Source organism: Gasterosteus aculeatus, chromosome 15 (genome assembly GCF_964276395.1).
Source record: "Gasterosteus aculeatus chromosome 15, fGasAcu3.hap1.1, whole genome shotgun sequence".
Lineage (NCBI taxonomy): Eukaryota > Metazoa > Chordata > Actinopteri > Perciformes > Gasterosteidae > Gasterosteus > Gasterosteus aculeatus.
Window position 1 is genome coordinate 2289803 of NC_135703.1, and position 113918 is coordinate 2403720.

General features: G+C 46.3%; 7 protein-coding genes and 1 long non-coding RNA gene across 13 annotated transcripts; 3 read left to right on the plus strand and 5 right to left on the minus strand.

Annotated features, from left to right (window-relative positions):
* Positions 1 to 13606: 13606 nt before the first annotated feature.
* Positions 13607 to 15549, minus strand: ap5s1 (adaptor related protein complex 5 subunit sigma 1). The gene is made up of 3 exons (XM_040200425.2): positions 15306 to 15549; positions 14365 to 14656; positions 13607 to 14246 (listed from the first exon to the last, which is right to left on the minus strand). Exons 1-3 carry the CDS (start codon positions 15485 to 15487, stop codon positions 14118 to 14120), a joined length of 603 nt encoding a protein of 200 aa, XP_040056359.2. The 5' UTR covers positions 15488 to 15549; the 3' UTR covers positions 13607 to 14117.
* Positions 15550 to 18923: 3374 nt separating this feature from the next.
* Positions 18924 to 26920, minus strand: cdc25b (cell division cycle 25B). 2 transcript variants are annotated; one of them, XM_040199947.2, is made up of 15 exons: positions 24876 to 26920; positions 24635 to 24717; positions 24255 to 24306; positions 22830 to 22871; positions 22646 to 22679; positions 22268 to 22405; positions 21876 to 21995; positions 21651 to 21782; positions 21468 to 21545; positions 21123 to 21314; positions 20848 to 20952; positions 20696 to 20758; positions 20517 to 20615; positions 20171 to 20416; positions 18924 to 19954 (listed from the first exon to the last, which is right to left on the minus strand). In XM_040199947.2, exons 1-15 carry the CDS (start codon positions 25088 to 25090, stop codon positions 19814 to 19816), a joined length of 1740 nt encoding a protein of 579 aa, XP_040055881.2. In that variant the 5' UTR covers positions 25091 to 26920; the 3' UTR covers positions 18924 to 19813. The 2 variants fall into 2 exon arrangements, with proteins under 2 accessions (XP_040055881.2, XP_077945454.1); XM_078089328.1 differs by having other exon boundaries at positions 21651 to 21995.
* Positions 26921 to 28879: 1959 nt separating this feature from the next.
* On the minus strand, positions 28880 to 31364 carry LOC144388390 (uncharacterized). The gene is made up of 3 exons (XR_013452753.1): positions 31239 to 31364; positions 28996 to 29062; positions 28880 to 28924 (listed from the first exon to the last, which is right to left on the minus strand). It is a non-coding gene; the product is annotated as an uncharacterized LOC144388390 (long non-coding RNA).
* Positions 31365 to 41718: 10354 nt separating this feature from the next.
* noto (notochord homeobox) lies at positions 41719 to 43021 on the plus strand. Its single transcript, XM_040199778.2, has 3 exons — positions 41719 to 42221; positions 42328 to 42515; positions 42630 to 43021. Exons 1-3 carry the CDS (start codon positions 41846 to 41848, stop codon positions 42834 to 42836), a joined length of 771 nt encoding a protein of 256 aa, XP_040055712.1. The 5' UTR covers positions 41719 to 41845; the 3' UTR covers positions 42837 to 43021.
* A 5909-nt stretch (positions 43022 to 48930) lies between these two features.
* emx1 (empty spiracles homeobox 1) lies at positions 48931 to 55371 on the plus strand. The gene is made up of 3 exons (XM_040199780.2): positions 48931 to 50198; positions 51834 to 52018; positions 54361 to 55371. Exons 1-3 carry the CDS (start codon positions 49481 to 49483, stop codon positions 54526 to 54528), a joined length of 1071 nt encoding a protein of 356 aa, XP_040055714.2. The 5' UTR covers positions 48931 to 49480; the 3' UTR covers positions 54529 to 55371.
* A 1632-nt stretch (positions 55372 to 57003) lies between these two features.
* On the minus strand, positions 57004 to 69016 carry sfxn5a (sideroflexin 5a). Of its 4 annotated transcripts, none has more exons than XR_013452754.1 (14): positions 68827 to 69016; positions 67803 to 67871; positions 66699 to 66776; positions 66525 to 66551; positions 66247 to 66301; positions 65636 to 65661; positions 65403 to 65456; positions 65138 to 65194; positions 64980 to 65045; positions 63655 to 63745; positions 61017 to 61132; positions 59337 to 60943; positions 58609 to 58726; positions 57004 to 57896 (listed from the first exon to the last, which is right to left on the minus strand). XR_013452754.1 is itself a non-coding variant. In XM_040199776.2 (14 exons), exons 1-14 carry the CDS (start codon positions 68872 to 68874, stop codon positions 57819 to 57821), a joined length of 969 nt encoding a protein of 322 aa, XP_040055710.2. In that variant the 5' UTR covers positions 68875 to 69016; the 3' UTR covers positions 57004 to 57818. The 4 variants fall into 4 exon arrangements, 3 of the variants coding, with proteins under 3 accessions (XP_040055710.2, XP_040055708.2, XP_077945457.1); XM_040199776.2 differs by having other exon boundaries at positions 60858 to 60943; XM_040199774.2 differs by having other exon boundaries at positions 58609 to 58772; positions 60858 to 60943.
* A 304-nt stretch (positions 69017 to 69320) lies between these two features.
* rab11fip5a (RAB11 family interacting protein 5a (class I)) lies at positions 69321 to 88959 on the minus strand. 2 transcript variants are annotated; one of them, XM_078089330.1, is made up of 6 exons: positions 88226 to 88959; positions 79700 to 80211; positions 78258 to 78780; positions 74146 to 76134; positions 72784 to 72919; positions 69321 to 72064 (listed from the first exon to the last, which is right to left on the minus strand). In XM_078089330.1, exons 1-6 carry the CDS (start codon positions 88588 to 88590, stop codon positions 71807 to 71809), a joined length of 3783 nt encoding a protein of 1260 aa, XP_077945456.1. In that variant the 5' UTR covers positions 88591 to 88959; the 3' UTR covers positions 69321 to 71806. The 2 variants fall into 2 exon arrangements, with proteins under 2 accessions (XP_077945456.1, XP_077945455.1); XM_078089329.1 differs by having other exon boundaries at positions 74146 to 76392.
* An 18810-nt stretch (positions 88960 to 107769) lies between these two features.
* On the plus strand, positions 107770 to 109596 carry LOC120833345 (G-protein coupled receptor 151). The gene has a single exon (XM_040200387.2). It carries the CDS (start codon positions 108127 to 108129, stop codon positions 109264 to 109266), a length of 1140 nt encoding a protein of 379 aa, XP_040056321.1. The 5' UTR covers positions 107770 to 108126; the 3' UTR covers positions 109267 to 109596.
* Positions 109597 to 113918: the final 4322 nt, after the last annotated feature.

A 113918-nucleotide genomic window follows, 5' to 3' on the forward strand; every position in this document is an offset into this window, starting at 1 on the left:
AGTTATTGTGTGGTGTATTCATTACCCCCCCGTCCCTGAGGGTGTAAATGTAGATTATAATATTCACATAAACAGCCGTGATTGTGATTAAATAAAGAGCCGCTCTTCTCGCTGAGACACAGCTGCCGTCACGTGATTTAGATCAGAGAATAAAAGGACTGATGGAATCAGCTGAATATGCTGTAAAATGAAGATAAATGTGAAAACAACACACTGTGCATCTGGGTACTTGTGTCTGTTTTAGCTCCGCACACCCTGCCGACTCACTTGAGGACATTGAATCACATATGCAGCAGTACTTCCTACCTGTGAACAGACTCGATGCGCAGCATCAGAGGCTCAGCGAGGTTAGTTGCATCCTCAATGCAGCTCAGTACCCAAAAAACAAACAAGGATCATTTTATTATTGGGAAGGGAAGAAAGGAGATATTTCCCAAAGCGTCGGACCTACTGCTTTAGATAAAGTGCTCCATTCATACTGGTAGAAGAAATGCATTTGGTTCACTCGAGGGGGGACGACATTTGAATTATGACCCATTTGGGTGCAGCGTGTCTCCGTCACTCCTCGTTACATCCGGAGGAAAATAGACACGCGGGAGAAAGGAAACCAATGAAAAATGAAACCGTCAGCTGTGATGATGAATTCTCTAGGGATCAGAGCTGTATAATCCATAAACATCTCCGTCCAAAGACACCCAGCGCCTGTGGAGGTAGTAAACGTGACGTAGGGGGCGTTTCTGTATCGGCTTTTTGCTGATCGAGGCTTCCTCTACAGTGCGTGAACTATTACATGGGAATTAATTATGGAGCTCAGTGAGTCAGACTCTTTTGAGCGGGCTTGACGTTCGTTGCTGGGATCTCACCTCACAGCATTCGTCTCACCAGTAATGAGATGTAATACAGAAGGATACCTGGGCAACGCGCTGGAGGAACTGTGATAAAATGCAGACCGCTTGGTGCTAAATTGACTCACTGCGGTTTAGAGGATGGGATTCCTATCCTGCCAACAAAATCACACCAATCTCCCCCGACAGAACGCCCATTTTAAAAGGAAGGCTTTGGGGAAACGGAGGGAACGTCTTATCTCCGCTGTCGGAGGGATTCGAGTTAACTGCGTCCGCGGTTCCCAGCATTGAACATGTATTCTCTCCCCTCAGGATTCACATTTTTTCGCGCCAGACCTGGAGATACGTTTGTGACTCGGTGCATCAAAATGAATCATCTTTGGCCTCGTTGCAATCTGCCGATTAGTAGAAGACTCCGTCCCGTTCTGGCCGTAAACACTGAAAAACACCTTACTACTTGCCAAAAGAAGAGACAGAAACAACGCTCTGTAGATACCGGCACGGGAGGGTTATAAATGTGACATCTGTCCTTTTCCTAAATGTCTACCACCTTTAGAAGGATCTATTCCTCTGCCTGACCGATCGCTCGCCCCCTTCTGTCGCTGGTTAGAAACCATCCAGCATCGATCTGTTCACGCTCGGCCTGGTTTTAAACTCGATGTCTTTGCACTGTGTAGGAGAATATATCGAGCCTCTCTTCAATGTAATGAGACAACATGGCACCGGGCCTCAAAGTGGCAAAAAAACACGTCTACAAATCTAAGCCGTAATATCTCTTTCCTGAAACTACTACCTAGCTAACTAAGACAATACGTAGACCTTTTCTGGAGTAATTCGGTCCCTAAAATAAGTAACACGATCCAATAAACTGGAAATATCTGCTGTGAACTCTGCGTTCACCTCCTTTCTGTCATTGCACACGCCGGAATGATGACGACCACAAAATGCCACCAACACTTGAGCTTAACTCGGAGCGACGCCGGCGTCACTTTCACACGTTTCCCTCAGTTCCCCGTTGAAGTCGCACACGCTCAATTAATTTTTCACAAAACGACTGAAACCGCCAAAATTTGCCCATTTAGACAGCGTCTGGTGCCGGTGGAAGCTAAAAAAGCATCGGCGGCCGTACATTCCCGCGTAGACTTCTTGTAGATGTAGATGTAGACTTGTAGATGCTAATGCTAACACACACGGGGCTATTGTCCTCCTCTGCTGGAAGCTGGCACTCCGGTGCAATAGAGGGGATGCATTCCAATTCCCACGTGGGAGCGACGGCGTCTCGCTGACAAGTGAGAGATGTAAGGCGGGACTACTTTCCCCTTCTGCCCCTTTGGTTCCTTCCCGTGATTTGGAGACGTCTATCCGGGTGTGCTTTGGCAACCGCTCATTTGACACGGCCGCCCACGCTGTGAGAAGATAACAGGTTCCTCATGCAAACTAGACGCACAACACAGTGGAGCTGGGGGGGGGGGACTTTGAATGAGAGAGGAACGCACCGTCACTTCATCATCTTATTAATTCGGTGGAAGCTGCTGGTGGACCTGCTTCCACCTCTGCTGAAACCAACACGCCACAAAGATCTGTCTCATGGATTTTTCCTCTGAGATTTGCCCCGTGTTGCCCCCCCTTCCATGTGTGCACGCATGCTTGTATACCCGAGACAAGGCCATCCATCTCAGACGGCGCCATCTGTGAGCAACAGCCTTGTTTACTCGTCCCCCGACCGGAGAGCAGCGGCAGGCTGTCCACAGGTACCCGAGCAGGACGGGCGGGGAGGGGCAGGAGGACGGGTGGGGGGGGAGGGCGAGGCCACCTCTGTCTTCATCAGGGGATGAATCATTCTTTCGCCGACGCCAAACTTCCACACCTTTGCCTCCTCTCGCGCCGTCTACCCGTCGCTCTCGAGCCATCTTTATCTCCTCTCCGGTTCCTCACTGATTTAATTCACTCATCTTTCCAAAGCAATTCCCCGTCACGTCCTCCTCTGTGATCCCCCCCCCCCTTTCACACCATTTGCCATTTTTTCCTCACTCAAACCTCCTCCCCCTTCTCCTCCCCTGGCTGTCTAGTTATCCCCCAGAAGCAATCCTTTCTCGTCCCACAGTCCTCCCTCCCGATGTGTCTGCTTCATCTGGTCAGAGCATGTGACCCTAAGCCGTCCCCTCTCCTTCCCCTCAATCTGCTCCGCTTCCTCCTCGACCTCCAACAGCCGGCTCGGAGCCGTCGGGGGTGGAGTAGCGGGGCCCCGCGATGAATATTCATCCCGCTGCAGCGGGTCGGCGCCTCGAGTCGCCAGCGTCTCCAGCCCGCAGATGCCACCGTCTATTTGTCACCATGTGCGCCGTGGACCCACGGGAAGGTTTTTTCCACTCGTGGATCTGAGCCCTCATCAAACGGGGGGTTATGGGCCCCAGACGGCGCCGTCCTCCGATGTTTCCCCCTGCTGCCCGTCACAGACGCGAGAGCGCCGCGAGAGCGCCGCGAGAGCGCCGCGAGGCGATTACGGAGGAGTCGGCCTTCTTTCTTCGACCGAGGAGGTGCGGTCGTGTTCTCGTGGCTTTCGGCCATCAGTCTGATCGGCTGTGAAGACGTTAAGCCCATCGAGGTCGGGCCAGATGGAGGAGGAGGAGAAGGAGGAGGACAGGCGGTAAGTCAAAGAGCCAGTTAAACTAGACTTCTGTCCGGGGTCAACTTAGGTGGAGGCTTATTGTATTTCTCTTTCTTTGTTCCTCATGCAGATGACCGTCTCATTGACGTGAATACAAAGCAGGCGACGCAAGAAGCGCTGCTCTTCAAGACGGTGTACGATTTTGCAGGAGAATCCAACCAAAGAACCCAGCCCCCCTCCCCGATGAAACGAAGAGATCCAAAAATCATTAAGCGGAGGCAAGAAGTCGGCTACAGCCCGACCCTGCAAATCCACACCCCCAATATGAGACACATGGCTTTTCCTCACTAACAGCTCGTGGACGACTGCGGCGAGAAGATGCATGTCGATGCAAGATGAGAGGCCGGCTCATCGGAGAGGCTTTTAGCTCTTAAGATTCAACTTTAATAACCCAATGCACACCTGTGGGGTGGAGGAAGTTGTGCGCATTCGTCATATACTTCTCGCACAGTAACTTTCAATAAGCAAAACACGAGAGAACTAAGGAAGTTGTTCCGCCGCCTACTAGATTCAACACCTCGGTATCGCAAACCCTTTAACAGCTTCGAGAATATCGTTAAACATGCATTAGTTTAAAAGCTCTGTGATTGCAGTTGATTCTCGGTGAGAAAAGAAATGATATTTTTCTTTCACAGTGGCTTTAATTGTACTTCCTTCTTATTTAACGCTGCATGTTTTGTTTTATGGCGGTGCACAGCGAGGAGAGAAAAAACAGCTAATGGATAAAAGGAGAGCGGGTTCGGATGGGGGGAGAAACGTCGACATGATTGAAGTTCCAGCCCAATTAACTGGAGATCACTTAAACGGTTGGCGAGCTGGAGAGGTCCTCATGTTGAAGAGCTCTGAAGAATCCCATTAGGGCCTCCAAAGCCCGACCCGTGACTCCTCCACTTTGGTCCTCTGGTTCTCCCATCAAAAGACACATGGCTGATTCCGCCGGCCTGTTTAATCATCGTTTTACCTTCAGTGAGTCGTACGAAACGCGAGCAGCCATCCGGGTGTGTGTGTGTGTGTGTGTGTGTGTGTGTGTGTGTGTGCTCAACCATCCACACGCCATCATACGTTCACTGAGCGAGTGCGCGCAGTACAAGCGGCGGCGGAGCGTCATCCTAAGCCACGAGAAAAACACCAACGAACAAATCAATGTTTTTTTTCCACAAACTGAGCACTGCTCACAAAACAAATGCGAGAAAATATCGACCTCCGCGTTCGCGCTGCAGAAGAGATGGTTAACCGAAGAACGTACCAACGTTCCCCCCCGAACAGACAGAGAAACACAAACCGCAACGTCGATACAAACAGCCGTAAAGGGACCAGGAGGACGCACAGTGGTGTGTGTGGGAGGGGGTCGGCGGCCTGCAGGGGGCGCAGCATCTCCTCACGGCCCCCTGACCCTAAACATCCCAGCAGCATCTCCCACTGAACCCGCACCATCCCTTCACCAACACCTGAAGAATCCCAATGATCCTGGCTGGAGGTCCTTGCACTCCCTTGACCTTCAGGGGGCCGATAATCACTCTCAGTTCTTGTTTTACAATACATCATATTTGGTTTTATAACTTAAACCTCGTCGGCCTTTTCGGTTCATTAAATCTGTCTCCGCGCGGCTCATCTTTCTGCGGCGCCCGGTAGTTTAATATCTGTTGTGCTCATTTACGATGTTACGCTCGAGGACCTCGCGTTGCTTTATATTCACTTTTGGCTCCTCACTCCTCTCAGGCCGGGTTCCACCAGCGAGGGTTCGTTTAATCTGAGGTTTTAATTAGAGTTCAGAAAAAATGTTTCCATGGAGACAACAAGGACTACGAACCATCATGGCGTCTGGTGAAAGCACTTTATTTGATCCCCAAACAATAGGATAATAGTTTTTGTGGAAGGAAAAATGCCCAGAGACGTGATGCAGAGTCGCCTGGTTATGTAGAGCGAATAAAAGAAAAGTATTACAAAAAAACAACGTGACAATAAAGGAGGACTCGCTGGTTTCAGGGGAGCACAGAAAAGATGTATAACTCCCTTTTTTAGGCCGGTCGTATTCCCTCTGAACAAAAGGGCCTTTTCAAATAGCGTCTCGCTGCTAATGACCTGCTCATTTAATGCCGGTGCATAATGCTGATGAGCAACAGGAGCTCGGACACCTTCTCTTTTTTATTCCAAACCGCATCCCTCGCAGCGCAGCCCAGGGAAGAGACATATGACCTAATTACCTCCCATTAGTGGCCTCAGTAATTACAGGCCTCTCTTACAGCTCCATCTCCTCCGCCTCACAGAGGAGGGGGGGTTTCAATTAGCGTCGCCTCGCAGCTCTGCCCGCCTCCATTTCACGGTTAAGCCGCGCCGTCACCTTGCGTAGCCGAGCACAGCCGGGCAGCAGGCCCGCCCCCCCCCCCGGGAGGAGGTACCGTCCTTCTGTCCATCTGCTGCGAGCGGCACATCGCGGAAAACACACGTATCGCTGGGCGTCTACCTGCCACAGGTAGAATGCAAAGCGACAGCAAAGGCCTCCGTCGAGCACGATTTGTCAGACACAACTGGGAGGGAGGGGTGAGGGTGAGGGTGGGGGGCGGGGGGGGGGGGAGTCGGCTGCACTCGCATTATTCAGCCAAAAATCACCGGCGGATTGATGATGCGAGGAAACAAATAGGAGGCCGGGAAGCGGACGGAGGAGCAGCGCGGAGGAATAACTCCTCCACTCACGCTTATCATTTATCTCTCACTGCGACCCCGGTGATAAATCAGTCACCCTAATTAACAGGCCGGCGAGAAACACCAATCAATACCGGCGAGGGGGGGTAGTTAACCTGTCGCGCTCGCAATCGTCTCTACAAAAGGTGAAATTGAAATTGACCGAGATTCCGTATTGTTGGCTAATTGCGGCTCCTCCCGGCGGGTGAAGGAGGGTCGATTGATGGCCGTTATCGGGAATCAGTGCGACCGCGTCGAGGTCGTGCGACAGCTGAGGACAGGGATTGGCTGCTGCATGAAGAACGGAAAAAGGAGCCGAACCAAAACGACATATTTCCAAATTCAGACTGCTTGTCTACAGCTGAAGGTTAAAGTCACATTTTATGGCAAAATCAGTTTTTGAATGTGTGGGTTCAAGTTCCTGGTCAAGTTAATAGCTGCAAAATGGTTCTTTGGTTGGTCAAACATGAGATGCCTTATACAATAACTGAATTTCTATCGAGTGTTGTGTTTATTTACATCATCAGCATCTTCTTAAATGAGTATTTAGGTCACTGAACCGGAATGACTTTTGGCAGGCGACGAGGAAAAAGATCATGTGGATAAAAAGTAATTGGGACCAATATTATGGCACCAGTTCGTGGTAACATCTCATTGTGAGGTTGATTAGTAAAATGCGGGGTTTAACATTCCCAGCAGTAGACGGAACTACTTAGTAGACGCAGTAGTTGCACCTGAAGCTAAATAGGCTAAATATGGACCCCTGCCTTATGAGATGAGAAGTCATTTTTAAATAATCTACTTATTATAACAAAACTCGATGTGTTTTATGATCTTTATGATTCTGTCTTATTTTTATAGTTTTATATGCCAGGCTGCAGACGTGCCGACCAATTAGTTTACCTCATTCTGGGCGTCCCAAAGCCGCGTTGAACGTGGCTGCAGAAATGCAGATTCACAGCGTTCACACAGGACTCAAAGGAGATTTGGATTGAGCCCAAAGCTCCACATTTAATGGACTCTGAGGTACGTTAGTGAGGGTTTAGCTCTCATTTAACAACGCTTTTTGGACTCTCTCCCAGACATTTTGAGCCCTTGAGGAGCCGTAATGTTCTGAGTTCTACTCACGACCTTTAGACCTTTGTGGCATCTGAATTCTACACTGCTGAGAAAACGCGAAAAAGAAAAGCTGAACTGATGTCTTTAGAAGCACTTGAAACAGTTGGAACGTATTTCCTGTGTGTGACTACAAGCTCCGGTTTGAAAAGACATCAAACTTCAGGTGGCTGAAGCTTTGAAACCTGCTCTAATGAGCGAGGACGGCTGGCAAGCTGTCGACGGAAATATTTCTCATCTTGAGTAAATGAGCTATCAAATATTGCTGTCCACGCCAGCCATGCAAAGGTGATTCGAGGGTTGATGGATGACGGCCACATTGTTAGCACAAATTGTAAATCCATCCCTGCTGTCGGGACAAAATTGAAGCATCATTGTGAGCAGGAAAACAACAACTTACCTGGCTGTTATTCTGAGGAGCGCAAACATCAGTCAGGACTCCTGAGGCTCCTGCGGGTGCCGCCGGGACTCTTTGTGCGGCTGGAGTCACATTATTCAGCGAGAATGGAGGAATATTTCTGCCTCGCTACTCTTAAAGCTCGTCATCAGCGCCCCGCCTGATTCTTTCAAATTCAGATGAACGCATTCCCCAGAGGAGACGTGCAGGTCGTAGACGGACCCGGATCCTTCTGCCAGGAGCCTCGCTGCTCCATCGGGCCTCCAGCAGTGTGGAGCCCCCCACCCCCCCCCCCCCCCCGCTGCTGGAGGCCCGAGACAGATGTTTACTGGTGAGAGAGGTCCAATAGAGAGAGCTTTGTGATAACGGAACAACCCCCTGGGTCCCGTACAGGTAATATAGATATATATATAAAAAAACTCCAGCTGCTGTTGTGTTGACTAAACCTAGAAGAAGAATTTGGTAAAGATGAGGCCAGATGTTGAACAAGTATGGTTAGCTGGATCGAAACAGTCCCCGGCCCACATGTTCTAATAAAGACGATTCCTCAGTAAACCAAATGAAGACATTTCTGTGAGGGAGACGTGGGGGTCTCCAGGGTCTCCTGCCTGGAAGGGGTCCTGGTCTCCCTCACTGACAGATGCACCCCGACACCCGTTCACCTTGTTGATTTGGAATAAATTGCACACTGAATCACAGGTGGCCCGCTTTAAAAAATAAATCTGTCACAACCGTGTTCACATGATGCCGCAGCTATTTCCAAAGCAAAGAAACTCAAATGCATCAACCCGCCCACGCGTAGGTAATTATTAAGCTGCCATTACAAATGAATGCGGCCCCCACCGAGTCTCCTCAAACAGCCCGACAGCACAGCGGAGGACGGCGGCTCTCGGGAGCCTAAGCAGAGCACATCGGGCCGCGGAGGAGAGGCCTTCAGCCCCGCAGCTTGCTTTGAGAGTGGGTCCAACCTGCAGGACCCCGCGGGGGGGGGCTGCTCGTCCCCCGGTGTCTCCCCTGACCCACTTTCCCTCCTCTGATTGCAACCCTGCAAACGGCTAGTGTCTGCAGCAGGTCGCAAGGGGGATCGGGGGGGGGGGGGGTCTTTATACACTATTTAATACTTTCTATGCATGGACACGCTCATGTGTTCATGGCTTCAGTAGATTGTGGGGCCGGATGCTCCGAACTAAGCGGCCCTCAAGGGGACCCGAGGACACAGTCGGACCCCCCAAGACAAAGAGGAACAACAATACGTAATGTCTATTAGTCACACTGTTTCTGGCAAATACAACCAATGATAATAATGCAAATGTGCTGGAACTCAAGATTTAAGAGATGCTTTCAGTGACTCCCCAATGTCTTATTCTGGGAGATTTAGATGGATTTTGGTCAATTTCGATGGACCAACTGGTGGGTTTTTCTTTATTCGCGTAAAGCAAAACCCCAAACGTGAGACTGTGATGAAACGTACAGTGAGGCCGTACACCAATGGCAATTTATCTATTCATCACAACGATTACCTTCGTTAATGATTATTTCATTGCTGCCTGTTTTAGTTATATTTTTTATCAGTACACGTTGCACAGGTTGTACACATTCAGAAGGCTGCACCCGTTCTCCTGGTTCCCGCCTGCAGAACCGGCTGCATCGACGGATCGTCAAGAGAAAACTCCACACACTTCCTGTTTCCCTGCCGGGCTTCACTGGCAGCGAAATGAATAACACACGGTCTCCATTTAATTTGAAGAGCAGCCTTAATGGGGCGCTTTTGCGCGGCGGTTCCCGGCGTGCCCGCGGTTTGAAGCTGCTAATGGACCGCGGTGAACCGGCGTGAGGGGCAAAAAACGCTGCAGACGTTCACGCTACTCACACGTTAAGGAGCGTGCAAATTGACTGGTTCGTTTACGCAAAGCAACCGAGAGCGGCGGCGGCGGCGGCCCAGAGATGAAAAAGAATCTCCTGTGACTTCAGACGCTGCCAGCTAGACTTTAGGAAATGGCAGCGAAATGTGACGGGAAAACACGCGCGTCGGCAGCCGGAGAGAAGCGGTGAAAAGTTCTGCGCGTTTTAAAACGCTCCATTAAGTCGAATGTCTACGTGGAAGATGAGCTCACGGAGATTGTGGCGCCAGTTTGGGCTCTTTTGCTTTGGCCGACTGTTCGCCTCGTTGTCTAAACGGCGCCAAGACGCAGAGCGTCAAAGACGTTTCCGCCACTTGGAGGAAGAAGAACAGCGATTTCTCCACGGCTGGCCAGCTGTGGCTACACACCCAGAAGATAAACGCCAACAGCTGGTGCCCGACGTGGATGAGATCTCCTTCCGCCTCCCCGGAGCACCGACACGCGTCCGCCTGCGCCGCAGTGTTTGCCTGGTGACGGGATTTCCGACCCGTTAAACCCCCCCCGAGGAGTAAAACACGGCCTCGCCGTGACCGCACAAGCGTCCGCCATCCCACGCAGATGTACCGATTTACAGGCGAGGTCGTGACACTGCACGGCCGCTGCCGTGTGCTCCATGCGATCTCATCATCGGCTCGGAGCGGCGAGGTCGTGACCCCCGCTGATGAGCCGCAGCCACTTACGCTAACGAGCAATTACGTGCGTTAAAGCGGCGGACGGTTTGGTGGCGGACAGAACGCTGAGTGAGTTTTCCTAACGAGCCGGCGGTTGAACACGGGCCCGTGTTAAAGAGTCCGGGGAGTTATGAGAGCGAGGAGGGCGTCCGTCCGTCTGTCCGTCTTTGGTTTTTTTAAAACAAGGGTGAAGAAGAATCCGACGCCCTCCTCGCGGAGGCAGATGGCTTCCCGTTTGCCACGTGATCCAGGAGCATGTGGCCTTTTTTTCACCGTCTGGGTAATTTCATCACTCGGCTTATTTGCTGATCAACAAATCAATTTGTCTGTTTGCGTTGGAGGAAAAAAAGAATCTAAGATGTGATTTCATTCATTTTCTTGTGGGGTTGTTGTTGCCTTTTCGTCTCTAACGAGCAACAAAAGCTGCGGAGGAATCTCACCGTGCAGGACGCTTAATCAGGAAATAATTGATTTGCATGTTCAGCTAATTGAGTTGTTTGAAGTGAGGGGGGGGCGGGGTCTCACGCTGCCGAGCGCTACCTGAAGACGCCTCGAGATCTGTCGAAATGTTGATATTTTTTTCAGGGGCTGGGGGGGGGGGCGGCTGTAATAAATGGCTTGAAATTGGAAATCTAACACGATTTGAGATGCTAAGGAAGAACATCTCTCTCACGCTGCCTGGCGATGAGCCCGGGGGGGAGTGATGGGGGGGGGTGACGGCAATTCAACCCTCCGTTTGTTTGCGCGGTGGATGTTTTGAGCAAATTGATAACAACAAGCAACATGAGGAAGAGGCGACGGTCCAGGCCGATGAACACGTGGTTAGCATCTCCCCTCCTGCGCGGGCCGGCACGCCAGCAGAAGCCCACCGGCGGCGGCGTGGATCGGGGGGGTTGCGACGCCGCGAGCCGCGTTTGGCTGACGGAGCACCCCTCCGCCTCCACTCCAATAGAAGCCTCCACTCAGCCCCCCGCCTGCCGGGAGGAGCGCTTGAAATTCTCCAGCTGCACGCATGAAAGGTAATGGAAAATGATATCCGAGGTGTGTGAATGGCGGCCGTGACGTTCGGGGATTTCACGCCGCGCGCACGCCGACGGGGGGCTGAGGTGAATAAGTCGCCAGCCGGCAATGAGATTTGGTATTGTGTCCCCGGCTGGAGCCGAGCCCGTTTCATCCTCTGTGAGCCGCTCCATAGTCAGGGGGACTCTAATGAGGCAGGGGGGGGGACACATTAAGGGGAATGTCCTTAAACTAAACGGAGTTGGGCCTCCAAATTCAATGAGCAAAGATGAGTCTTTGTTGAAGCTTCAGGCTGGTGTGGGGGGCACGGGGGGGCATAAGGCAGGTCTGCTCGGCCTGCACAGACGACGAGTGAACGCGGGGGCAACGACGGCAGCGGGGGGGCGGGGGGGTCACATCTCCACGAGGCAAAAACCTCCCGCTCACGGGGCCTTCTCCTCCTGCTGCATCTGCAGTTTGACCTTTGCCTCCCCCCTCGAGAAACTGGAGAAACAACCTCCATCTGGTTGAGCTCTACATGTTTGTCAAGTGGTTCCTTGGGATGTTGAAGCTCAATCCTTCACGTGCGAGTTACCGGCCGTTGGTGGATCGTATACATTTGTGCAAAAGCAGTGGAACAAGGTTCATTAGAGGAGCCGTTTCTCTTCGTGTTCAGGGAAACATTTTGATGTCGCTTTGAAGCTCCTCTTCTGGTCCTTCTGGTTTCCGGGACGTTCTGTGCGGAACAAGGAACGTCACCCTTCGGAGCCTTTTGGGTTGCAGCCTTGTCTTTGTAAACGCGGACGGACAGGACGATCACAGGGGATGAAAGAGAAAACGCACACACGTACACAAAAGCCTTTGTTTGAATCTCCACTTGACATTTGCTCGTGCATTTTATCAGACAGCTGCGTGCAGCCAGAGATCAACTTCCTGTGTCTGTGCATCTCTAATTAGTGCTAATTCGCACACATGAAAACAAGCCCAGCGCCGTTTGTTTGATGTCTCGCAGCTCATTTTTTAATTGTTTCCAAGCAGCCGCCGCTTTCCTGATTTAGTGGATCGGTGCTCTGGATTCAAGGTTGGTCTCCAACCAGCCGAGTGAGGCGACACACTGCCCCCTGGTGGACGTCCCCTCGCGCAGGTCCCATAAAGGGATGTTAATTTCAGCACTTTGAATTATAATTTATATACATACATATATAATCGTGGATAAACTATGGAGCCCGACCCGATAAAAGACAGATGTTATTTTCCTTCTATGTAATTGTAAAGTGTATGACTTTAAAAATATTTTCACTTCAGGAGTTGAATAGCCGGTCAGAGTGTGTGTGTTTGTGTGTGTGTGTGTGTGTGTGTGTGTGTGTGTGTGTGTGTGTGTGTGTGTGTGTGTGTGTGTGTCCTGAAATGACGGACCAATGGCTGGCCCCCAAACTATATTTGTGATGTCATAAAATCATTTAACACGGTGAAATTTCAGATGTAAAGAGGGGTCGTTGTGGCGCAGGGGTTAGAGAAGGTGTGCTGGGAAGCACAAGGTTGGTGGTTCGATTTCAGGCTGCCCCATGTTCCATGTTGAAGTGTCCCTGAGCAAGACTCCTAACCCCTAATTGCTCCCCGGGCAAAAATGTGAAAAGCCATGGGTTTAAAGTGTAAGTCGCTTTGGATAAAAGCGTCTGCTAAATGACCTGTAATGTAATGTAATGTAAGGCGAGAACCTTGATGAATGTAGCTTCTTGTGTCAAACGCTCCACTTCATTCTGCAAAGCGAAGGTCAAACATCTCAAGCCAATATTAATAAAATGCATTTGCCAAACGCTGCTCAGAAATAATAACCCTCTCTGGAAGGACTTGACTTATGAAGATACGTGTGTATTTTGAAAATGGCACTGAACCCTTTATCCACGAGAGAGTTACTATGGCGATAACTCAAAAGGTGCAGGTGGATGTGAGGACGGAGACACCACCCCGATGGCACTAAATGGTGCAATAGATACTGTGGAGTCCGTGTCAATCTGCCAAGTGCTGCCGGTAGGAGGCAACACATGGTTACACAATTTGACCAAATGCGTCAGTGTTTGAGACCCGAAACGTCTTCATTCTTTTTCACCGCTAGTCGGATAGTCGGATCCTACGTTACATCAAGCTACTCGCCAACGTCCCGGCTCTATTTACCACGTTTTATTCCCATGTGACACACACACACACTCACCTAATCCTTCCCTTGTGTGTTCTGTCACTTTTAATGAGTGTTCCCGGGGGCCCCGTCTTTCTGGAAAAACGCACCGTCTGTCCCTGATTGCAAGTTTCAAAGAAAACGCCTTTGGTGGTGCTTAAAACTATTTTTTTTTTTTATTTATCTTTTAACACAAAAAAAAGTAGATGATCAAAGGAGTTGATGTTGGATTGCAGACAGATTCGTTTTTTTCGTGATTTTAGCTTCAAGCTGAAGAACACGGAGGGAAGTTTCCACGGCGGCTGAAGGAGGAGCAGCGGAGTCTGCGTCTAAACGACGGTGACATTAAGAGCTTCGCCTTTTCTTTACTAACTTTGCACCCCACGAAAACAAGCGGATGTTTCCTCTCATTTTGCCCCTTTTTGGTCACAGAAATACCGACAAAGGGCTGCAGGCTGGTTCCTCAAGGTCACACTGCGACATTGTCAAGTCTCTGATGTCGACGGGCAGGTTCAACGAGGTTCTTCAGCTGCACACATCTCTCCGATTTGACAAACGGGATTGACCGGAGGCCTCGGACACACCGGACGGCCCTCGGTGTGTCCGACCACCTCGACCGGGGGGAAAAACGGCGGCCCCCTCGGGCTCGAAACCGCGCGGCCTCACTTGGCCGCGTAGGCCGCCGCTTCCTTCTCCAGGCTGTGGGCGAAGCGGTGGTTGAGGAAGAGGAGCTGCCCGTGAGGAAGCAGGCGGCTGAGCAGAGCGTCCACGCGGTGGCTCCTCAGCAGGACCTGGAAGGGCGATTAAAAAGAAAACAGAGGTTCCGTACAGGTTTCTTTTCCAAGCAAATTTAATACACATTTATTAAGCATTCACAGCGGCGGGACGTCCAAATGCATCATCGCTCACCTCGCTGCCCGGCCCCAGCATGTGCAGAGTCTCCAGGCAGTGCCGGGTCAGGTTCCGCAGGGTCCCCTCGGCCAGCAGGAGGTTCTCGTGGGGCTCGCAGACCAGCGTGAAGCCCAGGCTCTGCACGGCCAGCCACAGGGCGCTCGTCTCCTCGGGGAAGGGGTCCCCGGCCCTCAGGCGCTCCGCTCCGCCGTCGGCCTCCTGCAGGGCGAGCGCCTCCTCGCCGGGCACCGCCTCCACCGGCGGGCGACCCGAAGCCTCCCGGGACAGAGAGGCGGCGCCGCGGACCTGCCTGAGTCGCAGAAAAAAATGTATTGAATTGACAATTACATGAAATAAAAGAAAAGAAAATACTAGATTTCAGAACTTCAGTCAAATGTGATAAAGCTTCATTTGGCTGCTTGATCTCACAGTGCAGAATTTTACCACCACACATACATATTAATAACGGTGTGCAACTGATGTGTTTAAGGGCTGCTTTCCCTTCAGGCTGGTAAACAAACATGAGAAATACACAAATGAAGCATCACTCTGTTGTGATTACTTGACACGAAGCCGTAGAAAGTGATTCTTTGCTTTTGACAGCAGTAATCAGCAGTTACAGGCTGCCGTGTGGGAGATGAGGAAAACACACACGGTGAAATAAAACCCCTTTCGCTGAAAACAAATTAGGCGAGGGCAAAAAAAAAATGATTGACAGCCTCCACCGGCTTTGTTTGATGCTTTTGACATTGTGTGCAATCAGGGAATCAGCAGGACGCAGAAGGAGGTGGAGGTAATACAGTGGAACGCCGGAGGGGGGCGCTGTTCTCAATCGTAAAAAAAAGAAAAAAAGAAAAGTTAAATACCTAAAAATAGAGGAATCAAGAGGAATAACAGGGGAAGGAGTGACATCCTTCACATGAGGGGTTTGCCAAAGAGTCCCGTTAACAACCACCCACCTCGCCACCACCATGATCTTCTCCTTCTGCAGGACTCGCCTCTCCTCGGGGCTCAGCTCCCGGTTCCGGTCGGACCCGAGACCCTCGTCGGGACCGAAGACCCGGGAGTAAAGCACCCGGCTCTCCCCGGGGCCGAGCGCAGCGACCGGGCAGACGGTGTGGATCAGGAAACAGCGAACCATGCTGAGCGCCTCGCGCACCGTGTTTACAAATGGAGCTGCCGATTCCTCACTTCCGGGTTGGTCAGCTGACCGCTCTTGGTAACCGCTGCTATGCGCTGTCTGAGCCACCAGATGGCGCTCGCATATTATATTATATTAATCACATATTATATTTTTTATCATAAGAAATCCTGTTAGATTAGATTAAAAGTTAGACTCAGATTTATGTTCGTGTTTTTGTTTAAAATGGCAGAAAATTGAGATGCAGAAGAAGCTGCAACCAGTGAATTCCTTTGTCTTTTCTTCTTAAAAAACAGAACTAATTGTGATCGGCTCGACCTCAACCGGATTAGAAGGAACTGAGAGATTGAGTAAGTGTGGAATTGTGTAGAGGATGAGTGAGCGATCAGACCACAGATTGTTTCGGGGGTCTCAGAAGACAAACAGAGGCAGCTGCTAACGCAACAGCTGCTGCTGGTCACGCTTCTTTACTCTGAGAGGCCCCTCTCTGTTCTCTGTGTGTGTGTGTGTGTGTGTGTGTCTCTGTGTGTGTGTGTGTGTGTGTGTCTGTGTGTGTGTGTGTGTGTGTGTGTGTGTCTGTGTGTGTGTGTGTGTGTGTGTGTGTGTGTCTGTGTGTGTGTGTGTGTGTGTGTGTGTGACAGGGAGGGGAAGAAAAGAAATAACAGAAGACGTTCACTCCACCGTCCTGTTGACCTCCTCGTCCTCCGCATTAACCTGAGACAGCGATGTTTGACTTTATTTTTACATTCTCTGCTTTTGTCATTTTTTGCAGCTGTAAGATGAGAGCAGCATGTGGTTCGGTCGTTTTAAGGGATAACAATGTGGGTCTCTGCCCCACTTTTGTCCCTGAAGCACCTCAGATATTGAATTAAAGAGATTTATGGTCCCCAGCAGATGAACCTCAGTGAGTTTGTACCCTATGGTTGAATGTGCTTATTGTACGTCACTTTGGATAAAAGCGTCTGCTAAATGACATGTGATGTAATGTAATGTAGATCAAAAACTAATGAGAGGAATCAGAGCTTCCCCTTATTCCTCTCTTCATCCTATGCTCACTAACTCATGACCACAGCTTCATATTAACTCAAGCCCTTCATCTGAAAAGGTGTGGACGAGAAGTATCCTCGTGTGATGATTAACCCACAGCTCGTTGCAGGCGAGTAATGATCAACCACAATCAGTGTGACAAAGTGAAAGTAGAGCCAGATTTCGGCTTGTCAGAGATACGATTTTAAAAAGCGGAGGTGAGCGAACCGCACACAAAAAAAAGTTCCCCTCTGTTGAAAACACACCAGCTGACTAAGAACAACAACAGGATGTGGGCGACGGGGAGGACCAACGACAGCGCGGCCCGCGACTTTGAAATAAGGGAAGCTAAAGACAACAACACGCGACACCCAAAAACATCCTGCGTGTGTGTCGACATCGTCTCCGCCTGCAGAGCAGAAGAACAGTTTTAATCCTCCATAACATTTAAGGAGCCCGTTCAAACGGGGGCCCCGCGCCCTTCCTTTAGAAACCACAGAGCCCTCGTTGCCAGTTTACTGTCGATGGGGGTCTCAGAGGTGACACCCTGCGAGGGCACCTGTGAATGAGCCAGGCAGCTGCCCTCAGGACCCCGGGGTGTGTGGGGGGGGGGGGGGGGGGGAACACGGCAGGCCTGGGGTACAGAGGGGCCGGTTTTTGCAGGGGGACTGTTGGATTTCAATCTCACTCCAGGGAGAGCAGGCCGTCAATGCTAACCAGCAGCTGCATTCATGCACACCCGTCGTGAGGATGCTGACTCATCGCAGGTCGCACGACCGGCTGGAAAAAAAAAAGCTACGAGTCGAAACTTGAAATGGGGCAGCGGCTCGACAGCGGGGGAAGGTTGTGACTTCGAAAATATAAAATGGCAGTCGGTTAGCCTAGCTTAGCATAGGGAATGGAAACCGGGAAACAGCTGGCAACAGAAACGAGTCTGATACTTTGGTTAATCCGAAGAAAATCAATATTCCCATTTGACGGTCTTGAAGTTACCGAATTGATTGAAATCAATCTTCTCAAGCAAATGTGTCTCCTGAAATGTCACGCTGTTACTTTAACTTCAGTGTAATTACGTCAAATTTAAGAGAAAAATAACGATCACGCGCATCGATAAACTGAACAAAGACCTTCAGACAAAACACTTAACATCACGATTTTATACGTAGTGATGAATTGATAAACAAGCCAATCAGAAACAGCACACATGAAGAGTCTTTTGTACGTCTTTTTGGCGCCTCCAGCTCCTTAATTGTTTCGGTTTTAAGAGACCTGCATGGACTCATCTACATTTTAAAACCAGCTGTTGAATGGGCAAGCGAAGCTCCTCTCATGAGGCCCCTGCAAGTGTTGCATTATGCATGTCCGGCGTGAAGGTGAGAGGCCCCGTAAACATCAGCCAATTTGAATGGAAAAGACTCATTGACAAATACTTGTTAGGACCACAGAGTTGGAGCATTTTCAGTCACATTGCTCAACACAGCGGACCAGCGCTGTGTGTCGAACCTCGGTGCTGTAAATGAGTGTTTAGCCGTGTGAAGTGCAGCTACAGGCCCGACCCGTCCGCCTCCCACGCGGCCGATGGGGAAACCGCCCGATTTCAAACGTTGGCAGAGCGCCGCGCTTTTACAGTCAGAGCGGTCACGTGTTTACAGCAGGAGGCGCCTTGGACTTTTGTCTCCTTTGCTGTCGGGACACGCCGGAGGGGAACGGCCTCCCCCGGCATACAGGAATGTGGATCTGTATGCGCGGACGCGCGCTGCAGCAGAGGAGGAGACGCCCAACGCCCCAGAGGGAGAATCTGAACAAAACAGGAACTGCAGTGTGTGGGCGTCCTGCAGAGAAGACCGAACACAACGGCAGAGGTTCTATCCGGAGAGTTCAGAAGTGGAAAGGCTAGTTTGCGACCTTGAATTAAATCCAGAGGTTCCATAAATCTGGACTGTAAACAGATGTGTGAAGCAGTGTTTTATACAAGCGTTTATTTCAATTTATTACCTCTTGTCAATTTGAAAAGGCCGTTACTATTCCCAGCAGAGTTTAAGTGAACTGTACAGTAACATTTCATTAATCATTTACTGCTAGAGAGCCGGATTGTTGCATAATGTAACTTGACGAATCGCATTGCAGCATTTTATCAAAAAGCTGGTGAACTAGACAAAGATAAACAAAGTCCAGGTTTCACTCAGCAAATAAATCAATAGTCACATCTTTCCCCAGAGACGGTTCCCACTTTGAAGCATAAAACTCAGTGTTTAATGTGGGTGCTTCTTGTGTCAAGACGCCGCACATCCGACGAAATTAAGCATTTGCACAAATAAAAACATGTATAGTCCTGGAGGTATTGAAAACATTTCAAATATCTATGTAAAACAAATTTGACAATTAAAAGAAAAAAAATGCTCGACATCAGTTGAACACACATTGGCTCTTTATTTCAACAGCTCCCCCGACGAGCTCGTAGCAAAATATTCAAACCACCCCGTTCATTATAAACTGACATCACTAGAGGGGAAGACACGTTTGTCTGGGAAGATTTAAAAGTGGAATCAATGCGAACAAAGAGCAAAACTCCTCACACTTGCTGACCTGCAGCATCAGAAACATCTCACTGCGCAGTTAACAGGTAGTACGTTTTGGCTTTGGCATCTTCTGAGTGAACGAATACCGAGTATTGCAACTGTTAGGAGGTAGAAGGAAAATAGCTAATTGTCATTGAAGTAGCTAACTTGCATTTTGGGACACCTAGAAAAAGGGCATACAGATCAATGTCTAAACGGGGGAAACTTCATTAAAATATATATATAAAAGCAGTATAAAAAAAGGGGGGGGGGGGGAAAAAGCACCTCACCATTTCAAAGGGTATTTAAATTAAGTGCTTCCATAAAAAGGTGGGACATGACAACGTAAAAAACTAAGAAATCCAGGGGGGGGGGGGGGGGAGGGGAACTGCAGGACGACCTTCAGACGGGTGGTGTGGTTCCTTTGTATTATTGCATTCTGGATTGGTGCTGCAAACCGCAGCGTAATACCGCAGCGGTCAAACAGAAAGTAGGTCCAAGTGGTTCTTAAAAACGAGCGCCTGTGTTCACTGCACCTCGGCAACCACGTCAGGCCCCGCCCAGTCGGCCCCCGCGCGGAGATTTGCATAAATAACTAACTTTGCTATAGTTAAATGAAACTTTTAGGGACTTCATGAAATCCCCTTCTGGTGGCACAATCCCAGAAGGCGTTTCCTCATTGGGGGTGAGAGTAGTTCGGGGGGGGGGGGGGGCAGTGTGTACAGAGGCAGTTGGGAGGTGCTCAAAGCTTCTTCAGTCGGCTGTACAGGTCTCTCTTGCTGCGCTCGCCGGCCCACGTGCGACTCTTGAGGCGAAACTTCCTCAGGTCCTCCTTGAAGTCCTCGTGGTGCATCGGCCGGTAGGCCTGAGGTTCACATTGCGACTGCGTGGGAGAGAACGGGACGAGTTCAAAACTACTGTTACAAAACCAGAGATAAAAAGGTCACGAGTATTTACTCAACTGGGGAGGACGGCTCACCCAAGAGCTGCAATAGATTCAAATGGTCGTGCAATGATCATGATCCGACTCGCTCAACAAAAGCAGCCGTGTTCCTTCGGTCAACAACAGTTTAAGTGAGGAAGCTGAAGCAAAACAGACCTGGAAATGGGGGAAGAAGTCCTTGTACCCGCCCTTGAGGATGTAGAGCTCCGGGTAGTGCAGGACGGGGTACTCGTTGACGGCGCGGTCTCGCTCGCGGACGAAGCGGCACATTCGGGGGCCGCGCTCCGACGAGAACTCGCAGTGGAAGATGATGACGACGCGCTTGTCCGGGCAGGACGGGACGATGGGCGCTTTGAGGAGGAAGTCCTCCACCTGGTCCTCCTGGTGCAGGTTCAGAGCGCCCTGCGCCGACAAAGACCAGCAGACTTAGGACCAAGTCTCCTGCAGACAATCACTTTCCCATTGTGCCGGGTAAACGCTCTAGAAAGAGATTCTCGCTCACCTTGATGTGACCCCCGTCAAACTCGTAGGGGTAGCGGCAGTCCATGACGATCACCTGCTCGACCAGCTGATCGAACTGGGAGGACAGAGCCGCCACCATCTGAAGAACCACAGAGAAAAGTTATTTAGAAACATGGCCGACGGCGCACGCAGCGCGGCTCACGTTAGCGCTGCACTCACCGTGTCCGGAGTGATGTACTTGAGGTCTTGGTGTTTTCCTTCAACGGTCGGCAGCACGAAGGGCTGAAGGACAAAAAACAAAGACGGGATTAGACGAGTCGTTGCACGCGGTCCGGTCAGCAGAGGGAGGAACAGAGCGGCGGCCATGTTACCTTGGTGAAATCTCCTATCAGCTCGCTGGAGCCGTCCTCGCCGTCCAGCAGCTTCTCGATGTCCGTCTGGCAGCAGGACTTTGACCTCTGGAGCAGTGAGCAGCTCTGGAAGGGAAGACGAGGCGATTTGAGAACGTCTGCAAAGCAGTTTCTCCACTTCCTCTGAACCGGTTTCCCCCCCTGTGGACTCTGGGCTGAGCGTTTGCATTCTAGTCAAAGGATCTCTAGTGTCACACAGGAAACGCTTCGGTCCGGCTCCACGCCGGGGGACTCACCAGTCTCGGGGATTCGGGGTTCTGTTCCACGCTGGTGACCTGCGTTCCCGCCACGCTGCGTCGCCTCTTCACGCGGACCGGCGTGTTCTCGTCCCCGGGGTGGTCGGGCCGCTTGGCGCAGGGGCGGGACGGGAGCGGGCCGGGCGCGGAGGGGGAGCGGAACAGGCTGCGCGGTCGGCAGTGGATCACCGGCTGAGGGAGGAAATAGAAACGATCAAACTCAACGGGGCGTTTGTTTTACGAGCTTAAGAAACGCAGCGTGACGCAAACGTTTCAGCGTCTGGATTCGTGCGTCGGCGTCAGACACAAAGAAGCCATCTTTTGTTCGCCGGTGGACGAACTTACAGAGTCTTCTCCCGAGCCGTCGGTCACCAGCGGGGCCGTGAGCAGGCTCGCCATTCCCATCGGCATCGCCGAGTCGTTCTGGGGGAGACGAGGTCACCAAACGTTAGTGACATGGACAAAAATAAAAATAAAAACTAAAGTGGGACGTTCTGATGATTGAGCGTGCGAGCGAGCGAGACTCACCTCCATGTTGTCGTCCAGAACCTCCAGGAAGCCGTCGTCCTCGTCCTCGTCGTTGAGAAGCGACGGGCGCCTCACGAACACGGGGCTGGAGTCGAAGAAGTCGAGGTGCTGGATCGGAGGCGGCGGTGAGAACTGGACGAGAGAAAAGAGGCGTGTTAGCGTCTTTCCAGGAGCGGCAGCCGTGCACAGCCCTGAAGGCTGGGGGGGGGGGGGGGGCTCTCGTACCATGAGGGCCGGCGCCGAGCTGGGCCGGCGGGCGAACGCGTCCTTGCTGCGACTGCCGTTGAAGGAGCGAATGCGGCAGCGGGACACCGGCTTGGTTGGTTTCTTGAATTCAAAGCCCTCCTGAGAAATAAATTAATAAATAAATATATAATTTATTATAAATAAATAAATATATTTTTTTTAACATTAGCAACCGCTAAGCTACAGACACACCATAAGATACCGTATCCTGTGATTGGCTTAATCTCCCTTTAAAAATAACTCCTGATATGGTTATGAGAAGTATTCCACTAATCCATACGATGCAAAGCTTTCACCACGGCAACAAATGGCCTGTGTGCGCATTACATAAGTTCTGCGGTTGCTAGAGAGTCTATGACATCATCACTGACCTCGGGCATGTTTTCCTTGTTCTCGCAGTGAGAGCTGGTGGCGGCCGACATTTTGGAGGGTGGCTGTCCAAATATTCCATAGCGGTGGGAATCCGTTTCCTGTCCTTTTAGAGATGGACTGTAGCACTGGAGCTGGAGCTGAAGGGGGCAGAAGGGGGGGGGCAACCATAAACAAGCCGTCCTGAAGAAGCAGGTTTTAAACTCATTAAATATAAAAAAGTGCATTCAAAACAAATTGTTGTTTCATGATTCATAGCAGGTTTATTTTATCACGAGGAATTTTTTGACATTGTGCTTTACGGATAACAGCCAGTTTAACACCACTTCAATCAGCCTTAAGGCCTATAAAAAAAAAATAAGAGTGATAAATGTACTTACTGGCAATGAGTTGATTCTTCTGATGGGCATCCTCCTGTGATTCATAGAAGACAGGACACGTTGTGGTGAATACAAACCAAATAAAAACAGGCTACAGGGCAGCGTGATGGGTAAGATACGGTTTGCTCTTTAAAGAGCAAAAATAAAATCCACTAATGGGGTTCTGCTCTATGAAACTACTTACTCGTTGACAACTCTGCTCGACTGTTGAATGGCCTTTTCAAATCTGTAAAAAAAAAACCCACATAATTCAAAATCGGCATTTAAATAAAATGATCAGAAAGGAAAAATAAGGACGCAACTAACAATGAAAAGATAGAAAAAGCACAAAGGTCGTAAACAACTTTTACATTTTAAGCGACAAAATTAGTCACCATTACTTTTCGGCGCAAAACGTCTTCATGAGACCTACGGAGGCCGGAAGGCACCTTGTGCTCTTACAACACAGATAAAAGAATCTGGAGGACCGGTTGGGGCGAGAGGAAGTGGGGTGAATGGACGGAGAGGGGGGGGCTATGCGTCCGAGCAATGCCCACCTGTATGCTAAATGAGCAGAGAGCCGCGTTTGAGTGGGGGAGGGAGGGAGGATGGGGGGGGGGGCTGCAGAGATCAGCTAATCTACCACATGCCTGCTGCAGCAACGCCGCCAACCCCTTTTCTGCAAGAGCCTTTTGTTAGTGGAGGAGAGAGCGTGTCCCATTCAATGCAGACCGGGAGGAGGGAGGGCAGTTCTTCTCCAGGGTGCCCTCATTTCTATAGCCCCTTGACGCAGAAACCCCCCCCCCCCTTATTCCTATTGATATAACTGTGCATAAGAAGAGTGTGCCAAAACCCAGAAGGGTGGGCTATCATTAAACACCAAGCGCCGGGCCACGTCCTCCCCCAACCTGGAGAAACTCCTAGCAACCGGGCCGGAGGTGAATGAGGTCTTGAGGACCAAATGCTGCTGTAAAGGAAGTCTCACATTGGACAGCGGCAGATGTCCACCGAGACCAACCTCAGGCCTGAGAAGAAGGGGCCACCCAAGATTAGCAGAGGGAGGATATGCTGACAGACTGGTCTAGATAACAAGGTGGCCCTGCACCTTCCAAGCTAACGTAACGCCTGTTGCCCCATCGCTTAAATAAATGTCGAAGGAGGGACCGAGCAGGTCACACAGTGATGAAAGTGTTTGCAAAGCTACAAACTGGGAATCTGTTGTGACATCTCGGGAGAAGGAACGCTGTATTACGGTTTGTCTCAATGCAAAAAAATGCACACGACTTTGAAAAAAATTCAAATAAATCAAAACTTTGAGTACAACGTTTCCAATGGGATATGAATCCTAGCATTACCCTGGACTTAAAGACTGGAAAGTTAAGATCACATGTCTTTCTGTTAATCTTCTTAGTAAGAAGAGAAAAAATGAGTGAGGCCGTTCCCTGGAAGCCAACGGTAGAAACAATAATCCTACAGATGAGTCAGCTGAGCCCAAGCGCGGGTGGAGGTTGGGTTGGAGGGTGGAGGGTGGGTTGGAGGAGAAGGGGGGGGGGGTTGTCTGGATAAGCAGAGGGGCACAGTTTATGGACTGATTGATTAGAACAGACATGACGAGGACAGTTCAACTTACGAGTCGTCCAATTCAACAGCATCCATGGGGCTGGGGGGATCCATGCCGAGGCCTGAAGGGACACATTTGTCTCAGGTCAACACGAGCATCGGGTGGTAAAGTGGCACCAAGGGCCACATGAATACCGGTGGATTAGAGGCAAATACCCAACCGGCTTAAATGGAAACAACAGTAAATTGGGATTTGACTTTAAACAGAAACAAAAAGTTTTGAAAAAAAAGAACATAATCTTTGCAAATGTACTTATGTACTAAAAAAAATAAAGACCACATCATGAGGACATTCGGTGACAGGAGATGCGGTAGATTTACATTTGTCCCCTTGGGCATCGCTTCCAACAGCATCAATTAGCAGAGACAATAGCTTGTTCAGGGACTCACCAGCATCAGAGGAGACGTCAGAAGCGAAGGAGGGAATCTTCTCGAGGGGTGCGTGCTTTCTCCTTTTCGGGGTGTCGCATAGGCTGTGTGTGTGTGGGGAAACATGAACACGGGTCAGTGATGTGGACATTAAACCAAGCGGTGCACGCTATGAAGACACCAGGTTGCATCCACGTCTTGAACAACGGCAACAGTTAAAAGTACAAAAGAAGAAATAAGAGGTCAAATGTGACAACAATACCTTCCGAGTACGGCCAAGTTGTTCATGTCCAGGGCCAAATTGGTGACAGGAGACAGCACAGTGGCGGGTCCGGGGGACAACAGGTCCCTGCAGTGAGAGTTCTTTGTGCCCAACTCGGGCAGAAAGAGCGAGGAGAGCCCGGGGATCGCATCGGGCCTTCTTTTCAAAACAGCACTAACGGGACTAGTTGGGACAAAAATATCATCGGACTCCATCTTTACACGTCCGACGTGTTTGAATCCCGCAGACGGTGTCGCTCTGCGGAGGATCGGGTTGGAATTTTGGGGTCGGAAAGGCACGAATTAGCAAGACGGTCCAAACTTCAAGCTAACCCGGAAGCTAACCAGTTAGCTAGCAGCAATTTAAGAAAACATTCCCAAATGTAGCATCCGAAACACCGGGTGGAAGCGACTCGACGGTTTCGCGCGGACTCGAATTTGGATTCGGTTCTTCTAATTGCTAGAGCCACATAGCTGTTGTGTGTGTCAGAGAGCTGCGGCGCGGCGAACTCCCCCTCTGACAGCCCCCTGGTTTCTGAGAAAAAAAAGGACCGCAGCAGCACGTATTTATGTTCAAAATAGAAGCTCCGGAGCGGCAATATTTCAGCCAATCAGCGCCGTTGTTACACCCAGCGGACCAATCAGAGCGAGGGACGACGCTCCGCCGCTGTCCCGTCACCGGATGGGGGAGAGAGGAAGGAGGATGTGACACAACCCTTTAAAATATCCATCTTTCTTTCTTCTCTGATATCTTTTGTTCTCGATTCTCTACCGCGGGTTTTTTTTTTTTATCAATTGATTCATCGAAACAGAAAATATATGTACAGAACACTGATGAATAGATCTGCTTTTTGGACGTTAGATACATGTGTAGTTGAGTAAATGTGGAGTAGTAGTGCTAAAGTTTAGGTTGTGATCAGTGAAACAGGTCAGAGCTTTGCGAACCTCTATCTTGTCAAAATGGCTGCATTGCAAGTCAAAAAGAGGCGTAGTGTTTGTTCACAAAAGACAACAACACGTGGGCAGAAATCATGTGTATGCAATGACATTGTTACATGGTGTCATTGCATCGCTCTTATATTAAATAGATGAGTTAGTAAATCGTTTTTCCACTGATTACTTCCTTTTTTGCGGTTTCTCTCCCTTCCAATCACACCAGAGCTCACGTTCCTTCTCTCTTCAATCCGGTCAAATGTACAAATGTTTCTAACAAGGACAAACGCAAACAACAGATTATTGACGCCGGATAAAGATGCATCAATTTAATGTCCAGCGTCACTCCTTGTCTGTAGTTAGAACGTTGGCAACTGGAGTCTGTGAAAAGTCACATATGTGATTTTATTTTAAAGAAGGAAACGATTTGCTTCTTCTGGTTTGCATTTGTTTCCTTTATGCAAGGCAGCAAACCGGTCAGTTTTAGTCTCAGTGCACCGCTGCTACTTCCTTTGTCTTGCAGCCGGCCTGTAAAGTCTTCTAGATAAGAACCCGATGTCTCGCTGTGTCACCTCAGGTTTCCTCCCCAGGCCTCCATTTTGAAAGGCTGGAGCGCTGTTGTTGCTCCGCTAACAGGGGCCATAACTCATGTTTATAACGTTGAACACAACATTTCTAACAAAACCGGCGCACACACCCCTGTAACTAGTCCAACCAGACTGCAGTTCAACCGACACAAACAGACAGATGTTCCCAGTAGAAACACCTCAACATTCAGCATACCTCTATACCTCTAAACAGGTTTATGCCGCTTCTGCAACTCTGCGTTTGATTCATTTTTAGATTCCGCCACCAGGAGTCCAGATTTCTCATGCGCAGTCCTGGTTATGTTTACTAAATGTGCAGTTGTGTTTCATTCAGATTCTGGTCTCTTGTCATGCAGGACAACGCCAGTTCTTTTGTATTCAGAAGAGGAGGCCTCTCAGTATCATTTTGAGCCAACCTGGAGCTGTGAGCACGGGGGCGTACTGACCTTCGGCTCGTGGAGGAACCAACGGTCTTTGTTCGGGTAAAGTATCTGCGTGATTTGCATCCCCGATGTAAATGAAGTTTAACTAGAAAATGCATTTCCTGCTGAAAATGCGTTGGAATGCAAAAAGCTGAAAGCTGAAATGAATATTTAAAAAAAGCTGAAAATACAGAAAGTTGAAGGGAATTTGAATATATCTGAAATTACAGATATTAGAAAAGCTGAAATGAATTTGAAATTGCTGAAAATACAGAAATGGGAGAAGCTGAAAGGATTTAATAGATTTGCTGAAAGAGCAGAAATGAAAACAGCTGAAATAAATGTGAAATATTGCAAAGCAAAGCAGAAGTTGCAGGAGCTTAAATTAATTTAAAACAGTACAGAAATAACAAAAGCTGAGATGAATAAAAAGAGGTTTAAAATTGTTTGTAGTAATATTAGTAGTAGTAGTAGTTATAGTTGTAATTGTGGTATTAGTAGTACTAGCAGAAGTTGGTTTAGTATCAATAGCAGTAGAAACCGCTGGAACACTATTAGCCATAGTAGTATTTGTAATAACATTAGTAGTAGTTGTAGTATTAATAGCAGTAGAAATACTAGTAGTATGGTAGTAGAAGTATCAGTTGTAGTACTAGAAGTACGAGTAATATTCGTAGTGGGAGACAGAATGTTTGTTATTCACACTTAAAAGTTTTTTATTAATAGGCCTCATCACAGACAATACAGTAAAAATTCCCTCCATGGGGCTTTTATTTTGAAATTATTGGATTGGGTGGGGTGGGGGGTGTAGATAGAGGGAGGGAGGGTGAGAGGGTGAGGAAGGGAATGGTGGTGAGGAAGAGATAGAGAGGGAGAGAGAGAGGAGGAGAATTAGACAGACTGACTGACTGACTGAGAGTGATTAACAGTGAGAAGAGGTCAGGGTGGAGGGGGGAGGGGGGGCGAGTGTCTTTATCATATTGGTCTGTTGACAGAAAGCATAGCTGCGTCATGTGACTCCACTAATCAGGTCACAAGGAGCAGCTGTGAGCCACAGACAGAGATCCTGCAGCGTGTGAGTGCTCGTAACCACGACAACGACGCACCTGTGCGGCTGCAAAAGGGGAGACATGGCAGCAAGTTACACAGAATCCACACCTCAGACAAATGGGAACCAGCGAAAAACTATAACAGCTATCTAAAAAATACGGCGTTTGTATGAGACCCAAGACTCTACCGAACGCGTGGATGTGTTTTTATGTCTGTCCGGTAATAAATACGGCTCCTATGGCCGTTGACAGAACGTGTACCTTGTGGATTTTTGTGAGAAATATGTCGGCAGATTTGTATTGGAGCCTATGGGGCTTTTGGCAGAGGTTGTGTCACTCAAACACTCCTTGCGCCAAAACTAAAAAACTCTGGGATTCCATGAACACATTAATCCAATCAGCACAACCATGCCCTCATTAATCTGAAGAAATGAAGCCTCTAGAGTGTATACTTTGGCTGCAAGGACAGAAGTTCCATATTTTTTTAACCAGATTCCTGCGATGCCCCACACTCTAGCCGTCGAGCTCTCCACTCTAGCAGACGCAATACACACTCATGTAAAAGTCAGAAACGGAGCGAAGAACTAGTGAAACATAATCAGTGATTATGAAAAAAGTACAATAGATATCAAGAAGCAGTTTTTTTCATAAAATAGTTGAGACCTGTGTCAACATTTCAAAGTTGAAATGGTGTCTGTAGCTGAAAGATTGGCGAAGCTGAAGAATCTGAAAGTTGAAGAAGTTTAAGAGGATTTGAAAAACGATCTCCATTGGAAAACCATGTTAAAATATTAATGATTATAGATTTATATAAATTCAAGCTTAAGAGCTAAAAAGCTGAAAAGTCATAGCACCCCTCTCCTGAAGGAGCTGAATAATTTTATATTTGAATGGTTTTAATAGCTGAAAGTGTGAAGGAGTTGAAAGGCGGCGCGGAAGAAATAGAAGAAACATAATAAGTCGGAATAAAGATTCGAAGAACAATACTTGGAATGCATCTCAATGCATTCCAACAATGAACTTCCCTGGAGAGGTTCCACGGGGCCCCACACCCCACATCTGAAAAGAAGAGACACGATCAGGGGGGGGCGGGTTACACCTTCTTCCCTCACACACAGACCAGCACCCACGGGTCTCTGCAGACACTCCAACAGAACCAAAGAGCCACAGTCTGTCGACGCACCGAGGCTCCGGAGGCTGAAACACGAAGACAAAGATCACGCCGTCGTTGATCACTTCGTCTCTCTGTCGTGCAAGAATCACATCCTTCTAAATCTTGTGTTTCTTCATTTACGGACTATTTAGGTTTATTATTTAAAAAGGCTTTCTGGACAACGTTTGTTGTTTCTCTGCAAAGATATTTCACAGTTTATCTTGCAATCATTACCCGAGAGTGAGTAACCATGAAAAAACAACTTGATAACTCTGGAAGGAGAAAATTAATCAACAACAATTTTGATAATAAAATTCAATCTTGCTTGAGTTTCTCCAATGTGCAGATTTGCTGCTTTTCTCTGATTTTTCATGAGCCATGATATCTTTGGACTATTGGTCCGACAGAATCACATCTGAAGACGTCAGTTGGACTTATTTTCCACCAGGTTGAAACATCAGCCCATATCATCTAATGGCCGTATCAATATTAATGTGGCTTTTTCTCTTGACCTGAAACTCTTTGCCTGGCTTGGTCTCCCCTCTAAGAAATGGTTTCAGCCTCGATATCTGACTGAACCACACAAATCATGTGCACAAATCTGAGTCAGCGACAATGTGATTTGTTTTTAACAGCTAGAACTTCCTTCCCTAAAAACGAGGAAGAACCTGCAAAGCATATGACTTAACAAACATGGTAAAAGCTGAAATAAAAAGTGCTCTATGGATAAAGTGTCTTTCCGCAGTGTACTAAAGGAAGTCTGTATTCATCTGGCAGGTAAACACACGGTGTGGCATCAGTCGGATCGAGGAAACCTGCAATCGTGACTTTCACAATCGGTTCTTCCTCACCGACGACCTCATTACTCGACAATCAGAGCAGCTTTCAATCCCATCATTTACAGCTGGGACGAGCTGGGAGGGAGGGGGGGTTACACACATATACACACACACACTGACACACACACACACACACACACACACACACACTGACACACACGCACTGACACACACACACACACACTGACACCCCTACACACACACACACTGACACACACACACACACACACACACACTGACACACACACACACTGACACACACACACACACACACACACTGACACACACACACACACACACACTGACACACACACACACACACACACTGACACACACACACACACATACACACACGCACACACACTGACACACACACACACACACTGACACACACACATACAGTGACACACACACACTGACACACACACACACACAGTGACACACACACACTGACACACACACACACTAACACACACTGACACACACACACACACACACACACACACACAGTGACACACACACACTGACACACACACACACACACGCATGCACACACAAACCCCCCCCCACACACACACACACAGACACACGCACACACACACACACACCCTCACACACACACACACGGACATGCACACACACACACCCACACAGACACACACACACGCATGTACACACACACACAGACACACACACACACTAATGCTCATAAAGCGCATATATATATGCACAGTAACACATTTTATTTTACAATATATACAATATGTATATATATATATATATATATATATATATATATATACAGTAATTAACATGAAGCCCTTAAGGGAGCTTAGTTGCACATGTTGGATGCAAAATCGAATCATACTTGTGTACCTGTACAGGTACCCTCAAAGCTGTACTTCAACACGGTATTTGTGTCAATGGTCTGGGGAGGAACAACTGACGGCAGGACGGCAGAGAGCGGCTGAGTGGACCCTTACTTGTGCGTTTGCATTTGTGTTATCTGTAAATGGGATGCAGCAGCATTACCATTGACGCTAGTTCAATCAGCCCATTGACACACACTCAGAGATAAAGAGCGGCCAGACGGTCTGATGACGCACCGTTTACATGAAAATGTCTCCCGGCGTCATTCCCCAGCAGTGTGCGTTGTGTGTTTTCTCTCCCGGCTATAAATGGCCTTTTCTTTCCCCCACAGGAGCCAAATACTGTGACCAATAACTAAGAGACCGGCCGCTACATGTAGAATCAAATCTTTTTTCTGCATGTAAATCCTGCCCTGTGTAACCTCGGTTCTTAATAATGAAAAGTACATAGAACCTTTGTTGTTTGGCTGATGACAGCGGCATTAATCTCTAGTGAGTAAATAAATACTAACCTGTGAGAGACTCCAGATGATGAAGAAGGCGATTAGGTCCATGATGAAGAAAACCAGCAAAACTATGAAACATCAATCAAAGTCTAGTAGAACCTACGACGTTTCTAGAGGACTTTTCCTGATTCCTCATTTCATTTCATCCTTCTGTCAAACCACAATCTCTACTTCCGTTTGGGTCACTCAGTGTAATAATCAGTCCAGTGGACTTTTTCTAAATTACCATTATGGACAGAGCCAGGCGAAATGTTTTCTCCTTGTTCTGGTGTTTTTGCTAAGCTAAGCTAAGCTAAGCTAAGCTAACTGTCTGTAAGATCACAGACACGATGGTGGTATCGATCTACTACCTGTAACGACTGTGCAGAACAACAGGACTCCCTCAACACACCAGCTGGTCCATTAGTAATATTATTACAGTATTTCTGGTTTCCCCCCGTCAGACTTTTCTGATAAGAGTCTTTTCAAAATGAGCACGAGAGAAAGGAACCCATGCAGATAAGTTGCAGGGCATCGTGTTTCCTGTCAGTAGATTAAAGTAAAGGACAGTCCGCCTGTGGGTTTTGTGTGTGCTTGTCCACAATTAGGCTGATGTGAAGATGTGAGGAGACCTTCAACTTCGCCACCACATTAAAGACATCTGATTTTGAGGAAACACTTCAGTGGATCTGCTGCCGTGGAGAAGGTTTAATAATTAACCACGCCGTCTTTTCCTGCTCTAAACGCTCCTAAAGAGAGGAATGAAGGCACATGGAGACGACCCCCCCCCGCACCTCCTCCCTGGTCTTCATCCATACCATTGTTCCCTCTTATTGTCCCCGCTGGTGTCAATGCAGACTCTCCCCATGTAAAGGTCATTGGTCCACTGGTCCCCCACTGACCAGCCCCCCCCTCACACTCTCACACACAGACCTCCAGGCTCAGGTCGAGGAGGAAGGAGCAGACATCTGCCGGCGGAGGAGGTCCGGCCGCCAACAGATGGACGCCTGGGTGGCGGGAGAAGGCTTTCGGCCTCCGGCCGGGAATTCTGGAGGCAAAGGCAGACAAAGGGGCGAGGAGGGGGGGAGGACGGCAGGCCGTCAGGGTGTGTGTGGGGGTCAAAGGGGGTCAGAGAAAGGAAGGAGGAGGATTTGAGTTTATTTTACGTGACGATTGAGATGCATATAAAATTAAACACAGCAGAGTATAAAAAAACGTATCAGTACCTAATCTGGATTTTAATGCGTTTATTTATTCGAAAGCAGACAATATGTAGATTATTTATTATTGTACAACCTTTTGTATTTTGACTGTCTTAGTTTGTCTCTTAAAATAGAGTAATAGAGTAAAATAGAGTCTTCTTTTATCAAATGAAAAGACATGAGATATTAATCCATATTGAAAATATTTGCAGTTAAAAATGTATTACGCTTTATAGTACATTGTGATATATAACGCTGCTTAACCATTAATGAGTGAGTACTAATAATGTAATAATAATTGAGACCCATTCATTCTGCATTGAGTACTTTTACTTTATTTTGCAAGTGCACCGTCTTTATTATACTTACAAACTCTTACTTATCAATGCACCCTTTCTTACAGGGTGGTGTCAGTACTTCTGCTGAAGCCGAGTCTTCTGTTCTGGGTGGATAACCGACCCTTCAGGTTCTGGGTCTCATGAGGCAGGTTTTGTGATTTTTGGGCTGCATAAATTGGACCGACTTGACTTTCATTTGATAAATCACAGAGATTCAGGCTGCGCAGACGGTCTCATCTCTGCTCAGTCGAAGCTCCGCCCACTCGCTCTGCACGCCGTTTACATGTTTAAATGTGAGGCCCGGGTTCGGTGTGCTTGTCTGTTGAGTCCTGCTGCAGCAAACCAAACCAAAACCTATCAGGCCCAGCGTGAGGATTTGTGTGTGAATACACTCGAGTGTTGAGAGCCTTTAATTAGCTGATCTTAATCTATGCGGCTCCCTGCGTGTCGGGGGCTCAAACTCTGAGGCCCAAAGATTCGTTAGAAACCGCCGGCGTTCACAGGAAAAGCTTCATGATCAGACTATAAGGTTCTTTTTTACTAGGTTGCAATCAATGGCAAATAACTGATTTATTCTTTTTGGATTTAACATCAAAACAAACAAACTAGAGCGAACAATGACATCATCAATTGTTAATTTGTCTAATGTGTTTGTCAATCACCATAATTCCTGCTTCGTGGTCCCTTTAAATGGTGTGTGAATAGTTAAAGATTGATCAATACCACAGTATAACAACGTTAAATCATGTTTATGTGTTTTATTTAAATACTTATTATGGGAATAACATTCTTCCATTAATTAATTACTAACCGTGATCAGGAAAATTCTAAACTCAGGCTCGTTTTATCTTCCAGAGCTTCAGCAGCATCTCGTGGTCGTGTTGCATTCTTTCTTTCCCGATCCCACATTTATTAACATTTATTCTTATTCGTTATTCTGCATGTTGGTGGTTACGACTCCATTAACATTTAGAAGTTGCCGTTTGATAAACTGACTTTGACTCATTCTCGCTCTATTAAATCCGCCTGCTCTTCATGTGTTAATGCTTTTTGTGTCACCCTGATATCCCGTCCAGAAGCAGTGACTCTCCTGTCTGACTGCTGATGGGAGTGATGGGCACACGTGTGTGTGTGTGTGTTACATACATCGTGAATACTGCATGGGAAGCAGTTGGCAGCGGTTGGCCGCCCATCTGTCAGAGGCTGAGCAGGGGCCTCATTTAAAAAACGGATCAGACAGAGAGTTATTACTCATGCATGAGGTCAGGGATTAAAAGTTAATAAGCTCAACAAGTATCAAAGGTAACGTTATTAAATGTTCATAAACTCCACAATTAGCAGCCCTTGAATGTAATGTGTCCCGAATGATTGATCGTTTATTAATACGGGATTAATTGGAGGTTTGGGGGGGTTAAACATCCTGTTCAGAGGACACTCGGCTATCATTTTATTCTGAAGAGTCTCTCTGCAGACCTTCTGAGGTCAGAACGTTTGAGACGGAGCTCATCAACAACGCTGCAGCACCTCGCCGTCCTTTTAGCGTCTTCGGATGAGATTAAAAAACTTTGATGAACAAAGCTCACAAAGGTTTTGGGGTCGTTTCTTAGTGTCGGAGTGGAAAACCTGTGAGTTTGTCGCCATGAAACACGAGCGCTCGTCTTGATTGTGCTGTGCACGTGTGCCTGGTTTAATACGTTTCACTGGCATTATCAAAACCATCTGTAAAAGATTATTCATGTACAAAAGGAACATGCCAATAATAAAAAGTGAATGGATAAATTAAGGGGGAAAAGCACAAACAATGCAGCTGTTGATTAATCATTTTAAGAGAAATCCATAGTTACGCTTAATTCACAAACGTGTGAGTAGGTTGGACAGAGGAGGGCGGGGGGAGGATAACATCTACGTCACAATATAATTGAAATGCCATTTGATATTTGATCTTTTTCCACACTAGTTCATCTGTTTCCCAGAAGGCAGTAATGATGAACAGCATCTCAGCACGCTGACGCCACCTGCTGGGTGTTTGAAAAACCGCAAGCTGGCGCCAATCAAATTTAGGACTACAACAAAGTCTGGACTACAACAATGGTGGTGATGTCCTGCTGGAGGGGGTGAGAGCCTCATCTAGAGGCCACTTGAAGAATGACGCATATTACATTTATTTGTTCAGGAATCAACAGCGGGAGGCTCAGAGGTCACGATACAAACCCAACGAATGAATTTGAATTTGAAATATTTAATGACAATAGTAAAACATTTAAGATACACATTGTTGTCAGTGTAGAAATACACAACAATGAGACTTATAGACTTATGATTATCTGAAGTATAAGAGGCTGCATTTACTGCGCATACATCTGCTTTATTCCCAAATCTTGTGTAATCTGTGTGTTTGACTAAATTAGTCCTTTTTCCAACCACATATTGTTATGTAATTTTCATCAGATCTTTGCTATTGTTGATTTTGATAAAACTCTGCATAATTCATTTCGGTCTGTTGATAAATATGTGCGCGCCTCTGGATGAAGACGCAGCGGTGTTTCATCTGGCTTGTTTGGCAGGTTTTTCCTCACTTGCTTCTACCTTGGTCGCCCACCAGATGTCCCCAGATGTTCACCACATCTCTGTCAGCCTGCGTGTGTGGTCCCGTTTGAAGTGTTCGGTCAGCTCTTGTAAAAAAAAAACACTAAATTAGCCACGGTGTCCCTTTGCTTGTTGCAGAGGTTAAAGCATGAGGAAGTGAGGTGTAATGCGCCCGTAGGTGGGCTGTCTGCACTAATCATGGCGTCCATCGCGGCCCCGCCATTGTGAGCGTGTCTGTCTTTGTTTGGAGCTTCTCCGTGGAGACCGCTGCTTTGATCTGCTGTCCAGCCCAGAGTAACGTGGACGGGGACAATAGAGAACCACCTAAGGTGCGATGACAGTAAACCTGCATCAGTACAGAGAGGACACCCGGCCTCCTCCGGCAGAGAAAATGATGTGTCATTTAAGTTTAACTGGTGTGGGGTTTTTTAATGGTGTTTAAAGCCCATTGAGCTCCATTAAAAGACATCGATGAGCGTCGGCCTTCACTGTGTGACCTGCTGCTTCATCACCACAAACATGCACACTGAAGTCTGATTAGACTCAGTCCAACATGAACCGCCCTGCCGCCCCAAACGCTCACACAGCCCAGCATGACGCTGGCTCTTTAAATCCCCAGGAAGTGGTGTATGTTGGTTTTATCTACATGGAGAGTTAAGTGGAATCCTTTTTTGGGGGGTGTGCACACAGTCAAATGCATCCATGTGACTATGCACAGGTCAGAGGTACTAAACATGTACAGCGACCACCTGTGGGGGGCAGGTGGACGGGTGCAACAAACACCAACTGTGGATTCACAGCCTTTTAAGCTTAAATGCTCGCGGCTGAAGGCTGCAGACAAGAGGGGTGGACGGTTAACTTTGGTCTTTTCATGGCATTGGCTCTGAGAAGCGTTCCTCATTTTAAATGCACCTTTTATGGAGAGAATCCTTTAAAAGAAACCATTAAATCCGCTTCACACTCCAGTCTGAAGCCGTCCGGTTGAATATGCAGGTTTGTCATCATTTTCCGATAAAAGGCCCGGGGAGGTGTGTGTGTGTGTGTGTGTGTGTGTGTGTGTGTGTGTGTGTGGGGGGGGGGGTCGAGGAAGTGTGGCAGTAATATAAGCAAACAGAGAATGTGAAGAGAGGAAATGGCCTGTCCTCATAATCACAGCCCAGGAGCAGCAGTGCATTCAGCTCGCAGCGCCGGGTGCTCGGCCGCTCTGCCTCCTTTCAATGCGAGTCCTGCGAGCGGCGCTTTATGGACAAGCCCTGACACCCACAGGAAGTGTAAACAGAGGTCAAGTGTTAAAGTCCAACCCGCCAATTCTCACCTCCATTAAAAAGGGGCTTGAGGGGAGGGGGGGTGGGGGGGCACAGAGCCCTCAAAGCACCTGGGAAGGGGCCCCTTTAAACACGACAATGATTGGTTTCATAAAGAAGCTACGAATCAGCAAACATGTGAAATGTCCACAGGGCATTTCCATCTTATGCATTCAAGTCGCTGTTTAGTTTTCTAAAGTTTAGTTTTAGAATCAGATAAGAGCCACGTGAGAAAGTATTAACGTTCTACTAAAAAACACTTAAAAAATAAACTGCATGTGTGACTACTAAAGGGTATTTTGAACTTTGCTAGAAATCCACATTTTGTGAAGAATGGGCTTCTTTAAATATAAAAAATATTTAAACCACTATGTGTAAAAGATGCATAGAGCAACAACTGCAAACACGCTTTGTGAAGGAGAAGATCTTGCCACCTGTGCACCTTGCTCTCTGCACCTAATGACCGGCCAAATAAAATGTCCCGTTCAGGAAGAATCCGGCCTGCTCGGTGCCGAGGTGAAGGGAACCAACCCAGAGCTCATGCATGCGATACATCTGCTTCCATTCAACGACAAAGAACAGGTTTTGCTGAAGCTAACTGGATGTAGCATAATGTTCATCGTGCATGAGGGCGACCGTCATCCTTCTCATTTCGGTGAATGTTCTCTTAAAGGGCATCTTTCTGACCCCAGCGGCTCTTCACCTGGCGAAGGTCGAAGCGCTGCTCTCCATCTGGCACGTAAACTGGACTTATTTCATTTGCTTCCCCTCAGCTCAGTGGTGCAGTGGCTGTACGAGTGTCAGACAGGCCGAATACACAAGTCCTCCGTTCCCGGGACGGGACCGTCGTGACAAGTCAGCAGATACCGATCAGGGACCAAGTTAATCCCTCATTAAGTTGGTAATGACATGGAAGCTCTTTACTGTGAGAGGACTCTCTGGGACTAAGTGGCCACTGTTAAGGCCCGAGGAGAGCAGCTCGTACAGTGGCACTTCACAGGTGTCGATGCTAATGCTAATGGCCGCTTAGCGGGAGAAGCGAGCGGCGGGCGCTTGGAGGTCGTGCCTCCTGCGACGCGTGTAAATGAAAAACACACGGGATCTGCATAGCGGTGCGCCATCAGTGCTGGAATCACTCGGTTCATTTCACATTTGAGCCTTTTAGCTGCCTCGTATCACTATTCCTATCGTTTGTGGAATCGGCCGCACAAAGACAAAGTTCATCACGTGTTACACAAAGTGTCCACGAGGGGGGAATTATAATTTAAAAATGAGGACTTTACTACTGTAAGAGCTTTCATGAGGCTTGAAATCAAACATATTGACATAGTCCTGTTTCATTTTGGTGACGTCTTAAATCTACTGTAGATGAACTGAGAGACAGTTTAACTTAAGACTTGACTTTCAATCCACCGGCAAGATGAAATTCACATCGCTATATATTTCATTTAACATCGGTGTTTTAAAATATTATCTGAATAAAACGTCATAAACTATTTTAACGTCCGTATGAAAAGAAATACTTGCATACTTTGATGCAAAGTATGTATTTTAAGCAGGACAGAGAGGTGTGCACGTTGAGACATGTTCTGGACGAGTGTCCCACGGGTGTCCCGTCAATGGTTACCCACACAGGAGCCTTATCAACGACTCAATGGGAGTCGTTGATAAGGGAATGACTGATAATGAGTGATTGATAATGGCAATTATAGCAAAAATCCAATTTGGCAAGAATATGTCTTTTGTCTTTTGCCACATAAGCAAACCTGCATGACGTTTAACACTTGAAACGACGAGTTGGAGGAGACACTCACTGTTGAAGCTGCAGCTTCAGAGCAGGTGTTTCAGTTGCAACTCGAGTCCAATCCTGCTCCTCGTGCGGCCGCTGAAAACGGACACGCGTGAGCGCGCAGCCGAGCCTGCATGTGTACTGGAGGCAGACGGAGCTCACCTGGCCTTCACCTGGACTCCCAGTCACAGTCAAGGTGAGGGCCCGAGGCCCAGCAGGTCCCCGTAAGGAGCCCGAGGGGACAGGGGACAGGGGACAGGGGACAGGGCCGCTCCGCACCGCCTTGCAAACGGCTTCATAAAGTCATTAGCGATGGATGTGCGTGGACAGGAAAGGCCCAGATTACAGTGCCTGTTGAATGTGTCGTCCAGGTGGGAAAACGATCCCCTTTCACCTCAATAATCATAATGATGACAGTGTTTCTCCATCCTTTTGTTTCACTCAATCACGTGTGAGGCAGGACAGAGTTTCTGCATCTGATGTCCGTGTGATCTGACATAACTGCTGTATTAATACAGTTCATAGCGCCCATTCTTAGATCAGCTTTGATCTGTAAAGCACCATGAGGTACGCTGGGATTCTCCCATGAGAGCAGAAGATTAAAACAGACAATTTACTACAAATCTAATATTTCTTCGGAATCCATGATGTACAACTGAAAGTGTTACAGAAAGGCTGTACTTTGACTTTTAAGGTGCTCTGAGTATTTTGCATGTTTTGCTACTATTTCACTATTTACTTTTGACTGTACAGACAGTGTTAGTGACAAATCTCTATTGATTGTGAAGAAAATACAACATATGTTAACGCAACATGATCCAAACATAATTTATAATATGACAATCAAAAAATGAACAAACCTGGAGAGGGACCTCCTTAAGAATTAAAACTTAACTTCATAATACTCACTTTACTTTTTAATTCACAAAGCTGCAATAGACACACCGTTGTCCCTGTTACCATTAACTTACATCTGGTACGTTCACCTTTATTGAGGAGAATAACTGTAGAGTTATATCACTTTTAAGTTGTTTTATAAACATACATTTCTGCATCATTAATATGCCACATATGCTAAACACCACAATGCACAGAGTATGTGACCATTTGATTGAACTAGATGTTCCTGCATGAGTTGTTTGCACACTGAGATGCTTAAGATTGAAATATTTGAATTGAATAGCTTTATTAATGCTTCTAGAAGTGAAAGCAAATCCTAAAAGGAGACCACTTTGCATTCTGCAGCTAATAGCTGATACTGAATGAAGTGCTGATGAGCAGTTTCAAGCTGTTGGTGGGGGGGGGGGGGGGGGGGGGCATAGAGCCATTAGCGAGCAGCCCCTTCAGCTTCTTTCTCCTCTCGGCCCATGACTATGTAAAGAGGACTCTCCGGGACAATGGGCCGTGTATTCCTTGTCTGGCTCCAATACACAAGGGACACGTTGCCTTCACTGCAGCATCGTGAGAGGACACGCAGGGTTCACTGCCGATATCACGAGAAAGACACGTCAGCATATTCAGCCAGAACTGTGCAGGAGCCCTCGGGTGCAAGAGGCCGTAATAGTCCTCTCTTTGGTTTATCTTCACTGGATGTGCAGGGCTCTCACCCATTAACTCTTTAGCCTATACAACATTCAAATACATGTTAAAATGTGCAACAGAAGTTTCCAAAGGTCAACATGAAGCCTTCAAATGTTTCATTCACTCATTCAGTTCATCTTCGTCAAAGTGGAGTTCACTGTTTGGCCTTTTTGTTCTTTGTTAATTCCACATTAGTTTGACTCGTTGTCGCTGCTTCTGCAAATAAAAACCTTACTTTGCCCTTTTTTCAAACGCCCGGTTGGCCTCAGAAACATCTGCACTCCTCACCGAACGCGTCACTTTGACGGGCAGCTTTCATGTTAACTCGAGGTTTCAACAGTGAATGTGAATTGGGAGATCTGTCAGGACGGAGGGGCCTTTTTCTGCAGTGCGCGCCAGCAAACAGCGCGCATGGGGTGGGTGGTCCGGTCGTACCGGCATCACAAGAAGCATCCTTATTGTTCAGGCCAGGTCGACAAAGTCTGTGTTTGCCGTCGTCATTAGACATTCTAGTGTCAGTGAAAGAGGATAAATAGAAGGGCGCGAGGTCAAAGGGAACGGGCGCTTCGCTGCGGCGTTTAAATGTGTTTTAACAGTTACTTAAGGCTGCGCGGAGCCTCCGTGCCACCTCCAAATGATGGAAATGAGGCTGGAGAGTTTGCAGAGCTGGCAATAATCCCAGTTGAAAGAGAGGACGCCTTTGTGTCTTTGTGTAAGAAAGCAAATCACTTCCTTTAAAGAAGCCGCGTCTTCATCTTCAAACCTTTAAATGAGAGATCGATGGAACAGCAAAATGTGCCTTTTCACAGTAAAGGTCGCTTTTTATTTCATTCACACGCAGCTTTGTGTTTGAACACGAAATGAATCCAACCTGCAGATTAAAGGGTTGGTTTTAGGAGCGAACCCCAGCAGAGGCCTTTCCCTGTCCGACCATCGCAGGATGGGATGGATCAACCTGTGGATTAACGCCGTGCTTGAGATTAGCGGAGTTGCACAGTTCGGTAAAAAAAGAAAAAAGAAAAAACATCCGACCCGCTGAATCTGACGCCTCAATTACGCACGGCAGTTATTCCGTTTTAGAGAGTCACACCGCAGCTGTTAAAAATCACACTCTGGAAAAAGGGCACATTCATTTTGGACAAAAAAAAATAGATGATGGGAATTTACATACAGGAGCGGCTCTTGATTTAAAGCTGCTTGAGACGATCACAAGTCTACTGCCCCTAAACTATGAGGTTGGAGAAAGTGCGTCGAAAGGATTGTAAGATAAAAATAAAGTCGCGTTCAACTCAGTAAATTCTCTGTTATTGCAGCTTGAAATCGGCTTCCAATTGTTCCGCTGCTTAAAGCAACATAAAAGCCTCCAAACAGGATGATTTGGTAACATCAAGGCTTTCCCAGCGGTAATGATTACATTTGGACTTAAGATCCATGCAAGAACTTGTATCCCAGTAAATCTCCTGAGTTCCCTGCCATCACCCCCCCCCCCCCCCCCCCCCCTCCCCGTCCACCTCCCCTCCCTCCCACGCCCCCCGGCGCTTCAAAAGCCTTGTCATTCAAAGGGTTAGGATGTTTGACAATCCCAGCTTGTACTACTCCAGCAATTAATTGGATACGATGTCGGGATGTTCGTTTCTCTCATCTGCTACTTAGAAAGACAAAGGGCCGACGGGGGGCTGTTGACACCTCCGTGTCCGGCTGGGGTATAAATGAGGAGCCTCCGCAGGACGACCGGCATTCACTTTCCTGCTGCACTCGGACCATCGCCTTGATTTCTGGAAAGGATCGAGATCTTTTTTCACCCATTTTCAACCCGAAACAAGCGTCGGTCAGAATGCAGGTGCCCAACAGACCGGTGGGAGCTTATGGATACTCAGTGCGTAATTACGCACCGGCACCGCTCTACCCGCAGTACCAGGGGACGACGAAGCCTGCCAGCGGGAAATCTTTCACCATCGACGCTTTGCTCGCCAAGCCGGCGAGCGCAACCAGCTGCCGGGCGAGTCCTCCTCCGTGCGGAGAGAAATGCCATCCGGGATACCCGGTTCTGCCTCTCGCCGGACACGCGGGCTTACCGATGGCTGCGTCACCTTACGTCTACTCTCCAAACATGTTGCACTCCGTGCTCCACGCGCAACCCGGATACTCGGTCTACTGCTGCCCACCTTTCTCCTACACGTCCTCGTGTCGCGGAGCATTTTACGCACAAGGTAAAAAAAAAAAGAGTTCTCTCACTATGCATCGGATGTATCCGAGCGAGCCCTAAACGTCTAAATGAAGCGCGGCAGTGTGATTAAACGCGACCTCTCTTTGCAGCTTCCATGTCCAAAGTGAACGCCGGGCTGCATGCTTTCAAAACTAAAGGTGGCAAGTCGAAACGGATGCGCACCAGCTTCACTAGCGAGCAGCTCTCCCGGCTGGAGAAGGAGTTCGCGCGGCAGCAGTACATGGTGGGGTCGGAGCGGTTCCTCCTGGCCTCCGCCCTCCAGCTCACAGAAGCTCAGGTGAGAAACGGAGACATTTTTAGACACATAGCAACAGAAACGTATCGTATCTACACTTGCTTGCTATACTGGATTTTGTTCTCAAATGAATGTCGTGTTTGTTTCGCTCTCCAGGTCAAAGTCTGGTTTCAGAACCGACGCATCAAGTGGCGCAAACAGAGTCTGGAGCAGCAGCAGGCCAAGCTGGCCAAGCTGGGTCTGGCCGCCCCGCTAAAAAGCCCCGGATCCGAGGGCCAGGGGGACGAAGTGGATGAGGACGAGGAGTTCTCCGACCTGGACGTGGACATTGACGTGTCAGATGACTCTGCTGAGCACTGCTGACCGGACACCACTGGACTCTTTGAGACTTTTTGTACATACTGCTGAGAAAAGGGGGCCTGTGTCTCCAAATACGGATATTTAATAGATTTATAGTTATATATTTAAATGTTCTTGCTCTTTGATAAACTCACTTTGCCTGTTTGGTACATTTGAATGACATGATTAAATATATTTTATGACATTAATGCCAACAGTGTCGTGTTTATTCCATCGTATTTGGCCAGGTGTTAAAGGTCAAAGGTTACATTTACAGAACCCATTTATTATTTGCACATGTGACACAGCTGGGACATTTTAACAGCGCGTTTTGCTGCCTCAGGTGAGACGCTTCAGTTTCAAACGCAGTAACAAAAGTCATCCGGTTCCTCAGATGTTTTTCTCTGTGTTCTTGTTACTGGTTTCAGGATCAGTTTGGAAAACAAAACTCTTCTGTCCAATAATCAGGATAAAAAAACCTGATGGCTGTTGATGTTTGTTTAGAATCAGCTCAAATGACTCCAAGCTAATTCACTTCTTAAAATATTTAATTCATTAAAATGTGATTTTCAAATCTGAAATATTCAACTCATTTCAACTTTCATCTTGTATTTTAATGTTAAAGAAAACTCTTAAAATGAGAAAGTGGGGCAATCTTTTAGAAAAACAACTAAATATCAAAGACACGTGTTGTCAAATCTGACTCATTTCAACCAAATGCGTTTCAATTTTAAGAGCACGTAAGCGCTTTCATTAGGAGATCACTTTGATTATTGAAGTAAACATGTGACCAGATTGAGATCAGTGTCCGAAACTGATTAAGAGAGTGAACCTGTCTAATGTATCCCATCAAACCATCGCCGCGCCCTTTGACCTCCACTTATTGCTCCTCTCGTCCCACTCTGAACATTTCCCCCTCGGTTGGATCCGCGCTGAAGTCTGGGACGGACTCGGGTTCCCCTCTGGTTCGAGCTAAGCAAATAAATAACCCGCTCAGGGCTTATGCTGGGTCTCACTGTTTAATCTGTTTAAACGGTCAATACGCCTGTTCTCACTGCCCCTCAACAGACGGGCCCCCCCCCCCCCCCACTCGGCAGGTGTCCCGTCCCGGGCTCCATTGAGACGCCTGGTCGTCCCTTCAGGTGGAAGCAGCTCCCGCTGTCTGCTGAAGCCGGCCTGGCAGACATGAGGGATGAACCAGGAGGTGCGGAACGGATCGGGACGTAGCTAATGAGTCCATCAGAGCGGCTAATCGCGCTGGTGGACCCGAGAGTCCCGTCCCGCGGAGAACCACGGCGCATTGAGCCTCCACGATCCTCACGTTTGTTTCACTATAACTTTCCAGGTGATGAATGTATTATCACAGACTTTTACCTTCCATATAGATTTAGACAGCCGTACGTGACTTGTGTGTCCAGAGAAGTGTTCAACCAACCGCCCCCCCCCCCTTTGCTTTTGATCTGTAATGTAAATGCAGTAATTTCTTGAGCAAAACACTCGAGAATAAAGGTCCCTCTTCCGTGAAGAAAATCTCCTCCATCAAGAAGATGAGTGAAAGCAAAATCAGATGAGCTGCTTGTAATGCTGTTCCACGTCGGGGACATTTAGAATGCTCTTCTGTGTAAACCCATCAAACACATGCAGCAGAGGAGCAGTGAGAGGGAGAAGAAGGAGACGGCGGCAGGTCACGGTATCAAAGGGAGAAGTTTAATAAACGCTAACCGAGCAGATCTCTTACTCTGCCCCCCCCCCTGCTGTCTCCTGGTGTCTCTCCGTCTGATTGAGGCCGAGCGAGCAGAATTTGTGCAAAAACCCCAGAGAGCCGTTCCTGATGTGATCAGCCCCCCTCCTCCTCCTCCTCCTCCTCCTCCTCACAGCCCAACGTAATCCCATTGAGGCAAAGAAAGAAGCAGTCAGAGGCCTGGGAAAGCCTGGAGAGTCCTGGGGATGAGGGGGGTTGGGGGGGGGGTGTCCCAATTAGCACAGGGCACCTTAACGGTTGGAAACAAGCAAGCGCTGAGTTTCCTAAGACACTTTCTACGGGGAAGTTGCTTATCAGACAACACCGTCACGTCTCCACATGCTGCTTTTACTCCTGTGGCAACAATGTAAGAGTTGAAGGTTCGTCCACGTTACAACGTACTGTGTCTTTGCTGGCTTGTACTGTATTTTCTGGAGCAGTTAGTTGAAGGCAGAAGACACTTTGATGATGTGATTCATTGTTTCTCTAAGAGGGAGGAGCGGACTAATGCTCGTCTCAGCCTCTCAAATGGGAGGATTTCCATCAGTGTGGATTAGAACGGTTCTAATCGAAGACGTCATCTTGTGACATTGTTCAGTTTCCTGGAATTTTACAAATCAGAGAATTCTACAGATTAAACTAACAATGAAAAAAATGTGGGCTGCAGCCAATTGCTCTAAATTGTGCTGCAATGCTCGATAAATAAATTACCCAATTTCTGGAGACTATCCTAAAAAGTAAGGATGAATAGAACAAATAAATAATAAAACAACTTTTCTTTCCTTTTTTAAAAATGTTTTCTTTCATATTTTTTGTTTCCCAAATATGTCCGATCCTACGCAAAAGAATTAGCAAAGGTTTGGCATCTGTTCTTAAAATAATAACAAAAATGTCTGATCAATACATATATATATATATATATATATTTTTAAATATAAGTTATGACAATGGGTGTATGTGTTATCAATCATCCTTATTGTTATTGACTGCCTCATATTTTAATACCTTTAAAAACATATTTTCTCCCTAGGTTTGAAATGGCCCTCATCACATGACTCCAACGCCATGCAGCTCCTGCGAGAAGGTGTGAAAGTTCTCATGGAGAGAAACAACCTCCAACTCCAATAGAATAACGCGCGTTTTAGGGTGGTCGATTGTTTAAAAAAAAAAATCCTTCTTTGCATTTTATTTGCAAAGTCGGGGACCCTTCACTCCATCTAATAGTCATTAGCTTTCATTACAAGCGTTTGAAGTAGAAGCCCCCTTTGTCTCGACCTGAAAGGGCCGCACAATGACTTCTGACCGGCGCAGCTCGCCTCCTCCTCGTCCGCAACATGTGCGGAGGACGGACTCGGGGAACAGAGGTTCCTCGGGTTCTCCCAGGGAACAGAGGTTCCTCGGGTTCTCCCAGGGAATAGAGGTTCCTCGGGTTCTCCGAAAACCGTCTTTCCAAACAGCCGGTTGCTGATCCAGCGTGCTTCTTTTACGCACACCACCACCAGCCTCCCGCACGCGTTCATCGGTATCAATGGTGTCATCTTCTACTAGATCACTGCGTCTTGGTTCACGTGTCACGTAGTAATCACATACCTCATTTAGCAACATGTTCATGTGCCACTTATATGGAATCACACGTGAAGGGAAACGTGCGCAAACCCTCCTCGGGCTTCGAACGCGGCCGATGACGCTCGACAGATCAACGGCCTTTTTCTCCATCGGAACGCGGTGTCAAAAGGGGGTGTTTGTTTATCCCGAGGGGGGGAGCCGGTGTGTGGGGGGGGGCGGGGCCAGTACAGGTGGCTAAACGACAGCACTTCTCGTGCGGGTGCCACAAACGCAGCGACGTGCTACTTCTCCCGTCTCGTTATAACGGGGTGACATTTTGCCCGTATTTAAGTGGGACAGATTAGCTGAACACACAAAGCTAATGCGAAACAAAACGGCCAATTAGTTTATTAATGAAGGCTCGGCGGCTTCTTCATTCAATTCACGAGTAAAGAGCTTGAGATCCCCGTTTAATAAAGGGGACAAAAGGCCAAGCAGTACCGGGCGCATCAAACTTTCAAAGGAATTTGTAGAATTTAATGACCATTCAAAAGATTGGTGCTACCTGACGAAACACGACTGAGATGTTTTGAGGATTACATGATTCAGTTTGGCGACGGCTAACTTTGCTTTGCAGGAGTTGTTGATGCTATTTCTGTTTTCCTGAGAGCTTAGTTTGTGTCTGCAGGTCTGATCCGCTGCTGTCTGAACAAAGCACTGACGAGGACATTCTGTCTTCGCTCGACTTTACTCACATCTGAAACTCAAACTCGTCTCTGCCAGCAAACCTCATCTTATTAGGATGCTCATCCCCACCAAATACTACTTTAGAAAGTGTGACCGCGGTGAGATTCCTCATCATCCACTGAAACAGCTGGAGTGCGGCCCCTGGGAACTGGAAGGGGAAACCAACCGAGGTCAAAGGTGAACTCTGCAGGAAACCCACGCATCCTGCCGACAGGCCCCGACGTCCTTCTACCACTAGATGGCAGCATCGGTTAAACAGTGGACCATGAGTGCCCCCCCCCCCCCCCCCCCCCCCCCCTCCTGGAGGGAAGAGGATCATCACACGTTACTTACACAGACCCCCGAGCAACATGGACATCAGGTGTAACGGTGTAAAAAGGTTTATCACCAGTTTTCAATGAGACGAAACACATTTCTAAGCATTATAATAATGATTATTTAACCCTTAACCCCCAGAGAGGACATACAAGTTAAAACTCACTTCTACTGTAATACGTCACTGAGTTCGTTTTTCTATTCCGGCGAGCACCACCAAAAAAAACATCATATTTCTTCATCATGTTTAATCAGATGAGACCCTCATGAGCTCGTTTCAGCCACTAGAGCGCATCCACCCCTCTTCTCCCTCTTTCTCCCTCTTTTCCCATGAAAACACATTTTCACAGAAAATTAACCTGTGAAACATATTACATCATATATAGACTTTTCCTTTAAATCTGCTACTTAGGTGTTACTGAAGAATTATTTTTATTAGAGGAAACTTTGTTTCCTTTTTGCAATAATTGTTGGTTTGTTGAGCTTATGGGTCGAAGTCATTTGTAATCGTGTGATATACAATATGAAATAGCTTGAAGCGCTGCCTATATATATATATATATACTTATATATATATTTGTATATATTTGTAAAACCTCTCATATTTTTTTACAAATTGTTAGAAAGCGACAGCTAGCTCTGTAAAGCAGTATTGATACTGGATCACCTGGTGAAATAAAATGAATTGAAGTGAAATAGAATGTCTTTAAATAACGCTTCTTTTGCATCAAGTATTTAAGTGATACTCGGGTAAAGAACACTCTTTCTCTCCATGGTTTAGTGGTGGTTAGTTTGGCCCAGCTGAACGTGAACAACCAAAAAGGAATGCGCCCTCTCACGCACGAGCTCGTTACGCGCTTTGATGTTAACTATTCCCTCTTTTAGTTCACTTCACTGGCCAATGTGTAACACGCTGTGACCACTGCAGACATCCCATAATGCGGACACGTTATCATATCCAGTCTGGTGCAAATGATACGCAATAAGAATGAAGGATCTCAACGCGCCACTAATGTTAAACTACTATCGGAGAATCTCACCATCGAAAACGCACTGCTCCTTTTTCCCAGAGGGGGGGTGGAGGGGTAAAGGGGGGGGGGGGGGGGGGGGGGTCGCCTGGAGGTGGACTGCTGCGCTTAGTCTCTGTTAATGCAGAGCCATTTGAACATCTATTAACCAGCAGCGATCAGGGTCAGCGCGTAAAGGCCACCGGGCTTCATCCTCCGGCTCGGCCCGCAAGTTCCTTCTGTTGCTCTCTGGGTAAAAATGTTTAAAAAAACCCTAAATGTGACCTGAAAAAGATTTTGTTTTTTGAAGAATAAATAATAACTAATAATAACTGGGCTGGGAGTTTCTAATTATTCAACAACGTACTGTTACAGTGAATAAATACAGATTTCTGTCACACAACACTGTTTTAAAAACAACGACTGTGGTGCTTTTTTTCCTCCAGGTTCACCAGAACCTTCCGCCGTCTTTAGGAGCCTTTAGCTCTAAACGTCTAATCAACAACTTGTTTTACCTCTTCATTTCCATCGGTAATGATTTTCTAATGCAACACACGAGCGTATTAAATGGAGAATGATTAACTCGGTTAGAGGAAGCGGAGCCGGGAAGCGAAGCCGAGCCCCAAACAAACATGTGATGGTCAGATATGATCGTCTTTTGATTTTTATGTTATTAATGCATCGGAAAAGCCCGAAGGGAAGCTGTTCTTCTGCGTCCCCCCGACAACGAATAGAACAGAGGCATATTCAAGAACGAGAGAATACTTGGGTTGATATTAAATTGGTGGTCATGTATACAACACGTTGTATCGTTTGAAATATCACAATGTCATTTTTAAACAGACAACTTACCACGTGTTGCGTGGGAAAAAAATAAACCAGTTAAAGGCGAACAAATAGGCTCTTTGCTGAGGAAAAGGGGAGATGTTTTTTTCTTGTTGATTAAAATGATATTTCAGCTCGCACGTTTCACCTGAATCCGGTTGTTTTATCAGACGTGGAGAAGAAGTTTGAAGAAAGGCGGTGAAGAACTGACCTCTGCAGCCTTTATTTAACACCCAATCAGAGTTTAAAGATTAAACGTTTTAAGATCAACCAAAGCAGCTTGAGGAAATCCAGCTCGTCCAAACGAGACCTTTATCCAAGTTTCATTTTCTTGTATGTGTTGTGCACAGTCCCTTCTAGAGAACACGCTGAACAGGCACCGAGGCCAGTGCAGGTTTCTCCCCTCCGTCGGCGGATGGTTTCCCTGAAGAGAAACCAGATATTAGGGCTGAATGGGACCCACAATGAGCCATTAATTGGAGGCGCACATGTTTTCTCAGCGTGTCTCTGTAACCAAGCTGCCCGGTCTTGTGAGATCTTTGAAGCAGGCCCTTGAGGAGACCTATTGGCAGGTGCTCCGGTCCAATCAGATCTCTCCCTGCGCAGCGCGCAGCCACGTTGAAGGGTTGGAGAAGCGTTTCCTTGGTGCGCACTTGTGCACAGAAACCCTCCCGAGAGCGCGCAGACTTCATGGATCCGAGCAATTTGCAGCACTGTTGAGTTTTGTAGCAGCATCTCTGCTTTGGTCACGATGCATCTCTGAGAGGGAGGTTGGCTTATTTTCCAGCAAGAGGAAGGGAGGGAAGAATAAGAAGAAAAGACCTCCTTTTGGGCACATTGGTTTCTACTTCTGTCCAGAGATGATGTTTTCCTCTGCAGGCAAACGCTGCTTCACCATAGAGTCTCTGGTCGCCAAAGAGAACCCTCTAATCCCCGAGGACCCCATCCGTCCGACGGCTTTGAGCTACTCCAACCCGACGACGGATGCCTTAATGAACAGTTACCAGAACCCGCCGGCCAGGACCCTCTACCAGAGCCCGGACCTGGTGTTCCCGGAGAACCACCCCTCCCTCACCGTGGCTCCCCACCAGCTCGGAGGCTCCCACCACTTACAGCATCCGCACTTCTTCGGGACGCAGCACCGAGACCCGCTCAACTTCTACCCCTGGGTCCTGCGGAACCGCTTTTTCGGACACCGGTTTCAAGGTACGGGATAAGGTGAAGTGGTGGCGATGCAATACAGATCTTTTTAATTACATGGCCTACTTTTATACAACCTATTACGATGTTTGCTAATGGTTCATGCCGGAATACAACTTCAATAAACGAATAATGCGCTATTCTGCACATAAAATGCCGAATTATTGGGTCTACTTGCATGCGTTTTATCAAAGTGAAGCTGTGCTCCGATATGCGGATGAGGGGAGAGGTATTTGTGCGTGGATGTCTACATTGAAAGTGTCTCAGTTGAACAATAAACTGCAGCAGGACATCGGCTGCTCTCATATTTCCACTCGCCCCGCAGCTCCACTCCCACAAAACCAGGAGATGATTCTATTATTCAATACAAGAAAACTCGCCCGAGGTTCTTTTCATCCCAGACGATATTATAGCCGGGTTGCAGAGAAACAAATGAATAAAATATATTAATTTGAATGGAATGGGAACAAGCTAAAGCGTGTCACGGTATCAACGCGGCCTGCAGTGATTTATTTGTTTATCCGCCGCAAATGGGCATTATTAATTATTACCAAAATAATTATAATGTGTAATGACTTTTATTTGTATTTATTTATTTTTAGCACTTTTATGGCATACCGTTTTGGACAAAAAAGAAGAGTACAATGAAGAACGAATCCGTAGAAAATCCATAAAATTCTGATTTCATGTAAATATACCACTAAATGATTAGTACATCTCATAATGCCTCCAGCAAGAGCACAGAATAGAAAAAACTACCAATTAGTCTAACAAAAACCTTAAAATAAAAGTTCAGTGTAAACAGAGGATGAGAACAACTTTCTTATATCAGAATGTTTCAACTTGAAATAAACATATACAAACTTCTCGGAATAGCTTTGGTTGAATTTATTACGTGCGCTTGACAAAATATCGCATACGGGTGAAGCTGAATGAGTTAATAAGATGTTTAAGCATAATTCACTGGGAAAAACAACCACACAACAACACACAATATCAAAAATATGAAAAAATATAGAAAACACGATATCATTTGAAATTGTATTATGTTTGCTATATTTTTCAGTCAATTTAATTAAACTAACGTTAGTAATTATAATTGTTTAGCTGATGTCCATTTTAATTCAAGACTAGAACCGAGTTGAGTCATTTGGTGACAAAATACAAAAACTAAAAACCTGTTATCGACGTACGGTTTTTATTAGGCTTGCATAGAATTTATATTACAACAATTTAAAAGTCCAATACACAAAAGCACAATTGTTACTTTGAGGAAATAAATAATAATTTGAGGGGGAAAAAAAACGTTTTTTAAGAATCTAACGTTAATTTATTGGTAAATATTTAATCGTTGAATGGTATTGTATAGTGCAACGGCATTATATTACTATTATTGGGCTTTCGACCACAACTACTAGGTATTTCTATTGGACTTATAGCAGACGTAATACTATATTTGTACATGCATTGGGAGTTTTGTCACGCCGCTTCGGATCCATGAACCGGGGGCCAGCAGGCTTGTTGACAGACAGGTCGTGCCGTCCGGATAAAGACGAGCGGTGATTTGGACGCGTGTCACCTGAGAAGGGCCCCCGACTGACGGCCATGTCGTCGCTGTTGTTGTTTTTCCTCCGCTGACAGGTAACGAGGTGCCGCAGGACAGCCTGCTCCTCCACGGCCCTTTCGCCAGGAAACCCAAGCGCATCCGGACGGCCTTCTCTCCGTCCCAGCTGCTGCGCCTGGAGAGAGCCTTCGAGAAGAACCACTACGTGGTGGGGGCCGAGCGGAAGCAGCTGGCGAACGGCTTGAGTCTGTCCGAAACACAGGTGAGCTAACGCGGTGCTAGCATGCTACGTTAGCTTACCGTCGCTTTCTAGTTTTTATATTTTCTTGCGCCTCTCTCTGAAATGCGGTCGGTTCTAATCCGCCAAATAGTTTTAGCATTTTCTTTGCAAAATTTTTAGCATTTTAACTGCAAAGCGCTAAAAGGGCGCAAAGGATTTAACTTTTTAACGTGTTTTTTGTTTAATGGGGGGCAGTGATCTCCATGGCAACAATATTCGCTTCCGCTAAATCGCAAATTCGATCGTTGTTTTCGCTGCTCTCTAATATCGCGATAATTAAAAATTAAACTCATTAAAAAGAAAACGGCAGGAATATTATCAGTTCAGTCTGATTTCTAAGGTATTTTGGGGCTTGTATATTTTAATATTGGTTTAATGTGTTAAGTAGAGGATAATTAAAACAAAACGTCCATTTCTAACTCACTACATATAGTCATACGCAAAAAAATGTACTCTATTATTCACCAACAAATGAAATGAAACCATAAAAAAGAACATTTTAAAATAACCCGTGGTTAAGTCCTGATAATGGCATGTCAATAAATGGCAGCCTAATAATAACAGCAACTCATGTTTCCTGAATGTTTAAAATTGTAAATATCTGGAGAACAAATTTTGATGAATGAAATGAAATGTTTCATTAGTTTAAGTTGTATATAATACGTGATTTGGATTATTGGACTGCTGTTATTTACAAATGAGGGAATCCTGCATCAAGATGCAAGTTAACTACAATGCTGATAACAGTTTGAAATCATCTTGCATGGCTGTGGCTGTATTGTACCTTCATAATGAAATCAAAACCTTTCTTTTAAATCCATGCAATCCAATACATTTGTTTTAAATCCCAGACACACGAGACATGGCTGCAGCGTAGCCAGTGAAAGTGTCTCTTAAAAGGTGTTTAATTGGTGCACACCATAGGATGGAGTGTAAATGTTATTGCTGGTTATGTTTAATGAGTCCACACTATCTCGGTCTCAATTAGGCCTAATAGGCAATATAAAGAGAGCTTTCCTGAGTCAGCAATATGGATAAATGCTGCTTGCAAGTTTTGTGTCAGTCAACAAGAGATTTTCAATTACGCACCAATCGCATTATGCAAATTACAATGACAGTGAAGTGAATGTTAATTATCCCATTAGGTTGTTGTTTGGCCTTGCTTCTTCAGAGTGAGCACTTATGGAGAGACACGCGGACTAGCAGCCTGGTGGAGTGACGTCAGTGAGGTCATAAATGGACATCATTATTCAATACCTGAGCAGGTGAAGGAAGCGACGAGCTGGGAGAGAAAATAATGGAAGCTAAAGTAATAAAACAGCTGCAGCTCCACCTTCTTTTGTGGCTGCTTCCATCATGTTGGGTCTGTTCTTGAAGTCTCCAACCAGCGCTGCCTCCACCATGGAGACACGAACACAAACACCCCGCTCTAATAAAGTACACTGTGGCTCTTATAATGTGACAACTATTGCTATAATGTAAAATTAGTCAAAAAGCAAACTAGGCTGAAGCTAATATTCAATTCAATTAAATTCATTTTATTTTGTATAGCCCATAATCGCAAATTACAATAACAATAATATGAGTGGCCTGTGTTTCTATTTAAAAAAATGTTCTGCCGAGCTCATATTCCAAGGTCACAGCGACAGCCAGGAAGCATCAGCATGAGATAAGATGCGGTTTTATTTCTATGGCAGAATCCTTTAGGGGCCTTTTGCCAAAAGGATGAAGGGAAGGAAACTCAAAAGCAAGGCGGGTCAGTCTCGTTGAAAACAAGCTCTTTGGTGTTTTGATGGGCGGATGGAGACTTTGGTCGTATAATTAGGTGAGTTTTAATGTAGTGGAAAGTAAAAATAACCACTAAAGCCTACAGAAGATGAATTTAATTACATTTTAGGAAGAAAATAGAACCATATATATAATATTTATATTGTTTTAAAAATAATAAAATAACCATAGACATGGTACATTTGTAAAATGTTGATCTGGGAGTGACACACCAACAGACATTACAACTTGTTAGATTAAGAAAATCACAGGTAGCCCCTGAAACAAATTAAATCTTTTCTCAAATTTGAAGATGCTCTGCAAACTGCGTGAACATAATCCAAACAAACAACATTTGAAGATGTTACTTTAGACCTGTTCTTTCTCTGTTACTCTTGTTGTCAGTTGGCCCCTCGATCTGATACAGACAATTAAAAACATGAACGATGGCTCCATTACATTTTGGAACAATCTGGAACTAGAGAAAGTTCCACTGCCTGTTGTTTGTGTTTGAGTCAGTGCGTCCGGCGTCCAACCCGGTGTGCTTGCCCGTCCAGGTGAAGGTGTGGTTCCAGAACAGGAGGACCAAGTACAAGCGTCAGAAGCTGGAGGAGGAGGGACCCGACAGCCAGCAGAAGAAGAAGGGAAACCACCACATCAACAGATGGCGCATGGCCACCAAGCAGCCCGGCTCCGAGGACATAGACGTCACCTCGGAGGACTAAAAGCCCCCAACGACGACGATGCCGCCGCATCAGAGGACCAACACTATTTATTATGTAATATTATTAAGTATAACTAGACACATTAGAGGAAGGACTAAATACGTCATCGCTGTTCTTCTCCTCATTGGGGTGCTACACTGGAAAGAAAAAAACCCACATCTTATTTAAAGACATGCGGATGAGGAGAGATCCGACCACGGGTGACGGGAAACCACGGCAAACCTCTATCGCAGTCCATTCGTTTTTAAAAAAAATATTGTACGTGTATAAAGGGTTTTCTTTAAAAGAGGCCATTCGTTTTGTTAAGTCGGCTTTTCTGCCACCATCTTAGGTCATTAACACCTCATTACTCAGCCCATCCGCTCTGCCACCTGTGTACCGTGTTAATCTGAATGATGATGTCGTCGCACACTTTTAGACACCCTCACCCTCACCCCCACCCCTACCCTCACCCCCACCCTCGGGCCTGTTGGCTGAACAGGCCAGAGGAACAAAACAGGAAATGAACAATGTGTGAAAGAAAAACCAAAATCTGCAGCATAATTATTTTTTGGGGGGGGGGTTCATCGGTGAACTGACACCCGGTCCGGCGCTCCGCCTCTGCGTGGAGCTTTGGCACACGGAGGCGATTCACGGGCAGCTGCGCGTGACTCGACGGGACGCAGCGAGGACTTGGTCCTGGTGTGCTGCTCCTCCAACGGCTGCAGGTTTCACCAAGAGCCGGGTGTAGAACCATGAGTGTAGAACCATGAAACCACACACGAGAACGCACTCGAGGAGAACGTGTAATTACAAAAAGATGTTTTAGAAATAAAAGCCGTTTCTCTGATGAGAAAGGTCAGACTTTTTGTGTAATTCAGGTCTCACTTTGTACATGGAGCTGCAGGTTTCACTCATTAGTTCCCCCCGTGCGGCTGGAGGCAACGTGTGAAACCTGCTGCTGCAGTGTTTGATTGGAAGGGGAAAAAAAACCCTGCTGAGGCCAAGAGATCAACCAAAGAAAGGGAATCCATTTCCAGATTGTTTCATGCCTTAAAACGTCCAAAAGGTATGAATACGTGTGATGCCACCGACCCCCTCTCAAACCACGGAGGTGTCGGGAATGTTGTAGGACAGTTTGCAGGTGTCAGGTGTGTTAGCTTTTTTTCGCCGGTATCGCCTCTGAATTCCTGCAGAAAGGGGACCCAGAAGTGATTCACCTCCAGAGGGTGAGACCTCTGAAAAAAGGAAAAGTAGGTCCTATTGTGTGGCGGCTCTTTCACCAAAACGCCTCAGTAATCACCTGTCAAAAGAAACGGAAGGAATCTCCTCGTAACGAGCCCGAGGCTTCAGAGATGAGCCCCGGCGTCTGACCCCGATGTCCTGTTTTGTAAGCTAAGAAACAGAGAGGAAGAGGGGCGGGTGGATGAGGGGGGGGGCAGGGAGGGGTAAAACCTACTCTCACCTTTTTTCTTTTTTTACAAGCATCTGCAGTAGCAAAAAGGGGCCCTGCTGTTTTGAGTTACAAGGACATCCTATACTCACTGCAGGTGCGCACACACACACACACACACACACACACACACACACACACACACACACACACACACACACACACACACACACACACAGTAAGAGGCAACCGGTACAGTAGCTCAAGACCCCCAAAAAGCACCTCCTCTCCTCTCCTTAGCTGAAGGCCGATCACGACCTCGGGGAGGTGAAAGGTCAGCGCGATTAACGAGAGCCTCTCGTGCGTCTGCTTGGGAAAACAATTAAAGGGGGAAACTCTCCTGTCGCCTGATTCAGCAGAGAGAGGAGGGGGGGGGGAGAGGGAGTCTCTCCAGGGGAGAGCTGCGAGGGAGTGGGGGGGGGGGCGGTGCTGCCGCCTCGAAGGTGTCAGCGAGCCGAACTGTAGGACGACGCGAGCTTCCGCCGTCACTCTTTGAATCACCTGTTTTGCTGCGAGACGACAGAAGCCTCCAGGTTTTTTTTTTTTTTCTTTCTAGGCCAACACTACAAATGACACGTTTTATTGTTGGTTATAAACCTGCACGTGGAGCGATAAATCATGCAGCGTTGTCACAGTTGACGCATTGCATCGTGCAACCGAATTACAAATTACAGCCTCACTACTGACAAGGAAAGACATTGTGAATCATCTTCAATTACTGACTAAAAAGCGTTATTTGCATGGGGGTTCTGACACATGACATTAGACTGAAGTGTACTGGAGATCCCATCAACTAAAGTTATGCACGTGTCGTCCCTGAGACGTACGCTAAAGAGGCCTCGTGATCCTGCGTGCGGCTTCTTGTCACCCGGCTGACTTCCATGAACAAAGATAATACTCCGCGGAAACAGGAAGGTTACGTCAATCTACTGCAAATGAACGCACAATAGTGCTTGAGACACGTTTCTAGAAAAGATTTTAAAGGGTGTAAAATATCTGCGTGTGTATAGAAAGTGTTCAGTACACAGAGGTGGAAGCAAACAGTAGATTGATCATTTAATTAAACTGTAGTTGTTTACTGCAGCATGTATTGGGATTAGCACCTTAATTGTAAGGTTTTCGATACAAAACATAACACGTTATTAGAGGATTTTAAAAGACGTATCGATATGTTATATCACGTTCACGGTTCTGAATTTAAATTGGAATTATTCTGCTTTGAAAGCACTAAAACAAAATCAGGCAGACTATATTTCCATTTAGCTTAATGTGTACGTCATAAATAAGTTGATGCTACAGCGGCTCACCACATTTATCTAGTTGATTAAATAACAAACATGACAAAAGTCTTTTCAAAGGCTTCTTTCCGTTTTTACAGAAACAATTCAGACCACATTGTCTTAATCTAAGTAACCAACGGGGGAGTTAAAGTCAATACCATCATACGTTTTACCCCATTCACATTTTATGCACCATTCTGTTCTTAAGAACATGACAATAATTCATCTGTTCCGACTGTTTTGAGTATTTTCTAATTTACAACATCAATTTCTTGAATTCCCACAGAACCTCAGCAAAATGAAACAGGCATTTTGAACCTATAACTTCATCCACTGTTCAGACTTCATTAGCACATGTTCACGTGACTCTGATTGAATTGCGCTTTGTGGGGAAGTTGGCTGTATTAATTAGCATCTCCATACGGGCCTCAGCGCTCCGTTATTGGTATTATTCTCCATGTTTGATACGTCATCCCGTGTTGCTGCTCAGTTCACGTCCCGGCATGTGTTCCTCTCTCTGTAAACGTATGCTAGGTTCACCGCGGTGGCGTCTCCCGGCGCCGCGCCGCAGAGATCCCTCACAGGCCTTTATTGTACGTCACCACCTTGCAATCTGTCGCCGCGGCGATCTCCGGCTCCAGCCGATTCACACCGATCTGTGGGTCGACGGTGCAAATGGAAACACGTGTCACAGGCGGTCAGATATCAGACGTTAACATACGGCGTGCGCCGCGCCGCCGAGGCCTCCGCCAACATCTACGCCAGCCGCTGCTGGGAGATTTGAAACAGTTTCATTTGCAGCTAAATAATTCTTAAAGGCTTTTAAATGTTCTGTATTTACGACTAATGTGCAAAAGGAGCCAATTTGGCAGATGAAGGTCTAATTTGATGTTGGCGTCTCCTAATATTTGAACCGGAGACAGATGGCTGTCGGAGTTGGAGGCAGAATCCTAATCAGACATCTCGGGAGGTGTGAAACGGGGAAGTGGGACAAATTGAGTAGGCAGGGGGTCCAAGGGGAGCGCCGCATTCATGTTGCTTTTTAGGGAGTTATTTATTTTCTTCACCCGCTATCTTTGGGAAAGTGCAAAAAAAAAAAAAACACGCGAGAGAAAAACAGGCCCCACTGCGGAGCGGGAGGCGGCTTTTCACAGGACACATATGTCTGAGGTTTTTTGCCATATGGCCGTCTGCGCTTTCTCCCGCGGTAATTAAATCCTGCACGTTTCTAAAGCCAGAGCTGGTTGCCTTGTGTCAGCGAGTCATTTGGCAGAGGAAAGACAAAGACAGCGACAGAGATAGCAAACAAAAAACATGGAAAACCAACTGCACAGTAATATCACGAGTACGGGGGGTGGGGGGGCGTACCTGGGACATCTGTGGGAAGAGGCTGATGGCGAGCGGCAGGGCCAGGGCGAAGGCGGCGAGGCACACCAGGCTGTGGACGGGCAGGACGAGTCTCGGCCTTCGCTGCAGGAGAGGAAGCCTGGAGGCGCACGGGGGAGAAAGAACCGCCATCACCTGAAACGAATCTACGGGGGTGAAGACGGCTCAGGAGCATTTAGCTTCAGGGACAAACACAAACCTACAAACTTACAAAGCTCTTTTCTGTTCATGAAGAGTTTCACTACAACAACCATTCAAAATAACTCATGTTTGCGGCTCGATCTCTGCTTGCGTTCTCATTCATTTAGAATTCTACGCGGGATCGACTGCACAGGCACGTGACATCCATTAGAAAAGCTGCGTTTTGATTGACGTTTTTAAACCACGTTTTAAAGACTCCAATCTCCAAGAATATGTAGGATAACCCCCCCCCCCCTCTTCAGTGAGCGGGACGGTGGACTCAGCAGGAGCTCCGTCTCTCCTCCACCAGCACCGCCTCCTCCCCTAACGAGGAGAGCTGCTGCCTAATGAGGGAGCTCATTAACACATATGGCTTCTATGGTTTAATTAAGACTACACACACACACATTTGTGCAGCTACACATCTTAGAAGTGTTTTACAAAGAGAAAAGTCAATGGGAGAAAGTTGTGAGTGACGGTTTGGGAAAATATTATCCTAAATAAATGCCACAGTTTTGATCAAACCGCACAGGAAAAGATGGCGGCCGTCCATCTTGTGGTGGAGGTCTTTTCCGGGTTGAGCTGTTTACACAAAACCTCCGACGCCGCGAATGAGAGCAGCAATTAATGGAATATTCCTGCCGTTACAGACAGACACACCGTTACGTTAGCGCATCAAAACACCACATTCATGAATACATTCACTCGTATGGGTTTTATTTTCAGTATACAGAGGTTTTGTGAGGAGGACCAAATGAAGTGTACAGCAGTGTGACACTAAACGAAACCCCTCGTAAAGGAGGTGGGAGCGGTGGGCAGGAACGCGCAGCGGAATCAGACGAACGCCGCGGCGCGCTTCTTAGTCAGCAGCGGAAGAGGCCCCATGAAATTTCGCGGTTCTTTTTCAATGGTTAAACAGTCGAACACATTTCCCCTCGTGTGTTCACGCAACCTTAAAGGCAGCTTGTGAAATACCTGCCGGCAGTAAGCCCGCCGGGCGAGGCCTTCACCGACGGGTCCTGCTTTACTTCACACGTCCCTGAAGCAAAGTGGACGAAAACGGCAAACGTGAGCAAACGCGGAGGCGAGCGAAATGTGGTGTATGGCGGTAAAATTCCTCCAACGCGCCTTCCATTTCTTTCCCGACATAAAACAACACGACCCGCTCTACTTCCCGTGGCGCTTACGGGGAGGAGCGGCGCCCGGACTCCTGTTACCTGGGCACTGAGGTTGCCATGGCGATTCTCAGCGCAATGGCCAGGCCTGAATGGAGCTCAAGAAGGGACAGAGCCCCCCGCTGTCACCGCCCCGAATCGGCTCTCACCAGTGCCATCCATCATGGAGGGGGGGGGTCTGTGTCCCCTTGTTCCCGCTCCATTGAGAGCCAGTGAAGCCGACACAGGGGAACGGCGAGGACACAACGCGCCTGCAACCGCCGGGCCGGCTCACGCTCTCACACCCTGCTGCCGGGACCCCGAGCACACCTGGCTGAGCCCCGCCCCCTCACCCGCCCGCCCCTCCCTCCCTCGCGAAACAAGTGATGTCAGGGACTCACACAGATGGATGTAAAGCCGTTGCATCATTCAGACGTCCTTACAGTCACATCACGCAACGCTGAATCCAGGTGGTGGAAAAGGTTCATTGAATGCAAATACAAAGTTCTGTGGAAGGAATCTGAACAATTGCATTCTTCATTTCATCAGGGGTCAATAATGTAACTTGGACTGTACCACAACACCACTTCTAATGACGGGTTTGATGAACATTTTAAAACACGAGTCTTGTCCCTTTTGTTTGTGACAAAATGTCCTTATATTAAAGAGAATGAAACCTTGGAAGTGATTATTACGCTCTATTTGTGTCATTGTGAATACATCTCATAAATAGACCAAACGGCACCGTGAGTCTCTGAAACGCAGCTGACACCATTATTGAATTGTGAACGTCGCTGAGGCCGTTTTCAAACATGACTCAAACGTTAGATTTGAATGTAAAATGATTTGGTAGATCCCCTCCGCTTCGCTCCCAACAAACCTCCCAGTATCAACTACCTTTCCAGCACAGACATGATGATGGGCGGGAGGATCAGGATCGGCACGGGTAGGACCGCTCGGGTCAGGGCCGTCTCCAGGAGCGCCTGTCGCAACCAGAGAGACATTGAAGCAGACTACAAAGACGCAGCTGGAGACCACTCTGAAAAAGCCACGTACATGCCTGGCGGCTACTTTCGACGTTCCCGCGACGTTCCCGCTGTCGTCGAGCACGCTGATGCCCTCCGACAGCTCCGAGTGCCTCATGAGCACCACGTTGCAGACGTTGGCGGCCGCTGCAGAGAGGCGGGAATGTTTTTAGAAAAGCTTTATTGGCTCACACGTGACGAAATCGGGCTTGTTTTTCCTCCTGGCTGAGGTTTAGGGTTCGGCAGATTGCGCAGTGCCGTCGACGCAGGGAGAGGTTCAGTTCCTTGCTCAAGGGTACCGCGGTAGGCACGGCAGGAAATGAGGGCTCACATCTGGATTAAAAGTCAAACCATCGGACGGGGCGAAGAGGAATTGAACGGGAGGTTGGAGAGGATGCGCTTTTAGCATTTTCCACGTAGCATCTATTTTAGTGCTACGGTTTAGCGACGCTAGCACGCTGACACTTCAGGGGGAAAATGGAAAACATTTCATATTTCCCCGACCTTGAAATTCGGGGAAACTTTGAAGCAAACAGGTGCGTCTGAGGCTTTTTGCTGAGAAAAGGAAATGAGAGAATAACAAAACGCAGTGTTTGCATCCATCGTGTAACACCGATACACACATTTACATTGTAACTGAGGTGGCAAATTGCACGTGTTAAACATCAGCATAATTGTTCTCATTTTGAGCATGTTGGCATAATGATGTTAGCATTAGCTCAAAGCACAGCGGTGTATGGGGACATATTCTTCATACAGATCGTGTGTGTGTGTGTGTGTGTGTGTCTCAAGTCAAGGTGACTGATGGGTCAACAAACCGCGGCGTCACCCCGGGATTTATTCACGACAGCCAAAGTGAACCCAAATGTATGTTAATATCGGTGGACCTTCCTCCTTGACTCTAATAGGAATAAGAAAAACTCATTTTAGAGAGTTTAGTTGTGGCGCCGGGGGCTTTTTTAATTTAAGACACCGGCGTTGGGAGTTATCTTCACAGACGCCTGCGGGGCTCGCAGGTCGCTTTGTGAGGGGAATTCAATTGACTGAGCAAATCGCTCTTTTTACCTACAAGGGAAAATTTTATTTTTTTCTATCCAGACCAATTAAGGGAGGGACAGATAGCGGGATTTTAGCAAGTATGAAGCTCAATTAATAAAAGGCATCCAAGTAATTATAATAATACTAATAATTAACTTGCATCAATTAGTCTAATCAAAAGTCTGAATCATTCAATGCTAAAATATCTGGCGTTAATTCGTTTTTATTTAAAATAATTACATTTATCTACATTCTAATTGTTGCCTAATACCTCGCGGTTTACTCGGGATGCATTAAGGAACATCTCAGATAATTACGGCAATATTAATAATAATTAAATCGTGATCGATATACAAAAAATCATCCCCATACATTTCTGGCGGCGAGTCTTTCCCGCAGTTAAGGTCCTCATCATCAAAATGAATGACAGGCCGCTGCTTGATTCGGTTATTACAAGTGAATCTGGACGTAAGTAAGCGAAGAAAATGAAGCGGGGGGGAAAAAATCAAACAGCACCTTACTTTGGCTCGCTTCAATTAGCCCCTTTAATTACCTTATATATGCCCCCACCAAAACAACAACAGCAACAACAATGAACAAAACATAAATCAGGTAAATGAGGCCTTGACATAGACGCCACTTTAGGGGTAATTATCCAATTTGTTTGCGGCAGCAGAGTTCTAACAAGCAGCCAATTACCAGGCAAAGGCTGCGCCGTAGAAACCTGTTGATTTAATTAAAAGAGCCGCCATGGTAAGCGGGAGGGGGGCAAACAATTTAATTATGAGCCAGCGGCATTCTGGGAGACGGGCCTATGCCCCTGGGTGCGTGTTTGCTGGAGAGTGGCGCGAAAATCAGCTCTGTGGCTCCGCACACGTCTGACAAAGGAGCTCACAACACGCCTGGAGCCCCGCGGAGAGCAGAGCGGCCTGGGAGGAGGAAGGAGCGAGCGGCTCCCAGAGCGCCGTGCGCGGCGGTCACAGGACGACGGGTCTAAAGCAGCTAAACAAGGTCGTTCCGTGGCTGAACATTTATTAAGAGCATTTTTTTCTGTCCTGACTTTCCAAACCAGGAAAGAAGAAGATACCTCACGGATGTTAAGCATGCCGTTAAAACGCTAACATTAGCGTCTTAACCGATCTGTAATAACAAAAATGATATTGTGATCCCAAACAAACAATGTCTATTCAGACATTAATTTCTTCAAATTAATAAACTGACTTCCAGATAAATGTGAGAACTGTGTAAGGAATTAACGATGCAGGTTTTATTTTAAGCAGAGAGAACAGTCAGATAGGTAGATAGATAGATAGATACTTTATTTATCCCTCAAGAGGGACATTTTGGTATCACAGCAGCATGTACAGGGAAGAAAATAGAATAAAAAGATACACCTTATATACAATATAATAAGATAGAAATATTAAATAAAATAAAATAAAACTGAACTGAACTAAAACAAACAAAAGAATAACCTTCCAAAAGAGACAATAATAATAATTTGTAAAACGAGAAGAGGAAGAGCAGCAACATGACAAACACGCATCGCTGTAGTTTGGGAGGGAACATGTGTGTGACCCCCCCCCCCCCCCCCCCCCCCCCGTCCCATTCGGGGAGCCCTTTGAACTCACCCACTGCTGGGAAGGGGATGAACCTCTGCACCAAAAGCCTGGTAGTTGGGCCTAAGCGACGGGCTCTCCGGACCAACACGTTCAACCCCACCTGAAATAAAACCACAAGATGCACGGGCCACCGGCTGTATGTCACAAAGCACATGTTACACTGATGGATTTACTGTCTGGACAAATGGTCTGTCACGAACGGCTTGAGGGGGAGACGAATAGAAGAAGAACAACTGCAGACGGTCCCGTATTAGACCGGTCAGGAAGCTTTGGGCTCAGATAACCCGCCCTCGGCTCTCCCCGGCCCGGCGGGGGGTCGTCACCAGAGCGCACGTTTAATTGGAGAGCTACGCCCCCCCCCCCACTCCCACACTCCCCCTTCTCCTCTCCTCTCGCGTCCGTCATTCCGCCCTCCAGACACCCCGGGCTTTTTTTCCTCTGTGCTTGTTGACGTTGTCAGGCCTGAGGGCAGCAGCCGGATCAGCGCCCAGCGGGACCAGTAATTGGCTCGGTTTGAGCCCCGTGTCCACACTGAGGGCCGCGCCGGGCCGCCGTGTGATCGCGTGCTGCGCTCTGCACTCTGACATCTCACTCTTTGGTGACGGACTACGGTACAAATAAAGAGAATAGAGACGTTGGACTGATCAGGGTGTCGTCGTGGCTGATATTAAAAGGTTCCGGCTTGAATTTGAATATTTCTCCCCTGTCATATAAAATGCTGATATTTGCCGTTTGACCTGAAAATCTATTTCTGTCAGCGTGGGAAACAGTTCAAACATTAAACTGCACTGAAACCAGACTAATGAGATGTTTCTTTGGTAACCGTGGTGACCGTTGAAAACTGAAAGGCACAGATCACAACTAAAGAGACAATTATCGATGGGCGAAGAGAATTCACAATAGCCACATAGTGCCTTTATGTATGAAAACATAAAATTAGGATAATGATATATAATTATTTCAGTAAATTTCTCTTTATCTTAGTTTAATGTGCGTTTTGTCTCCTTTCTGGCTATTTAGTTACACTGAAGATACGAGTATCTGTCACCATAACCCGGTACACAACATCATTTAAGAAGCAGTGGATTATTTAAACATTAACGTTATAGCAATATTTCATTTTTAAATAACATGGCTGCACTTTAATATGTAAGAACTCCCTAACAGCAGGTTTCGCAGACCCGCAATCATCCGTGAATGTCGTCTCAAAAATCAACATTCTTCCCCAAGAGAAAGCAGGGATCAACACGCGGATATTGCAGAGCGACGACCTCGACTGATCTTTGGAGTTTACATGGAGCGTTCACGAGAGCAGCAGCATGATGGGGACTCACAGCGATGGAGACAGCGCTGGTCACCGCGCCGAGGTATCCTTCAAGGAACTTGGAAACTGGAGCCGGCTGAAGTGAAAAGTGAGTAAAGCAACGATATGAACACATTTGCTGCAGCGGTTTACGTACAGGACGTCTGCGAAAACGTACTGACTCGGTACCTTGGAGGCGTTACGGTTGCAGTAGTTCACACAAGCGTTGTGGCTCTGGTTTAAGCACTGCAAGGGGAGCAGAGGCCGAAAGAAGAGGAGTCATTACAGCGGCTTCATTCATCATTCAGAAACGTTGCTCCCAAATGAAAGAGGATTCTTCACATTTAACTACACAAATGTAAAAGTAAGAAAATTAAAAAAAAATCATACAGCTGCAAGAACTACAGAATTACTGCTTCCATCTGCCTTCTAAAGTGAGTCGAGAAGTCTGTACCTGCCAGAAGATAGTTGACGCCAACGTTTGATGTGGCAGGAGGAGGCCAACAACCTGCACAAAGATGAAACTCTTTTACAATGTCTCTACCCAGTCTTTAATATTATGTATTTATGAACGCTTAACATATATACACATGTGTGGATAAACGTCCATGAAGTCATTTTTTATTTTAGAATAATTACAATATATAGTTTTATTGAAATGCGTGCAAAAAATAAAAAAAGTCTTACCACTGGTGTGCCAAATGGGATAAAACCTGTTTAAAAAAAGAGTCAGCATTTATATATCATCTTATATTCAAAATTGGTTTTCATTTAATTTGAATAAATAATATATATATATATATATATATATAATATATTTATATAATATATATATAATAATATATATATATATATTATATAATATATATATATATATATATATAAATAATATATATATATATAATATATATAAAATATATATATAATATATATTAAAAAATATATATATATATATATATAAATATATATATATGTACAGGCAGGTCCGAGCATGAGAAGTCTCTCTCCCTCCCTCTCTCACACATTCTTCACGACACTTCAAAGTTTCCTTGCTAAAAAGGTGCTTTAAGAAATACTTGTGTTGGCTTCTTGGGAGAAGCGGGAGAACTTCTCGGTCTCCGTGGGGGAGAGGTTTTAATCAGCGCCCAGCTGAGTGTGACCTTTTTCAGGCCCCAGACAACCCGAAGAGCCCCGTTGAGCCGTGACAGTTCCCAGGGTGAACCGCGACTCCATGTTGGACCACATAACAAGCCCCCAGATCCCTCATCCCGCGAGGCCTCCACGCCAAGCGACTGTACCTGACATGCGGAAGGGCATGGGGATCTTCTCCCCCGTGTCGGGGTGGATGATGGCCTGTAACAGCGAGGCCATTGTTAGTGTCAGACGATCAGGAGCTCGGGATTTGGGTTGTTTCAGTTCTGCTGTGCAGTTGGAGCAACAGAGGATCACTATCTAAATTCGGTTATGAACCTAACCATTATGTGTATGTGATGTGTCGCCATGGCAACCGGGGATGATAGCCGTGTAGGCTAGTGATGGTGAAAAAAAGGGAAGGAAGGGGAGACGAAGCTCTTACCTGCTTTATTTTCTGAGCTTGCCAAAGCTGTAAAGAACAATAAAACAACAATTTAAATTTGTAGGGACTAGGTCTATAAATAACTTCTAAATACTGCACAGACACCTGGTTCTTTGACCCCTCTGTCGCTCAATCAACACGTCGTGAAAAACATTGATGTCAACTCGTCCTCACCTGAGCATCTGTCGCTCCCGGTGGAAGAGTTCCCTGTTTGAAGCAGTCGAGCAGCTCCAAAGACTCCTGCAGCCGTTTCTGGTTTTGACGAACAGATGGAAGTCAGTAGAACGTCAGTAGAACGGGGCGTCCGTCCTGGAGGCTAAGAGCTGTTTTTTATATTCCACTATTATAGCCACACAGCTCAATGCACGATAAGCGCGTTTCACTAAAACCTTCATGCTGCTTTTTGGTCGACAAATGACTTCCCTAAAGGGTAATGAGCAGCTTACTGTGCTGTGATCACTGTCTAATGCTCAGCAAAATACAAGATCATGTGGCCCAATTTGTTCTAATGAGCTCGCCATCTGTACACGTGTGTGTGTGTGTGTGTGCATGTTCCCTTCCCTGCATTTGTGTGTGATAGTGTTAGGTGTGCACTTTGGGGTGTGCACACGTGCAGTTGTGTGTGCGGTCATCCCGTGTCCCATCTCGTCATTAGGGGCGAGTCAGGGCTACGCCTGGCCCAGCAGGGTGTAACATGTGTGTGTGTGTGAGCGTACACACTCTCCACCCCTCACAGCTGCCCCACATGTCCACACCTCATCACGTCCCGGTCGCCACCGCCGCTATTACTGTCAGCAAAGAGCGCGCTAACAGCTTCATTACCCGGAGCACCAGAGCACTGATGACTCCATGAGCACAGCGACCAAAACACAACAAAGGCCCGGAGAAAAACCTGGAGAACGCGGCTCCAGAAATCATCCGTAAGCAACAGCCTTTTCCTCCATCGCAGCCGCTCAGCTCGTCCTCTATTCTGTTACTGCAAGTTTGCTTCTCGCGCAGCAGTATTCAGTAGTTCTGTTTCCACAACTCTGTGTTCAAGTTGCTTTGTACAAATGGTGTCTTTATATTTGACTTTACAGACGAGAACTCAACCAACTGAAGTATGTTTACACTCATAATAAACATTTTGAGGTTGTCGGTGTTGCCGACTTTCTATATTGTTCTATATTGCTTCATATTGAATTTTTGGAGTTTATTTTTGCTTTCTCAACATCACCAACGTAGCTTTATTTAGGTGGTGCTTCATGCGTCGAAATGCAAATAACCAAGTTTGTGTACCTCTGTCACAAAGAGGGTGCTGGGGTCAATCACATCCAGGAAGTGCCTGAGCCGACCAAAGAAGGTGTTCTGAGAGGAAAATAAGAAAATAATACATCACGCAAAGAATATTTTACATATCACATTCATTTATTTTTATTGTTAAAAGCGAGACATGGACAGAATATATTTGTAGAGTCTTTTTTTAATTTCATCACCTGAGTCAGGATTAAAACGTCCTACAAAAAAACATGCTCAAATCATCCAAATCTGATTCTGGATTTTTCTTTGGCAAAGAGAGGCAGAGAGATTCCAGCTGTCGCCCAGAAGAAAGTGACATTACAGCGTGCCAGCTGTTTTAACACACCAGGTGGAGGCCCCTCATTAATACCGCAGAAAAACTGCTTCCTATCTTTTCGGGACCCAAATCCACTCACACCATTTGCAATTAACTTATATAATGACTGAGCCAGAAATACCTTTCGATCATTTATTCATAACGGAGCATAAGGAATAGTTTCGGGATGCAGCAGCGCAGCACCGAGAGGCCCCCGCATCCCTCCCCGACTCCAGTTTAATTACACGAACTGCTAATTTGGATGAAAATCTGGTTTGTGCCTCGCTGCTGTGCCTTGTGACATGCTGAACATATGGATGGTAAAAAAAACTTGGCATGGGGAGAGTAGTTTTTAAAAATCTATTTAATTCAATTATTCACCAGTGCAATTCCAACTTGACCAGTTAGAGCAAACACTGGTGAGTGGGAGAGAGCGCAAACCTCCCACGTGACCTGCAGCCGTCCTACATAAATACTCAAAATACATGGAAACGGCTCTCACGTTAAACAATGCAAATGAACTTTGAACTTTAACCCCGCTTTTCCCGCGGCTCTAAAGAGGAAAACTAACGTAGGGTTTTAGAGTGAAATATGTCTAAGATGAATGATGACGTTTATGAGTTTAACGTAAACGTTAGTTTCTGCTGCTTGAGGTGCACAAAGGACGTAACGTTACAACCTTCAGTGGTAAATTAAAAGTAAAAGTACCTGGTCGAAACGAGGCTTGCCGTGTTTGAATCTCGCATATTCAGACATGCTGTTTGCACCAGTCTGCTGGTTCTCTGCGACGACACCGGTGTTCACTTCACGAGCCGCGGAGCCGCTTCCTGCCGCTTTACCGGCCGCGTTGCATCATGGGCAATGTAGTTCTTCCGTGCCGCATCGGTCGACACGACGTGCGTTTAACTTTGGTGTGGAGGACTACGCTTCCCAGGACAACTTGCTTTGTTTACAGCGTATTAAAAAGAGAAGTTATCGGGGCACCAGACGTCTTAATGGAGAATTAACACAAAATCAGCTGCAGCATGAACTGTGACAGTGTGGCTTCTGATCGTTTGACTGAATTTATTTGGAAACAGCAGTTGTATAATAGTAAGCCTATAATACGTCCCTTCCTTTTACAGTTAACAGTGTATTTAGCCTCATATAAAGCACACACGCTGACACACACCACAGATAAAAATGTACCACCAAACATACGGTGAGCAAGAAACACAAAATATTCTTTATTAAATATACAAAATTTGTGAAACAGAATTGCGTCACGAATTGTAAACTCTCCAATCTCACATACTATCTTAATAACATTCCACCGGCTACACACTGAAAGACAAAATACAAACAGTTGAAAATCAAATGAAAATGGAAGACATGGAAGAGGACGCTTATTCTTGCGCTTAATAAGTGCCGAGTCACATTTAATACGTCTCTACAGTCATCTATGCGCTTGATATTGCGATCGCACTGCAGAACAGAGATGACAAGAGGGCTTCGTGTGCTTCAAGCTCATCGGCGAATCATCGCCGCGGTGTCGAAGAAGGCCAGGTGCTTAAATCACAGAGCGATTAGAAAGTGCAGTACGGTGTAAAGTAGATCTAACTATACCGATATCAACAGACAAGTTATGTTCTGACGATTAAGTAGTGCAAGAACATCCACAAACGCTGTTAAAAGTGGCATCATATCAGAATACTTCATGGTGGATCGATCTGCTCCATAGATTAAGTTTCAAGGCTTTTTTTTTTGGCATTTCAGAGGATATCACTGTTACTGCTTGTTTTCTATTGGTATGCATACAATTCAGTTTTGTGCAGTGATCTAAACTATATCAAAACAAAGCATTAGACGGAGTAAAAAAAAACAAAAAAGGAGTGAACTCTCCGTGAACAGATGGCTTTTCTTCTTCAAAACGCGCCTCCAACCCCCGACGTGTAAAATTAAGTGCTGGATTCTTGACCGGCGTCAGAACAAAAACAAAAATAAGGCAGCGTTTGGCATTTCAGCACGGCGTACACGTGCTGTAAAATGCAGTACATGTCCCTTTGTAACACCTGACAGCAGCGACACGCGTGTTTGAGCAGAAGCGGATGTGACACGCAGACACGGCGGTGGGGGGGGGTCGAGGAGCGGCGTGTTATAGCAGGCATTTCTTCAGCGGCGGGCGGCGCTGTGTCGATAACACACACACACACACACACACACACACACACAGGGAGGAAGGCATGAGATCAGTGGAGCCGTGACGGCTGATCTTGATACAGAGCGATACTGTCTTCACCTGCGGACACTCGCCCACACAATAACCAGTTAGCTTATGTGGCTGAGCATTATGGGTAATTTCAAGACATCCCAAAGAACAGAAAGAAGAAAGGGAAAGGTGGAGGGGGAGGGTGACGGAGCAAAAGATAAACGGCCCTCGTGGTGCGTAAGAAAGAAAACCGTTCACTTGCTGGCTAAGAACACTTTTGAACACTCAGACGCTACGAGCCAGTTCTCAGTACTGCGCCGAACCGTCGCACCGCTCATTTGGTTTGCAAAATGTTCATTTGGGAACATTTGTGTCAATCCAAAACAACATGAACAGCAGGAGGAAGAAGGGACGGCAATCACTCAGGTGCAAGTGATTAAAGTACATTATAGTACTAGAAACACACTGGTAGATTGGCATGAATTTACCTAATTAACCAAATATTAAGTATGATCTAAAATAATGTTTTCCAAAGCGTGCTGAAAAAATTAATTTCCTTCCTTTTAAAGCAGCTATTGCTTACAGCTCATTTCAGAAATATCTCCAAGGATATTCTGTTTCCAGTGAGCAGTTCTCCCATCTGTGCTCCAAGAATGGATCAGGAGCATGGATGCGATTAGCTTAGCTTAGCATTTAGACTGGAAGGGGCGGGAGGGGGGGGGGGGGGGGGTCGGTGGGGGGACAGTTAGCTTGGTTCTAACTAAATTTGTCAAACTTTATCAATTACTATTTTTTTTTAACCAGTTTTCAGGATGCAAACATTTTATAATTACATCACCTTATTATTCAGTAGATTAATTTAGATTGTAAATAACTAAAGTTGCTGCCCTACAAGCTTATGAGAGCGATGTCCTCTGGTGACCGAACCCTCCTTCAGCTCTCGCTGCATCACTATAAAATCAAAGTAAATGTTCCCCTGTGATAGATTCTTCTCCTGAGCAGGTCGAGTCTCTGCATGCTGCATTGAAATGAAGCTAAACCAATGGCTGCCTAAACAGATATAAAATCAATCTAAACCCTGATGGTTTCCTGCAGAAACGGCCAACATTGATTCAAACTGTGCAATTTGTGGTCAATGGTCTGAAACATGCAAAACCACCAGTCGTTCGCTCTCCTTTCCCCACGGAACCGCAACACTTCTTAAAAAATACCTTTGAAAAACATTGCGAGGAGTCGGTCGGACGCTTCTCTTGTGATACGGTGACAGAAGTGAGCAGAAGGAATCACTGTATCCACAATCAAGGTCCATACAAATGGATGCATCTCGAAACCAACCGGCTGTGTGAACCTGAAAACAACCTGAGGACCCGCTACATTCAGAACCGCCCCGGGAACCAGAGCCTCCAACGGGGACGAGGGTTAGCTCGCCCCCCCGACGCGTCTGTATCAAAAAGGACAAGCGCAGCAGTGAAAAGACCCCCGTCTCTCTCTCTCTCCCCGTCACTTTAACTTGGAGCGCACTTGCAGGAGGGTGGGCTTCTGCTCCATGATGCGCACCAGCAGCGTGTCGATGTAGTCCTCCAGGTCTTTGACCTGCGGCTTCAGCTTCCTCAGCTCCACCTCCCGCTTGGCCAGCGCCAGCTTCTGGCGCTCGAACTCCGCCTTCTGCCGCTCCAGCTCCGCCTCCCGCTCCACCAGCATGGCGACCAGCTCCCGGTGGTTGAGGTGGTAGTACGAGCCCGCTCCCTCCGTCACGGGCTGCGGAGATGAAGAGGAATGGTCGGTTCATTCAGGCATCGGCTGCTCACGCTAATGTTGATTTAAATAGCAGTGGGTTCGTCCCAGGAAAGAGGGACAAATCATTAACCATTTATAACCTTCCACGGCGTCTCTGCCTCTTGTTAGAACTTAAAGCAGATTGGTGTCTTTAGATAATCTATGGAATATTTAGTAAAAGAATAATATAATTCTATCCAAGATGAAGCATTGGAAAAAAACTCACATTGATAAACAAAATAGTTTTACTTTTAGTTCTTTATCGTAGAAAAGAAAAGAAAAGAAGCGATTATCAAATTTGTAATATTCCTTAACTCCCTTTAATTTAAATGAGTTAGTTTGAAGATGAATGCATGTTTATGCATCTGAGGTCAAAGTGACTTTACATTTGTTTGTTGTCTCAAGTCACTTCAAGTTTTATTATTATTATTCTGCCGTCGGATTTCTTACACTAATTACGCCTGAATTAAGTCAGTATTTGCATTACTTGCTGTGCTTTTTAATGTCAACATGAAAGAGTTGTGTAAAGAAACAATAATCCTTTTTTGTCACATTTGCGTCTGAATACCAGAAGTCTGATTTAATTGATGCGGTTTGAAATCTTTCAGATCTTTAAATGTGAAAACACGAACCCAACGTTGCCGTCGTTTGCCTCTGAGGGGCAGTATCCTTCACATCATCGACACAATAACGCTCGCTACCTTCTTCCTGTCCGCCTCCTGCTCGCTGCTCCTCCCCGGGTGGATGCTGGACTTCAGCTTCTCCAGCACCGACCGGCCTTCGGTCCGCCTCTCCTCGGCCGGCGGGGCGGCGCTCAGGGGCTTCACCGGGTGGGGGCTGGAGTAGGGGGGGGGGGGGGGGGGGGGCAAACAACAAGCAGCACGCATCACTCACCGCCAGGTGTTTCATTTGAGAAGTCGGGGAATGGTTTGTGCAGCGAACGATTTTCAGAGTAAAATCCTCTAAACAGCTGATTAGACGGTTTCAGCTGAACGCCTGCTGCTAATGACAGAATATTTTTAGTGTTACTCACAACCAGCGCTTATTGGTATTTAAATATAATGAGTTTGTGTGTGTTTTCTCATTAATTAGATGGTATTATTTTAGAGCTGAAATTCACAAGTTTCAGAGGACCCAAAATAAATCTGCAGATAATTAAAATGAATCCGATAAACGACCATAAACCAGCTCTTTGTTCGGGTCAACTTGACAGACTTTCTCAAGCTACAATAACACAGGAAAGACTGTTTCCTGTGTCAGTGACCTACATTCTAGCATGTCATCTATCAGCCATCAGACTTGAGTACTGCAGTGACTCAATCTTTGTCACGCTCATCCCTCCTCACTCAGCCGGGGTAACAAACTGTCAGAGCACAACAGATTGGACCCGCGGGCCGAGCGGGATGCTACGCATCAACCTTCGTACAATCCCCAGAAAGAGTGAATGGGGAGGTTAGACACGTGAAAGAGCCGTCATTAAAAGAAAAATACTGGTAAAAATTGAAAGCCTTAATTGCATGCAATCAAACATGTAGAACTGTGTTGAACGTGTTATTACCCCGAGGTGAAAAGGAAATGCTTTCAGTGACACAACAACACCTTCTTTGCCTGGTTTCTGGCTGAGATTCTGGCAAACGGTGTTGCCGTGTGAGAGCACTAGTTGGCCCTGTTGGGGGGGGGGGGGGCGTTAGTGAGCGCCTGTGTGTTTGTGTGTCTGTGTGTGTGGGGGGGGGGGGAGGGTGGTAGGATTCAGGGCAAAATAATAACTGCTAATTGGCCTGAGGCTCCGTTTCCCTTACCGTCACCACGGAGCCAGGACACACACACACACACACACAAGACACCTGCGGCGGAGTCCTGTTAACACCAGCATGCTGCCGGAGTGTGTTTGTCTTCAAAGGGTGATAGAAAAGAGGAGGTCACACCACAAAAGGAGAAGCCCCTCGAGACGCAGAAGAAAAGCAGGCGGAAGCAGAGCGGCACTGAAGAGACGACAGGGTAGAAAAAGTGCTTCCTCTCCACCGTTTCTCCCCCCACCGTGCACTGAGCATGTGCAGCCTCACCTGTTCTCCTGATTGGCTGCGTGCTGCTGCCGAGTCGGCGGCTCCTCGTGTACTGGCCTTGGCGGCGGCGGCGGCGGCCTCGCCGCGGCGTCGGCGGGAGGAGGGAGGGAAAAGCGCGCGACAGGGGAGCTACTGCTTTGAGGAGTTAGACAGGGAGCAAAGGAGGTCAGCGAGGGGAGGCGGGGGCCGGGCTGAGCTGGGGGCGGGGCCTCCTGTGTCGCGCCGGGGTCGCTCCCGAAGGACGGAAGCCGGAGGAGTCCGTCAAAGGCGGGTGTGAGTTCGCCTTCAGAATGCGAGCGGTTCAGCGGAGCGCTCGGTGCCTCGCGGCGCTTCGGCGACGCGTCGCCTGAGACGACGCGCCGACTTCCGTCGCCTCCCTCGGCGAGCGTCTCCAGGTTACAGCTCGCCGGGGGGGAACCGAAGGCCTCCGCCATCCCGAAACATGGCTCGAGAGTCGCCGCCACATCCTCCGCGGATCGATCCCATCCGGCGAATCCTTCGCCACGCGGCATGTACGCATCGGTGGAACCGTCTAGGCCCAAAGCGGCGGCCGTCGAGGTCGCGTGCGTGTCGCTCAGCTCGCCACAGAGCGTCGAGTTGGCCGAGCGCGGCGTCTCGTTCAGCTCCGGGCCGCTGGAGCACTTTGAGGTCTGGTGAGACGCGCAGGTTTGGTAGTCCTGCGAGTCCGTGCTGGCAGAGAAGCTTTGCAGAAACACGCTGCTGCCGCTCTGATCCGACGCCCGCGCGGCCAGCGAGGCGCCGCCCAAGTCTCGGCCGGGGCCGCTCGCCATGTTACTGGCGTTGAGGAGATCGCCCACAAAGCCGAATGGGTTCGGGGAGCGCAGGCTGGCCTCAGGCGAGGAGGTTATGATACGCAGCGAGGGGTGTGCCAGCGTACCCTCTGGAGTCGTGAACGTCATCACGCCCGCGGTGTCGCTGACCGGTGCAAAGGTATCGAAGAAATCCTGAGCAGATCCGTCTAATTCAGCGGTGAACTGTGAAGGTTCTTTGGACTTCGGCTGCAGCTCCGGAAGCCGCTCGGCGCCGGAGAGGTTTGGTGACGGAGGAGCGCCGTTGATCTCGTGCTGCTGAGGCGCAAGCGGTGGGGTCTGCGGTGCCGGTGACGATTCAGAGGACTCGCCGTGCTGAATGACAGTGCGCTGACCCACGTCGGCTGCGGACAGATCGGCGGACCGGTCGTTTGTGTCGTCCTCCGATTCCGAGGGCCTTACGACCGACGGGTCAGAGGATCGCTCAAAGCGGAGGATGTCGCTGTCAACGAGTCGTACCTCGGCTTCCTCGGAGGAGGACGCACAGAATTTGTCTGAAAACGACGACGGGCAGGAGACGAATTCCTCTTCTGCTTCTGAACTGCCGATACCAGAAGAACCGGGATCCGGGGAGCTGCTGCTGAGCTCTACAAACGGGGGGCCGGAGGGGGCCCGATGCGCATTAGTGTGGTTTAGATCGTTAGTAGCACTGTTAGCTTGATTAGCTTGGAGCCAAGCATCTGGTGAGTTACTTAGCGGGACGTTGTCGCTGTCAAAGCTCTCGTGCTCCGGGATCGTCTCGAGGAATTGTGCAAACGTGTCAGAATGATACGTGCCGGTCACCTGGAACACGGCTCTTTGTGCATCGGGCGCCGACCCCGTGGAAGGTCGGCGGCGTAGTGCTTCGTTGGCGTTTGCCTCCGTTGCGGGTAGTGATGCGCCGTCGTCGGCGTTCAGAGCATCGCTCCGCTGCGTTTTGCCGGCGGTCGGATCCTCAGGAGACTGCAGCCGGCCGGCCGCGAAGGCGTCGAAGCATTCGTCCCACTCAGAGTCCGGGTCCACCTCCCCGGCACGCGCAGGGGCGCCGGGCAGCTTCACGCTCGCCGGCTTCCCCCCTTCAAAGGGTCGTTCCCCGGCTTCGTCCATCGCGGCGGCGGCGGCCTCCGCGGGCGGGTCGGCGCGCGTCTGCGGAAAGACTTTCGCTATGGGGGGCCGGGCGCTGGAGAGATGGGGCAGAGGAGGCAGCGGAGGCTTTAGGGGCTGAGCGGTTAGCGTGGCGCCATAGAAAGGGTTGTGCTGGAGGAGAGAGAAGAAGGGGTTGCGGGGCGATATGGGAGGCGCTGCGGCCTGTGAGTGGGAGAAAGGGTTAGTGTGATGGAGGGGGGAAACCAGAGGGGCGGGGTCTACGGGGGCACCCGGGGGGCTGGGTGGTGGGCGGGGGTCAGTGCTGGGCTCTAGTTTAGGTGACACCACCAGGCTGTGAAAGGAAGGGCACACAGTCCTCGTGATTAGTGTGGATGGTTCACGCAGATCGACGTCCGGCCTGCAGGAGGTTCGTTACGACTCGAGTCACATCTTAAATCACACATTTTTACAGCATCCGTATTCAAGCCAATGTATTTTTATTTAAACCTGCAGTTACTTTTCACCCTTCTCAGTGAACACGAGAGGAAGAGTTGCCGGTGTTTTTGTCGCAGCCGTTAAACGCTCCACGATCAAACCGAAACAACTAAAACAGAAGCCGTCTCTGCCGATCTTGTGTTTGCATTTGCGTGTGATGTAATATTTTGCAAGAAAAGTTGATGCCGCTGGGTGTAATGATTACTTTGCGCTGCTGGTGCCAACTTGGCACTTTCCACCCCCTGGATATAAAGGCATGTGGGTGTGTAAGCTGTGGAAACGTGTGGTTCCAGAGCTGGCAGAGCCGTATCGAGTGTACTATGGTCCAGAATAGCTGACCTCGCCTCAATCAGCAGCCGCTTATCAGGCCAATATTTTGTTTACGCTCTGTGTTGTTTCGACAAACATTGCGACAGATGTGGTTATTTGGTCTCAGATAAATGGAGAGAGATGAAAAGAAGCCGCTGAAGTGTTCGTATAGACCTGAAATAAAAGAATAAAAGATGCTTCTTCTACGAGACGTCAGAGACTGTTCAGTACAGCAGGTGAATCTAATAATATCTAAATAAATGGTGCACTATTTTCATTGGTTCATTAGATACGGGATATGGCAACTTAACAAAAACATTTTACATTTCTGTAAATGCAGTTCGCCTCCCATCGCTCTACACACACACACACACACACACACACACGGTGATGAAACACACAGACACACACAATCTGGGAGAGAGCAAATATTGTTCCTGCTCGCATCCTCATCTCGCCATCATCACTGAGGCGTTCAGCTCGCCCTCCTCCATCTGCACTGCAGATAGCCGCTGTAACCAGAGAGCGATCCTGGTGCTCAGGACGTTACACGTGAACGTCTCCTCTGGTGTTTGCTGTGATTTCACCTCCTGTTCGTTTTATTGGACTCTTATTAGACTCCGCTCTGGTTCGCAACATCTTTGGAGAGATCAATACAGCTCTCTGGAAAGCCATTAGCTTAGCATGAAAATTGGAAACGGCTAGCCTGGTTCTGCCCAAAGTCCAAACTTCTCCAGAAATGTAACCAGTATTTAATTCACAGAAGAATAGAAACACAACTATGTGTGTATTTCATGCAGACTTATTTTTGAGAGAGAAGATTCGCTTCCAGCTCTCTGACTTGTTGACTTGTCGTCACACTGAGGTTGCCAGGTTTGGTCGGACCGTCGTGCCTGTGCAGGGGGGCCTTTTGGACACCCGCAGTCAGCGGACGTATCTGGCAACCCGCGCCATAAATACGCTGCTGAGACGAACCGGGTGCAGGTTTGTTAAGAACCGGTTTCGGCACATACAGTACCAGTCAGAGGTGTGGACACACCTTCTCATTCAATTCAGTGAAAAGGTGCGTCTTCACTTCCAACCCTTGTAATATCGTAAGACGTCAGTGTGGTTAAATGGATATTTTGAGGATCAAGTATTTATTCTTTTTAGTTTAGTTTTTTTTTTTATAAGGCTTATTCGAATACAGATTGTACATTTTAGTTGTGAATGTTATGCAACATAAAGGAACAATCTCTTATTATCTTTCATTCTTATGAACTTATGAGTTTAGTTTACTGCCGCTCAAATATTTGCATCGTCGCTTCTCAATCAAACCACAGCACAAGATTCACCTGTTAATTCATCATCTGCGCGACGTTGTTACACACCGCTGTGTGTGTGTGTGTGTGTGTGTGTGTGTGTGCGTCTCACCTGGGTTTGCCGTGCGAGTCCTTTGATCCAAACCAGCCCTTGTGTTTCTGCTCGCCTGCCTGTTGGGACTCATCCTGTCGCTGGGTAAACATGTCGCTCCTCGGCTTCTTCCCCGACTCCACCCTGGAGGAGGCGGCCGATCCGGGCGGAGCAAACTGCCCCCCCTCCTCCTCCTCCTCCTCCTCCTCCTCCTCGTCTCCTAGCATGGGCCCGCTCTGCTCCAGGGCCGCCGCTATGGCCGCCTTCTCCTCTTCGCAGGGCTTGTCGAAAGACCAGCGGCGCCCGTCGCCCGCGGGGCTCTTGAGGAGGTCCGTGGAAGGCCGCAGGTTCTGCAGAGACACGGAGAGCGGCAGAGACCTCTGCAGCGGCGCCAGGCCCGAAGGGGCCGCGGGTTTCCCCGGGTCCGTGGGCCGGACGCCGCGAGGGAGGCGTCCGTTGGCGGCGGGCCGGGGCACCGCGATGGTGATCTCCCCGTCGTCGTCGTCGCCGAACTCGCATATGAGAGAGGACGACTTGGTGTGATCTGGGAGAAGAAACGCGGAGCACAGAGACACGAGTGGAAACGGCAGCGTGAGAAAACGAGACTTTAATAAGTCACATTTTTCACCGGCACGAAGCAGCAGCTTCACATGAGGGATTTTCACTTCAAGTTAATTAATCATTTGCAGGCACGTTATTAAACGGGTTTCACAACACGCGATACCAAATGTATTTTAGTACGTTATCCGATTATAGCAACACTGTGGTGTCAGCAGGCGAATAATAAAAACAAACAAAAAAAAGGCATTTTCTCTATTTAAACATGTCATTATTTTCAAGTGATGAAATGATTCCTTTTTTAAGGAACAAAGTGTGTATATAAAATACACACAACATAAAATAGCATAACCTCTACATTAACCTTCATAGAGATAAAGACGAGCATCCTCATGTTTAGTAATCAGCACTGTAGCAGCTACAAACTAAGACCTGTTCAGTCTCAGTCATCCATCCATTTACTCAATAGTGGCGCTTCTCCTTTTTCCTTTTTAGACAACCCAACCCTAACCCCTAACCCTCTTAAACCACTTAGAAACTACGTGAACTAAAAGGATTGAAAGGAAAAGGTTTATTGGGTAATCTGACATTAACATAAATGATTCCAAAGCGATTCATCGATTAGTTCAGGAATCAGGGATCAGGAAACATTTATGTATTCTGTATTGATGATACAATTGTTCCAATGAAAGATTTTCTTTTTTAAATTATTTTCCATCAAGATCAGCGATGTAAAAAAAGGGTAAATGCCGAATATCTGATCATTTCATGTTCCAAAGTAATCCTGCATCATCGCATTTGTCCCACAGAAGATGTGCGGATTACTGAACGCTACAACAGGCTTTTTTTCTAACCGCATTGATTGTTAGAGGTCTCAGACCTCGGCGTCTACCGCCCGCTCTCACCTGGGCTGTTGTCCGCCGTCAGGTTGCTGCTGTTGCTGGGCGAGTTGGAGAGGTCGGAGACCACCACGCTGATGCCGGCCGTGGGGCTCAGGCTGCCGCCGCGCGACGACGACTCGCTGCTCTCCGAGCCCAGCGACGTGCTGGAGCGAGTGTCCGACGACTTCCTCAGCTTCCCCCTCAGGAAGAAGGTCCTCATCTTGCTCCGCCGGGCCTCGCCCCCCTCGTCGTCCTCGTAGTCCTCCTCCCCGCCGCCGTCGCTCGGCAACCGCTGCCGCATCCGCACGAGGGAGCCGTAGCCGCTCGGCAGGGCGGCCGGCGCCGAGTCCTCCTCGCCGCACCTCTTCTTGCCCTTGATGCGCTCCTTCAGCTTGCCGAAGGTGGAGGCGCCCTTGTCCTTCATGACGAGGTCGTACATGCTGGCCGTCAGGTTGTTGCGGGTGAACTGCACCGTGACCTGGATGTCTCCTCGCTCCTTCTCCTTCTTCCCCGTCTTGGAGTTGAGTTTGTACCACCTGCAGCGGAGAGGACGTCACTCGTGAGATCAGCAGCAGAACAGGAAGTCGTTTAATCAATTCGTGGTCGGAGGTGTTTTGTTCCAAGTACGACGCGCTTTGAATTCACCAGCGCTCCATGGCAACAGCAGCCAGGGCTTATGGGTATTGTAGTGTCTATACCTGAATGTATTGTCAAACGATAGTGGACAATAAAATACATTAGTAGTAGGAGAGTCCTGTGTTTCAGTAACAACGACAGAACTATAGAAACAGAGGAAAGACAAACAGACAAACAAAATTATAAGAAATAAAGTTTAAATTCAATGTGTGCAATGAAACATGTGCACATGTTACTAATGTGTACTGAAAAGATAACTTTGTTATTTCAGCGTTGAGGGAGTCTGCGTCCTATGAACAGCGCGAGGCTGCGTGCGGCCGGACGTCCCACAACACCTCGCCTCCCGTTCTCGCCATCGGACCGGTTACAGGAACAATGCCCGGTTCTGAGTGACACGTAGAACCGAGCAATCCTTCTCTGGGGCGGTTCTCAGAAACGCCAACACGTCCACCGCAGCGTGACTCAAGGGAAAGTCTCCTCTGCTGCGGTCGAACCGGTTTAAAAAGAGTGAGAAGAATTCCCCTCGTGTTTCTCCGACAGTTGGCTGCTGCCAACGTGAAGCCCTTAAGGCCCCAAACAGAGACCTGCTTTGGTTTTGTCACTTCCTGAGGGGCTATTTCCACCTCCCAATGTGACCACGGCGCCCGTCTATTGTTCATGAACACACACGCACACGCCTGCATGTTCACAATGCGCCCATGAGTTCACTTCTACACTGTTCCACGTGTGGGCTGAACACCATATTCGGGCTCCAAAATGAAGGATTCGTTGACTTAATGTGAACATTAATATATTTAGCAAAACAAAAGCCAAGCTAAAAAGCAAAATGCTGACATCTCTACTAATTAAACGTAGCTGACCTTGTAATCACGTTGAGTGATTTCAGTGTTAACGTACAGACATAAAACAGGCTGCCAGAGGAGGTCGAGTAACCTAAATCCTGCTTCTTAAACGAATAAAATCCCCCGGTCTGATGAGTCAAAGAAAAAACCTAAACGTCGAGCGATGGAAAGTAAAATGTGCAAGAAGAGGGTTAAAACACACGAGACATGAAAGATAATTATGTAAGACTGATCTGAGAAAGGAACCTCGCACCCTGACCGCACAGAGACCTTTACATTTCCCCCCAAACAGCACCAGGTTTCCTCTTTTCTTGATGCTTTAAACCGTCAGTGTGACTCTGCAGTAAATTAACACGACCCCACCGCGTCTCGATCGAGTTCACTGACCTCACCGGCCTGTTAAGCGTAGGGTAGAGCGGGTGCGCTAGGAGCCGCAAGGTTGGTGGTTCGAGTCCCGGCTGCCCCATGTCTCAAGTCGAAGTGTCCCTGAGCAAGACACATAACCCCTAATTGCTCCCCGGGCAAAAACGTAAAAAAGCCACGGGTTTAAAGTGTAATGTAATGTAAACACGGGGAAAGAAATCATGCTTTATAATGCTTGTTTCTACGGCTGCCTTTGTTTGCTTTTCAATTAACGTCATACTTAAAAGTTCTCCGTTTATCTTTGACAGTTTTACACTGCAAACAAACGTGCGAGAACCGCATTGAGACGATCGTGGAACACAAGAAACTATGATGAATAAAGTCCTCACACTTTACGCTGCAAATTTAGGAGCAGGCCTTAGCATGCTAATGCTAGCATGCTATCATGATCTCTGCTAGCAGTTAGGGGGGGTTGGGCGCGTGGCATGTTATCACTATAAATGTTATACAGCAAATATTGTTTTGTTTGCATCACAGTCCTCTGAACCCAGCGTCTCAGTTTCCAGGTCTCGTAGGGAGAGACTTCCCTTCTCAAGCAAAACAAATGGGTGGAATCGTGGTCTGCAGGACAAAGAAAAATACCCCCCCAGCAACATACAGTTATGTAATCAACATCCTCATCATCATCATCATCATCATCGTCATCGTCATCCGGCCGCGGACCTCAAGTCATGAAAACACGGCGACGCCCAAGATGAATGCCAGTAAAAACAATTAGCAGACAAACCGCTCAAAACATCACAGCTCAAGTAAACACACAGCGAGGGAAACGTGTCTCGTGAGAAATGTGAAGAACGTTGAATAATCTCCATTTCGTTCAAGGCGGCGGTGACACTCCCACGATGGTATTTGTATTGAAATCTATAGAATATCCATCTTAATTATATTATCTTATTTTTTCCAATCTAATCCATTTAGCAGCGTTTCATTAAACGTACCCCTCACGGCGGTTTAATCGATCTACATGTTTTGTTCCTTTAAAGCGATTCGGGCGTCTGCTCGAATATTGTAAACCAGTGCTTCCACCTCACACGCCTCCTGGGTGTGGATTCCAGTTTCTCATCCATGCGCCAACAATAGTACCTGCGCTCCTTCTAACTCGGCAGCAAACTCCCGGATCAAATTCCCAATACAGAAGGAGCTGCTACTACAACGTCCACCGCGCAGGTGGATCGTCGAGCAAATCTGCGTTTTATGGGCCTTTGTGTCATTAGATTGTACGTTTATTCGGCTAATGCAGAATGACTTTCATTAAGAGCTGGGGAGAGAACATTTGCATGCTGAACAAGAATAGAATTATTTTTGAAGATAATGCAAAAAAAAAAAAAAAAGGTTTCAGGCCTATTTACGTGCATGCACCTGTGCCGGGGAAGAGGGGGGGTCACGTGACTCGTGAGAAAGCCTGACAACAACAAATGTAGACGTAGGTGGCATGGCGCCTTAATACAGAGTGTGCAGCACAGACATAAACTGCAGCAGCCTACATTTTAAAGCCCACGTACAGAACAGGACTGAAGAGGACTCGGTTCCCACACAGGCTGCTGTTCAGCTCAACGAGGCCGCTGACATTACAAAGCACGTTTCAGCTAAACGTCCACTTGAAAGGCGCGGGAATGCCGCTGTGGGCAAAACGGGCTCAACTAAATGTTCGGCATATCTGCTTCCCCATCTTCCAAAACAGGAAATCATAAGCCTCCGCCCCGTCGCAGCATGACACCGTCTCCTCGTCGGGCAGGAGCCCTTTCCCTTTAGCTTCCTTCTTATTCTTCTTCTGTGGAACGAGGGTCCCCGCAAACCGCCCTTCAAGGCGGGACAGGGCTGTGAATTACAAAGACAAGTAGGGCCGTCGAACCTGCTTTATCCGGCATGCGCTGGGTCCCCCCCGTGGGGCTCCCGGGTGGTATCTGAGCCGCGCCGAAATAAAGCCGGTGCCGTGGGCGCAGGATCTGTGTCAATGGTGGGACGGCACTCAAAACGTACTGGAATTTTAAGGTCACTTCACTGCCTCTGATCAGAGCGAGCACATTCAGAATCATGAAACGGAAAGTATAACGTATTAAAGTTATAAAAAAAGGCGTTACTAACATCTGCATGTCTCTCTAGGTCGGTGTTTTCAACGTTTTGTTTAACCTGTTTGCGTCCAAACAATCGCTGATTGTTAATTTTTGCTCAAACCAAAATACCGACCTCTTGACCTTCCACTGGGAATTCCACCTAAGCTGAGACATAAGAAACTAAATAGCAAAAATACCAATAACATTGAAAATGGATTTGGACTCGCGGTCATTATGAGCTTCAACAAACATGAATGTTCTCTTGAATATGTCATTTTGATTCGGGATAAACACTCGACTGCAGCGAGCACGTCGCACAGACCACAAGCCGCTCTCGATGACGCCTGAGGAATTACCGGCTTAGCGAGTCGGGCCACTTATAGAGACCATCTCCTTTAGCTAATCAAGTGGACGCTTCCCATTGCGTCTCTATCCGTGATACGAGCCAACGAGCCCCCTCCAGGAGCATTGTGGGCAATGCGGCCTGGGATTTCTGCCCCATCAGCAGAAGTGCGAGAGTCGCACCACATTCCACATCTGGATGTGATGAGCTCTAAACTCACCCTGACTCCCCCCCTACCCCCCACCCCGATACAACCGAGCGCTGTGTGTTAAACCCACACCTGCTCGACCCGACGTAAAACAAAACCGTAAAACCCGCGTGGAGCGAGAGGACGGGTCACAGAAAAATGATGAGTAAGACTTAATTCATTTCAGTTGAACTGAACGTTTGACAAACTTCTTGCATCTCACCAAACAAACAAAAAATAATAGATTATGATGAAGGAATTATATTGTGAATTTGCTGATAATAACTTAACATAATAAGTTTATAGGACGATCCCTCGGTCAGCAGAATGACCCGGATCACAGAACAAATATTTAATGATCAGAGGAAGGAAAAGGCTTAAACAAGTAAAATAAAGAAATATATTGAGGTCACAAGAAACCAACGCGAGAGGAATATATACTTCAGTAACATCCTCAAAAATACAGTAAAAATGAGTCAACGGGCCAAAGTAGATCAGCATCCTGATCCATGAGGATGAGCTGAGGTTGAACGAGGTCGTCTGATGTGCATCACAAGACGCACACGGTTAACTTTGTGACTGGATGCTTCTGTAAAGCAGCAAGAATGTGGAGTGAAATGTGGCTTTGGGGAAGCCAACTACTGCATGCATGCATTTAGTTAACTACAACATCCAGACCGTAATCTCTTCAGTAACAGTGTGGTAACACAAATTGTTTAAGTGACATCAGCCTCAGAGGCTTTCAAACAGGCAAGAACTCAACTCAACACTTGAGCTACTGCAACCAGGACGACGTTTTATAAACTATTACAAGAGTAACGCGTCATTTTAACAAACATTCCACACGCAAATTCACGCCAATGTGGTGAATTAGAATAGTGAAGGCTTCTCATTTATTTTGACTTTAATGAAAGACAACCCCCAGCCCCTCAATATGACACTGAGAAATTTGGATTTCAAAAGCTATACGTAAAAATGTGCTCCATTAATAATACAGAACCTTTAAGTGCAACTAAAGGAATAATACATTACTTAGAATTGTTAAAAACGTTAAAAATGGTCAGCTAAAAGTTCACAATATTTATAATAGCCTGAAAAGCACGTGGAGGCTAGCATCCCTTAGCTAGCATGCTAAGCAGCTAACTGCCAAGAACCAGAAGATTCCAGCTTTCTTCTTCTTCTGTGATGCGACTGCACAGCCTCCACGTGGCATATATAAGGTACCAATATTGGTAAAATATAGGCTGCTGTACATTCAGGGATTATATGACGGTTGAGTTCTCTTTGTTTTCGACAAGCCGAGGGGCATTTGTGTTACGTAACTTGTAACGTCCATTAGACCACATTCTATCTCTGCAGTAGCTACTGAAAGTCTGTCTGCACTTAACCGAGGATTTGGCTGGATGTGTGTCACACACACACACACACACACACACACACACACACACACACACACACACACACACACACACACACACACACACACACACACACACACACACACACACACACACACACACACACACACACACACACACACACACACACACACACACACACACACACACACACACACACACACACACACACAGCTCTCAGGCCTTCCTCAGTAACACTCGCTGGCCTGAAACGACATCAGAGCGCCGCTTCCTCCAGATAAACAGCGTTGCAGGAAGACGTCAAACAGAGACTGAAATTGTTGGAGGCAGCGGTTTTGAACTATTAAATCTTAACATCTGAATGATAATATCGGCACCTCGCGAACTTTGACAATTAAAAAGAGAAAAATGTTTTCTGATAACGTTGAGTTAAATATATTCAATTTACAGGTGTATAAAAATCACAGTGGCAGCCAATCCATCTCATTGTTTGATAAATTACTATAATTCATAACTTGACGTTGATCAACTAAGTGTTTGGACAATGTTCTTTGTCTTAAAGGACACGAGTCAGTCTCAAGTTATAAACCTTTGTGTCCTGAAACACTCAAAGTTTACAGCCAGCGACCGACTTTCCCCACTCACAAGACAACCGCCACTAGCAGGATGCGTTAGCTGCAGCTAGCCGCTCTAAGCTAACGTTAGCCCCATTGTGTGCTTGGTCAGAGCAGATAAACACACTGCCTGACCTCCTCCCTACACATTCTCCTCTCACGTTTCGGGCTTTTTGAGGAGGCCACCTGGCGTGCCTCCTCTGGCAGCACCTCGACGGATTCATCGACACCGTTTTCCGCTTCACCCTGCAGAGTGAAAGCTCATCCTCTCTCCGATGTCCCCGCGCCGAAATTTACACCTCGCCCTTCATTTGCACCGAGTGCGACTGGAGCACGCTGATTCAGTAGCACACGGATGGAGGATAAAACAAGTCACGAGGCTCAGACGAGACGGATCTCCTCCATCTGCCGGAGTAAACGACCCAGAGCTCTTCATCCCTGGAGTGCTTTATAAATATCAGGGACTGTAAAGGAGTCTTGGCACAGTCCTCAACCGCCGCAACGCTAAATGTCCCACTGCTGTCACTTAAAACCACATACTGGAAATTAAAAAGCATGCGGTCATCCGTGTACAAAGTGACTTTTGTGTCGAAATTGTTCAAAAGCGGTTTTTTCAACTGCGGTTTTATGATCACATCTGCCACGATTAAGTGCAAACCTACATTTTTATAACACAGAAGCAGTGTGTTTTTCTGGGTCACCTGACATTTTTAACTTAATTCCGTTGAGTGGATACCCCTTGAATACCGCTGGTGTTTGGATGGATGTCCTCCGTCACGCCCGTCGAGCAGTGTCGAGCGCTGGGGCCGTCGTGTTGCTGCCGACCAGCCCGGATTCAACGAATACCGCACAGAGACGGCGAATGTAGCGCGACGCGTCAACATCACGGGCCGACTCGAACCTCCAAGCCACCGGTGGAGCATGAATACTTACACCAAATGCAAATATACACACCAGGTGATGGACCTTTTATTGCAAGGCCACAATACGATAAAGCTTGGGACGAATGTGTCTTTAGAAAAGGACAACTGTACTTTTAAAAAGGTTGGGAAAAAAGAAGGCCTTTTGCCCTGGAGAATGTAAACAAAGCACCATCACATGTCATTGTGACATAATAGCAGAGCAAAAAGTGGTAGAACTCAATTGTTGTAGATGCAGTCCAACATCTGGACTCAATTGACCATAATGCATTGCTTCCGTGAAAGATCACTTACGTTTAAGGTACAAATCTCCATATTTTTCTTGGTAATTTGTTTGCATAGGATATCAACCCTGCATCTGAAATGCCCGCTTGTCATCTGGGAGGTGTTGCAAGGGATTGTGGGTAGTGTTGAACCCCACAGATCCATACAACAGTAAGTTGCAACACAACACATTTGTTCTTCCAACTCTGTTCATCCAACTCAAATTAAATCCCTTATTGGTTAATAATTAATACAACGATGCAAAACGTCCTTTAAGATTTTGCAAATGTTTAAAGTGATGCAACATCAAACTTTTCAGCATTGAGCTCTTTGCAGCCTGTGCGCCGGTCGGGTGGGTTGGTCCCTTGTCAAAACAACATGTTATGCTTAAACTACCTTGGAGCTCTGGGATAATGAAACAGTTAGATAATCCCTGGAACTGGGACAGGCATTAATCCCCCCTCCTGCTGGACGTCATGCCTCGGCTATTGGGAAACAACACACACAACCATACCAACGCCGTAGGTGGACACGCCTGGAGGGAGAGAAAGTGAAGTTTCTAGAAGGACAGGATTTGTTGTTTTGGGAGGGGGGGGGGGATTCCATGAGATGGGATTGTGTGTCCGTGTGAGGAGGGAGGGTGTGTCTGCAGGGCCCCGATGCAGCACCACAGACGGGACAGTTGTGTGTGTGTATATGAACACAAACTGTGAGGCAACAACAACAACAACATAACGGGACAAAAGCCTAACACAAAACATCCTGATGAGTTCATGGAACGTAGGAGACGCCAGCTCTAAGTCCATGCATGGTTTAGGTCTCCCTCATGCTGTCACACACACACACACACACACACACGAGCGCACGCGTCTGCACTGCTGGACTTACTCGTTTCTCACGCATCTACTCTGGTGGAAGACCTTGTCCAGCTGGATCACCGCCTGTCCCAGGAACACGTCCAGCCCCATCGGCGCCCGGTGCATCGCGACGAGGACCAGCTCGTTGCTTCCGGCCGGGCAGCCGGTCTCCAGCACGCCGGGCTGCAGCTCGAAGGAGCACTCCTCCCTCCACTCCGGCTCGGTGGTCTTCTCCGCCACGCAGGTGGAGTACTTCTCCCTCCCCAGCTGGATGATGGTGTACACGTCGCTGGTGCCGTGCTTGCCCTTGCCCCGCACGCCCCTGCCCCGCAGCACCGTCACCTGCACGTGCGTGGGGAACCATTTCTGGTCCTCCTCTACGGTTAGCGAGGACATGTCCTCTCCTCCTCCTCCTCCTCCTCCTCGCCCTCGTCCTCCAGACCAGTCCGACCGACCGACCGAGGGGTGGAGGGGGGGAGCGGTGGTGGTGTCCGCCGCTTACTCCCTTGCTCTCGGGGCGTGCACCGTCACATCAGCTCCGGGGTCGGTGCCGCATTATGGCGGTCCGTCGTCTCTGCAAAGTTACCGCGGCGGTCGGGTTTGTTTCGCGTGTGCTGCTGCTGGTGCTCCTCCTCCTCCTCCACCCCCCTCACCCCACCTCCACATGCACGGCGCGTCCCTCTCGCTCCCGCACGGGCCTCTCTCTGCGGGCAGCGACGTCACGCCGCCTCCTTCTCCTCCTTCTGCTTCTTCTTCTTCTTCTTTGGCGGTTCAACTCGACACTACGTGCACGCGCCGCACGCATAGAGGCCACGATGCACACGCACGCTGGAACGTGAGCGTGTGTGTGTGATGACTTTGTAATAAAAGCTAAAATCACATTACTTTAAATTATATTTATTTATATTCCGTTTACAGTGACTTAAATATGTTTAGACAACACTTTGAATAGTGTTAAACATCCAACAAAGTGCTGCATACAATAATTAATTTCATTCATAATCTGTTAATTAGCTTTTTTCCCAGAGCTTTCAACCACATGATCGATCAGCATCAATGGATGCTGATGTATGTGTTGACGTGTTCCGTAGCTGCACTTAAAGCATAAAAGTTCCTCCTTTCCAGAACAAGCTCTGCCTAAGGTCCTGTTTCACATGGCCTTCCTCAACATCTGCATTGCCTCTGCAGGTCTGCAGGAGGCTTCCACCATCTCACAGAAAGACAACAATTTTTGAAGATCCTAATGCATCAACTAGAGGATAAACTGGCCTTTTTAAGCTATATTGTGTTATCTATAGCTGGAAACTGTAATGCAGTATTCCTATTTATCTGATCAATTTTACACACTTTGTTTTTAACAGTTTGAATTGGATGAAAAATGACAAATTCATATCTTACATCTTTTTAAATGCTTGTGGATATTGTTTATAATTGAAACATCACAGCTAAATGTCATGTTTATGGCCAAAATGTTAGCATTCTGATGTTAGCATTTAGCTCCTCTGTGATAACATAAGTCTTATCACTCTTTGTGAGGCCCTGCAGAAAGTGCTCCACACACAGAGTTAGATATGATCACATTATGACTATGACCTATATGGTTAGGAGGGACGGGGGGAGGAGGGGGGGGGGGGTTAAGGGGAATCTGTGAGGCCGGATATAACAGACATTGGTTTTTGTAATTTTCTTTGTGGCTGTGACCTTAAGTCCCCCACACCTGACACATACCGGGTTAATATTTTGTGTACTTCCTGTGTGTGTTTTTTTTTTCTGGTTTCACTATAGAAGATGACAGCAGAATATATCGCATTCGAGTTTAACCAACTTCACCATGTTCGAGTAAAGGAACAGGTTGTAGTAGTGTCATGGTGTTGCTGGTGTAATTTATAATCTCTGGTTTCTTCTGTATTCACGCCATATTAGTCTTCTGCTGACCCAGCGTGCCTTTTGGAAATAGTTCCCAGTCAATTCGCCTCCTTTAGTGCTGCCCCGTGTACGGGCCGGAGGGGCGTTTGAGGCTACGTCTCCCCCGAAAGTGACAGATGACAGCCAGTTAATGTTGTTGTTGTTGTTGTTGTTGTAGTGCCTTACTGTAGCACAGATGTGAGGAAAATCAATAAATTAAGTTAAGCCGCCGGGCTGCAGGAGAGTGGACCACCGAGCGTCATATCTGCTTCTTGACTGACGAGTTAAAAGGCCTCGTGAATTAAAGGTTACGACCGCTAGAAGACATTTATATCACCCTCAGCGGATGTGTGCGTGCGTTGTACCGAAGCCAGACCGGAGTGCAGGTTTTCACGGGAGCAGTTTTAGGTTTACCGCCAAAAAAAACCTCTCAGGTTGTCACCAAATACGTGGCTACCTACCACGGCTGTATTTTATTATGCAAAAATATAAATAGCATTACATACATCAATGTGAAATGAGACTTTAAAAAATGAAAATACTTTAATAAAGATTAAGTAAAAACCCAAACTTTGAGACATGATTAGAGGTTTTCTAACTAATTCAACTGAAATGTTTACTCACATTTGACTTACCAAAAATGTTACTCCACTGAAAGAAGTCATTTAGAGAATGTATATTTATATCTCTCGACTCCCAGCTGTTGTATACCGTGGCTAACTGAACAAGCTAGCTTACCGAACAAGCTAGCTTAACCGACACCACACATGTTAGCTTGAAAAGTTAAAAATGGGCGACACATCTGACGTAGACTGCGAAGTTTACGTCAGCTTCCACCAAAAATAACACAATGTTATGGGCTACTGTAAGGAATTAGTGTCAAAATAGAAGTGCTAACATTAGGCTCACGTCCGACGGTAACGTTTCATATTAAGCTAACGTTAGCTAACTACAGCTAGCATAAAATTAGCATAGCTTTAAAAGAATCTAAAAAAAATGATGGTGCTTTTGATCCTCTCCGCTTTCTCCACCAGATAAATAGTATTGTACGAAATGCTGAACCTTTTGCTTATGTAAAGGTTCCTCCCACTAAACTGGTTTCCAGTAGCTTCTCACCTGCTGATTAATAATGTTTGTGAATGTACACTAAGCACTCAATTTAAATACTTGAAAGCAATTTTGAGGTTTATAGGTACAAGTTGTCCACCTTTAGCATGCACCTGAAAGGAAGGACGAAATCTGGATCCTATTGAATTCCCATGCATGTTTTTTGTTCTTGTTTAAAGATGTTGTACTTTGGGTAACATTCAAAATGCTGTCTTTCGCTGAAGAGCATTAGGCAGTAAACTAAACATGATACAATTGCTAGAGATACAACCCAATATTTGTATTCTTTGGAAATTATCTTTACCAATTTTATTAAATCTAATTTAATCCAAAAGCCTCAGAGGCCTTTTCAATCTGAACATTATTCTCTATCATTGGTTCCTCGCAAACAACATTATAATTTATCAAAGTTTAATCAAGTTTTCTTCAAAATCACCATTCCTCTATGATGATGTTCTCCAAAGTCACACTGTGATTAGATGTCTGTTGGACTTGTTCAAATACTTAATCATCTACAACACAAGAGCTGTGCTCGTTGTAGGTTTAATGACTAAAGCTGGACTATAATCTGCAAATTGGGGCCAACTTCAAATTGAGATTTCACTTTTTAGAGTATTTGTATAACAGGTTGGTAAATTTTGGCACAATGAAATATAGCTTCTCTATCTTCTCCTGTGAGAGGTTTCTTGACCGGTGGCTCATCCCATCACCTGTCACAGATAGAAGTGTTGTTTTTTCCAAAAGGTTTCCAGTGATGGACTTCAATGTGTAACAAACTGTCCGTCGTGTCAGGTCATCTGGCTTTGACGGCGACGTGGTGCCCCTATAAGGATTTAACTTGACTCGAATGGTTCATCATGAGCTGTTTCTATAGATTACTTTTAAGTCATACAAGCCTCCTCCTCTACAAAGTAGAGCAAAGTCAAGCAGGTGTACACAGCCTCACACCGTGTGGACTACTGCCGCCCACATGTGACTTACAACTTACGGACCAGTTTGTGCTGCGAGAATCTTCTTTCTTCGTGGGTATTTTGACAGAAGCACTTGAGATTTTCCGCTCAGCAAAATATTGAGTAAACAGACTGCTCTCTGGAGTGGAAACCAAAGAAGAGGAGGCACTTAACTGACCTTTTTATCAGCTAAATCTGAAGTGCAGGGAGCGTTCAACTGTGACTCGCCTAAATTCCCCCTACATTTTTAATTTCTATGTCACGACAAACCCTCACCAAAACTCCCCTTTTCTGATCTCTCACAATGATGTGTCATCTTCTGCAGAAAGGGAGAGAGGAAGTACCAATAAAGGAGTTTTTATAAGAGGACTATGATTGTTGTTGTAATGCTGATATGACTCACACATGTCCAGTACGTTGTCTCTCTCAGAGATTCATTGGTCCACTGGTCACAGTATTTCAGATGTCCGGAATCTGTCCCTGGAAGTTAATTTCAGTGAAGCAGTAATGAGGTTGGAGAGTAAATTGGTTTTAAGTGGAAGCTGGCGTCAAAGCAAAGGTCTTTTATTTCTCTAAATTAAAAAACAAAACAAAAAAGTAATCAAATGTGTGAGTGAAAATGTCTCTATAAATGGCCTTGCATTGAGTTTCTCTGACTTGGAAGATGCAACCAAAATACTATGGCGCTGCCAAGATGGAGTTTTGGCTGTGCAAAGGTGATTCTGGCAGAGATTTGGATGAAGCAGGTTAAAGCCCAGTTATCTGAGGGCAGCAGCCAACGTCCAGCATTGCATCAAACAGCATTAGCAAATGCATCTTAATGTGGGGTTTTTGCAGACAAGATGCCATTTTTGAGTGTATTCACTGCAGCTCATCTGCCCATATAAACTATAAAAGCATGCAAAATCCTCGGTGTAGCCTTGATAACATCATATAAATCCCTGCGCTGAATCCATGCAAATCAAAATGCAGTAAACGTGCAGGAAGGACTGACACGGTTTGCATGAAATATGAGGGCTTACTCGGGTTTCCCCCCACACAGGTAAGAGCCTTGATGGATATTTTATAGCATAACACCTAATTCACATTAATATTGTTCTTCTGAAAAGGCATGCTCTCCATTCTGCAACCAGACACAGGGAATTTAGGTCGCACAGACACCAGCTGAGGCCAGCAGCGCCCTCTGCAGGGCACCACAGGTAACAGCAGCAGAGTTTGACTGACTCTCCATGGCTGCAAATAACCATTTATGAAGACCAATTAACCTCAATTTAGGACAGGTATTTTTTCACTTTATGGCCATGATCATTTCAGTGTACATTAAGCCAAATAAAATGAATATTATTGTCATTTGATTGCAGAATCTCAGAAGAAGGGGAGTGGATTTATTTAGGCCAGTATATATTTTATGTTGCTCTGTCTTGTGAAATGTTGTTGCGATTGTGTTTTGAATTTAGATAATGATAAAGTGCCATCGGCCTGTTGTCTCCCATTGCAGACCAACACAAGGCTTTAGCGCCTCTGAACATCCCTCGACATACTGTGATCAAATAACGGACAAAAGACAAGAGCCACTAAGAAATCGAGCAGGCTCTCAGTGAGGGGCTGAAACGTTTAGCAACATTTTTGGAGACTAATCTGCCAGGGCCTCAAAGAGAGATTCTTTATCTATTCTGGGAGCCGAGCTGCCAATCATCTCCTCATCAGGCCCTCAGATTCATATCAGAACAGCTGTTACATAACTACGGCTAATCCACATGTAGACACACACAGACACACACCCTGGTAGACAATAAAGGCCGGCAGCTGACACACACACACACACACACACACACACACACACACCAAGGGCCACAGATATAGATGAGGCCCGGAGATGGATCCAGTTCAACACCGCAGTGCAAATGGCCTACTTAGAGTTTAAACTGGTCAATTAGAAACCTAATCAGGGTCCACGTTATCACCCCCCAGATGAACGTGATGAAATGCTCCTGCCCTGAATACAGGAGACACACGTGGGAAAATATCAACACATGGATGTTCCGAAGTGATTAAAATTATTTTACTGCATCAGGTGTTTTAGGACCGGCGTCGATATCGAATGTGGTAATCATGGACGATGTGCCTCGTTAGTAGAAACCAACAGGCCGCGCTGTCAGTAAAACGTCTGTCTGTCGCATCAGTGTGCTGGTGAGCAGCAGCTGTCTCAGGGCAGTACTGGTGATACACTGGTGTTACCGAGCTTTATGTAAATCCAAATGTTTAGACTGTGTGGAGGGGGATCGGGTGTCTGCAGGAGTATAATGAGTTTTCTATACTAAAACTGTAGAGTATTGTATGCTTTACGGAGCGAAAAGCACTGTGAGGCACATTTATGTTAAACAAAACAAGAAACACTTGAATTGCAGAATAATATTTTTGACATTTAAGCCTTTATTTCATGTGAGCATGCCTTTCTTCCCTTAAATATACCGATTGGTTAAAATAACATTCCAAACACTTCCTCTGTCAAGCTTCAGCGACACGTTATGTTGTCTGTATTTTGCTTATGTGGTGGTAATTATTTTCACCTGTTGATTAATTATCCACTAAAAAACATTCAATCATTCAATCAGGGACACAGGAAATGCTTTTGGCCGCCAAACTAAAGGCAGCAAAGTGTAAACAGCATGCAAAGGGATCTATTAAAGCAGAAAGGAAGAAGTAGGCCTACATGCAGCTACATGATTACGGGTAATAACTATGTTTTTTTACCGACAACCATTAGGCTTTTATTCAGTAGACAATGTCAGAAGAGAAGGTTTGAGGAGCATTTGAATATCAAACTGTATTCGGTTGTATGAAGGTAGAAGAGCTTTTTCTTTTCCTAAGGAGATAAATCCATTGCCAGAAGCTGTGAATTACCACAAAGAGGATGAAATGATGCGTTCAGGACCACCAATTTTAATAGGTGCAAGAGTTTGGATGCATTGCGAGGAATCTCCAGATGTCTTTAAGCAGCAGAAACGAAGGAGAATAAGAATAAATGTTCATGAGTTGAGGATTTTAAATATATATTTTTTTCCAAATTCCACTGTGCACACTGACCACAGTTCAACCTCTGCAGGAACACCTCAGACTGATTCGTGCATGGCTACCAATGGGTTCGACAGCTAGCAAGAAACTCCATCCTATAATTATACTATCATGTAAAAATATAATGAAACCTATCTGCAAAATGTTCTCTGATATAATTTGATTTATGTTGATTCTTTTTTCATACATTACATAACTATTTGTATCACCTGAACACCTGAATTCCCACTCTTTTTGTAATATCGTCTGCGTAAATGTAATTTTTAGATGAATATAAAATTTAACACACGCTAATTTTTTCACGTTAATGTCAATCCGGATAATCCATCTGTGGCACATGACCGTCCATTACATGTGTTTAAAGTAACCTAAGAAGATGCTTTATCCAATCGACATTCCTAAATCTGAACTATTTACTTTCTACCATACGATACATTCCGCTCTTTGTTTGTCATCCTCCTTGTGAATAAGTCTGTGTGTAATCGCATTGAGAACAATGTAAAACCGTAGTCGAACACCTCTGTAAGTGTCCACACATACAACACATAAAGTTCTAATCGGTCTAATGGGCGGTCCACGCGGCGGTGGTGGGGTTTCCCGGGGCCCCTGAACGCGGCGCGACTCGCGCGGCGCTGCGGCGGCACTTTGCGGGCGGACAGCTGGCGCAGAGCGGCGTGTTTTTCTTCTGCGGGCTCAATAACGCGGTGTTGGTTTACCCGCTCGGGGATGTGGGCTCTGCCTTTGTAACCCTTAACCGGCGACTTAGCGGTCTTTGTCCGATTTATATTTTAATTATCTGCTAAACTGTGGCTGAGGGTCACGTGGGAAAGAGCCGAGCACTGACCCCGGCAGCTGTCAATCACCCCGCAAGGAGGAGGAGTAAGATGCACGCAGTGTTTAATTCAACACTATATGTTTAATCGGGATTCTGTTTGAGTCATTACAAAATCAAATGTCCAAAAAGTGTAGAATAAGGTCAATGTTTCCCTCTCAGATCAAGTTTAAAGAACTTAGTTATCTCAATTCTGAATGATGAGTTTCCCTCCAACCAGTTACTGAGGTGGTGATCGAACACAATGTGAAGATCAAACTATCGGTTGCGTCTAAATACATTTGTATTTGACGCCATCTGTTGGTCATGAAACGAAAAGGACTCAAGAGGACAAGGATTCATTTTCTCAAGTGAAAAAAATTGTTAAAGGAGTTTTTTATGGATTTCGAAATTTATATTGTATTACATTTCCTGTATCCAAATGTTGTAAAAAAGTTGCTTGTCTGAATTCCTCTTGAAAAACCAAAATAAACAATAATTCCCCGATATTTTCATGTGGTATCTTATAGGAGAACGTTTATTACTTTTGAACAAACCACAATGACCTCAAAGCTTCTTTTAAATGTTGGAACTTTCTCCTGCTGCATTTTGCAGTTCAAGCCTTTCTTTAGTGACAAATCCAAACATATAAAAAAAGATTTATTATGCATTCCTTTGGAAAAGAATGAAAGCTCCAGATATCCAGATAAAATCTAGATACAAACTCGTATTTCTCTCATATGAATTGATTTGACTTTGATTTTCTTGTGCATTAAAACCTACTCGACACTGAACCTTCACCCGGTTCAGATGTTTCTACTCCTGTAGCCCTGAAATAATACATCGAAGATGCGATTCCTGCCACGCGAGCGCCGCCTTCAGAGGCAATAAATAAATGAATTCATCCCTCCTTTGGTGACACATTTCTGCCTCAGCAGACGGGCGACAACAGAACAGGGATCAGAATGTCGGGGAAACAAAGAAGAGAAGAAAACGGAGATCTGCGTCTCCGGCTTAGAGGACGCCCTCTCCTGCTGCATATTAAGGCCGGGTGATTTGTCCTTGTGTTTGTCCTCCTCTGATACTTCCTCTCTGGGCGTCACGCCCCCCATGAAGAGGCTAATCTGCTCCCAGCGGGGGGGCTCCTCCTGCCGAAGAGCTGAGGAGAAAGCACTCAGACGTTGAAGCTACCGCTCACATCTTGTGCTGATATTTAGTGCTTGTTAATGGAATTCTACTTTCAAATTGTCATTTGTGTTCAATGAATTTGAGCAGAAAAAAATAGTAAAAGACGGGAATATGTTCGGCCTTTAATGACTCAAACAACTTTTAAATACATGCAAATTTAGAGTAAACTGCAGTTTTTATGATGGAAAAACAACCTGCAGATGTAGCATGGGATCCTTTGTTGCGTTCGATGTCGGCATCCGCACAACGATGAAATTATAAACAAAACATTTGTGCACTGCAAGAAAAAAGCTCCACCGTTGATTCAAGGGCGCTTCTTTTCTCTTTTTCTTAAATTCTTGATATCTGGAAATGAAAAACGACATGGAAATGTGTTGAAATACACGCATGTTTCTAGACTTTCTTTGCGCATCACGTTTAAGGCAGAAGCCCACATTAGAACATCAGCATTTATAGAGCTTAATGAGACTGCAGACAGAAGACAGATGTGTGATCTTATTAGAGAAGCTTTCTCTCCGACAACAAGAGAGTGAGACATGTCGTCTGTCGGTGTGCACACTTCATCATGAAATAACTCCGTGCACAGATACTCAACAGCACCAACGACACACGTTGAAAAACGTAACGTTTGCTTCTCCAGGAGAAGATGTGGTTTTCATGACGGCTCAGTGAGCAGAGCGAGGCGGCTCCCTGCAGGCCTTTAAGGGATTGAACTAATACAGTGGAACAAAAGAGAGAAGCAGATCTAAAGTGGAGCTGTCTCATGTCCCGAGGGGGTTCAGGTGGGGGGGGGACGCAGGAATCATGTAAGCCCCCCTGTAATTTACTGTTTGGGGTTGCCTGGGTAGGGGTTAATTCCCACCAGGACCTTCCCCCGGTGCTTTAATGAAGTCAGGGTTTGCAGAGCTGCTCTCGTTGACCCCCTGCAGGTCACGAGGGCAGAAGAGCAGCGTGAGCCTCCCCAGGACTGAGCGTGTGGAGGGAGGGACGCGGTGCAGGAAGCAACCAGCATTCACCACGTCGGCAACCATTTACAGGACCCATATTCTAAAAGGCAGATTTTTGCTCCTTTTACTTCCTTATGTGTTTCATTAATACGGTGAGATTATATCAAAACTCTGTCCTCGAACCAGCCGCTGGGACGTCTGCTCGGTGACGTCATCGTGATCCGGTTGTATCTACACTTACAGGACTGGAAAACATCTCGCACACCGTCATTTGAGGACACGCTGCACATGGAACATTCTCCTACTCTTATTTGCCGCTGCGGTGTGTGTGAAGGACGTTAGCTGACAGGAAGCTGTTGCCTAGCAACGAGGAACCGCTGAAGGACAGACAGTATGAAAAAAAGAAGAAGCTGGGAACGAGTATGTTTCCTTTTGATAAACATACGTGTAAATGTCCCCTCTCATTTCCCACGATGCCTCTGTCTCCGTCCTCTCGACTTTGAGGAGGAGGAGGGTGGGGTCGCGGGCGTGAAGGGGGGTCCAGACGTGCCCGGGGAGTCCCTGCGCTTCTTAACCGTCACGGTCAACTCGCGGCTGCAGCAGAAAGGGAAGGTCAGGATTACCGGGGACTGTTTGCGCCCCGTGACCTTCAACCTGCCCTCCAAACCGACACTGATGTCGAGGCCGTCCTCTGTGTGCGCCGTGACGTTCTCCCCTCACGCGTCATTGTCTCTGCAGAAGCGGAGGCCCAGATTTAAAACATTCGCGTCGGCACACAGCAGCATTTGGTCGGATTAATCCTCATCTGTTGCACTTTTTCACGACAAAAGCGTAGAGTTCCTTAGTGTGTTTGCAGATTGATGACCTGGTGGCTGCAGCCGATGTCGATATGCAATTCATGAATATATAGAAGGAACATTTTGTTTTTGAGCCACGCTCACTCAAGTTGAGACAGAACTGATTTTTACACTTTCTCCTTTTATTATCGTGTTTTATTGTCTTGGGAGTTGATGCATTTTGTGGTTAAATTAATTAAATGAAATACATCCTGCAACATTAATCACTTCTTGGGCATTTCTGTCTGCAGCCCTTATGAAAACACGTTGCTGGGCAATCAGCAGTCTTGTTAAACTATAAATAATGAAACCACGGCACAACAAGAACATTTCATATGAATCACACAAAAGGGCCCTGACATCAGCTGCTACGTCGCCTCTGATTCATTTTATGTCTTCATATTGAATGTGATTAAAGTAATTGAAACTAAGTACAAAAGTAGAGATTTTTAGATTAATAACAGTTAATAACAGCTGCCACAAAGAATCCTTCTAGAGTTGAGTCATTCAGGCTTGTTGAATGATATTGTTTTATAACCTCATAGTGTTAATTGACTCCAGATGAGTCGCACTGTGTGTGTTCATTGTCTTTGTGTTGCAGCTCATTATGTGTGTATTCGGGCCTCATTCAAGAAAACACTATTTTTTTCCTCTCTATTAATTCATCTTTTTCTAACGCAATTACCACGTTATTAGAAAATGAACAAAGTGGACGCGCGTGGAAACATATTTTCAAAAAAAAAAGAGTGATTTATTGACAAGTTGAACGCAACCTGGAAGCTTACAGCGACACAATTGTCCGTGTTTGAGGAGCTTAATGCAGCTGAAGTGACGACACAAACGATTGAGCAGACATAAACAGCTCTAATCTGAATGTCAGCAGTGGCCAGTGTCAAAGCCAAAGGCGTTTGTCCGTGTGCATTCATTGACGGGATCCCCGGGGTTGTTGGTCAACACGGCTCGTACATCTCTGGTAATCTGGCCTGCAGACTGATTGATAATTGATCCCTGTTCAAACAGGCTCTCTTCGGGCCACCGCGGCCTCTGAATGCCAAACGAGTCGATGCGCAGCGGCCTAATCCCACAAAGGAATGGGAATGAGTGTCGTCCTCTGCTGATGGCGACCTTTTCACTGCCGTTTATCTCGTGTTGTTTACTGATGAGGCCCTCAGAACGGGCCACCAGAAAGCCTTTCTTTAAAAACGATTCGTTTTCATCTGAAGTATTTTTGATACCAATGACAAGGGCCACAAATGCACCGACGCGGATTAAAGAAACCATCGGTTAGCATCGCTCAAAGGGGCAACGTTCTCATGCACTTTATTTATTGTTATTGGGCAGTGATGCAGGTGTCATTTTAAGTTGATTCTACCGATTCAGACCAACTAATGCGTGACAATAAAATAAAAGTGGGTTTTTAGCAAGTTAAAAGCCTCCGTCATTTATTTTCAATTCTGTGAAGAACTCCAGGGAGAAAACGTCAGTTGAGCTCATAACACACAGTGAGAGCTTCAGGAGCAGAACAATTTAAAGTCATGTTGTTATAACTCACATTACAGGTGTATTTACGCGCGTTGCATTCCGGCCTTCACCCTGTTGTGTTAAGTCTCTCCTCTACCTGGGCGCTGAAGAGGAGAGGTCAGTCCGTGATCAGCCCAGAGCCCCCAGCAACACCGTTTTATTCTTATTTTTTTTCTAATGCGCGACACAGGGAAATGACATTTAACTTGTTATTATTTCCCAGCAAAGATTAATGATAAATTGTCCATTATTTTTCCTTAAAAGCGAAAGATAAGACCGCAGTCATTTGCCCTGAAGCCAGAGTGCTACCACTATGCAAAGTGACAGCCAATTATGGGAGCCTAGTTTGGGATAATGACTTTACAATGAATCTTTTGATTGAAATGTAACTCGGTTGGCCCGGGGCAAAGAGCAAAAAAAAAAAAAAAAAGGATGAATAAAAAAGTTACAGAAACAATAAGCTGTGCCCACCTTTTTCTTCTGGTCTCTCCCTCTCTCCTCCCCTCTCTCCCCCCCTCTCTCTCTCCACTCCTCTTTAGAAATAGCTATAGGAGGAAGCAGATATGCATACACTGATGGGAAAATGACTAAGTCGCAGAGGGCTTCCAGCAAACATAAATTAGCATATTCAGGGTAAATATGCAGACTATTTACGATAATAGAACCGGATTATTCAATTCAATGAATGTTAAATAGATGAGGAAATGGTATGTGTCTTATCTAGTCAGAGCTTCTATTCATTTTAATCGCCTTCCAATTGCACTCTTCATTTTATTATTGTTCCCATTCCAGCCGGCGATGGGAACTTACGGGTCCTGGGAGATTTCCGCCGGTCACGTGGTTTAAGTGGCGTTCGCCTTATTGTCGGGCGGAAATGGAGAAAGTCGACGTCACCCCGGGGCCAGCGTCCCGATAAGCCCCTTTTCATTATGCACAGGGGCCGATGGAGAACAAGATTAGCGGGGCCCCGCGTGCATAAAGGTGGGAACATACATCCGTCATCTAGATTAAATGAAAACCAGCACAGGTCCATAAACAAAGCACATTTGCTTTCTTATTGTGTGCATTGTAACTTTGGCCTGAATCCCTTTGACAGTCTGTGTGTGTCTGTGTGTGTGTGTGTTGCTGTAATGTATTCCTTCTGACACACACACTGCTGCTGCAGGCTTTTCTTCTCTTTCGAGCTATTTCATAAAAACGTCACGACAGCCGCATTTGAACTAATTATCAATCCGCTACACGGGGAGCTGATTGAACGTCATTTAGGTCTCTGAGGGGCTTCAGGAAGTCATTTGGTGCCAAAACGAAGCGTAATTCGGTTGTTATTTTTCACTCAATGCACAAACAAGTGATTGATATTACACACAGAGGATCAATCTGCGTGATTACCAAGTGTTTATTCATCGCTCCATAGTCTAGACTCATTGCTACAGGGGCAAGTCTTTAAAAAAGTCACAGACATATAGTTTTATATTTAAAACAGTCATTTCCTAAAACAACTGAGTGCTCACTTAAACCAGAAGAAAACAAGCATTTACTATTTTCCGCTGCATATTAATCCACGTTTTGATCAGAACAGTTGTTTTTATTTTAATTTATTTGACCACACAGAAATAAAAAAAATTTGTATGTTCGTCTTTCTTGTAGCTTGTAGTATTCACTTTAAAACTAAATCTTCTGTAAGTATTCCTTGCCTTATTATGAAAAGGGTAAAACATGGAAAAGAAGAGAAAAGCAGGACCTGTTAACACCCCTGATATGATCAACATGTTTGACTTTTACAGTCTGATCTTATGGCAATGTTGAGTACAACAAAACTCAGAAGTCACGGACAGAAACACAATTTATGCAGCTCTGGAAATAATCAGAATTCTTAAATTCGTAAACAATCTATTCTGCCTTTTTTTCCAGGCTTTTCAGAGCTATTTGGCAAACTTGACAACTTCCAAATTAAACAACCATTTCAATTTCTCATGAGTAAAATATTTGTTTCATTAAACGTTCAGATGCAAGTTAAGTATAATTAATGTGAATAAATAATTCCAAGCTGGTTAAAGCCTGTAATACTTCACCTGTTTGATCTGTTTGGAGCCGGTCTTCTTTGAATGCTTTTCATTTGAATAATTGAGATAGGAAAACATTGGTGTAAACTGCAGAACACATTGGCTTCCATCAAATTAATCAAGTAACTGTAAAACTGGTCTATAAATTGAGACTCTTTTATCCAACAGACTTGCATACAACATGTTTATTTTTTCCATCTGGCGTCTGAGGTGCTGAAAGCTTTGTTGTTATTTAAACTCACAGTCATCTGCTGCCTCCTACTGCTGAGATCACAACACTGCTATTTTCATGAGGAAAGTCAATGCACGTTCATGCACATTAACAATGTGTCCAACTGAATTCAGGAGATGGAAGTCCGTCTACTCGCATGGGAATTTATTTGTGTATTATCCCCAGAACAATCACGTACATTTACACATCGCTGCACAAATTTAATTAGACACTTCTAGTAACAGACATTTTAATGTAGACTTATTTATATTGTTTTTTTTAATTTGCATTATGTTTGTATTCCGTCGTATGATACGTTCATTATCACGCAACATTCACCAAATCAATTTCAAAGTAATAAACCATTTCTGATAGTGTTTTTTGCTGCAGGTTTGTATTGCTCCAGAATAAGCAACATTAAAATCAGAGTGAGGAAGCTGAGGTTGTGGTGTAAATCACATATATTGTGTGTTTCCCACCTCTGTCACATGGGGGCTCTCTTCTCTCACGTTCTGCAGGTCACACTTTGTCTCTTTGACATGAAGCCAAGAAAACCTCACAGTACTCTGACTGAAAAGGATTCACAACCTTAAGCCCCTTCACAATAAAATAATAGTTTTTTTAAACACCCTAAGACCGTTATGTGACGAGCTTTTATTTTGGAAATCGTATTTTGACTCAAAAATAGACTCAACCACATCATTGTTAGAGCCTCAGAGAAAAAGCATTGAGAGGGAGATGATGAAGACGCACAGCGGGCGGGTGGAGGTGGATGGAGGTGTTTGCGTTTGTGTGTCTTAATCAAAACCAATTCACGGTGACCTTTCTCCACTCCACGGTGACCTCACTCCACCCAACTAAGTGGTGTCGATGCAAGTGTTAATGTTTGAGTCAAGACCTCAGGAGGAGCAGAAGCTCCTTTGACAAAGTGGCCCGACTGTGTGAATCTCGATGTGAATCTCGATGTGCATCACGTGACGCTATGCAGCCCAAAGACGTGAGTGAAGCATCATGGGATACTTTGTGTGTGTGACCAGTTAAAATGACACAGGCTGTTATTGTTATTACTTAAGCCTCAAATGTGATGGTATACATTTATTTTTAGAATTGTCTTTATTCATTCCACTTTTAATTCTCGTCCAATGTTAGCAGGGATTGACTGCAGCCCCCTGCGACCCTGCATGGTGGATAAGCGGCTTTGAAGGTGGATGGATGACATTCCACTCTAATATTTTTTAGGGTTGGGGTCATTGTGCTTCCCTGCATTTGGTTCCACTACTCACACGCACATTGTTTGAACATGTGACAAAGACATCATTTTAATCTTTAATCATTTAATGTTGCAGCTGGTTGTGAGGGAGATCATGTTGATATACTTTAGGCTGATTAAAGAAGGAATATGTGTCATATAACTAAAAATGTATTATTTTCAATTTTATCAAAAAAAATATTTCAAAAGTGAAGCACAATATTTCCCTCTGAGGTGGAAATAGTTAAACAAAGCGTGCATTTAAACCCTAGGAGTACGACAGCTGTAGTCGAGTGCTTAGTTTCCTGTTTGTTTTGTTACTTTGCATTTTAACACCATAAATGTGACCCTTAATAAGCTCTCAGAGTCCGTGCAATGATAGGTCATGATAGCAGACAGCAGGAAGCCTCAGCGGGTTGCAGCATAGAGGGAACATTAATCTGCATAAAATAAGAGACATGCATCATTAAAAAGCAGGCGATGGGAGTATATACTAAATATATAATATTTACAGTACACGTTAATACCATGTTTCCACTGACCTTGTAAGTAGTTAGTAAGTAAGTAAAGCCTCCATCTACTCCCCCTCCCACAAGCACTACAAAAAAAAGCCAGACATTAATTATTTGCTATTTTGCAGGCGGGAGTCTGCCCTTTTGCTAAAGGGAGTCATTTATCTCTTCGCATGATGCCTGAAACAAACCCTCAAATGATAACGATAATTTGTCTTGCAGCTCATCACGAATCCAACACAGATTTATTCACGTGAGCAGGGAAATTAAAACTGTTGGAGAGGATGGAAATAATTAATGCCGTCCGAATGAAGACGCGGGCGGCTTTGCAAGTCAAGTGGCTTCCACCCATGGGTTGTCGTGGTAACTGTCAGTCTTTGCCACCGATGGGAGCGACTTGATGTCTGCGGCCGTCACTCTCCATCTCGAGCTTCGTTTGAAGGCGGTGGGGAACTTGAAAGCAGCCAGATTTCATGTAAAACATCGACGACAGATGGCTGATAGCTTCTCCACTTCTGAGCAACAGCATCAATAACAAGGCGCGGTTACCCGGGGAGACGCCCTTTACCTTTGATCTCTCTGAATGACGTTAATGACCAAAAGAAAAACCGGCGTTTGTTTTCTTTCATACTGTAAAAGCTTTTTCGCATCAAGGGATTCGGGACGGAAACGTATTACGTCAAGGTCTGCTTTTCAGAGTGGACATCCCTGTGGTAGAAAACATACTTTGTGCTTATTTCTACTATGGAATATCTCCAAAGGGAACATTACTGAAGTGCATCTAGACTCTTACGTATACAGCTCTGGGTTTTTGTTCTTGTCGACCCCCTCCTCGCTGTCATTCGTATTTTTACTCTTATTTTGTCCCACTCTGGCCTTGTGAAAGCCTCGTGGGAATGTGAGGGATCCTACTCTCACACAATACTGATTCAGTCTCGGGCGGAGTGGTGGGGGTAGAGATGACAAAACAAAAAACTCATGGCCATTTTCTCTTCTATCTCAGTTGGAAAAATATCTAAGTATAGCACACACTACACGTCGGTGCAAACACGCCGTCTCTTTCATCCTCAAGACCACGGTGAGACACTGAATTCTGTTCCAAGACGAGATTGCAGCAATTTAAAAACTAAAATGACATCCGGTGGAAAGTTAGAGCCCAGCTGTCATGATTTGTAAGGATGGCCCAACAGCATAAGGGCACGTTATTATTTATGTAATTCAATTCTCGTCAAATGGATGTATAGAGTTTTTTGAATAGATTGGGATTTGTTTCATTCATTCACAAAAACAATATGTATGGAAAACTATACAAATACGGTTATTACCTGACAATGGCGCTGCATGAAAAGTCAAGGGATCACAATAGCGGCTACAGATTATCCTGAAGGGGACTTGAATTTACCCACCAAATTTCCAAGTGATCAATCCAACAGCTGTTGAGAAATGTCGACATAATGGCACTCGTTGCAAAGTCAGGTGATGGCCATCAGGAGTCATCCCCTCTGCACAATGGATGTCTCCAATGCAATCCAGTTGTGGGTGTGCCTCTTTCTTTGAGATTTGAGTCTTGCCTGAGACAGAATTTATCACTGCGTTTTAACGAACAGACTTGGGAAAAAATATCTTGTATTACAATTGATTTTAATTATGGAGTTCCTCAAGGAAGCGTACTCGGCCCCCTTTGTATTTACTTTACACATGCTAAATCTGTGCAGCATTGCAAGTTGTCAAATTGCTGGATATCTGTCTTATAAAGAGGATACATGACTGTAAATTAATCTGCTTCATGCATGTTTCACAATATCTAACTCAGAATCTGTGTGTAGTTTTCATCTATCTTTTAATTTGGGATAATCCCGTCTTTAAATATGATTTTATATGATTTCTATTTGTTTTGTGGTTATTGATGTTATCAAACATTATGGTACTACTTATTTTCATTTTTTGGTTTTCTTCATCTTGATCACTGAGGCTCAAAATATTTATACATATTGCTGATCATCAATCTGGAAATATGTAGCAGATGTGGGAAACAGGAATTTTACCAGAGGATCATTGCGTAAAGAAATGCTGATTTGAGTGTTATGTTTGCGTTACACTTTTTTTTATAGAAGCAAGGTCAGCAGGAGCAGAAACCTACTGGTAATTCTTAGCCTTGCAAAGTCCATAAAACATAAATTATCCCAGATTGCTCTCACAAGGGCAGCATCGCTGCTTGTCATTCCTTTAAATATCACCAAAGAGTTTTGACCCTCTGCTATCACACCGTTGTCATTATTCATTCATTACATCTAAAGCTCCAGAGTCGCTTTAAAGCCTCTCTATCCGTCCATATCTCGCACTACTTCACGATGCCTCACATCTTCCTAACCCCATACTGTGATGGTGGCTCCGGTCTCCTAGCAACCAACTCTCTAAGTGGAGGTGACAGCATTTGAGTGGGCACCCTCACCTCTCCACATACAACCCCCTCGCCCTCTTCTCCCCCCAACACCACCCCACCCTCACCCTTCCGCCCCTTCATTATCCGGATGCTCTTCATGTCAAGTAAACACACCTCACTGCTTGGTGCACCGTGTGGGACTGATAATGAGCATGGATTGCCATTTCGTTTTTAAACTTCAAATAAATGAGTGAGGTGTGAATGCATTTAAAACATTACAACCTACAGCTCATTCGTGGATTCTTACTCATGCAGCTTGTTTGTAAATGTCGTCGTAAAAATATCTGTTTTTCTTCTATCAGTCACATTCATTATAGGTCACAGCAAGCTGCTTCCCCAGTTTTATGTGCAACAACACATAAGACATAACCGGTATTTATATCAGCAGATTTAGAGTTTAGAGTTTTACAATCTGTTTATTGGAGGTGAAAATGCATCCCATTAATAATAATAAGACATCAAGCCTGCAGTGAATCTCCAGACGGTTCCCTGCAGAGGTCTCAAATGAACAAACAAGGTGTCATGTTGGATTTTCCACAACGTGCCAATGCAGCCTAATCAATACCACGTGTAGTTTCACACGTGGACTTCAGTATTTGCAAGTTTTGAAGATTTGATATCTGCGGTTTTTCATTTTTAGCATGATGCCAAATAAACAGAAACATGTTTTAACCTCTTACCGTCGAATCCAAATAGATAACCTCGGATAATTATGTTTCTTTGAGATACATATCTGACACGCCACACCAGCCGTGATCCCTCCGAGGCTTGTGAACGTGAACCACATCACGCTGCGCTCACATTTGTGTTGCCTACAGCCCGCAGCCTCACTGATGAAAAAAAAAAATGACGTGAGTGGTTGACGATGCTAAATGGCAGCACTTGAAATAGCCTACCTGCCCGCCCGCTCACCCACTCGCTGATACGATCACGACCCTGTCAGCAGCGTTTCAGCACCGCGGCGCCGCGGACAGCTCCTCCCCCGCCCGCCGACCTGCAATCTGCGGAGAAAAGTTCAACACAAACATTTCATTTCATTTGTTGAGTGCGAGATTTTTCTTTTCCCCCTCCCCAACTTCGAGGAGCTCGAATTTTAGATTATCTCGGGAGGAGAATGGATTTTAATCGACCAGCAAATGTCTCCTTTTTTGATTTCGTCGGAGGAGTGCAACTTCTCCAGGGGGAGGACACCAGGACAGCCATACCGGTCGTCCTCATCGGGATCTGCGTGTCCGGGGCTGTTGGGAATTTGCTCATTTTGATGGTTTTCATCCGTGACTTTAGGAACGGAAAGGGCTCCGAGGTGAAAGCGCTCCTCGCCTCGTTGGCCTCCACGGACTTGGCGATCCTGCTGCTGTGCGCTCCGGTGCGCGCCTTCACCTACTACAAGCAGACCTGGACCCTGGGCAGCTTTGTCTGCAGCACCACGGACTGGTTCCAGCACTCGTGTGTGATTGCAAAAACTTTAATCCTTGCAGTCACCACCAGAGCCAAACACACGCTTGTGCCAAGCACCGCCACGGGGCCCCTCTACAGCCCGACGTGGATCCACGGAGCCCTGGCGTTCGTTTGGATGGTGTCGATGATGTTTCCGATCCCCCAGCTGCTCTTCGCCACTCTGGTGAAGCATGGCCGCGACACTATTTGCGTCTCTGAAATGCCGCTCTGCGCGTCCAACTTCATGAGTTTGTTCTACAAGATTTATCCCACTGCAGCCTTCGTGGCGCCGGTCATCTTCACCGTTGCCTACCACACCAAAGTGCTGCACACCGCGGTGAACAACGCACCCACCCCGCGGCACCAGAGCAAAATTACCCTGGTTTTACTGTGTCTAAGCAGCGCCCTCGGGCTCATGCTGCTGCCGGAGTGGGGGGCATTCACCTGGATACGGCTTGGGTACAACAAACCGCCCGTGGGCTTGGTCATCTTTGCGCAAGTTCTCCTTTACGCATGCAGCGCCCTCTCTCCGGTGATCTTGATGACCATGTACGACGAGGTGCGCCAAGGTCTGATCACCATCTGGTTCATGGCCACCTGCAGAGGCACGAAGCGCCTCCGCGGCACCCAGTGTCCCAAGACGGAGGGGAACGGAGCGGAAGTGGAAGTGGAAGAAAACGCCGTCGGCAACGCGGTGTCGCAGGAGACGGAGAAGACCATCCCAGATGTGGAGCACTTTTGGACAGGGCGCAGGAATACGCACGTCGAGGAGGAGCAGGATCCGGTTCCGTGGGAAAGAGAGGAGAAGATGTTGTGAATCAGATGTAAAATTATTCTTTTATTTATGTGTCTATTCTTGAGCAGAAGAGTTCAACTTGTTCTCAGCTGGTTTAGTGTGTTGACCCACCGTGCAGACCCTCGTTCAACGGCTGTTTGCTGTCGTGAGCTTGATTAGGTGTAAAATAAATCGGGTTTTGTTTTATGTAACACGTTGTAAACTATGTATTTTGAATATCTGTTCTTGCCTGCAGTATTGATGCACTGTCAAGTAGAACACCTTTATTAACCAATGTAAATATCAACTGTCACGCATCAACGAGTGATTTGTGACTGTGTGTGTAACATGAATATTAAAACAAATATAGAACTGCTGTTGTTTTTCTTCCTGCAAAGGTAAAAGCATTGAGTCTTCTTTAATCACGGATCAAATACAGTTCAATCATAAAATCTCTCCATTTAATTCAGACAAGATGACATGCAGAGATCATTTGATTAAAATCACAACTAATCCAGTTACATGTTTTAAGTCAATCATCACATTTCCATTGAAAGTGACATTTAGGCATTTTTATAACTCAGTGGTGTAAAAGTGAGTCAGTGTCTTTATTCTGAATGACTTCAGAGTCTCAGTCACAAACAGACAAGTTGCCATAAAATAAATATGTTACGACAGTGTTATAACACCTATACCAAACTATACTTGTTATAGACGATTAATAGGCGCGGTTTAAGATAGTTTTTTCTCATACGGGTTGTAAATAAACTAATTAACATAAAATCTCCTCATATCTGCTTATAACTATATCTCAAGTGTTATAAACAATGTGTTATCTGTTCATAAACTGCTTGAAGATGAAGAATAGACTGAAGAAATATGTTGTTTGTCACATTGGTTGTAATTAAACAATCCTCTTTCAACACAATAAAAGCAGAAAAACAAGTACAAGTACAAATAGTCTTCACAAGTATTCACGTTTTTAAACAGTAAGGCCAGAGTAAAAACCAATGTTTCTCGATGTGTAAACGGTTTTGGTCGGACATGGACAGTCTAACCTTTCCGCGGCGGTGAAAAGAAACCTCCTTTTAGTTGTCTGTGTGTTTAAAGCTGCGCCTGAGGCTCCGCCGCCGCGGCACATTTGACATTTTAGTCTCCCAGAGTGAAAAGAAAGGTTACAGGTCGCAGAGAAAAACACAAACAAGCCTCCAAAGCTCTTCATGGTGATTGTGCTCCGGGACATCATTTATTCATGGACAATGGGACGCGTCTCCAAATGTAGCTGTTATTATTCAGTTATTAAGTCATCCATCAGAGCAGATACTGAATAGCTGACCTCAATGACGCTTTCTCAACCAATCAAGCAGTTTATTTAATAGACAAATGCACTAAACAAATTCTCCCACATTTCTACCTCAACTTTACTTAAATATGGAAACACTTTGCTGTGGACAACAGCGTGCTTATAACTTTTAAGGTAAAACATTACATTATTGATCTTAAATGTGTATTTACTCACATAACACACATTTTACATCAGGCTGTTATCAGAAGTTTAAAAAAACAAAATACATTTATTTACAGAGCGTGAAAAAAGCATCACAGCAGCAGAGCGTAAAAAAAAATTAGCTAAAAAGATAAATGTACTCACAGTAATGTAACATTTTAGTATTGTATTGATTATTGAAGAAATCCAGATCTTTGCTAAATACGGTCTGGATTCCTGGACCAAGTGAAATTTTTGTTAATGTGGAACCCCATAGAGATCCGACCTTTGACCCCGCAGGTGGCAGCGTCCTCCGGCTCCCGAGCGTCTGCAACACTTTTTGTCCTCTTGTCCTCTTGTCCTCTTGTCCTTTTGACGCTTAATGTCCTCACGGCTGCAGCGTGACTGAAGAGCAGCACGGCTGTTGTGTATTCAGTTCAGCCGCGACGCTCGGTTCACTTAACGGCGGCATAAAAGGAAACCGCCTCTGGGACACGAGGTCTATGAGGCCCGATTTCCACTCTACACTTGTGGAGTTCCCTCTCATGTGTGAACATTCCTCATTCATGCAGCCGGGGAGCTTCTTCATATGTGGGTCAGCGGTGAAGACTGAAGAAGCAGTCCGGTTTGACCTGCGGAGGGAATTAAAACCAGCAGGAATCTTTTCTTTTCATGTACTATATTTAAACTATATTTAAGAGGAAACTATTGCACTCAATTACCAGATTTATCAGATTAATCACCACACAGTTTCAAATTAAACTATACAACACTATACAAGATCTGCTGAGGTGACCAGGTAAATCAGAAATTTTGATCATAATTTTCACGGTTAAATGGGAAGATTCCTTTCAATAAGAGGAGTGATCTGAACGTCTTCGGAGGTTTTGAGGTTTTGGTGATTGTGACGGCACTCCTCACCATATTTTGAATTTTTACAACTCAAATAATCGACTATTATAGAAAATAATGCACAACCAATAATAATCTATGTGATTTGAGTTGAAATATGATGTGCTTCATGAGGGGTCTCGTACGTAATGACTCCATCCCCCCCCCCCCTGTAGCTTTAAAGCTAAAGGCCTCTGAAAAGAGTACCGTCCTGCTCTGTTTTCGAGATGTAGCGGGTGTTTTTTTTTCTGCCCGCTCAACCGTGATAGATTGTTGATGTCACCTCCGGCTCTCGCTGTGGCTTTATTTGCAGCCATCGTGTCACAAAGGAGAGATTGCCTTGCAAGATATGAAAGGTTTGTAGCCGACTCGAGACAAAATGGGACTCGCTAATAGTTTTAGTAAGGGCATGCGAGGCGGGTTAGAGGAGTGAGATTCACCGCATAAAGAAGCTTTTCTGATGTTTATCGTCCGGTTTCCTGTCTTTTCTGAAGGGATTTATCGTATTCCCTTATTTTCTGTCAGGCCTCTCCGATGTCTAGACTTTACATCATATAGTGACAACTATATGGGTCTTGTTTGATTTGCTTTCACACACACGGTCGTGACTCTGGTGACTCTCCTCTGACCGGGAAACACATTCAGCAGGTGAAAACCCCCCAAAAAGAATCTAAGTAACAGTAATGTAGACAAATGATACAGAAGAGACTGCCACCTACATGCACCAACACCAGAAGGAAATGCACGGAAGGAGATGTCACAGTACCGCCCACCTGGATTTGATTGACAGCGGATCTCTGGGATGTGCGGAGCTGCAGCTGCAACCATCATGTAATGTAATGTGCACAATGCGCAATGCACATTTCATTCAGGGGCAATTTAGAAATGTGCTTGTGTAAAGTTGAAGATCAAAGTGGAAAAATCAGCTGCCAAAACATCCATATTTCTTTGCGCCTAAAGGTTGAGCTCCAAAACCGTTGAATACTACACTTCCCAGAAAGCAGTTCGGCAGGTTCTTTTTGTTTGACCTTTTTGCATGAACTGACGTTGGTTGAAATGGCCTCTGTGACAAAAATGAACATCTAATCAGTAACGTTTATTAGGGGATTTTATTCTCGTTCTATTGTTCACTTTCTTCACAAATAACTGTCGAATGATAAACAGCGTATAAATTGAATTAGTGCTCTAAAGCATCTGATTTGTGTCGAGCACAAAAGCAACTCTCCGGTCGTGATGAGGTATTTACTGGCACGTTTGAAACTTCACATCCCAGCAGTGCACTCAAACATGGAGCCCATTCAATCCCCGTGGAACAGACCTGCCATATAATGAACTAAAGCCGGCCTGATGTCATTATCCCTCCCATAATCCTCCTGTAAATCCGATCACATGGAACCCTGTTCATGTTGTCAACTCGCTTCTTACATTAAATGAGATTATCGTCACACAAAAGACGGATCGCCTGTTGATGCTCATCAGTGGATGCGTGTTTTATCAGGGAATATTATTGTGGATGAACGCTGTGTGTGTGTGTGTCAGTGATGGCTGGTCCTGAATCAGTGCGTGAGCCAGTGGCGCCGCCTGGTGTTTAAAATGGATCACGCTTACACTCGACTCCATCATGTCGCTGTCACGGTGCTGTGAGCTCTCAAGAACACGCTTTTGATATTCAGGGTCAATCGAAGGAATCTCGTTCCCATCGTAAAGTTGTTAAAGTGATAAAACCACGCTAAAAAGAGAGAAAAAATTGTGACATTAAAATAATAACAATAATAGCTGAAACACTGGAACACTGGAACACACCTTTTGAGAGATGGCAAAGAGGGACATAAGCTGCAATGATAAAGGCTTTAAAGCGGATTCTTCCCGTTTGCCACTGTCCTTTACTGGAATAAGTGAGTTCATGTTTTGCTCTCACAGGTCACAAAAGCAGCACCTCTTGGATGAGTACGCAGAGAGAAGTGGGTTACTGTTGACGTTAAGAATAAATACAAATAAATAAACAAATGCTGCCACTGTGGCCGCCTGTGGCTCTCACAGATTAATCACGATTAAATGCGGATTAGTACCTTCTAAAACTGGGCTGCATACTAAAATACATACCAGTACAAACACAATGTAATATTATCAGCAGCAATGAAATGTACTGAGGTAAGTACACATTTCAGGTACTTGTGTTGTGTTTTACTTCAGCATTTGAGTTCCATGCTACCGCATATTTTTTTGCTGCTATATTTGGTCAAAGAGGAGCTGAAATATCCTGATACACAACCTATTTTTAGAATTTAACAATAACGACATTTTTTCTAAAAGCATA

Excerpts from the sequence above, each read along its gene's own strand:
- rab11fip5a (XM_078089329.1), bottom strand. The coding sequence starts at position 88,590 with ATGTCCTCGCTAACCGTAGAGGAGGACCAGAAATGGTTCCCCACGCAC. Across the intron at positions 80,212-88,225 it reads AGTAGATGCGTGAGAAACGA|GTGGTACAAACTCAACTCCA; the intron begins GTAAGTCCAGCA and ends TCTCCGCTGCAG. Across the intron at positions 72,920-74,145 it reads GCAGCCAATCAGGAGAACAG|CCCCCACCCGGTGAAGCCCC; the intron begins GTGAGGCTGCAC and ends CCCCTACTCCAG.
- LOC120833345 (XM_040200387.2), top strand. The coding sequence starts at position 108,127 with ATGGATTTTAATCGACCAGCAAATGTCTCCTTTTTTGATTTCGTCGGA.
- noto (XM_040199778.2), top strand. The coding sequence starts at position 41,846 with ATGCAGGTGCCCAACAGACCGGTGGGAGCTTATGGATACTCAGTGCGT. Across the intron at positions 42,222-42,327 it reads CGGAGCATTTTACGCACAAG|CTTCCATGTCCAAAGTGAAC; the intron begins GTAAAAAAAAAA and ends CTCTCTTTGCAG. Across the intron at positions 42,516-42,629 it reads TCCAGCTCACAGAAGCTCAG|GTCAAAGTCTGGTTTCAGAA; the intron begins GTGAGAAACGGA and ends TTCGCTCTCCAG.
- sfxn5a (XM_040199774.2), bottom strand. The coding sequence starts at position 68,874 with ATGTCTGAATATGCGAGATTCAAACACGGCAAGCCTCGTTTCGACCAG. Across the intron at positions 65,457-65,635 it reads TCCCATTTGGCACACCAGTG|GTTGTTGGCCTCCTCCTGCC; the intron begins GTAAGACTTTTT and ends ATCTTTGTGCAG. Across the intron at positions 57,897-58,608 it reads TCTTCCCACAGATGTCCCAG|ATCGGTGTGAATCGGCTGGA; the intron begins GTACGCCCCCCC and ends GTCGACCCACAG.
- ap5s1 (XM_040200425.2), bottom strand. The coding sequence starts at position 15,487 with ATGGTTCGCTGTTTCCTGATCCACACCGTCTGCCCGGTCGCTGCGCTC. Across the intron at positions 14,657-15,305 it reads AAGATCATGGTGGTGGCGAG|GCAGGTCCGCGGCGCCGCCT; the intron begins GTGGGTGGTTGT and ends TCTGCGACTCAG. Across the intron at positions 14,247-14,364 it reads TGCTGGGGCCGGGCAGCGAG|GTCCTGCTGAGGAGCCACCG; the intron begins GTGAGCGATGAT and ends TCGCCCTTCCAG.
- cdc25b (XM_078089328.1), bottom strand. The coding sequence starts at position 25,090 with ATGGAGTCCGATGATATTTTTGTCCCAACTAGTCCCGTTAGTGCTGTT. Across the intron at positions 22,406-22,645 it reads GAAGAATCAACTCATTGCCA|CTCCAGCTCCAGTGCTACAG; the intron begins GTAAGTACATTT and ends TGCCCCCTTCAG. Across the intron at positions 19,955-20,170 it reads ACTTCTTCCCCCATTTCCAG|TCGCAATGTGAACCTCAGGC; the intron begins GTCTGTTTTGCT and ends TCTCCCACGCAG.
- emx1 (XM_040199780.2), top strand. The coding sequence starts at position 49,481 with ATGTTTTCTCAGCGTGTCTCTGTAACCAAGCTGCCCGGTCTTGTGAGA. Across the intron at positions 50,199-51,833 it reads TTTCGGACACCGGTTTCAAG|GTAACGAGGTGCCGCAGGAC; the intron begins GTACGGGATAAG and ends CTCCGCTGACAG. Across the intron at positions 52,019-54,360 it reads TGAGTCTGTCCGAAACACAG|GTGAAGGTGTGGTTCCAGAA; the intron begins GTGAGCTAACGC and ends TTGCCCGTCCAG.